Source organism: Dendrobates tinctorius, unplaced genomic scaffold (assembly GCF_039654945.1).
Source record: "Dendrobates tinctorius isolate UK_male_01 unplaced genomic scaffold, ASM3965494v1 ptg000189l, whole genome shotgun sequence".
Taxonomy (NCBI): domain Eukaryota; kingdom Metazoa; phylum Chordata; class Amphibia; order Anura; family Dendrobatidae; genus Dendrobates; species Dendrobates tinctorius.
The window spans coordinates 10,698,197-10,842,375 of record NW_027361856.1 but is presented as its reverse complement, the minus strand read 5'-3'; the positions used below and the strand labels follow the sequence as shown (position 1 = coordinate 10,842,375).

Here is a 144,179-nt window from a genome sequence, read left to right as displayed (position 1 = left end):
GAGCGGTGATGTCACTGCTGTGTAATATGATTGATATTTGGGGAGCGGTGATGTCACTGCTGTGTAATATGACTGATATCTGGAGAGCGGTGATGTCACTGCTGTGTAATATTACTGATATCCGGAGAGCGGTGATGTCACTGCTGTATAATATAACTGATATCTGGAGAGCGGTGATATCGCTGCTGTATAATATAACTGATATCTGGAGAGCGGTGATATCGCTGCTGTGTAATATATCTGATATCTGGAGAGCGGTGATGTCACTGCTGTGTAATATGACTGATATCTGGAGAGCGGTGATGTCACTGCTGTGTAATATGACTGATATCTGGAGAGCGGTGATGTCACTGCTGTATAATACAACTGATATCCGGAGAGCGGTGATGTCACTGCCGTGTAATATGACTGATATCTGGAGAGCGGTGATGTCACTGCTGTGTAATATGACTGATATCTGGAGAGCGGTGATGTCACTGCTGTGTAATATGACTGATTCTGGAGAGCGGTGATGTCACTGCTGTGTAATATAACTGATATCCGGAGAGCGGTGATGTCACTGCTGTATAATATAACTGATATCTGGAGAGCGGTGATGTCACTGCTGTATAACTGATGTCTGGGGAGCGGTGATGTCACTGCTTTATAATATTACTGATATCTGGAGAGCGGTGATGTCACTGCTGTATAACTGATATCTGAAGAGCGTTGATATCGCTGCTGTATAATATCACTGATATCTAGAGAGCGGTGATGTTACTGCTGTATAATATAACTGATATCTGGAGAGCGGTGATGTCACTGCTGTATAACTGATATCTGGGGAGCGGTGATGTCACTGCTGTATAATATAACTGAAATCTGGAGAGCGGTGATGTCACTGCTGTATAACTGATATCTGGGGAGCGGTGATGTCACTGCTGTATAATATAACTGAAATCTGGAGTGTGGTGATGTCACTGCTGTATAACTGATATCTGGAGAGCGGAGATGTCACTGCTGTAAAATGTAACTGATATCTGGAGAGCAGTGATGTCACTGCTGTATAACTGATATCTGGAGAACGGTGATATCGCTGCTTTATAATATAACTAATATCTTGGGAGCGGCGATGTCACTGCTGTGTAATATGACTGATATCTGGGGAGCGGTGATGTCACTCCTGTATAATATAACTGATATCTGCAGAGCGGTGATATCGCTGCTGTATAATATAACTGATATCTGGAGAGCGGTGATATCGCTGCTGTATAATATAACTGATATCTGGAGAGCGGTGATGTCACTGCTGTGTAATATAACTGATATCTGGGGAGCGGTGATGTCACTGCTGTGTAATATTATTGATATCTGGAGAGCGGTGATGTCACTGCTGTGTAATATAACTGATATCCGGAGAGCGGTGATGTCACTGCTGTATAATATAACTGATATCTGGAGAGCGGTGATATCGCTGCTGTGTAATATAACTGATATCTGGAGAGCGGTGATGTCACTGCTGTGTAATATGACTGATATTTGGGGAGCGGTGATGTCACTGCTGTGTAATATGACTGATATCTGGAAAGCGGTGATGTCACTGCTGTGTAATATTACTGATATCCGGAGAGCGGTGATGTCACTGCTGTATAATATAACTGATATCTGGAGAGCGGTGATATCGCTGCTGTGTAATATAACTGATATCTGGAGAGCGGTGATATCGCTGCTGTGTAATATAACTGATATCTGGAGAGCGGTGATGTCACTGCTGTGTAATATGACTGATTCTGGAGAGCGGTGATGTCACTGCTTTGTAATATAACTGATATCCGGAGAGCGGTGATGTCACTGCTGTATAATATAACTGATATCTGGAGAGCGGTGATGTCACTGCTGTATAACTGATGTCTGGGGAGTGGTGATGTCACTGCTTTATAATATTACTGATATCTGGAGAGCGGTGATGTCACTGCTGTATAACTGATATCTGAAGAGCGTTGATATCGCTGCTGTATAATATAACTGATATCTAGAGAGCGGTGATGTTACTGCTGTATAATATAACTGATATCTGGAGAGCGGTGATGTCACTGCTGTATAACTGATATCTGGGGAGCGGTGATGTCACTGCTGTATAATATAACTGAAATCTGGAGAGCGGTGATGTCACTGCTGTATAACTGATATCTGGGGAGCGGTGATGTCACTGCTGTATAACTGATATCTGGAGAGCGGAGATGTCAGTGCTGTAAAATGTAACTGATATCTGGAGAGCGGTGATGTCTCTGCTGTATAACTGATATATGGAGAGCGGTGATGTTACTGCTGTATAATATAACTGATATCTGGAGAGCGGTGATATCGCTGCTTTATAATATAACTAATATCTTGGGAGCGGCGATGTCGCTGCTGTGTAATATGACTGATATCTGGGGAGCGGTGATGTCACTCCTGTGTAATATAACTGATATCTGGAGAGCGGTGATGTCAATGCTGTGTAATATAACTGATATCCGGAGAGCGGTGATGTTACTGCTGTATAATATAACTGATATCTGGAGAGCGGTGAAATTGCTGCTGTATAATATAACTGATATCTGGAGAGAGGTGATGTCACTGCTGTGTAATATAACTGATATCTGGGGAGCGGTGATGTCACTGCTGTGTGATATTACTGATATCTGGAGAGCGGTGATGTCACTGCTGTGTAATATAACTGATATCCGGAAAGCAGTGATGTCACTGCTGTATAATATAACTGATATCTGGAGGGCGGTGATATCGCTGCTGTGTAATATAACTGATATCTGGAGAGCGGTGATGTCACTGCTGTGTAATATGACTGATATTTGGGGAGCGGTGATGTCACTGCTGTGTAATATGACTGATATCTGGAGAGCGGTGATGTCACTGCTGTGTAATAAAACTGATATCTCAGGAGCGGTGATGTCACTGCTGTGTAATATTACTGATATCTGGAGAGCGGTGATGTCACTGCTGTGTAATATAACTGATATCTGGAGAGCGGTGATATCGCTGCTGTGTAATATTACTTATATCCGGAGAGAGGTGATGTCACTGCTGTGTAATATAACTGATATCCGGAGAGCGGTGATGTCACTGCTGTATAATATAATTGATATCTGGAGAGCGGTGATATCGCTGCTGTGTAATATAACTGATATCTGGAGAGCGGTGATATCGCTGCTGTGTAATATAACTGATATCTGGAGAGCGGTGATGTCACTGCTGTGCAATATGACTGATATCTGGAAGCGGTGATGTCACTGCTGTGTAATATGACTGATATCTGGAGAGCGGTGATGTCACTGCTGTATAATATAACTGATATCCGGAGAGCGGTGATGTCACTGCTGTGTAATATGACTGATATCTGGAGAGCGGTGATGTCACTGCTGTGTAATATGACTGATATCTGGAGAGCGGTGATGTCACTGCTGTGTAATATGACTGATTCTGGAGAGCGGTGATGTCACTGCTGTGTAATATAACTGATATCCGGAGAGCGGTGATGTCACTGCTGTATAATATAACTGATATCTGGAGAGCGGTGATGTCACTGCTGTATAACTGATGTCTGGGGAGCGGTGATGTCACTGCTGTATAATATTACTGATATCTGTAGAGTGGTGATGTTACAGCTGTATAACTGATATCTGAAGAGCGTTGATATCGCTGCTGTATAATATAACTGATATCTGGAGAGCGGTGATGTTACTGCTGTATAATATAACTGATATCTGGAGAGCGGTGATGTCACTGCTGTATAACTGATATCTGGGGAGCGGTGATGTCACTGCTGTATAACTGATATCTGGAGAGCGGAGATGTCACTGCTGTATAATATAACTGATATCTGGAGAGCGGTGATGTCACTGCTGTATAACTGATATCTGGAGAGCGGAGATGTCACTGCTGTATAATATAACTGATATCTGGAGAGGGGTGATGTCACTGCTGTATAACTGATATCTGGGGAGCGGTGATGTCACTGCTTTATAATATTACTGATATCTGGAGAGCGGTGAGGTCACTGCTGTATAACTGATTTCTGGAGAGCGGTGATGTCACTGCTGTATAATATAAATGATATTTGGGGAGCGGTGATGTCACTGCTGTATAATATAACTGATATCTGGAGAGCAGTGATGTCACTGCTGTATAACTGATTTCTGGTGAGCGGTGATGTCACTGCTGTATAATATTACTGATATCTGGAGAGCGGTGATGTCACTGCTGTATAACTGATATCTGGAGAGCGGTGATATCGCTGCTGTATAATATAACTGATATCTGGAGAGCGGTGACGTTACTGCTGTATAATATAACTGATATCTGGAGAGCGGTGATGTCAATGCTGTATAACTGATATCTGGGGAGCGGTGATGTCACTGCTGTATAATATTACTGATATCTGGAGAGCGGTGATGTCACTGCTGTATAACTGATATCTGGAGAGCGGTGATATCGCTGCTGTTTAATATAACTGATATCTGGAGAGCGGTGATGTTACTGCTGTATAATATAACTGATATCTGGAGTGCGGTGATGTCACTGCTGTGTAATATGACTGATATCCGGAGAGCGGTGATGTCACTGCTGTATAACTTAAATCTGGAGAGCGGTGATGTCACTGCTGTATAACTGATATATGGGGAGCAGTGATGTCACTGCTGTATAATGTAATTGAAATCTGGAGAGCGGTGATGTCACTGTTGTATAACTGATATCTGGAGAGCGGTGATGTCACTGCTGTGTAATATTACTGATATCAGGAGAGCGGTGATGTCACTGCTGTATAATATAACTGATATCTGGAGAGCGGTGATATCGCTGCTGTGTAATATAACTGATATCTGGAGAGCGGTGATATCGCTGCAGTGTAATATAACTGATATCTGGAGAGCGGTGATGTCACTGCTGTGTAATATGACTGATATCTGGAGAGCGGTGATGTCACTGCTGTGTAATATGACTGATATCTGGAGAGCGGTGATGTCACTGCTGTATAATACAACTGATATCCGGAGAGCGGTGATTTCACTGCCGTGTAATATGACTGATATCTGGAGAGCGGTGATGTCACTGCTGTGTAATATGACTGATATCTGGAGAGCGGTGATGTCACTGCTGTGTAATATGACTGATTCTGGAGAGCGGTGATGTCACTGCTGTGTAATATAACTGATATCCGGAGAGCGGTGATGTCACTGCTGTATAATATAACTGATATCTGGAGAGCGGTGATGTCACTGCTGTATAACTGATGTCTGGGGAGCGGTGATGTCACTGCTTTATAATATTACTGATATCTGGAGAGCGGTGATGTCACTGCTGTATAACTGATATCTGAAGAGCGTTGACATCGCTGCTGTATAATATAACTGATATCTACAGAGCGGTGATGTTACTGCTGTATAATATCACTGATATCTGGAGAGCGGTGATGTCACTGCTGTATAACTGATATCTGGGGAGCGGTGATGTCACTGCTGTATAATATAACTGAAATCTGGAGAGCGGTGATGTCACTGCTGTATAACTGATATCTGGGGAGAGGTGATGTCACTGCTGTATAATATAACTGAAATCTGGAGTGTGGTGATGTCACTGCTGTATAACTGATATCTGGAGAGCGGAGATGTCACTGCTGTAAAATGTAACTGATATCTGGAGAGCGGTGATGTCTCTGCTGTATAACTGATATCTGGAGAACGGTGATATCGCTGCTTTATAATATAACTAATATCTTGGGAGCGGCGATGTCACTGCTGTGTAATATGACTGATATCTGGGGAGCGGTGATGTCACTCCTGTATAATATAACTGATATCTGCAGAGCGGTGATATCGCTGCTGTATAATATAACTGATATCTGGAGAGCGGTGATATCGCTGCTGTATAATATAACTGATATCTGGAGAGCGGTGATGTCACTGCTGTGTAATATAACTGATATCTGGGGAGCGGTGATGTCACTGCTGTGTAATATTACTGATATCTGGAGAGCGGTGATGTCACTGCTGTGTAATATAACTGATATCCGGAGAGCGGTGATGTCACTGCTGTATAATATAACTGATATCTGGAGAGCGGTGATATCGCTGCTGTGTAATATAACTGATATCTGGAGAGCGGTGATGTCACTGCTGTGTAATATGACTGATATTTGGGGAGCGTTGATGTTACTGCTGTATAATATAACTGATATCTGGAGAGCGGTGATGTCTCTGCTGTATAACTGATATCTGGAGAGCGGTGATGTTACTGCTGTATAATATAACTGATATCTGGAGAGCGGTGATATCGCTGCTGTATAACTGATATCTGGAGAGCGGTGATATCGCTGCTGTATAATATAACTGATATCTGGGGAGCGGCGATGTCACTGCTGTGTAATATGACTGATATCGGGGGAGCGGTGATGTCACTCCTTTATAATATAACTGATATCTGGAGAGTGTTGATATCCCTGCTGTACAATATAACTGATATCTGGAGAGTGGTGATATCGCTGCTGTATAATATAACTGATATCTGGAGAGCGGTGATGTCACTGCTGTGTAATATAACTGATATCTGGGGAGCGGTGATGTCACTGCTGTGTAATATTACTGATATCTGGAGAGCGGTGATGTCACTGCTGTATAATATAACTGATATCTGGAGAGCGGTGATGTCACTGCTGTATAACTGATATCTGGAGAGAGGTGATGTCACCGCTGTGTAATATTACTGATATCTGGAGAGCGGTGATGTCACTGCTGTATAACTGATATCTGGAGAGCGGTGATATCGCTGCTGTATAATATAACTGATATCTGGAGAGCGGTGATGTTACTGCTGTATAATATAACTGATATCTGGAGAGCGGTGATGTCACTGCTGTATAACTGATATCTGGGGAGCAGTGATGTCACTGCTGTATAATATAACTGAAATCTGGAGAGCGGTGATGTCACTGCTGTATAACTGATATCTGGAGAGCGGTGATGTCACTGCTGTATAACTGATATCTGGAGAGCGGTGATGTCACTGCTGTATAACTGATATCTGGGGAGCGGTGATGTCACTGCTGTATAATATTACTGATATCTGGAGAGCGGTGATGTCACTGCTGTATAACTGATATCTGGAGAGCGGTGATGTATCTAATGTATAACTGATATCTGGAGAGCGGTGATGTCACTGCTGTATAATATAACTGATATCTGGGGAGCTGTCATGTCACTGCTGTATAATATAACTGATATCTGAAGAGCGGTGATGTTACTGCTGTATAATATAACTGACATCTGGGGAGCGGTGATGTCACTGCTGTATAACCGATATCTGGAGAGCGGTGATGTTACTGCTGTATAACTGATATCTGGAGAGCGGTGATGTCTCTGCTGTATAACTGATATCTGGAGAGCGGTGATGTTACTGCTGTATAATATAACTGATATCTGGAGAGCGGTGATATTGCTGCTTTATAATATAACTGATATCTTGAGAGCGGCGTTGTTACTGCTGTGTAATATGACTGATATCTGGGGAGCAGTGATGTCACTCCTGTATAATATAACTGATAAATGGAGAGCGGTGATATCGCTGCTGTATAATATAACTGATATCTGGAGAGCGGTGATATCGCTGCTGCATAATATAACTGATATCTGGAGAGCGGTGATGTCACTGCTGTGTAATATAACTGATATCTGGGGTGCGGTGATGTCACTGCTGTGTAATATTACTGATATCTGGAGAGCGGTGATGTCACTGCTGTGTAATATAACTGATATCCGGAGAGCGGTGATGTCACTGCTGTATAATATAACTGATATCTGGAGAGCGGTGATATCGCTGCTGTGTAATATAACTGATATCTGGAGAGCGGTGATGTCACTGCTGTGTAATATGACTGATATCTGGGGAGCGGTGATGTCACTGCTGTGTAATATGACTGATATCTGGAGAGCGGTGATGTCACTGCTGTGTAATATAACTGATATCCGGAGAGCGGTGTTGTTACTGCTGTATAACTGATATCCGGAGAGCGGTGATGTCACTGCTGTATAACATAACTGATATCTGGGGAGCGGTGATGTCACTGCTGTGTAATATGACTGATATCTGGAGAGCGGTGATGTCACTGCTGTGTAATATGACTAATATCTGGAGAGCGGTGATGTCACTGCTGTATAATATAACTGATATCCGGAGAGCGGTGATGTCACTGCTGTGTAATATAACTGATATCTGGGGAGCGGTGATGTCACTGCTGTGTAATATGACTGATATCTGGAGAGCGGTGATGTTACTGCTGTGTAATATAACTGATATCCAGAGAGCGGTAATGTCACTGATGTATAATATAACTGATATCTGGAGAGCGGTGATATCGCTGCTGTGTAATATAACTGATATCCGGAGAGCGGTGATGTCACTGCTGTGTAATATAACTGATATCTGGAGAGCAGTGATATCGCTGCTGTGTAATATAACTGATATCTGGAGAGCGGTGATGTCACTGCTGTGTAATATGACTGATATCTGGAGAGCGGTGATGTCACTGCTGTGTAATATGACTGATATCTGGAGAGCGGTGATGTCACTGCTGTATAACTGATATCTGGAGAGCGGTGATGTCACTGCTGTATAACTGATATCTGGGGAGCGGTGATGTCACTGCTGTATAATATTACTGATATCTGGAGAGCGGTGATGTCACTGCTGTATAACTGATATCTGGAGAGCGGTGATGTATCTAATGTATAACTGATATCTGGAGAGCGGTGATGTCACTGCTGTATAATATAACTGATATCTGGGGAGCTGTGATGTCACTGCTGTATAATATAACTGATATCTGAAGAGCGGTGATGTTACTGCTGTATAATATAACTGATATCTGGGGAGCGGTGATGTCACTGCTGTATAACCGATATCTGGAGAGCGGTGATGTTACTGCTGTATAACTGATATCTGGAGAGCGGTGATGTCTCTGCTGTATAACTGATATCTGGAGAGCGGTGATGTTACTGCTGTATAATATAACTGATATCTGGAGAGCGGTGATATTGCTGCTTTATAATATAACTGATATCTTGAGAGCGGCGTTGTTACTGCTGTGTAATATGACTGATATCTGGGGAGCAGTGATGTCACTCCTGTATAATATAACTGATAAATGGAGAGCGGTGATATCGCTGCTGTATAATATAACTGATATCTGGAGAGCGGTGATATCGCTGCTGCATAATATAACTGATATCTGGAGAGCGGTGATGTCACTGCTGTGTAATATAACTGATATCTGGGGTGCGGTGATGTCACTGCTGTGTAATATTACTGATATCTGGAGAGCGGTGATGTCACTGCTGTGTAATATAACTGATATCCGGAGAGCGGTGATGTCACTGCTGTATAATATAACTGATATCTGGAGAGCGGTGATATCGCTGCTGTGTAATATAACTGATATCTGGAGAGCGGTGATGTCACTGCTGTGTAATATGACTGATATCTGGGGAGCGGTGATGTCACTGCTGTGTAATATGACTGATATCTGGAGAGCGGTGATGTCACTGCTGTGTAATATAACTGATATCCGGAGAGCGGTGTTGTTACTGCTGTATAACTGATATCCGGAGAGCGGTGATGTCACTGCTGTATAACATAACTGATATCTGGGGAGCGGTGATGTCACTGCTGTGTAATATGACTGATATCTGGAGAGCGGTGATGTCACTGCTGTGTAATATGACTAATATCTGGAGAGCGGTGATGTCACTGCTGTATAATATAACTGATATCCGGAGAGCGGTGATGTCACTGCTGTGTAATATAACTGATATCTGGGGAGCGGTGATGTCACTGCTGTGTAATATGACTGATATCTGGAGAGCGGTGATGTTACTGCTGTGTAATATAACTGATATCCAGAGAGCGGTAATGTCACTGATGTATAATATAACTGATATCTGGAGAGCGGTGATATCGCTGCTGTGTAATATAACTGATATCCGGAGAGCGGTGATGTCACTGCTGTGTAATATAACTGATATCTGGAGAGCAGTGATATCGCTGCTGTGTAATATAACTGATATCTGGAGAGCGGTGATGTCACTGCTGTGTAATATGACTGATATCTGGAGAGCGGTGATGTCACTGCTGTGTAATATGACTGATATCTGGAGAGCGGTGATGTCACTGCTGTGTAATATGACTGATATCTGGAGAGCGGTGATGTCACTGCTGTGTAATATAACTGATATCCGGAGAGCGGTGATGTCACTGCTATATAATATAACTGATATCTGGAGAGCGGTGATGTCACTGCTGTATAACTGATGTCTGGGGAGCGGTGATGTCACTGCTGTATAATATTACTGATATCTGGAGAGCGGTGATGTCACTGCTGTATAACTGATATCTGGAGAGCAGTGATATCGCTGCTGTATAATATAACTGATATCTGGAGAGCGGTGATGTTACTGCTGTATAATATAACTGATATCTGGAGAGCGGTGATGTCACTGCTGTATAACTGATATCTGGGGAGCGGTGATGTCACTGCTGTATAACTGATATCTGGGGAGCGGTGATGTCACTGCTGTATAATATAACTGAAATCTGGAGTGTGATGATGTCACTGCTGTATAACTGCTATCTGGAGAGCGGAGATGTCACTGCTGTATAATATAACTGATATCTGGAGAGCGGTGATGTCACTGCTGTGTAATATAACTGATATCTGGGGAGCGGTGATGTCACTGCTGTGTAATATTACTGATATCTGGAGAGTGGTGATGTCACTGCTGTATAATATAACTGATATCTGGAGAGCGGTGATGTCACTGCTGTATAACTGATATCTGGAGAGCGGTGATGTCACTGCTGTATAATATAGCTGATATCTGGAGAGCGGTGATGTCACTGCTGTATAACTGATATCTGGAGAGTGGTGCTGTCACCGCTGTATAATTTTACTGATATCTGGAGAGCGGTGATGTCACTGCTGTGTAATATGACTGATATCTGGAGAGCGGTGATGTTACTGCTGTGTAATATAACTGATATCCAGAGAGCGGTAATGTCACTGATGTATAATATAACTGATATCTGGAGAGCGGTGATATCGCTGCTGTGTAATATAACTGATATCCGGAGAGCGGTGATGTCACTGCTGTGTAATATAACTGATATCTGGAGAGCGGTGATGTCACTGCTGTGTAATATAACTGATATCGGGAGAGCGGTGATGTCACTGCTATATAATATAACTGATATCTGGAGAGCGGTGATGTCACTGCTGTATAACTGATGTCTGGGGAGCGGTGATGTCACTGCTGTATAATATTACTGATATCTGGAGAGCGGTGATGTCAATGCTGTATAACTGATATCTGGAGAGCAGTGATATCGCTGCTGTATAATATAACTGATATCTGGAGGGCGGTGATGTTACTGCTGTATAATATAACTGATATCTGGAGAGCGGTGATGTCACTGCTGTATAACTGATATCTGGGGAGCGGTGATGTCACTGCTGTATAACTGATATCTGGGGAGCGGTGATGTCACTGCTGTATAATATAACTGAAATCTGGAGTGTGATGATGTCACTGCTGTATAACTGCTATCTGGAGAGCGGAGATGTCACTGCTGTGTAATATAACTGATATCTGGAGAGCGGTGATGTCACTGCTGTATAACTGATATCTGGGGAGCGGTGATGTCACTGCTGTATATTACCGATATCTGGAGAGCGGTGATGTCACTGCTGTATAAATGATATCCGGAGAGCGGTGATGTCACTGCTGTATAATATAACTGAAATCTGGAGAGCGGTGATGTCACTGCTGTATAACTGATATCTGGGGAGCGATGATGTCACTGTTGTATAATATAACTGAAATCTGGAGTGTGGTGATGTCACTGCTGTATAACTGATATCTGGAGAGCGGAGATGTCACTGCTGTATAATATAACTGATATCTGGAGAGCGGTGATCTCACTGCTGTATAACTTAAATCTGGAGAGCGGTGATGTCACTGCTGTATAACTGATATCTGGGTTGCGGTGATGTCACTACTGTATAATATAACTGAAATCTGGAGAGCGGTGATGTCACTCCTGTATAACTGATATCTGGAGAGCGGTGATGTCACTCCTGTATAATATAACTGATATCTGGAGAGCGGTGATGTCACTGCTGTATAAATGATATCTGGGGAGCGGTGATGTCACTGCTGTATAATATTACTGATATCTAGAGAGCGGTGATGTGTCACTGCTGTATAACTGATATCTGGAGAGCGGTGATATCGCTACTGTATAATATAACTGATATCTGGAGAGCGGTGATGTTACTGCTGTATAATATAGCTGATATCTGGAGTGCGGTGATGTCACTGCTGTATAATATAACTGATATCTGGGGAGCGGTGATGTCACTGCTGTGTAATGACTGATATCCGGAGAGCGGTGATGTCACTGCTGTGTAACTTAAATCTGGAGAGCGGTGATGTCACTGCTGTATAACTGATATCTGGGGAGAGGTGATGTCACTGCTGTATAATATAACTGAAATCTGGAGAGCGGTGATGTCACTGCTGTATAACTGATATCTGGGGAGCGGTGATGTCACTGCTGTATAATATAACTGAAATCTGGAGAGCGGTGATGTCACTGTGTATAATATAACTGATATCTGGAGAGCGGTGATGTCACTGCTGTATAACTGATATCTGGGGAGCGGTGATGTCACTACTGTATAATATTACTGATATCTGGAGAGCGGTGATGTCACTGCTGTATAACTGATATCTGGAGAGCGGTGATGTCACTGCTGTATAACTGATATCTGGAGAGCGGTGATGTCACTGCTGTATAATATAACTGATACCTGGGGAGCGGTGATGTCACTGCTGTATAATATAACTGATATCTGGAGAACGGTGATGTTACTGCTGTATAATATAACTGATATCTGGGGAGCGGTGATGTCACTGCTGTGTAATATAACTGATATCTGGAGAACGGTGATGTTACTGCTGTATAATATAACTGATATCTGGAGAGCGGTGATATCGCTGCTGTATAATATAACTGATATCTGGGGAGCGGTGATGTCACTGCTGTGTAATATGACTGATATCTGGGGAGCGGTGATGTCACTCCTGTATAATATAACTGATATCTGGAGAGTGGTGATATCGCTGCTGTATAATATAACTGATATCTGGAGAGCGGTGATATCGCTGCTGTATAATATAACTGATATCTGGAGAGCGGTGATGTCACTGCTGTGTAATATAACTGATATCTGGGGAGCGGTGATGTCACTGCTGTGTAATATTACTGATATCTGGAGAGCGGTGATGTCACTGCTGTATAATATATCTGATATCTGGAGAGCGGTGATGTCACTGCTGTATAACTGATATCTGGGGAGCGGTGATGTCACTGCTGTATATTACTGATATCTGGAGAGCGGTGATGTCCCTGCTGTATAACTGATATCTGGAGAGTGGTGATATCGCTGCTGTATAATATAACTGATATCTGGAGAGCGGTGATGTTACTGCTGTATAATATAACTGATATCTGGAGAGCGGTGATGTCACTGCTGTATAACTGATATTTGGGGAGCGGTGATGTCACTGCTGTATAATATAACTGAAATCTGGAGAGCGGTGATGTCACTGCTGTATAACTGATATCTGGAGAGAGGTGATGTCACTGCTGTATAACTGATATCTGGAGAGCGGTGATGTCACTGCTGTATAACTGATATCTGGGGAGCGGTGATATCACTGCTGTATAATATTACTGATATCTGGAGAGCGGTGATGTCACTGCTGAATAACTGATATCTGGAGAGCGGTGATGTCACTAATGTATAACTGATATCTAGAGAGCGGTGATGTCACTGCTGTATAATATAACTGATATCTGGGGAGCTGTGATGTCACTGCTGTATAATATAACTGATATCTGGAGAGCGGTGATGTTACTGCTGTATAATATAACTGATATCTGGGGAGCGGTGATGTCACTGCTGTATAACCGATATCTGGAGAGCGGTGATGTTACTGCTGTATAACTGATATCTGGAGAGCGGTGATGTCTCTGCTGTATAACTGATATCTGGAGAGCGGTGATGTTACTGCTGTATAATATAACTGATATCTGGAGAGCGGTGATATCGCTGCTTTATAATATAACTGATATCTTGGGAGCGGCGATGTCACTGCTGTGTAATATGACTGATATCTGGGGAGCGGTGATGTCACTCCTGTATAGTATAACTGATATCTCGAGAGCGGTGATATCGCTGCTGTATAATATAACTGATATCTGGAGAGCGGTGATATCGCTGCTGTATAACATAACTGATATCTGGAGAGCGGTGATGTCACTGCTGTGTAATATAACTGATATCTGGGGAGCGGTGATGTCACTGCTGTGTAATATTACTGATATCTGGAGAGCGGAGATGTCACTGCTGTGTAATATAACTGATATCCGGAGAGCGGTGTTGTCACTGCTGTATAATAGAACTGATGTCTGGAGAGCGGTGATATCGCTGCGGTGTAATATAACTGATATCTGGAGAGCGGTGATGTCACTGCTGTGTAATATGACTGATATTTGGGGAGCGGTGATGTCACTGCTGTGTAATATGACTGATATATGGAGAGCGGTGATGTCACTGCTGTGTAATATAACTGATATCTGGGGAGCGGTGATGTCACTGCTGTGTAATATTACTGATATCTGGAGAGCGGTGATGTCACTGCTGTGTAATATAACTGATACCTGGAGAGCGGTGATATCGCTGCTGTGTAATATTACTTATATCCGGAGAGCGGTGATGTCACTGCTGTGTAATATAACTGATATCCGGAGAGCGGTGATGTCGCTGCTGTATAATATAACTGATATCTGGAGAGCGGTGATATCGCTGCTGTGTAGTATAACTGATATCTGGAGAGCGGTGATGTCACTGCTTTGTAATATGACTGATATCTGGAGAGCAATGATGTCACTGCTGTGTAATATTATTGATATCTGGAGAGCGGTGATGTCACTGCTGTATAATATAACTGATATCTGGGGAGCGTTGATGTCACTGCTGTGTAATATAACTGATATCTGGGGAGCGGTGATGTCACTGCTGTGTAATATGACTGATATCTGGAGAGCGGTGATGTCACTGATGTATAATATAACTGATATCTGGGGAGCGGTGATGTCACTGCTGTGTAATATAACTGATATCTGGGGAGCGGTGATGTCACTGCTGTGTAATATTACTGATATCTGGAGAGCGGTGATGTCACTGCTGTGTAATATAACTGATATCCGGAGAGCGGTGTTGTCACTGCTGTATAACTGATATCCGGAGAGCGGTGATGTCACTGCTGTATAACATAACTGATATCTGGGAAGCAGTGATGTCCCTGCTGTGTAATATGACTGATATCTGGAGAGCGGTGATGTCACTGCTGTGTAATATGACTGATATCTGGAGAACGGTGATGTTACTGCTGTGTAATATAACTGATATCCGGAGAGCGGTGATGTCACTGATGTATAATATAACTGATATCTGGAGAGCGGTGATATCGCTGCTGTGTAATATAACTGATATCCGGAGAGCGGTGATGTCACTGCTGTGTAATATGACTGATATCTGGAGAGCGGTGATGTCACTGCTGTGTAATATAACTGATATCCGGAGAGCGGTGATGTCACTGCTGTATAATAGGACTAATATCCGGAGAGCGGTGATGTCACTGCTGTGTAATATAACTGATATCCGGAGATCGGTGATGTCACTGATGTATAATATAACTGATATCCGGAGAGTGGTGATGTCACTGCTGTGTAATATGACTGATATCTGGAGAGCTGTGATGTTACTGCTGTATAATATGACTGATATATGGAGAGCGGTGATGTCACTGCTGTATAATATGACTGATATCTGGAGAGCGGTGATGTCACTGCTGTGTAATATAACTGATATCTGGAGAGCGGTGATGTCACTGCTGTATAATATGACTGATATCTGGAGAGCGGTGATGTCACTGCTGTGTAGTATAACTGATATCTGGGGAGCGGTGATGTCACTGCTGTGTAATATGACTGATATCTGGAGAGCGGTGATGTTACTGCTGTATAATATGACTGATATCTGGAGAGCGATGATGTCACTGCTGTATAATATGACTGATATCTGGAGAGCGGTGATGTCACTGCTGTGTAATATAACTGATATCCGGAGAGCTGTGATGTCACTGATGTATAATATATCTGATATCCGGAGAGTGGTGATGTCACTGCTGTGTAATATGACTGATATCTGGAGAGCTGTGATGTCACTGCTGTGTAATATGACTGATATCTGGAGAGCGGTGATGTTACTGCTGTATAATATGACTGATATCTGGAGAGCGTTGATGTCACTGCTGTATAATATGACTGATATCTGGAGAGCGGTGATGTCACTGGTGTGTAATATAACTGATATCCGGAGAGCGGTGATGTCACTGATGTATAATATAACTGATATCTGGAGAACGGTGATATCGCTGCTGTGTAATATAACTGATATCCGGAGAGCGGTGATGTCACTGATGTATAATATAACTGATATCCGGAGAGCGGTGATGTCACTGCTGTGTAATATCACTGATATCTGGAGAGCAGTGATGTCACTGCTGTGTAATATGACTGATATCTGGAGAGCGGTGATGTTACTGCAGTATAATATGACTGATATCTGGAGAGCGGTGATGTCACTGCTGTGTAATATGACTGATATCTGGAGAGCGGTGATGTCACTTCTGTAAAATATAACTGATATCTGGGGAGCGGTGATGTCACTGCTGTGTAATATAACTGATATCTGGGGAGCAGTAATGTCACTGCTATATAATATTACTGATATCTGGAGAGCGGTGATGTCACTGCTGTGTAATATAACTGATATCCGGAGAGCGGTGTTGTCACTGCTGTATAACTGATATCCGGAGAGCGGTGATGTCACTGCTGTATAACATAACTGATATCTGGGGAGCGGTGATGTCACTGCTGTGTAATATGACTGATATCTGGAGAGCGGTGATGTCACTGCTGTGTAATATGACTGATATCTGGAGAGCGGTGATGTCACTGCTGTATAATATAATTGATATCAGGAGAGCGGTGATGTCACTGCTATGTAATATAACTGATATCTGGGGAGCGGTGATGTCACTGCTGTATAACTGATATCTGGGGAGCGGTGATGTCACTGCTGTGTAATATAACTGATATCTGGGGAGCGGTGATGTCACTGCTGTGTAATATGACTGATATCTGGAGAGCGGTGATGTCACTGCTGTATAATATAACTGATATCTGGGGAGCGGTGATGTCACTGCTGTTTAATATAACTGATATCTGGGGAGCAGTGATGTCACTGCTATGTAATATTACTGATATCTGGAGAGCGGTGATGTCACTGCTGTGTAATATAACTGATATCCGGAGAGCGGTGTTGTCACTGCTGTATAACTGATATCCGGAGAGCGGTGATGTCACTGCTGTATAACATAACTGATATCTGGGGAGCGGTGATGTCACTGCTGTGTAATATGACTGATATCTGGAGAGCGGTGATGTCACTGCTGTGTAATATGACTGATATCTGGAGAGCGGTGATGTTACTGCTGTATAATATGACTGATATCTGGAGTGCGGTGATGTCACTGCTGTGTAATATGACTGATATCTGGAGAGCGGTGATGTCACTGCTGTAAAATATAACTGATATCTGGGGAGCGGTGATGTCACTGCTGTGTAATATAACTGATATCTGGAGAGCGGTGATGTTACTGCTGTATAATATGACTGATATCTGGAGAGCGGTGATGTCACTGCTGTGTAATATGACTGATATCTGGAGAGCGGTGATGTCACTGCTGTAAAATATAACTGATATCTGGGGAGCGGTGATGTCACTGCTGTGTAATATGACTGATATCTGGAGAGCGGTGATGTTACTGCAGTATAATATGACTGATATCTGGAGAGCGGTGATGTCACTGCTGTGTAATATGACTGATATCTGGAGAGCGGTGATGTCACTGCTGTAAAATATAACTGATATCTGGGGAGCGGTGATGTCACTGCTGTGTAATATAACTGATATCTGGGGAGCAGTGATGTCACTGCTATGTAATATTACTGATATCTGGAGAGCGGTGATGTCACTGCTGTGTAATATAACTGATATCCGGAGAGCGGTGTTGTCACTGCTGTATAACTGATATCCGGAGAGCGGTGATGTCACTGCTGTATAACATAACTGATATCTGGGGAGCGGTGATGTCACTGCTGTGTAATATGACTGATATCTGGAGAGCGGTGATGTCACTGCTGTGTAATATGACTGATATCTGGAGAGCGGTGATGTCACTGCTGTATAATATAATTGATATCAGGAGAGCGGTGATGTCACTGCTATGTAATATAACTGATATCTGGGGAGCGGTGATGTCACTGCTGTATAACTGATATCTGGGGAGCGGTGATGTCACTGCTGTGTAATATAACTGATATCTGGGGAGCGGTGATGTCACTGCTGTGTAATATGACTGATATCTGGAGAGCGGTGATGTTACTGCTGTGTAATATAACTGATATCCGGAGAGCGGTGATGTCACTGATGTATAATATAACTGATATCTGGAAAGCGGTGATATCGCTGCTGTGTAATATAACTGATATCGGAGAGCGGTGATGTCACTGCTGTGTAATATAACTGATATCTGGAGAGCAGTGATATCGCTGCTGTGTAATATGACTGATATCTGGAGAGCGGTGATGTCACTGCTGTGTAATATGACTGATATCTGGAGAGCGGTGATGTCACTGCTGTGTAATATAACTGATATTCGGAGAGCGGTGATGTCACTGCTATACAATATAACTGATATCTGGAGAGCGGTGATGTCACTGCTGTATAACTGATGTCTGGGGAGCGGTGATGTCACTGCTGTATAATATTACTGATATCTGGAGAGCGGTGATGTCACTGCTGTATAACTGATATCTGGAGAGCAGTGATATCGCTGCTGTATAATATAATTGATATCTGGAGAGCGGTGATGTTACTGCTGTATAATATAACTGATATCTGGAGAGCGGTGATGTCACTGCTGTATAACTGATATCTGGGGAGCGGTGATGTCACTGCTGTATAATATAACTGAAATCTGGAGAGCGGTGATGTCACTGCTGTATAACTGATATCTGGGGAGCGGTAATGTCAGTGCTGTATAATATAACTGAAATCTGGAGTGTGATGATGTCACTGCTGTATAACTGCTATCTGGAGAGCGGAGATGTCACTGCTGTATAATATAACTGATATCTGGAGAGCGGTGATGTCACTACTGTATAACTGATATCTGGGGAGCGGTGATGTCACTGCTGTATATTACCGATATCTGGAGAGCGGTGATGTCACTGCTGTATAACTGATATCCAGAGAGCGGTGATGTCACTGCTGTATAACTGCTATCTGGAGAGCGGAGATGTCACTGCTGTATAATATAACTGATATCTGGAGAGCGGTGATCTCACTGCTGTATAACTTAAATCTGGAGAGCGGTGATGTCACTGCTGTGTAATGACTGATATCTGGAGAGCGGTGATGTCACTGCTGTATAACTGATATCTGGGTTGCGGTGATGTCACTGCTGTATAATATAACTGATATCTGGAGAGCGGTGATGTCACTCCTGTATAATATAACTGATATCTGGAGAGCGGTGATGTCACTGCTGTATAAATGATATCTGGGGAGCGGTGATGTCACTGCTGTATAATATTACTGATATCTGGAGAGCGGTGATGTCACTGCTGTATAACTGATATCTGGAGAGCGGTGATATCGCTGCTGTATAATATAACTGATATCTGGAGAGCGGTGATGTTACTGCTGTATAATATAACTGATATCTGGAGTGCGGTGATGTCACTGCTTTATAATATAACTGATATCTGGGGAGCGGTGATGTCACTGCTGTGTAATGACTGATATCCGGAGAGCGGTGATGTCACTGCTGTATAACTTAAATCTGGAGAGCGGTGATGTCACTGCTGTACAACTGATATCTGGGGAGAGGTGATGTCACTGCTGTATAATATAACTGAAATCTGGAGAGCGGTGATGTCACTGCTGTATAACTGATATCTGGGGAGCGGTGATGTCACTGCTGTATAATATAACTGAAATCTGGAGAGCGGTGATGTCACTGGTGTATAATATAACTGATATCTGGAGAGCGGTGATGTCACTGCTTTATAACTGATATCTGGGGAGCGGTGATGTCACTGCTGTATAATATTACTGATATCTGGAGAGCGGTGATGTCACTTCTGTATAACTGATATCTGGAGAGCGATGATGTCACTGCTGTATAACTGATATCTGGAGAGCGGTGATGTCACTGCTGTATAATATAACTGATACCTGGGGAGCGGTGATGTCACTGCTGTATAATATAACTGATATCTGGAGAGCGGTGATGTTACTGCTGTATAATATAACTGATATCTGGGGAGCGGTGATGTCACTGCTGTGTAATATAACTGATATCTGGAGAGCGGTGATATCGCTGCTGTATAATATAACTGATATCTGGAGAGCGGTGATGTCACTGCTGTGTAATATAACTGATATCTGGGGAGCGGTGATGTCACTGCTGTGTAATATTACTGATATCTGGAGAGCGTTGATGTCACTGCTGTATAATATAACTGATATCTGGAGAGCGGTGATGTCACTGCTGTATAACTGATATCTGGGGAGCGGTGATGTCACTGCTGTATAATATAACTGAAATCTGGATAGCGGTGATGTCACTGCTGTATAACTGATATCTGGAGAGCGGTGATGTCACTGCTGTATAATATAACTGATATTTGGAGAGCGGTGATGTCACTGCTGTATAACTTATATCTGGGGAGCGGTGATGTCACTGCTGTATATTACTGATATCTGGAGAGCGGTGATGTCACTGCTGTATAACTGATATCTGGAGAGTGGTGATATCGCTGCTGTATAATATAACTGATATCTGGAGAGCGGTGATGTCACTGCTGTATAACTGATATCTGGGGAGCGGTGATGTCACTGCTGTATAACTGATATCTGGAGAGCAGTGATGTCACTGCTGTATAACTGATATCTGGAGAGCGGTGATGTCACTGCTGTATAATATAACTGATATCTGGAGAGCGGTGATGTCACTGCTGTATAACTGATATCTGGGGAGCGGTGATGTCACTGCTGTATAATATTACTGATATCTGGAGAGCGGTGATGTCACTAATGTATAACTGATATCTGGAGAGCGGTGATATCGCTGCTGTATAATATAACTGATATCTGGAGAGCGGTGATGTCACTGCTGTATAATATAACTGATATCTGGGGAGCTGTGATGTCACTGCTGTGTAACTGATATTTGGGGAGCGGTGATGTCACTGCTCTATAATATAACTGAAATCTGGAGAGCGGTGATGTTACTGCTGTATAACTGATATCTGGAGAGCGGTGATGTCACTGCTGTATAATATAACTGATATCTGGAGAGCGGTGATGTCACTGCTGTATAACTGATATCTGGGGAGCGGTGATGTCACTGCTGTATAATATTACTGATATCTGGAGAGCGGTGATGTCACTAATGTATAACTGATATCTGGAGAGCGGTGATGTCACTGCTGTATAATATGACTGATATCTGGAGAGCGGTGATGTCACTGCTGTATAATATGACTGATATCTGGAGAGCGGTGATGTCACTGCTATGTAATATAACTGATATCCGGAGAGCGGTGATGTCACTGATGTATAATATATCTGATATCCGGAGAGTGGTGATGTCACTGCTGTGTAATATGACTGATATCTGGAGAGCGGTGATGTCACTGCTGTGTAATATGACTGATATCTGGAGAGCGGTGATGTTACTGCTGTATAATATGACTGATATCTGGAGAGCGGTGATGTCACTGCTGTATAATATGACTGATATCTGGAGAGCGGTGATGTCACTGCTGTGTAATATAACTGATATCCGGAGAGCGGTGATGTCACTGATGTATAATATAACTGATATCTGGAGAACGGTGATATCGCTGCTGTGTAATATAACTGATATCCGGAGAGCGGTGATGTCACTGATGTATAATATAACTGATATCCGGAGAGCGGTGATGTCACTGCTGTGTAATATCACTGATATCTGGAGAGCAGTGATGTCACTGCTGTGTAATATGACTGATATCTGGAGAGCGGTGATGTTACTGCTGTATAATATGACTGATATCTGGAGAGCGGTGATGTCACTGCTGTGTAATATGACTGATATCTGGAGAGCGGTGATGTCACTGCTGTAAAATATAACTGATATCTGGGGAGCGGTGATGTCACTGCTGTGTAATATAACTGATATCTGGGGAGCGATGATGTCACTGCTGTGTAATATGACTGATATCTGGAGAGCGGTGATGTCACTGCTGTATAATATAACTGATATCTGGGGAGCGGTCATGTCACTGCTGTGTAATATAACTGATATCTGGGGAGCAGTGATGTCACTGCTATGTAATATTACTGATATCTGGAGAGCGGTGATGTCACTGCTGTGTAATATAACTGATATCCGGAGAGCGGTGTTGGCACTGCTGTATAACTGATATCCGGAGAGCGGTGATGTCACTGCTGTATAACATAACTGATATCTGGGGAGCGGTGATGTCACTGCTGTGTAATATGACTGATATCTGGAGAGCGGTGATGTCACTGCTGTGTAATATGACTGATATCTGGAGAGCGGTGATGTCACTGCTGTATAATATAATTGATATCCGGAGAGCGGTGATGTCACTGCTGTGTAATATAACTGATATCTGGGGAGCGGTGATGTCACTGCTGTGTAATATGACTGATATCTGGAGAGCGGTGATGTTACTGCTGTGTAATATAACTGATATCCGGAGAGCGGTGATGTCACTGATGTATAATATAACTGATATCTGGAAAGCGGTGATATCGCTGCTGTGTAATATAACTGATATCCGGAGAGCGGTGATGTCATTGCTGTGTAATATAACTGATATCTGGAGAGCAGTGATATCGCTGCTGTGTAATATGACTGATATCTGGAGAGCGGTGATGTCACTGCTGTGTAATATGACTGATATCTGGAGAGCGGTGATGTCACTGCTGTGTAATATAACTGATATTCGGAGAGCGGTGATGTCACTGCTATACAATATAACTGATATCTGGAGAGCGGTGATGTCACTGCTGTATAACTGATGTCTGGGGAGCGGTGATGTCACTGCTGTATAATATTACTGATATCTGGAGAGCGGTGATGTCACTGCTGTATAACTGATATCTGGAGAGCAGTGATATCGCTGCTGTATAATATAACTGATATCTGGAGAGCGGTGATGTTACTGCTGTATAATATAACTGATATCTGGAGAGCGGTGATGTCACTGCTGTATAACTGATATCTGGGGAGCGGTGATGTCACTGCTGTATAATATAACTGAAATCTGGAGAGCGGTGATGTCACTGCTGTATAACTGATATCTGGGGAGCGGTCATGTCAGTGCTGTATAATATAACTGAAATCTGGAGTGTGATGATGTCACTGCTGTATAACTGCTATCTGGAGAGCGGAGATGTCACTGCTGTATAATATAACTGATATCTGGAGAGCGGTGATGTCACTGCTGTATAACTGATATCTGGGGAGCGGTGATGTCACTGCTGTATATTACCGATATCTGGAGAGCGGTGATGTCACTGCTGTATAACTGATATCGGGAGAGCGGTGATGTCACTGCTGTATAACTGCTATCTGGAGAGCGGAGATGTCACTGCTGTATAATATAACTGATATCTGGAGAGCGGTGATCTCACTGCTGTATAACTTAAATCTGGAGAGTGGTGATGTCACTGCTGTATAACTGATATCTGGGTTGCGGTGATGTCACTGCTGTATAATATAACTGATATCTGGAGAGCGGTGATGTCACTCCTGTATAATATAACTGATATCTGGAGAGCGGTGATGTCACTGCTGTATAAATGATATCTGGGGAGCGGTGATGTCACTGCTGTATAATATTACTGATATCTGGAGAGCGGTGATGTCACTGCTGTATAATTGATATCTGGAGAGCGGTGATATCGCTGCTGTATAATATAACTGATATCTGGAGAGCGGTGATGTTACTGCTGTATAATATAACTGATATCTGGAGTGCGGTGATGTCACTGCTGTATAATATAACTGATATCTGGGGAGCGGTGATGTCACTGCTGTGTAATGACTGATATCCGGAGAGCGGTGATGTCACTGCTGTATAACTTAAATCTGGAGAGCGGTGATGTCACTGCTGTACAACTGATATCTGGGGAGAGGTGATGTCACTGCTGTATAATATAACTGAAATCTGGAGAGCGGTGATGTCACTGCTGTATAACTGATATCTGGGGAGCGGTGATGTCACTGCTGTATAATATAACTGAAATCTGGAGAGCGGTGATGTCACTGGTGTATAATATAACTGACATCTGGAGAGCGGTGATGTCACTGCTTTATAACTGATATCTGGGGAGCGGTGATGTCACTGCTGTATAATATTACTGATATCTGGAGAGCGGTGATGTCATTTCTGTATAACTGATATCTGGAGAGCGATGATGTCACTGCTGTATAACTGATATCTGGAGAGCGGTGATGTCACTGCTGTATAATATAACTGATACCTGGGGAGCGGTGATGTCACTGCTGTATAATATAACTGATATCTGGAGAGCGGTGATGTTACTGCTGTATAATATAACTGATATCTGGGGAGCGGTGATGTCACTGCTGTGTAATATAACTGATATCTGGAGATCGGTGATGTTACTGCTGTATAATATAACTGATATCTGGAGAGCGGTGATATCGCTGCTGTATAATATAACTGATATCTGGGGAGCGGTGATGTCACTGCTGTGCAATATGACTGATATCTGGGGAGCGGTGATGTCACTCCTGTATAATATAACTGATATCTGGAGAGTGGTGATATCGCTGCTGTATAATATAACTGATATCTGGAGAGCGGTGATATCGCTGCTGTATAATATAACTGATATCTGGAGAGCGGTGATGTCACTGCTGTGTAATATAACTGATATCTGGGGAGCGGTGATGTCACTGCTGTGTAATATTACTGATATCTGGAGAGCGTTGATGTCACTGCTGTATAATATAACTGATATCTGGAGAGCGGTGATGTCACTGCTGTATAACTGATATCTGGGGAGCGGTGATGTCACTGCTGTATAATATAACTGAAATCTGGATAGCGGTGATGTCACTGCTGTATAACTGATATCTGGAGAGCGGTGATGTCACTGCTGTATAATATAACTGATATTTGGAGAGCGGTGATGTCACTGCTGTATAACTGATATCTGGGGAGCGGTGATGTCACTGCTGTATATTACTGATATCTGGAGAGCGGTGATGTCACTGCTGTATAACTGATATCTGGAGAGTCGTGATATCGCTGCTGTATAATATAACTGATATCTGGAGAGCGGTGATGTCACTGCTGTATAACTGATATCTGGGGAGCGGTGATGTCACTGCTGTATAACTGATATCTGGAGAGCAGTGATGTCACTGCTGTATAACTGATATCTGGAGAGTGGTGATATCGCTGCTGTATAATATAACTGATATCTGGAGAGCGGTGATGTTACTGCTGTATAATATAACTGATATCTGGGGAGCGGTGATGTCACTGCTGTGTAACTGATATTTGGGGAGCGGTGATGTCACTGCTGTATAACATAACTGAAATCTGGAGAGCGGTGATGTTACTGCTGTATAATATAACTGATATCTGGAGAGCGGTGATGTCACTGCTGTATAACTGATATCTGGGGAGCGGTGATGTCACTGCTGTATAACTGATATCTGGGGAGCGGTGATGTCACTGCTGTATAATATTACTTATATCTGGAGAGCGGTGATGTCACTAATGTATAACTGATATCTGGAGAGCGGTGATGTCACTGCTGTATAATATAACTGATATCTGGAGAGCGGTGATGTTACTTGTGATGTACAATGTCTGTGAGGTATGGGGTTTTGTCCACAAAATATGATGTTTTCTGTTGTAATTTTCCAGAAAGATCCGGCAGATATGACAATCCAGGCTGCTAGCTCTGCAGCTTCATCCCTCCTCCCTTCACACACACACAGAGCAGTGCCACCCCCCCTCCTCTACAGCCTGTGTTCGCACTAGTAATAGGAGACCCCCCTGCTGTTACAACCATTTGTTTCCTTCTCTCCTCTTCAGAGCGGGAAAAACTTCTTTGTTTGAAACGAATAAAACTATGAGAGACTATACCATAAGAACCAAATACCCTAGAGATATGAAAATCACATTTTTGTAATCCGGGCGGTCACAGCGTCGCTGCAGTGGTTCTGGCGAAGCGTAATCCTTTCAGATCCTGAGATATGTGTTCCAGCTAAACGGTGTATCAGAACTACTGCATATTTGGTCTTGAATTATTGTACTCAACAAATCACAACCAATGATGCCCTATATGTGTCTGTGCGGGCTGCCCCCACGGAGTTATGATTAGTATAAGTTTTCTAGTGTAATTCTAAATCCAAAAGGGAGAGGTGGGATTAACCCAGCATGCATCTCTCCGTGATGTCACATAGCAAGTCTATAAAGCATTTCCTGGACAAAACCAGGGCAGAACAGCTCAAGTCGTCGTGCTAGAAAGACCCAGATGAGCGGAGTAGTGCAGCTCCGCCTCCACCCACCTTAGCCGCATGGTCTGCCTAAGGAACAATATGGAACTGTGAGTGTACTCTCTTTGTTTTCTCCACTTTTATTTTATACCTGTACTGTACATATTTTATGTCTGAATTTTATAGCAACTTTTATCTGTAATCACTGTCCTCTTTCGGAAAATAAATGAAATAATTATTTAGATCTGTCTCTATGCTCTAAGACTCGAACTATACGCCTTTGATAGATAAACGCTACTAATTCAAGGGGTTTGCCACGGACCCTCTTAATTTAACACTGTGAATTAAGTAACCGTGACTGGTGGCAGCGCGTTGTTCACAGCTATCGCGGCTTGCTGGCAGTCTAGAAGGGTCTTATATAGCTGAATAAGGGTCTGTGGCACCAGCATTCATAATTCCCTTACTGCAGAAGCCTAATTGCCGGTTCACAACAGGCAGCCCGTCCGGCGACCAATTATCCTAGGTGCAGTTCCCTGACTGACCTTAGGGTAAGGGGGGCGCCGGAGAGCTGCAAGTTCCAAAGTGGAACTGAGAAAGTGGGATATACATAAATCCCCGCAGTACTTGGAAGATTGATAGCAGTGGTGGGGCATCCAAATTAAACTCCCCCTGCGGCAAATTGTAGACCGAGATTAGCTTGCTGGATATTTTTGGTCACATGGTGCCAGTGTTGGGATAACTAAGATAAGCCCCACTGCGCCTGTGATAGCCGTGTGCCGGCATTGTGTCACGCCCCTCCGTCCGCTGATACACCGGTGTCAGTGGTGGGATTGTGACATAGTGGTGACATAGGGTCCGCTGTCCGTCGCGTTTTGGTGGCAGCGGGGCCACCGTTAGTGTCGCCCGTAAGTGGACGAACGGCAGTGGGCTGTTCATCACATATTGGTGGCAGAGCGGTGGGATAATCCTAGAGCATTAGTGATTTGGTTTGAGCAATCATTCCTCTCACTAAAGACCTGAATGGTTCCTGCGGGAATCCTGCATCATAGGTTTTGGAGAACAGACTCAGTGGTTACTAGTCCTGAGACATTAGTGTGTACTTGCAAGTATTCCCTCCCTTTTTCTCCGTTTTTCTTTTCTGTCTTTTATTTGGCAACCATGGCTACGATGGGAGCAGAGTGGTATAAGCAGCATAACAAGGCATCTCTTATTGCCCTCTGCGGGGTGTGGCGGATCGACACCACGAACAAAAACAAAGCCCAAATGATCGCGGCTCTGGTGCAACGGGAAAACGACCAGAGCCCAGCGAATGCAGAAGCGGGCTCAAGTGGCAATGGGGCTGCAGCAGAGGCTCCACTCATGAGCGCTGGCCAGACATTCAACCATAACGGGGTGGACCCCTATCTGCAAATGGCCTTGGACGAACTCCCCGCCGAAGACAGTGATGGGCGGGTGAGGCTGATCCAGCAAGCTCGAGAGAGAGCAGAGCAGCGAGCCGAGCGCCAAGCTGAGGCTGAGAGAGCCGAGCGCCAGGCGCAGAGGGCCCATGAACTGGAGGTAGTCCAGCGGGGTGGGAATGCCCCCACAGCCCGAAGCCGTGAGCCCAGCAGCGTCCAGACTCCTAAACCCCGGCCAGAGCATTTTCCCGTGATGGAAAAGGACGGGGACTTGGACACGTTCCTGCGAGCCTTTGAGAAAGCCTGCAGACAGTACCAGCTGCCTAGAGACCAATGGGCAAGGTACTTGACCCCAGGGCTAAAAGGCAAAGCCCTGGAGGCATTTGCTTCTCTTCCGCCAGAAGCCGATGACGACTATGTCGCCATAAAGCAGGCGCTGATCGCCAAATACCGGCTGACACCTGAGGTATACCGAAAGAAGTTCCGGCACCTCCAACGTGGCCCACATGATAGCTACAGTGATGTGGTGCAAGGACTCAGGACCCACTTTGACCAGTGGATCCATGGACTGTCCGTTGAAACCTCTGAGCAGCTACGGGACCTGTTGATCAAAGACCAGTTCCTGCATCTCTGCCCAGCTGAGGTCCGACAGTTCATCCTGGACCGCGAACCAACGAACGCGGACAAAACGGCGCAGATCGCCGACAACCACGAGGCCAACCGGAAGCCCGAGACGCGGAGGCCAGACGCCACCAGCTGGAAAGGGGGTAAGCCAGCAACCAACCCCAATGCCCCAGCCAGCCGTCCCTCCGGAGGCCCTGTCCCTGTTGCCAACAGCAGGCCGGCTACTGACAGTCGCCTGTGTCACCACTGCCAGCGGCCAGGTCACTTCTTTTACGCCTGTCCGAACAGGCCGAAGAACCCCCCAGCCAAGGCCCCCGGGCCCAACGCCTCTGTTCTTTTGGTGGGAGGTGTGGTTGGGAGGGCTGACGACAATGTTCAACCTGTTCAGGTGGGGGCCCGTCTTGCTACAGGCCTCAAGGACACCGGGGTTGAACGAACCCTCATCCGTCCTGGACTGGCGGCCCCTGAAGAGTTAGTTGAGGGGAAAACCCTGACTGTCACCGGGATTGGAGGCACCCGTTGTCCCTTGCCAGTGGCACGAGTTTATCTCGATTGGGGTGCTGGGAGCGGGTTGAGGGAGGTGGGAGTGTCTGAAAACCTGCCCACTGATGTTTTATTGGGGACTGACTTGGGGCGGATGGTTGCTTACTACGTCCCTGACACCCTTCCCCAAACTGATAATAAGGGTAACGTTAACCCTGATGATGATGATGATGACGGGAAACTGAATGTGTTACCTGCTAATGCCTTGATGAGTAATGATGCAACTAACAACAATTCTTTCCCCAGGTATGATGCTGATGTGAATGTGCCAAAGCAAACCAATAACCATTCTTCCCCTAGGAAGGATGATGATGAGGTTGATGTATCTGTGCCGACTGAACCCGTTAACCCTTTCTTTGAAGCGGTAGATGTGTCCACAGGTACCGAAGTGCTCAGCCCCGTCACTCTGCGGAGTGAGACGGCTGAGGAACCCCTGGCAGGAGTAAGCAACGGTGCTCAAGAGAATGGGGAGGTGCATGGGGACCATGAGGAAGGTAATGCCATGCAGCTGACCAGTGCCACCGAGGAAGGTAACTGGCCCATAAGTAGCACTGCTCCTGAAGTGTTGGGGGTGGATGGGGAGGTAGAGCCTAAGCCAGCACCGGCTGGTGGGTCTGTAGAAATCCCCAGGGAGACAGCATACATAGCAGCTGTCACACGCAGTCAGAGTGCCCAGATCGCAGGTAACGCACTGTCTTCTGGACCCTCTGCTGCTACAGGAGAGACTGAACCAGAGGTGAACCCAGAGCTGGTTCCAGAGGGTCCCAGTAAAGAGGGGACCCTGACGTCACTTCTGGCAGCCTCCAGCATGGAGTTCCAGGCTGCTCTGCACTCAGATGCCAGCCTGGAGAAATTGAGAGGTCTCGCCGAGACACCCACCTCCAAGTCTGATAAGGAGAGGGTGTTCTGGGAACGAGGAAGGTTGTACCGGGAGACAGTACCCGGAGATCCTAAAAAGGAGTGGTTGAGGGAAAGACAGCTGGTCGTCCCCTATCAGTTCAGAACCGAGTTTTTGCGGATTGCCCATGAGATTCCACTCGCTGGACACTTGGGGATCAGCAAAACAAAGGCACGGCTGTCTCAACACTTCTATTGGCCCAAGATGGGGACAGATGTAACACACTACTGCCGCTCCTGCGCCACCTGTCAAAAAGTGGGTAAGGCGGGGCCTGCTCTTAAGGCTCCCCTTATTCCTTTGCCGGTGATAGAGGAGCCTTTCCAGAGAATCGCGGTGGACATTGTAGGACCGCTGTCCGTCCCCAGCAGCTCCGGAAAGCGATACATTCTCATCGTGGTAGACTACGCTACCCGGTACCCAGAGGCAGTAGCTCTGTCTTCAACCAGGGCAGATAAGGTGGCTGACGCACTGGTGACCATCTTTTCAAGAGTAGGATTTCCCAGGGAGATGCTTACCGATCAAGGGCCCCAATTCATGTCTCGCCTAATGGAGGCTCTCTGTGAGAAAATGCAGGTGACGCAGCTGGTATCGAGTCCGTATCACCCACAGACTAATGGTTTGTGTGAACGTTTCAACGGTACCCTCAAACAGATGCTCCGCATACTGGTTGAGACCCAAGGGCGCGACTGGGAGCGGTACCTCCCACACCTGCTGTTCGCTTACAGAGAAGTTCCGCAGGCCTCGACCGGGTTCTCCCCCTTCGAGCTCCTGTATGGCAGGCGAGTCCGGGGACCCCTTGGGTTGATAAGAGAATCTTGGGAAGATGAGCCAAACCCCACAGAAGTGTCCATCGTGGATTATGTCATGCGCTTCCGTGACAAGATGCAGACCTTGACGCAGTTGGTGCTTGACAACATGACGCAGGCTCAGGCTGACCAGAAGCGCTGGTACGACCAGAACGCCCGGGAGCGGACCTACCAGGTGGGTCAAAAGGTGTGGGTGCTGGTCCCTGTACCAACGGATAAGCTTCAGGCAGCCTGGGAAGGCCCATACGTCATCCACCAACAGCTCAACCCGGTCACCTACGTGGTCACGCTTGACCATGCTCGGGGTAGGCGCAAGGCCTTTCACGTCAACATGCTGAAGGCGCACTACGAACGTGAAGCTTGCGTCCTACCGGTCTGCAATCTGCCAGAGGATGGGGAGGAAGATCCCCTCCTGGACATGCTGGCCCAGGCCAAGGCCAATGGGTCCATTGAGGACATGGAGATAAGTGGTTCGCTCACCGTGTCCCAGCGGTTGCAGTTGATGGCCACCCTGAAACTCTTCCGGCCCGTGTTCACCAACCAACCAGGGAGGACGGAGTTAGCGGTTCATGAGGTGGACACCGGGAATCACGCCCCATTACGGCGAATACCTTATCGGATCTCTGAAACGGTGCAACAAGTCATGCGCCAAGAGATCGATGAGATGTTAAGGCTGGGGGTGATTCGACGGTCAAAAAGCGCGTGGGCTTCACCTGTAGTCCTCGTGCCTAAAAAGGATCGAACCACCCGGTTCTGCGTGGACTACAGGGGGCTCAATGCCATCACAACCTCTGATGCCCATCCAATGCCGCGCATCGAGGATCTGCTCGAGCGGTTGACAAACGCCAACTACATATCCATCATGGATTTGAGTCGGGGGTACTGGCAGATTCCCCTGAGCCCTGAGGCGCAGGAGAAATCCGCCTTTATCACCCCCTTTGGACTGTACGAGTCCATGGTCATGCCCTTCGGCATGAAGAATGCCCCTGCCACTTTCCAGCGGATGGTCAACCACCTGCTTCGGGGACTGGAGGAGTACGCAGTGGCGTACTTGGACGATATTGCCGTCTTCAGTTACACCTGGGAGGAACACCTTCAGCACCTCCAGGAGGTGCTCAAGCGTCTTCACCAGGCAGGCCTGACCATCAAGCCGGGGAAGTGCCAGATAGGCATGCGCAAGGTCCACTACCTGGGGCACCGGGTAGGCGGGGGTTCCATGAGTCCGGAGCCAGAAAAAGTGGACACAATCGTGTCCTGGCCCACCCCCAGGACCAAGAAACAGGTGAAGTCCTTCTTGGGCACTGCCGGGTACTATAGGCGGTTCGTACAGGACTATAGCTCCCTTGCCAAACCCTTGACTGACCTCACCAAGCAGAGGCTACCCCAAACAGTCAACTGGACAGATGACTGTGAGGCGGCTTTCCAAGCTTTGAAAGCAGCCCTGTGCAACTCTCCAGTGTTGAGAGCAGTCGACAGCAGTCACCCGTTTCTGGTACAGACCGACGCCAGCGAGTTTGGCCTCGGTGCTGTGCTTAGCCAGGTCGATTCGGGGGACCAAGAACACCCCATGTTGTACCTGAGCCGGAAACTTTTGCCGAGGGAAGTGGCATACTCGACCATCGAGAAGGAGTGTCTGGCCATGGTGTGGGCACTGCAACGTTTGCAGCCCTACCTGTACGGGCGCGCCTTCACGGTGGTAACTGACCACAACCCTCTGAGCTGGTTGCACACAGTGTCCGGAACCAATGGAAGGTTGCTCCGCTGGAGCCTTGCCCTTCAACAGTACGACTTCACTGTAAAACACAGGAAGGACAGTGAAAACGGCAATGCCGATGGGTTGTCCCGCCGGGGCGAACCCGCTGAGGTGCGCATGGCTGATTACCGAGAGGTAATGCCTCCTTAGCGCCCTCTTAAGGGGGGAGGTGTGATGTACAATGTCTGTGAGGTATGGGGTTTTGTCCACAAAATATGATGTTTTCTGTTGTAACTTTCCAGAAAGATCCGGCAGATATGACAATCCAGGCTGCTAGCTCTGCAGCTTCATCCCTCCTCCCTTCACACACACACAGAGCAGTGCCACCCCCCCCTCCTCTACAGCCTGTGTTCGCACTAGTAATAGGAGACCCCCCTGCTGTTACAACCATTTGTTTCCTTCTCTCCTCTTCAGAGCGGGAAAAACTTCTTTGTTTGAAACGAATAAAACTATGAGAGACTATACCATAAGAACCAAATACCCTAGAGATATGAAAATCACATTTTTGTAATCCGGGCGGTCACAGCGTCGCTGCCATGGTTCTGGCGAAGCGTAATCCTTTCAGAACCTGAGATATGTGTTCCAGCTAAACGGTGTATCAGAACTACTGCATATTTGGTCTTGAATTATTGTACTCAACAAATCACAACCAATGATGCCCTATATGTGTCTGTGCGGGCTGCCCCCACGGAGTTATGATTAGTATAAGTTTTCTAGTGTAATTCTAAATCCAAAAGGGAGAGGTGGGATTAACCCAGCATGCATCTCTCCGTGATGTCACATAGCAAGTCTATAAAGCATTTCCTGGACAAAACCAGGGCAGAACAGCTCAAGTCGTCGTGCTAGAAAGACCCAGATGAGCGGAGAAGTGCAGCTCCGCCTCCACCCACCTTAGCTGCATGGTCTGCCTAAGGAACAATTTGGAACTGTGAGTGTACTCTCTTTGTTTTCTCCACTTTTATTTTATACCTGTACTGTACATATTTTATGTCTCAATTTTATAGCAACTTTTATCTGTAATCACTGTCCTCTTTCGGAAAATAAATGAAATAATTATTTAGATCTGTCTCTATGCTCTAAGACTCGAACTATACGCCTTTGATAGATAATCGCTACTAATTCAAGGGGTTTGCCACGGACCCTCTTAATTTAACACTGTGAATTAAGTAACCGTGACTGGTGGCAGCGCGTTGTGCACGGCTATCGCGGCTTGCTGGCAGTCTAGAAGGGTCTTATATAGCTGAATAAGGGTCTGCGGCACCAGCATTCATAATTCCCTTACTGCAGAAGCCTAATTGCCGGTTCACAACAGGCAGCCCGTCCGGCGACCAATTATCCTAGGTGCAGTTCCCTGACTGACCTGAGGGTAAGGGGGGCGCCGGAGAGCTGCAAGTTCCAAAGTGGAACTGAGAAAGTGGGATATACATAAATCCCCGCAGTACTTGGAAGATTGATAGCAGTGGTGGGGCATCCAAATTAAACTCCCCCTGCGGCAAATTGTAGAGCGAGATTAGCTTGCTGGATATTTTTGGTCACATGGTGCCAGTGTTGGGATAACTAAGATAAGCCCCACTGCACCTGTGATAGCCGTGTGCCGGCATTGTGTCACGCCCCTCCGTCCGCTGATACACCGGTGTCAGTGGTGGGATTGTGACATAGTGGTGACACAGGGTCCGCTGTCCGTCGCGTTTTGGTGGCAGCGGGACCCCCGTTAGTGTCGCCCGTAAGTGGACGAACGGCGGTGGGCTGTTCGTCACATTACTGCTGTATGATATAACTGATATCTGGGGAGCGGTGATGTCACTGCTGTATAACCGATATCTGGAGAGCGGTGATGTTACTGCTGTATAACTGATATCTGGAGAGCGGTGATGTCTCTGCTGTATAACTGATATCTGGAGAGCGGTGATGTTACTGCTGTATAATATAACTGATATCTGGAGAGCGGTTATATCGCTGCTTTATAATATAACTGATATCTTGGGAGCGGCGATGTCACTGCTGTGTAATATGACTGATATCTGGGGAGCGGTGATGTCACTCCTGTATAATATAACTGATATCTGGAGAGCGGTGATATCGCTGCTGTATAATATATCTGATATCTGGAGAGCGGTGATATCGCTGCTGTATAATATAACTTGATATCTGGAGAGCGGTGATGTCACTGCTGTGGAATATAACTGATATCTGGAGAGCGGTGATGTCACTGCTGTGTAATATAACTGATATCCGGAGAGCGGTGTTGTCACTGCTGTATAATATAACTGATATCTGGAGAGCGGTGATATCGCTGCTGTGTAATATAACTGATATCTGGAGAGCGGTGATGTCACTGCTGTGTAATATCACTGATATTTGGGGAGCGGTGATGTCACTGCTGTGTAATATGACTGATATATGGAGAGCGGTGATGTCACTGCTGTGTAATATAACTGATATCTGGGGAGCGGTGATGTCACTGCTGTGTAATATTACTGATATCTGGAGAGCGGTGATGTCACTGCTGTGTAATATAACTGATACCTGGAGAGCGGTGATATCGCTGCTGTGTAATATTACTTATATCCGGAGATCGGTGATGTCACTGCTGTGTAATATAACTAATATCCGGAGAGCGGTGATGTCACTGCTGTGTAATATAACTGATATCTGGGGAGCGGTGATGTCACTGCTGTGTAATATTACTGATATCTGGAGAGCGGTGATGTCACTGCTGTGTAATATAACTGATACCTGGAGAGCGGTGATATCGGTGCTGTGTAATATTACTTATATCCGGAGAGCGGTGATGTCACTGCTGTGTAATATAACTAATATCCGGAGAGCGGTGATGTCGCTGCTGTATACTATAACTGATATCTGGAGAGCGGTGATATCGCTGCTGTGTAATATAACTGATTTCTGGAGAGCGGTGATGTCACTGCTGTGGAATATAACTGATATCTGGAGAAAGGTGATGTCACTGCTGTGTAATATAACTGATATCCGGAGAGCGGTGTTGTCACTGCTGTATAATATAACTGATATCTGGAGAGCGGTGATATCGCTGCTGTGTAATATAACTGATATCTGGAGAGCGGTGATGTCACTGCTGTGTAATATGACTGATATTTGGGGAGCGGTGATGTCACTGCTGTGTAATATGACTGATATATGGAGAGCGGTGATGTCACTGCTGTGTAATATAACTGATATCTGGGGAGCGGTGATGTCACTGCTGTGTAATATTACTGATATCTGGAGAGCGGTGATGTCACTGCTGTGTAATATAACTGATACCTGGAGAGCGGTGATATCGCTGCTGTGTAATATTACTTATATCCGGAGAGCGGTGATGTCACTGCTGTGTAATATAACTAATATCCGGAGAGCGGTGATGTCGCTGCTGTATAATATAACTGATATCTGGAGAGCGGTGATATCGTTGCTGTGTAATATAACTGATTTCTGGAGAGCGGTGATGTCACTGCTGAGTAATATGACTGATATCTGGAGAGCGGTGATGTCACTGCTGTGTAATATTATTGATATCTGGAGAGCGGTGATGTCACTGCTGTAAAATATAACTGATATCTGGGGAGCGTTGAAGTCACTGCTGTGTAATATAACTGATATCTGGGGAGCGGTGATGTCACTGCTGTGTAATATGACTGATATCTGGAGAGCGGTGATGTCACTTATGTATAATATAACTGATATCTGGGGAGCGGTGATGTCACTGCTGTGTAATATAACTGATATCTGGGGAGCGGTGATGTCACTGCTGTGTAATATTACTGATATCTGGAGAGCGGTGATGTCACTGCTGTGTAATATAACTGATATCCGGAGAGCGGTGTTGTCACTGCTGTATAACTGATATCCAGAGAGCGGTGATGTCACTGCTGTATAACATAACTGATATCTGGGGAGCGGTGATGTCACTGCTGTGTAATATGACTGATATCTGGAGAGCGGTGATGTCACTGCTTTGTAATATGACTGATATCTGGAGAGCGGTGATGTCACTGCTGTATAATATAACTGATATCCGGAGAGCGGTGATGTCACTGTTGTGTAATATTACTGATATCTGGAGAGCGGTGATGTCACTGCTGTGTAATATAACTGATATCTGGAGAGCGGTGTTGTCACTGCTGTATAACTGATATCCGGAGAGCGGTGATGTCACTGCTGTATAACATAACTGATATCTGGGGAGCGGTGATGTCACTGCTGTGTAATATGACTGATATCTGGAGAGCGGTGATGTCACTGCTTTGTAATATGACTGATATCTGGAGAGCGGTGATGTCACTGCTGTATAATATAACTGATATCCGGAGAGCGGTGATGTCACTGCTGTGTAATATAACTGATATCTGGGGAGCGGTGATGTCACTGCTGTGTAATATGACTGATATCTGGAGAGCGGTGATGTTACTGCTGTATAATATGACTGATATCTGGAGAGCGGTGATGTCACTGCTGTGTAATATGACTGATATCTGGAGAGCGGTGATGTCACTGCTGTATAATATAACTGATATCTGGGGAGCGGTGATGTCACTGCTGTGTAATATAACGGATATCTGGGGAGCGGTGATGTCACTGCTGTGTAACATGACTGATATCTGGAGAGCGGTGATGTCACTGCTGAATAATATAACTGATATCTGGGGAGCGGTGATGTCACTGCTGTGTAATATAACTGATATCTGGAGAGCGGTGATATCGCTGCTGTATAATATAACTGATATCTGGAGAGCGGTGATATCGCTGCTGTATAATATAACTGATATCTGGAAAGCGGTGATGTTACTGCTGTGTAATATAACTGATATCTGGGGAGCGGTGATGTCACTGCTGTGTAATATTACTGATATCTGGAGAGCGGTGATGTCACTGCTGTGTAATATAACTGATATCCGGAGAGCGGTGTTGTCACTGCTGTATAATATAACTGATATCTGGAGAGCGGTGATGTCACTGCTGTGTAATATGACTGATATCTGGAGAGCGGTGATGTTACTGCTGTATAATATGACTGATATCTGGAGAGCGGTGATGTCACTGCTGTGTAATATGACTGATATCCGGAGAGCGGTGATGTCACTGCTGTGTAATATAACTGATATCTGGGGAGCGGTGATGTCACTGCTGTGTAATATGACTGATATCTGGAGAGCGGTGATGTTACTGCTGTATAATATGACTGATATCTGGAGAGCGGTGATGTCACTGCTGTATAATATAACTGATATCTGGGGAGCGGTGATGTCACTGCTGTGTAATATAACGGATATCTGGGGAGCGGTAATGTCACTGCTGTGTAATATGACTGATATCTGGAGAGCGGTGATGTCACTACTGTATAATATAACTGATATCTGGGGAGCGGTGATGTCACTGCTGTGTAATATAACTGATATCTGGAGAGCGGTGATATCGCTGCTGTATAATATAACTGATATCTGGAGAGCGGTGATATCGCTGCTGTATAATATAACTGATATCTGGAGAGCGGTGATGTTACTGCTGTGTAATATAACTGATATCTGGGGAGCGGTGATGTCACTGCTGTGTAATATTACTGATATCTGGAGAGCGGTGATGTCACTGCTGTGTAATATAACTGATATCCGGAGAGCGGTGTTGTCACTGCTGTATAATATAACTGATATCTGGAGAGCGGTGATGTCACTGCTGTGTAATATGACTGATATCTGGAGAGCGTTGATGTTACTGCTGTATAATATGACTGATATCTGGAGAGCGGTGATGTCACTGCTGTATAATATAACTGATATCTGGGGAGCGGTGATGTCACTGCTGTGTAATATAACTGATATCTGGGGAGCGGTGATGTCACTGCTATGTAATATTACTGATATCTGGAGAGCGGTGATGTCACTGCTGTGTAATATAACTGATATCCGGAGAGCGGTGTTGTCACTGCTGTATAACTGATATCCGGAGAGCGGTGATGTCACTGCTGTATAACATAACTGATATCTGGGGAGCGGTGATGTCACTGCTGTGTAATATGACTGATATCTGGAGAGCGGTGATGTCACTGCTGTGTAATATGACTGATATCTGGAGAGCGGTGATGTCACTGCTGTATAATATAACTGATATCCGGAGAGCGGTGATGTCACTGCTGTGTAATGTAACTGATATCTGGGGAGCGGTGATGTCACTGCTGTGTAATATGACTGATATCTGGAGAGCGGTGATGTTACTGCTGTGTAATATAACTGATATCCGGAGAGCGGTGATGTCACTGATGTATAATATAACTGATATCTGGAGAGCGGTGATATCGCTGCTGTGTAATATAACTGATATCCGGAGAGCGGTGATGTCACTGCTGTGTAATATAACTGATATCTGGAGAGCAGTGATATCGCTGCTGTGTAATATAACTGATATCTGGAGAGCGGTGATGTCACTGCTGTGTAATATGACTGATATCTGGAGAGCGGTGATGTCACTGCTGTGTAATATGACTGATATCTGGAGAGCGGTGATGTCACTGCTGTATAACTGATGTCTGGGGAGCGGTGATGTCACTGCTGTATAATATTACTGATATCTGGAGAGCGGTGATGTCACTGCTGTATAACTGATATCTGGAGAGCAGTGATATCGCTGCTGTATAATATAACTGATATCTGGAGAGCGGTGATGTTACTGCTGTATAATATAACTGATATCTGGAGAGCGGTGATGTTGTGACGAACAGCCCACCGCCGTTCGTCCACTTACGGGCGACACTAACGGGGGTCCCGCTGCCACCAAAACTCAACGGACAGCGGACCCTGTGTCACCACTATGTCACAATCCCACCACTGACACCGGTGTATCAGCGGACGGAGGGGCGTGACACAATGCCGGCACACGGCTATCACAGGCGCAGTGGGGCTAATCTTAGTTATCCCAACACTGGCACCATGTGACCAAAAATATCCAGCAAGCTAATCTCGCTCTACAATTTGCCGCAGGGGGAGTTTAATTTGGATGCCCCACCACTGCTATCAATCTTCCAAGTACTGCGGGGATTTATGTATATCCCACTTTCTCAGTTCCACTTTGGAACTTGCAGCTCTCCGGCGCCCCCCTTACCCTCAGGTCAGTCAGGGAACTGCACCTAGGATAATTGGTCGCCGGACGGGCTGCCTGTTGTGAACCGGCAATTAGGCTTCTGCAATAAGGGAATTATGAATGCTGGTGCCGCAGACCCTTCTAGACTGCCAGCAAGCCGCAATAGCCGTATACAACGCGCTGCCACCAGTCACGGTCACTTAATTCACAGTGTTAAATTAAGAGGGTCCGTGGCAAACCCCTTGAATTAGTAGCGATTATCTAACAAAGGCGTATAGTTCGAGTCTTAGAGCATAGAGACAGATCTAAATAATTTCATTTATTTTCCGAAAGAGGACAGTGATTACAGATAAAAGTTGCTATAAAATTGAGACATAAAATATGTACAGTACAGGTATAAAATAAAAGTGGAGAAAACAAAGAGATTACACTCACAGTTCCATATTGTTCCTTAGGCAGACCATGCGGCTAAGATGGGTGGAGGCGGAGCTGCACTTCTCCGCTCATCTGGGTCTTTCTAGCACGACGACTTGAGCTGTTCTGCCCTGGTTTTGTCCAGGAAATGCTTTATAGACTTGCTATGTGACATCACGGAGAGATGCATGCTGGGTTAATCCCACCTCTCTCTTTTGGATGTAGAATTACACTAGAAAACTTATACTAATCATAACTCCGTGGGGGCAGCCCGCACAGACACATATAGGGCATCATTGGTTGTGATTTGTTGAGTACAATAATTCAAGACCAAATATGCAGTAGTTCTGATACACCGTTTAGCTGGAACACATATTTCAGGTTCTGAAAGGATTACGCTTCGCCAGAACCACGGCAGTGACGCTGTGACCGCCCGGATTACAAAAATGTGATTTTCATATCTCTAGGGTATTTGGATCTTATGGTATAGTCTCTCATAGTTTTATTCGTTTCAAACAAAGAAGTTTTTCCCGCTCTGAAGAGGAGAGAAGGAAACAAATGGTTGTAACAGCAGGGGGGTCTCCTATTACTAGTGCGAACACAGGCTGTAGAGGAGGGGGGGTGGCACTGATCTGTGTGTGTGTGAAGGGAGGAGGGATGAAGCTGCAGAGCTAGCAGCCTGGATTGTCATATCTGCCGGATCTTTCTGGAAAGTTACAACAGAAAACATCATATTTTGTGGACAAAACCCCATACCTCACAGACATTGTACATCACAGATGTCACTGCTGTATAACTGATATCTGGGGAGCGGTGATGTCACTACTGTATAATATAACTGAAATCTGGAGAGCGGTGATGTCACTGCTGTATAACTGATATCTGGGGAGCGGTTATGTCAGTGCTGTATAATATAACTGAAATCTGGAGTGTGATGATGTCACTGCTGTATAACTGCTATCTGGAGAGCGGAGATGTCACTGCTGTATAATATAATTGATATCTGGAGAGCGGTGATGTCACTGCTGTATAACTGATATCTGGGTTGCGGTGATGTCACTGCTGTATAATATAACTGAAATCTGGAGAGCGGTGATGTCACTGCTGTATAACTGATATCTGGAGAGCGGTGATGTCACTCCTGTATAATATAACTGATATCTGGAGAGCGGTGATGTCACTGCTGTATAAATGATATCTGGGGAGCGGTGATGTCACTGCTGTATAATATTACTGATATCTGGAGAGCGGTGATGTCACTGCTGTATAACTGATATCTGGAGAGCGGTGATATCGCTGCTGTATAATATAACTGATATCTGGAGAGCGGTGATGTTACTGCTGTATAATATAACTGATATCTGGAGTGCGGTGATGTCACTGCTGTATAATATAACTGATATCTGGGGAGCGGTGATGTCACTGCTGTGTAATGACTGATATCCGGAGAGCGGTGATGTCACTGCTGTATAACTGATATCCGGAGAGCGGTGATGTCACTGCTGTATAACATAACTGATATCTGGGGAGCGGTGATGTCACTGCTGTGTAATATGACTGATATCTGGAGAGCGGTGATGTCACTACTGTGTAATATGACTGATATCTGGAGAGCGGTGATGTTACCGCTGTATAACATAACTGATATCTGGAGAGCGATGATGTCACTACTGTGTAATATGACTGATATCCGTAGAGCGGTGATGTCACTGATGTATAATATAACTGATATCTGGAGAGCGGTGATATCGCTGCTGTGTAATATAACTGATATCCGGAGAGCGGTGATGTCACTGCTGTGTAATATGACTGATATCTGGAGAGCGGTGATGTCACTGCTGTGTAATATAACTGATATCCGGAGAGCGGTGATGTCACTGCTGTATAATATGACTGATATCCGGAGAGCGGTGATGTCACTGCTGTATGACTGATATCTGGAGAGCGGTGATGTCACTGCTGTGTAATATAACTGATATCTGGAGAGCGGTGATGTCACTGCTGTATAATATGACTGATATCTGGAGAGCGGTGATGTCACTGCTGTGTAGTATAACTGATATCTGGGGAGCGGAGATGTCACTGCTGTGTAATATGACTGATATCTGGAGAGCGGTGATGTTACTGCTGTATAATATGACTGATATCTGGAGAGCGGTGATGTCACTGCTGTATAATATGACTGATATCTGGAGAGCGGTGATGTCACTGCTGTGTAATATAACTGATATCCGGAGAGCGGTGATGTCACTGATGTATATCTGATATCCGGAGAGTGGTGATGTCACTGCTGTGTAATATGACTGATATCTGGAGAGCGGTGATGTCACTGCTGTGTAATATGACTGATATCTGGAGAGCGGTGATGTTACTGCTGTTTAATATGACTGATATCTGGAGAGCGGTGATGTCACTGCTGTATAATATAACTGATATCCGGAGAGCGGTGATGTCACTGATGTATAATATAACTGATATCTCGAGAGCGGTGATATCGCTGCTGTGTAATATAACTGATATCCGGAGAGCGGTGATGTCACTGATGTATAATATAACTGATATCCGGAGAGCGGTGATGTCACTGATGTATAATATAACTGATATCTCGAGAGCGGTGATATCGCTGCTGTGTAATATAACTGATATCCGGAGAGCGGTGATGTCACTGATGTATAATATAACTGATATCCGGAGAGCGGTGATGTCACTGCTGTGTAATATCACTGATATCTGGAGAGCGGTGATGTCACTGCTGTGTAATATGACTGATATCTGGAGAGCGGTGAGGTTACTGCTGTATAATATGACTGATATCTGGAGAGCGGTGATGTCACTGCTGTGTAATATGACTGATATCTGGAGAGCGGTGATGTCACTGCTGTATAATATAACTGATATCTGGGGAGCGGTGATGTCACTGCTGTGTAATATGACTGATATCTGGAGAGCGGTGATGTCACTGCTGTATAATATAACTGATATCTGGGGAGCGGTGATGTCACTGCTGTGTAATATAACTGATATCTGGGGATCGGTGATGTCACTGCTATGTAATATTACTGATATCTGGAGAGCGGTGATGTCACTGCTGTGTAATATAACTGATATCCGGAGAGCGTTGTTTTCACTGTTGTATAACTGATATCCGGAGAGCGGAGATGTCACTGCTGTATAACATAACTGATATCTGGGGAGCGGTGATGTCACTGCTGTGTAATATGACTGATATCTGGAGAGCGGTGATGTCACTGCTGTGGAATATGACTGATATCTGGAGAGCGGTGATGTTACTGCTGTATAACTGATATCCGGAGAGCGGTGATGTCACTGCTGTGTAATATAACTGATATCTGGGGAGCGGTGAGGTCACTGCTGTGTAATATGACTGATATCTGGAGAGCGGTGATGTTACTGCTGTGTAATATAACTGATATCCGGAGAGCGGTGATGTCACTGATGTATAATATAACTGATATCTGGAGAGCAGTGATATCGCTGCTGTGTAATATAACTGATATCCGGAGAGCGGTGATGTCACTGCTGTGTAATATAACTGATACCTGGAGAGCAGTGATATCGCTGCTGTGTAATATAACTGATATCTGGAGAGCGGTGATGTCACTGCTGTGTAATATGACTGATATCTGGAGAGCGGTGATGTCACTGCTGTGTAATATGACTGATATCTGGAGAGCGGTGATGTCACTGCTATATAACTGATATCTGGAGAGCGGTGATGTCACTGCTGTATAACTGATGTCTGGGGAGCGGTGATGTCACTGCTGTATAATATTACTGATATCTGGAGAGCGGTGATGTCACTGCTGTAAAACTGATATCTGGAGAGCAGTGATATCGCTGCTGTATAATATAACTGATATCTGGAGAGCGGTGATGTTACTGCTGTATAATATAACTGATATCTGGAGAGCGGTGATGTCACTGCTGTATAACTGATATCTGGGGAGGGGTGATGTCACTGCTGTATAATATAACTGAAATCTGGAGAGCGGTGATGTCACTGCTGTATAACTGATATCTGGGGAGCGGTCATGTCAGTGCTGTATAATATAACTGAAATCTGGAGTGTGATGATGTCACTGCTGTATAACTGCTATCTGGAGAGCGGAGATGTCACTGCTGTATAATATAACTGATATCTGGAGAGCGGTGATGTCACTGCTGTATAACTGATATCTGGGGAGCGGTGATGTCACTGCTGTATATTACCAATATCTGGAGAGCGGTGATGTCACTGCTGTATAACTGATATCCGGAGAGCGGTGATGTCACTGCTGTATAACTGAAATCTGGAGAGAGGTGATGTCACTGCTGTATAACTGATATATGGGGAGCGGTGATGTCACTGTTGTATAATATAACTGAAATCTGGAGTGTGGTGATGTCACTGCTGTATAACTGATATCTGGAGAGCGGAGATGTCACTGCTGTATAATATAACTGATATCTGGAGAGCGGTGATCTCACTGCTGTATAACTTAAAGCTGGAGAGCGGTGATGTCACTGCTGTATAACTGATATCTGGGTTGCGGTGATGTCAATGCTGTATAATATAACTGAAATCTGGAGAGCGGTGATGTCACTGCTGTATAACTGATATCTGGAGAGCGGTGATGTCACTCCTGTATAATATAACTGATATCTGGAGAGCGGTGATGTCACTGCTGTATAAATGATATCTGGGGAGCGGTGATGTCACTGCTGTGTAATATTACTGATATCTGGAGAGCGGTGATGTCACTGCTGTATAACTGATATCTGGAGAGCGGTGATATCGCTGCTGTATAATATAACTGATATCTGTAGAGCGGTGATGTTACTGCTGTATAATATAACTGATATCTGGAGTGCGGTGATGTCACTGCTGTATAATATAACTGATATCTGGGGAGCGGTGATGTCACTGCTGTGTAATGACTGATATCCGGAGAGCGGTGATGTCACTGCTGTATAACTGAAATCTGGAGAGCGGTGATGTCACTGCTGTATAACTGATATCTGGAGAGCGGTGATATCGCTGCTGTATAATATAACTGATATCTGTAGAGCGGTGATGTTACTGCTGTATAATGTAACTGATATCTGGAGTGCGGTGTTGTCACTGATGTATAATATAACTGATATCTGGAAAGCGGTGATATCGCTGCTGTGTAATATAACTGATATCTGGAGAGCGGTGATGTCACTGCTGTGTAATATGACTGATATTTGGGGAGCGGTGATGTCACTGCTGTGTAATATGACTGATATATGGAGAGCGGTGATGTCACTGCTGTGTAATATAACTGAAATCTGGGGAGCGGTGATATCGCTGCTGTGTAATATAATTGATATCTGGAGAGCGGTGATGTTACTGCTGTATAACTGATATCCGGAGAGCGGTGATGTCACTGCTGTGTAATATAACTGATATCTGGGGAGCGGTGAGGTCACTGCTGTGTTATATGACTGATATCTGGAGAGCGGTGATGTTACTGCTGTGTAATATGACTGATATTTGGGGAGCGGTGATGTCACTGCTGTATAATATGACTGATATCTGGAGAGCGGTGATGTCACTGCTGTGTAGTATAACTGATATCTGGGGAGCGGTGATATCGCTGCTGTATAATATAACTGATATCTGTAGAGCGGTGATGTTACTGCTGTATAATATAACTGATATCTGGAGTGCGGTGTTGTCACTGATGTATAATATAACTGATATCTGGAGAGCGGTGATATCGCTGCTGTGTAATATAACTGATATCTGGAGAGCGGTGATGTCACTGCTGTGTAATATGACTGATATTTGGGGAGCGGTGATGTCACTGCTGTGTAATATGACTGATATATGGAGAGCGGTGATGTCACTGCTGTGTAATATAACTGATATCTGGGGAGCGGTGATATCGCTGCTGTGTAATATAATTGATATCTGGAGAGCGGTGATGTTACTGCTGTATAACTGATATCCGGAGAGCGGTGATGTCACTGCTGTGTAATATAACTGATATCTGGGGAGCGGTGAGGTCACTGCTGTGTTATATGACTGATATCTGGAGAGCGGTGATGTTACTGCTGTGTAATATGACTGATATTTGGGGAGCGGTGATGTCACTGCTGTGTAATATGACTGATATATGGAGAGCGGTGATGTCACTGCTGTATAATATGACTGATATCTGGAGAGCGGTGATGTCACTGCTGTGTAGTATAACTGATATCTGGGGAGCGGAGATGTCACTGCTGTGTAATATCACTGATATCTGGAGAGCGGTGATGTTACTGCTGTATAATATGACTGATATCTGGAGAGCGGTGATGTCACTGCTGTATAATATGACTGATATCTGGAGAGCGGTGATGTCACTGCTGTGTAATATAACTGATATCCGGAGAGCGGTGATGTCACTGATGTATAATATATCTGATATCCGGAGAGTGGTGATGTCACTGCTGTGTAATATGACTGATATCTGGAGAGCGGTGATGTCACTGCTGTGTAATATGACTGATATCTGGAGAGCGGTGATGTTACTGCTATATAATATGACTGATATCTGGAGAGCGGTGATGTCACTGCTGTATAATATAACTGATATCCGGAGAGCGGTGATGTCACTGATGTATAATATAACTGATATCTCGAGAGCGGTGATATCGCTGCTGTGTAATATAACTGATATCCGGAGAGCGGTGATGTCACTGATGTATAATATAACTGATATCCGGAGAGCGGTGATGTCACTGATGTATAATATAACTGATATCTCGAGAGCGGTGATATCACTGCTGTGTAATATAACTGATATCCGGAGAGCGGTGATGTCACTGATGTATAATATAACTGATATCCGGAGAGCGGTGATGTCACTGCTGTGTAATATCACTGATATCTGGAGAGCGGTGATGTCACTGCTGTGTAATATGACTGATATCTGGAGAGCGGTGAGGTTACTGCTGTATAATATGACTGATATCTGGAGAGCGGTGATGTCACTGCTGTGTAATATGACTGATATCTGGAGAGCGGTGATGTCACTGCTGTATAACTGATATCTGGGGAGCGGTGATGTCACTGCTGTGTAATATGACTGATATCTGGAGAGCGGTGATGTCACTGCTGTATAATATAACTGATATCTGGGGAGCGGTGATGTCACTGCTGTGTAATATAACTGATATCTGGGGAGCGGTGATGTCACTGCTATGTAATATTACTGATATCTGGAGAGCGGTGATGTCACTGCTGTGTAATATAACTGATATCCGGAGAGCGTTGTTGTCACTGTTGTATAACTGATATCCGGAGAGCGGAGATGTCACTGCTGTATAACATAACTGATATCTGGGGAGCGGTGATGTCACTGCTGTGTAATATGACTGATATCTGGAGAGCGGTGATGTCACTGCTGTGTAATATGACTGATATCTGGAGAGCGGTGATGTTACTGCTGTATAACTGATATCCGGAGAGCGGTGATGTCACTGCTGTGTAATATAACTGATATCTGGGGAGCGGTGAGGTCACTGCTGTGTAATATGACTGATATCTGGAGAGCGGTGATGTTACTGCTGTGTAATATAACTGATATCCGGAGAGCGGTGATGTCACTGATGTATAATATAACTGATATCTGGAGAGCGGTGATATCGCTGCTGTGTAATATAACTGATATCCGGAGAGCGGTGATGTCACTGCTGTGTAATATAACTGATATCTGGAGAGCAGTGATATCGCTGCTGTGTAATATAACTGATATCTGGAGAGCGGTGATGTCACTGCTGTGTAATATGACTGATATTTGGAGAGCGGTGATGTTACTGCTGTGTAATATGACTGATATCTGGAGAGCGGTGATGTCACTGCTGTGTAATATAAATGATATCCGGAGAGCGGTGATGTCACTGCTATATAACTGATATCTGGAGAGCGGTGATGTCACTGCTGTATAACTGATGTCTGGGGAGCGGTGATGTCACTGCTGTATAATATTACTGATATCTGGAGAGCGGTGATGTCACTGCTGTATAACTGATATCTGGAGAGCAGTGATATCGCTGCTGTATAATATAACTGATATCTGGAGAGCGGTGATGTTACTGCTGTATAATATAACTGATATCTGGAGAGCGGTGATGTCACTGCTGTATAACTGATATCTGGGGAGCGGTGATGTCACTGCTGTATAATATAACTGAAATCTGGAGAGCGGTGATATCACTGCTGTATAACTGATATCTGGGGAGCGGTCATGTCAGTGCTGTATAATATAACTGAAATCTGGAGTGTGATGATGTCACTGCTGTATAACTGCTATCTGGAGAGCGGAGATGTCACTGCTGTATAACTGATATCTGGAGAGCGGTGATGTCACTGCTGTATAACTGATATCTGGGGAGCGGTGATGTCACTGCTGTATATTACCGATATCTGGAGAGCGGTGATGTCACTGCTGTATAACTGATATCCGGAGAGCGGTGATGTCACTGCTGTATAACTGAAATCTGGAGAGCGGTGATGTCACTGCTGTATAACTGATATCTGAGGAGCGGTGATGTCACTGTTGTATAATATAACTGAAATCTGGAGTGTGGTGATGTCACTGCTGTATAACTGATATCTGGAGAGCGGAGATGTCACTGCTGTATAATATAACTGATATCTGGAGAGCGGTGGTCTCACTGCTGTATAACTTAAAGCTGGAGAGCGGTGATGTCACTGCTGTATAACTGATATCTGGGTTGCGGTGATGTCACTGCTGTATAATATAACTGAAATCTGGAGAGCGGTGATGTCACTGCTGTATAACTGATATCTGGAGAGCGGTGATGTCACTCCTGTATAATATAACTGATATCTGGAGAGTGGTGATGTTACTGCTGTATAAATGATATCTGGGGAGCGGTGATGTCACTGCTGTGTAATATTACTGATATCTGGAGAGCGGTGATGTCACTGCTGTATAACTGATATCTGGAGAGCGGTGATATCGCTGCTGTATAATATAACTGATATCTGTAGAGCGGTGATGTTACTGCTGTATAATATAACTGATATCTGGAGTGCGGTGATGTCACTGCTGTATAATATAACTGATATCTGGGGAGCGGTGATGTCACTGCTGTGTAATGACTGATATCCGGAGAGCGGTGATGTCACTGCTGTATAACTTAAATCTGGAGAGCGGTGATGTCACTGCTGTATAACTGATATCTGGGGAGAGGTGATGTCACTGCTGTATAATATAACTGAAATCTGGAGAGCGGTGATGTCACTGCTGTATAACTGATATCTGGGGAGCGGTGATGTCACTGCTGTATAATATAACTGAAATCTGGAGAGCGGTGATGTCACTGGTGTACAATATAACTGATATCTGGAGAGCGGTGATGTCACTGCTGTATAACTGATATCTGGGGAGCGGTGATGTCACTGCTGTATAATATTACTGATATCTGGAGAGCGGTGATGTCACTGCTGTATAACTGATATCTGGAGAGCGGCGATGTCACTGCAGTATAACTGATATCTGGAGAGCGGTGATGTCACTGCTGTATAACTGATATCTGGGGAGCGGTGATGTCACTGCTGTATAATACTACTGATATCTGGAGAGCGGTGATGTCACTGCTGTATAACTGATATCTGGAGAGCGGTGATGTCACTAATGTATAACTGATATCTGGAGAGCGGTGATGTCACTGCTGTATAATATAACTGATATCTGGGGAGCTGTGATGTCACTGCTGTATAATATAACTGATATCTGGAGAGCGGTGATGTTACTGCTGTATAATATAACTGATATCTGGGGAGCGGTTTTGTCACTGCTGTATAACCGATATCTGGAGAGCGGTGATGTTACTGCTGTATAACTGATATCTGGAGAGCGGTGATGTCTCTGCTGTATAACTGATATCTGGAGAGCGGTGATGTTACTGCTGTATAATATAACTGATATCTGGAGAGCGGTGATATCGCTGCTTTATAATATAACTGATATCTTGGGAGCGGCGATGTCACTGCTGTGTAATATTACTGATATCTGAGGAGCGGTGATGTCACTCCTTTATAATATAACTGATATCTGGAGAGCGGTGATATCGCTGCTGTATAATATAACTGATATCTGGAGAGCGGTGATATCGCTGCTGTATAATATAACTGATATCTGGAGAGCGGTGATGTCACTGCTGTGGAATATAACTGATATCTGGAGAGCGGTGATTTCACTGCTTTGTAATATAACTGATATACGGAGAGCGGTGTTGTCACTGATGTATAATATAACTGATATCTGGAGAGCGGTGATATCGCTGCTGTGTAATATAACTGATATCTGGAGAGCGGTGATGTCACTGCTGTGTAATATGACTGATATTTGGGGAGCGGTGATGTCACTGCTGTGTAATATGACTGATATATGGAGAGCGGTGATGTCACTGCTGTGTAATATAACTGATATCTGGGGAGCGGTGATATCGCTGCTGTGTAATATAACTGATATCTGGAGAGCGGTGATGTTACTGCTGTATAACTGATATCCGGAGAGCGGTGATGTCACTGCTGTGTAATATAACTGATATCTGGGGAGCGGTGAGGTCACTGCTGTGTAATATGACTGATATCTGGAGAGCGGTGATGTTACTGCTTTGTAATATGACTGATATTTGGGGAGCGGTGATGTCACTGCTGTGTAATATGACTGATATATGGAGAGCGGTGATGTCACTGCTGTATACTATGACTGATATCTGGAGAGCGGTGATGTCACTGCTGTGTAGTATAACTGATATCTGGGGAGCGGAGATGTCACTGCTGTGTAATATGACTGATATCTGGAGAGCGGTGATGTTACTGCTGTATAATATGACTGATATCTGGAGAGCGGTGATGTCACTGCTGTATAATATGACTGATATCCGGAGAGCGGTGATGTCACTGATGTATAATATATCTGATATCCGGAGAGTGGTGATGACACTGCTGTGTAATATGACTGATATCTGGAGAGCGGTGATGTCACTGCTGTGTAATATGACTGATATCTGGAGAGCGGTGATGTTACTGCTGTATAATATGACTGATATCTGGAGAGCGGTGATGTCACTGCTGTATAATATAACTGATATCCGGAGAGCGGTGATGTCACTGATGTATAATATAACTGATATCTCGAGAGCGGTGATATCGCTGCTGTGTAATATAACTGATATCCGGAGAGCGGTGATGTCACTGATGTATAATATAAGTGATATCCGGAGAGCGGTGATGTCACTGATGTATAATATAACTGATATCTCGAGAGCGGTGATATCGCTGCTGTGTAATATAACTGATATCCGGAGAGCGGTGATGTCACTGATGTATAATATAACTGATATCCGGAGAGCGGTGATGTCACTGCTGTGTAATATCACTGATATCTGGAGAGCGGTGATGTCACTGCTGTGTAATATGACTGATATCTGGAGAGCGGTGAGGTTACTGCTGTATAATATGACTGATATCTGGAGAGCGGTGATGTCACTGCTGTGTAATATGACTGATATCTGGAGAGCGGTGATGTCACTGCTGTATAACTGATATCTGGGGAGCGGTGATGTCACTGCTGTGTAATAAGACTGATATCTGGAGAGCGGTGATGTCACTGCTGTGTAATATAACTGATATCTGGGGAGCGGTGATGTCACTGCTGTGTAATATAACTGATATCTGGGGAGCGGTGATGTCACTGCTATGTAATATTACTGATATCTGGAGAGCGGTGATGTCACTGCTGTGTAATATAACTGATATCCGGAGAGCGTTGTTGTCACTGTTGTATAACTGATATCCGGAGAGCGGAGATGTCACTGATGTATAACATAACTGATATCTGGGGAGCGGTGATGTCACTGCTGTGTAATATGACTGATATCTGGAGAGCGGTGATGTCACTGCTGTGTAATATGACTGATATCTGGAGAGCGGTGATGTTACTGCTGTATAACTGATATCCGGAGAGCGGTGATGTCACTGATGTATAATATAACTGATATCTGGAGAGCGGTGATATCGCTGCTGTGTAATATAACTGATATCCGGAGAGCGGTGATGTCACTGCTGTGTAATATAACTGATATCTGGAGAGCAGTGATATCGCTGCTGTGTAATATAACTGATATCTGGAGAGCGGTGATGTCACTGCTGTGTAATATGACTGATATCTGGAGAGCGGTGATGTCACTGCTGTGTAATATGACTGATATCTGGAGAGCGGTGATGTCACTGCTGTGTAATATAACTGATATCCGGAGAGCGGTGATGTCACTGCTATATAACTGATATCTGGGGAGCGGTGATGTTACTGCTGTATAACTGATGTCTGGGGAGCGGTGATGTCACTGCTGTATAATATTACTGATATCTGGAGAGCGGTGATGTCACTGCTGTATAACTGATATCTGGAAAGCAGTGATATCGCTGCTGTATAATATAACTGATATCTGGAGAGCGGTGATGTTACTGCTGTATAATATAACTGATATCTGGAGAGCGGTGATGTCACTGCTGTATAACTGATATCTGGGGAGCGGTGATGTCACTGCTGTATAATATAACTGAAATCTGGAGAGCGGTGATGTCACTGCTGTATAACTGATATCTGGGGAGCGGTCATGTCAGTGCTGTATAATATAACTGAAATCTGGAGTGTGATGATGTCACTGCTGTATAACTGCTATCTGGAGAGCGGAGATGTCACTGCTGTATAACTGATATCTGGGGAGCGGTGATGTCACTGCTGTATATTACCGATATCTGGAGAGCGGTGATGTCACTGCTGTATAACGGATATCCGGAGAGCGGTGATGTCACTGCTGTATAACTGAAATCTGGAGAGCGGTGATGTCACTGCTGTATAACTGATATCTGGGGAGCGGTGATGTCACTGTTGTATAATATAACTGAAATCTGGAGTGTGGTGATGTCACTGCTGTATAACTGATATCTGGAGAGCGGAGATGTCACTGCTGTATAATATAACTGATATCTGGAGAGCGGTGATCTCACTGCTGTATAACTTAAAGCTGGAGAGCGGTGATGTCACTGCTGTATAACTGATATCTGGGTTGCGGTGATGTCACTGCTGTATAATATAACTGAAATCTGGAGAGCGGTGATGTCACTGCTGTATAACTGATATCTGGAGAGCGGTGATGTCACTCCTGTATAACTGATATCTGGGGAGCGGTGATGTCACTGCTGTATAATATTACTGATATCTGGAGAGCGGTGATGTCACTGCTGTATAACTGATATCTGGAGAGCGGCGATGTCACTGCTGTATAACTGATATCTGGAGAGCGGTGATGTCACTGCTGTATAACTGATATCTGGGGAGCGGTGATGTCACTGCTGTATAATACTACTGATATCAGGAGAGCGGTGATGTCACTGCTGTATAACTGATATCTGGAGAGCGGTGATGTCACTAATGTATAACTGATATCTGGAGAGCGGTGATGTCACTGCTGTATAATATAACTGATATCTGGGGAGCTGTGATGTCACTGCTGTATAACTGATATCTGGAGAGCGGTGATGTTACTGCTGTATAATATAACTGATATCTGGGGAGCGGTTTTGTCACTGCCGTATAACCGATATCTGGAGAGCGGTGATGTTACTGCTGTATAACTGATATCCGGAGAGCGGTGAGGTCACTGATGTATAATATAACTGATATCTGGAGAGCGGTGATATCGCTGCTGTGTAATATAACTGATATCCGGAGAGCCGTGATGTCACTGCTGTGTAATATAACTGATATCTGGAGAGCAGTGATATCGCTGCTGTGTAATATAACTGATATCTGGAGAGCGGTGATGTCACTGCTGTGTAATATGACTGATATCTGGAGAGCGGTGATGTCACTGCTGTGTAATATGACTGATATCTGGAGAGCGGTGATGTCACTGCTGTGTAATATAACTGATATCCGGAGAGCGGTGATGTCACTGCTATATAACTGATATCTGGAGAGCGGTGATGTTACTGCTGTATAACTGATGTCTGGGGAGCGGTGATGTCACTGCTGTATAATATTACTGATATCTGGAGAGCGGTGATGTCACTGCTGTATAACTGATATCTGGAAAGCAGTGATATCGCTGCTGTATAATATAACTGATATCTGGAGAGCGGTGATGTTACTGCTGTATAATATAACTGATATCTGGAGAGCGGTGATGTCACTGCTGTATAACTGATATCTGGGGAGCGGTGATGTCACTGCTGTATAATATAACTGAAATCTGGAGAGCGGTGATGTCACTGCTGTATAACTGATATCTGGGGAGCGGTCATGTCAGTGCTGTATAATATAACTGAAATCTGGAGTGTGATGATGTCACTGCTGTATAACTGCTATCTGGAGAGCGGAGATGTCACTGCTGTATAACTGATATCTGGGGAGCGGTGATGTCACTGCTGTATATTACCGATATCTGGAGAGCGGTGATGTCACTGCTGTATAACGGATATCCGGAGAGCGGTGATGTCACTGCTGTATAACTGAAATCTGGAGAGCGGTGATGTCACTGCTGTATAACTGATATCTGGGGAGCGGTGATGTCACTGTTGTATAATATAACTGAAATCTGGAGTGTGGTGATGTCACTGCTGTATAACTGATATCTGGAGAGCGGAGATGTCACTGCTGTATAATATAACTGATATCTGGAGAGCGGTGATCTCACTGCTGTATAACTTAAAGCTGGAGAGCGGTGATGTCACTGCTGTATAACTGATATCTGGGTTGCGGTGATGTCACTGCTGTATAATATAACTGAAATCTGGAGAGCGGTGATGTCACTGCTGTATAACTGATATCTGGAGAGCGGTGATGTCACTCCTGTATAACTGATATCTGGGGAGCGGTGATGTCACTGCTGTATAATATTACTGATATCTGGAGAGCGGTGATGTCACTGCTGTATAACTGATATCTGGAGAGCGGCGATGTCACTGCTGTATAACTGATATCTGGAGAGCGGTGATGTCACTGCTGTATAACTGATATCTGGGGAGCGGTGATGTCACTGCTGTATAATACTACTGATATCAGGAGAGCGGTGATGTCACTGCTGTATAACTGATATCTGGAGAGCGGTGATGTCACTAATGTATAACTGATATCTGGAGAGCGGTGATGTCACTGCTGTATAATATAACTGATATCTGGGGAGCTGTGATGTCACTGCTGTATAACTGATATCTGGAGAGCGGTGATGTTACTGCTGTATAATATAACTGATATCTGGGGAGCGGTTTTGTCACTGCCGTATAACCGATATCTGGAGAGCGGTGATGTTACTGCTGTATAACTGATATCCGGAGAGCGGTGAGGTCACTGATGTATAATATAACTGATATCTGGAGAGCGGTGATATCGCTGCTGTGTAATATAACTGATATCCGGAGAGCGGTGATGTCACTGATGTATAATATAACTGATATCCGGAGAGCGGTGATGTCACTGCTGTGTAATATGACTGATATCTGGAGAGCGGTGATGTCACTGCTGTGTAATATGACTGATATCTGGAGAGCGGTGATGTTACTGCTGTATAATATGACTGATATCTGGAGAGCGGTGATGTTACTGCTGTATAATATGACTGATATCTGGGGAGCGGTGATGTCACTGCTGTGTAATATAACTGATATCTGGAGAGCGGTGATGTTACTGCTGTATAATATGACTGATATCTGGAGAGCGGTGATGTTACTGCTGTATAATATGACTGATATCTGGGGAGCGGTGATGTCACTGCTGTATAATATGACTGATATCTGGAGAGCGGTGATGTTACTGCTGTATAATATGACTGATATCTGGAGAGCGGTGATGTCACTGCTGTATAATATGACTGATATCTGGAGAGCGGTGATGTCACTGCTGTATAATATGACTGATATCCGGAGAGCGGTGATGTCACTGCTGTATAATATGACTGATATCTGGAGAGCGGTGATGTCACTGCTGTATAATATGACTGATATCTGGAGAGCGGTTATGTCTCTGCTGTGTAATATAACTGATATCTGGAGAGCGGTGATGTCACTGCTGTATATGACTGATATCTGGAGAGCGGTGATGTCACTGCTATGTAATATGACTGATATCTGGGGAGCGGTGATGTCACTGCTGTGTAATATGACTGATATCTGGAGAGCGGTGATGTTACTGCTGTATAATATGACTGATATCTGGAGAGCGGTGATGTCACTGCTGTATGACTGATATCTGGAGAGCGGTGATGTAACTGCTGTGTAATATAACTGATATCTGGGGAGCGGTGATGTCACTGCTGTGTAATATGACTGATATCTGGAGAGCGGTGATGTTACTGCTGTATAATATAACTGATATCTGGAGAGCGGTGATGTCACTGCTGTGTAATATAACTGATATACGGAGAGCGGTGATGTCACTGATGTGTAATATAACTGATATCCGGAGAGTGGTGATGTCACTGCTGTGTAATATGACTGATATCTGGAGAGCGGTGATGTCACTGCTGTGTAATATGACTGATATCCGGAGAGCGGTGATGTTACTGCTGTATAATATGACTGATATCTGGAGAGCGGTGATGTCACTGCTGTATAATATGACTGATATCTGGAGAGCGGTGATGTCACTGCTGTGTAATATAACTGATATCTGGAGAGCGGTGATGTCACTGCTGTATAATATGACTGATATCTGGAGAGCGGTGATGTTACTGCTGTATAATATGACTGATATCTGGAGAGCGGTGACGTTACTGCTGTATAATATGACTGATATCTGGAGAGCGGTGATGTCACTGCTGTATAATATGACTGATATCTGGAGAGCGGTGATGTCACTGCTGTGTAATATAACTGATATCCGGAGAGCGGTGATGTCACTGATGTATAATATAACTGATATCTGGAGAGCGGTGATATCGCTGCTGTGTAATATAACTGATATCCGGAGAGCGGTGATGTCACTGATGTATAATATAACTGATATCCGGAGAGCGGTGATGTCACTGCTGTGTAATATGACTGATATCTGGAGAGCGGTGATGTCACTGCTGTATAACTGATGTCTGGGGAGCGGTGATGTCACTGATGTATAACGGATATCCGGAGAGCGGTGATGTCACTGCTGTATAATATGACTGATATCTGGAGAGCGGTGACGTTACTGCTGTATAATATGACTGATATCTGGAGAGCGGTGACGTTACTGCTGTATAATATGACTGATATCTGGAGAGCGGTGATGTCACTGCTGTATAATATGACTGATATCTGGAGAGTGGTGATGTCACTGCTGTGTAATATAACTGATATACAGAGCGGTGATGTTACTGCTGTATAATATGACTGATATCTGGGGAGCGGTGATGTCACTGCTGTATAACTGATGTCTGGGGAGCGGTGATGTCACTGCTGTTAAATTACTTCTGGTTACCATGGACACGGTTTAATAGGTCTCCCCTCGCTATTATGGCTCCCGGGCAGCAGTGCTCTCTGCTGGATCGTTATATAGTGCTTAATTGTTGTCGCGCAGCACTGCTCGCTCTGTGGTGATGCGTTCTTGCCGGGGGGAAGGCGAGACCAGGACGTGGCCTATACACAAATACGATTTTATTCTAAAGATTCCTTTGGTATAATTCAAGGCAATTTGGAAAATAATATGAAAAACCCCATATACAAGGAGGAGCGGGGAGGGAGTGCGGCCAGCCTGACTTTGGTATTAGGCTACTAATGTGCATGCAGTGGGGGAGGGTGGCTGTACATGTGAATGATTGTGCATGTCCTGTGCTCTATCCAGCACTGCTGGTTCAGCTGTCATCACCCACCAGACAGTGTGGACCTGGGGAGTGGACAGGATCACGTTCATGGTGTAGACTCGGTTGCATGACGTGGCGTCACTCGTGGCTGACGTGCAGCGGTGTTCGGTTAGGTCCTTGGATCGCCTCTTCTTTTCCTTATCCTGTCTATCTGTAGGGGTACAACCAGCAAGCGGGGCCACAGTCACCATTCAGGGAGATCTGGACAGTAGAAATCCAAAGCATTGTTATTTACTCCTTCTTAAGGCAAAAGGTGGGTGGGGGGTCTGAAGAGGGGCATACCACATGTCCTGAGGGTCGCAGGAGGTTGTGAAATCAGCAGCATAAATAAGGAGGCACAGGATCTGTGAGGACATCCAGCTTGCACAGTTTCTAGCTCCTTATTGCCACAGGCCACAAATAGAACAAGAGGAGAGACAGAGGAACTTTAGCATAGGACCACCCTCCCCAAATGGATGAACCCACAAATAAAAAAAGGCACAGATCAGTAGAAGTGAGTGCATGCCCCAGGCCATCATGTGCTTACAGGAGTCCTCGTCATGTCTCTGGACAGGTGGCAGTACAGACCCTCGGCCATGGTTTTGTGCACAGTGACCCTACAAATTCCCTGATAAAAGAGAGAGTATGCCCACCGCAGCGGCAGTACAGGAATAGGACGCTGCGTGGTGTTGGGAGGAGGATTGCTCTGCACGGGCACTCTGTCATGGTCTCCACTCCACAGGCTGCTGGAGACACAGCTCGCTGCCCGCAGATATTATGGGTAAGTGATTGTCCATGTGGTAACTGATGAGATGACTCACACTCTCAAAGCGGTGGTCCTTAGTCCGGACCTGGCAGACAGAGACACAAGGGTTAAGAGAGACAAAGTATATGCAAGAAAACATTAAGGGGGATGGGGAGCATCACATCCGCCCCTCTCTGCGCACTCACCACTCCTTCCGGATCCACCAGCAGTAGGTGCTTGGGCTGTCCGTTCTGCAAGCCTGTAAGGACATACTGCCCCGGTGTCGTTGTGCTCTCTCGCACCAGGAAGTCCCCATTAACCCTCAGCTGACGCTCCGCATCTTTCCGGGTCACCTTTCCATGGTACCACGGCTCCCGTTTCAGCTGTTCTTCCATAGTAACAAAAGACACACACGGTGATATGGCGTCTTCAAATGGCTCTGTAGGAGATAGACAAAGAGGAAGGCTGGCGTGAGAGGCGGCGCTGCAGCAAGGATCGGGCCCCTCATGGAAACCACCATGCAATACAAGACTCACTCATATCAAAGATGTCTCTCTGGCCATTAGTGGCGCCACGTGTGGACTGACGAGATTTGTCCAGATTCTGCACATTTACATAGGAAGGGTCATCAAAAATGTCAGGCCGATTCCCAAGCTTGGCACCAGGCACTGGGAACCAGTCTTTACCTGGAAGGAAGCAAAGTCAGTGAAGCATACAGCTGGCTAGGGGGGCAGCATAACTCTTTTCAGGGATAATCCGCTTCTTCACTCCTCCTTGTGAGGCAGTGATCAGAGTTCCGTACGAGGGGTGTTGTGTGTCCCCTCAGAATGTATATGCAAACATCCTGAACACACTGGGGAGCGTTGTAATCACAGCCATAACTGTGGTTATAATGAAAAATAAAAGTGTGGACTGGGTCAATTTATTTGACCAAATCATATTCAGGAAGACGTGACACAGGTTTTATTTTTGGAGAGATCTGTAGGAAGGTAGTGGGACAAATCTCTCCCTCCAGTTTGGGTCTTGCAAGTAGCCCATATCCATGATTCCTATTTAATCTTGCCGATAAGGGTTGGAGGTGTCAGTGTTTGTTTCATGTGCAGCAGAGCTGGAGGTCCTATGAACTCCACGCCCACGAGTTATACAGTGGTGGAGGCACCCACGGAAATGGATTATATAGGAATGTTCCCTGGCTTCGATTTGGATGATGCAGGTTTGGAACTTTAATTTCTAAAATTTGTAAAATAAAGATTTTGCTTTTGAACCTGGATCCCTTCCTTGCGACTGTAATGGGTTGAAAGACACTTCTCTACATATTGCGGAGAATGCAGAAAGTGTGAATTGAGGCATACCCCCAAAGAAAACTGCACATTTGTGATTAAACCCGCAATGCTACCACTTAGGCCCACCAACAATGTGGGGGAGCTCATGAAACAGTAGGACCCCTCCAGTACACTACATCAGCAGGCTTCCAGCCTGATGGTACAACAGTTTGTGGCCCTGTCAGAGACACCTCCACCGGCGGCCCCAGTCCATCCCGAGGCCTGGGACAAGCCAGGTTGACACTGAGGAAGATGAGCCTGGAGGACAACCTGGAAGCTTTTCACACTGTATTCAAATGAACAGAGGAGCAGGAGGGAACAGAGGAGCAGGAGGGTCTGCCGATCTCCCAGTGGGGTGAAGTGGTGGCCCTATTTTTGATACGACACACACAGTAGGCATAGTTCGACCTCAGCCAGGAGGACGCCTAGGACTATGGGAAACTCAAAGGTGAGATCCTTGCCCGAAAGAGGTTAATACGTATGTACAAGCACAGCGAGTGTACTAGTTGTCCGTTGTGGAGGCCTGACCCTCTAGGTCTCAGGAATATGACACTGCATTTAGTAAAAAAGTGGCTCCAGCCCAGATGATTGAGAAGATAGTAGTCAACCAGTTGGTGCGAACTCTGCCGATAGTAATAAAGCGCTGGGTGAGGAAAGGTAAACCGGGCAGCGTAGATCAGGATGTTAGACCGATCAGGTGGTGTATGGCCACCCAGGACTTGGTACGGTACTCTCCTCCACTGCAGGTATCTCTGCAGGTGCTTGAGTTGGCCCATAAACACGTGCAGAGTGGCCACCTCGGAGTTAAAATGACGCAAGAGCGTATTTTGCAATGGTTCTTCATGCCCGGGATTTATCATGAGGTTTTGTGAGTCTTGCCCAGAATGTCAGCAGACTTCATACACCCCAAGTTTCCGTAGTCCAGTGGTTCCTCTGCGTATTACAGAGGTATCTTTTGAGCGGATAACCATGGATCTGGTAAGTCCAATAATAAAGTTAGCTCATGGACACCAACACATCAGTGGTAGTAGACCATGCTTTTGTTACTTGGAGACAATATTGCTTTGTCACACTTCGGCTAAACTTATCGTACGGGAGCTGTTTGCCACGGTCTGCCGCCTTTGGCTACCTAAGGAGATCATTAAGGGTCAGGGAACTTCTTTTATGTCCAAGGTGACAAAGAAACTGTACAAGCTTCTCCAAATAAAACAATTGCGCACGTCGGTGTACCACTTCCAGACAGATGGTTTAGAGGAGAGATTTGACAACACTCAAATCTATGTTAAAAAAGTAAGTTTCCAAAGATGGGAGGGATTGGGATACATTACTGTTCTAGTTAATGTTTGCTGTACGGGAGGTTCCACAGTCCTCAACTGGGTTCACTCCATTCAAACCATTATATGGCAGACATCCCTGCTCTGCTGGACATTGTCAAAGAGACATGTAAATAAGAGCCTACTACCCATAAAACAGTGATAGAGCACGTTGCGAGTATGCAGGATCGGATTGCGGCAGTGATAGCTATATAGCTATAGTAAAGGAACTTGTGGTTGTCCAGGCAGTGCAGAGCCAAACGTACAATAGAAAGACCACAATCAGATCCTTTAAAAAAAGGGGATCAGGTTTAGGCTTTGGTGTCCATCACACAAAGTACCGTAAGTTCTTCACCAAGTGGCAAAGGCCATATTAAGTCCGGGAAAAGGTTGGGGAAGAGAAATGCAGGATAGATCAGCCCGGCATAAGGAAACCTGAGCAACTAGATCACGTAAATCTGTTAAAGGCATGGAAAAAAAGTGAATATTCGACTCCGCTCGTATCTACTTTGGACCCTCTGATACCGACATGAGGAAGAGGCCAGAAATGAGGTCAAGATAAGCAACGCTCTCTAAACAGCAGCAAATGGAAGCTCGGAAATTAGGGCAGCAGAATATGGATATATTCTAGGAACTGCACAGACATATATCTGTAATCTTCATGACATTGTCAACAAGCCTCAAGTAACGGTACGAATGAAACCGTATTGTGTGCTGGAGGCCCACTGACGAGCCATTGCGGAGGTGGTGACATGCTCCAACTAGGAGTCATAGAGGAGTCCAGGAGTGAGTGGCCAGCCCCATTATACAGATTTTGAAGCCGGACAGATTGTTACGGTTTTATAATGATTTCCGGAAACTGAATGAAGGGGTCAAAATTTGACCTTCATCCAATACCCCGGGTAGATGAGCTGAATGAGCGACTGGGGCAGGCCCAGTACTTCACCACGCTCGATCTGACCAAGGGTTACTGGCAGGTGCCTATGACAGAGTTGGCAAAAGAAAATACCACCTTCATAACACCAGAGGATCTCTATCACTATGTCGTCTTGCCTTTTGGGTTACATGGGGCCCTGGCCATGTTTCAGAGGCTGATGGACATAGTGTTAGAGCCCCATCAGAAGTATGATTCGGCGTGCCTGGATGATATCATCACTTACAGTAACGTCTGGCAGACCCACTTGTCCCGGGAACAAGCAGGACTGGATTCGCTCAGAGCCATGGACTTGATGGCGAACCCAAAAAAATGTACAATAAGTCTCCAGGAAGCTTGGTATTTGGGGTACGTGATCGGCCGTGGGGTTATGAAACCCCAAATAAAATAGAGGCCATTCAAAACTGACGCCGGCCTTGGCATCCCGGTATTTCCGACTATTTATACCCAAATTTGCTTGGAGATCGGTACCTTAGTCCTGACCAGCCCCAACTTTACGAACAGTTTTATTGTTCAAATGGATGTCTCTGAAGTAGGCCTAGGAGTGGTTCCATTGCAGAAGGTGCTAGGAGAGGAACATCCAGTTAAAAATTATAGCGTAGTGGATGAGGAGTGCTTGGTCATTTAGTGCGTCTTGGAGTCCCTACGCTATTACTTGCTGGGGCAGCAGTTCCGCTTGGTAATGGACCATTCACCCCTGGTCTGGATGAAAAATGCTTGTGTCAGCAGATGTTTTTTGCCATGAGTAAACTTTAGATTCTCGGTGGAACATAGAGCCGAGAAGTCACAAGGAAATATGGATGTCCTGTCATGGGCACCTTATATGGTGTCAGGCGTTCAACCCCTCAAGTTTGAACAGAGGGGGAGGGTATGTGAGGCAGTGATTGGAGTCATATACGAGGGTCGTTAAATGTCTCCCAAAATGTGTATAAAAACATATTGAACACACTGGGGAGCATTGTATTTACGGCAACGGACTATATACGAACGTTACCGGCTGTGATCCAGATGATGAAGGTTTAGAACTTTAATTTGTAAAGTTAGGATAATAAACACTTTGCATTTGAATTTATCTGGGTCACTGCCTCGTTGCCTTACACCCTAGGCCACCAGGACGATGCCCAGTAACGTCTGCAAGACCCCAAGGGGTAGGGTGGGCGCATACCGTGTATGTAGCAAGTTACACAGACTCATGCTACAGGGTCAGGTATATATTGTAGGTGGCATATGTTGTGTACCTTAGTTGTAATCTCTTTTACACCTAATCACCATCCCTCACAGTTGCCTCCCTCCCAATATGCACAGTATTGTACTAGCCATTGGCTGGCACTTGCACTTTAGCACATATTACTATCATATATGGACATATTCTGATCTGATGGGATCACTATATAGGACTTTACAGTTTATTACAAGGTCGTCACTTTCCTATCATATTGCTTTGCCTCTCTGCATTTGCAGTTTGAAATCTATTTGGCCATATAAAAAGTGCTTCTCACAAAATTAGAATATCATCAAAAAGTTAATTTATTTCAGCTCTTCAATACAAAAAGTGACACTCATATTATATAGTTATTACAAACTGAGTGATCTATTTCAAGTGTTTATTTCTGTTAATGTTGATGATTATGGCTTATAGCCAATGAAAACCCCAAAGTAATTATCTCAGTAAATTAGAATAATTTTTCAAGCTGGTGATAAAAAGTATTGTAAAATCTGTAATGTTCGCCTATTGATATGTATGTTCAGTAAATGCACTCAATACTTGGTTGGGGCTCCTTTTCCATCAATTACTGTATCAAAGTGGAATGGCATGGAGGTGATCAGCCTGTGGCACTGCTGAGGTGTTATGGAAGCCCAGGTTGCTTTGATAGAAGCCTTCAGCTCGTCTGCATTGCTGGGTCTGGTGCCTCATCTTCCTCTTGACAATACCCCAAAGATTCTCTGTGACGTTAAGGGATCAGGCGAGTTTGATGGCCAATCAAGCACAGTGATACTGTTGTTTGTAAACCAGGTATTGGTACTTTTGGCAGCGTGGACAGGTACCAAGTCTTGCTGGAGAATGAAATTTCCATCTCCTAAAAGTTTGTCGGCAGAGGGAAGCATGAAGTGCTCTAAAATTTCTTGGTGGACAGCTGTGCTTGACTTTGGTCTTGATAAAACACAGTGGACCTACACCAGCAGATGACATGGCTCCCCAACCCATCACTGATTGCGGAAACTTCACATTAGACCTCCAGCAGCTTGGATTGTGGCCTCTCCACTCTTCCTCCAGACTCTGGGACCTTGATTTCTAAATGAAATACAAAATTTACTTTCATCTGGAAACACCTTGGACCAATGAGCAACAGTCCAGTTCTTTTCCTCCTTGGCCCAGGTAAGACGCTTCTGGTATCGTCTATTGGTCATGAGTGGCCTGACACATGGAATGTGACACTTGTAGCCCATGTCCTGGACACGTCTGTGTGTGGTGGCTCTTGAAGCAATGACTCCAGCAGCAGTCCACTCCTTGTGAATCTCCTCCAAATTTTTGAATGTCCTTTTCTTAACAATCCTTTCAAGGCTGCGGTTAATCCAGTGGTGTAAGTTTTTCTATCACACTTTTTCCTTCCACTGAACTTTCCATTAATATTCTTGGATACAGCACTCTGTGAACAGCCAGCTTCTTTAGCAATGAACTTATGTGGTTTACTCTCCTTGTGGAGTGTGTCAATGACTGCCTTCTGGACATCTGTTAAGTCAGCAGTCTTCCCCATGATTGTGGAACCTACAGAAACAGACTACGGGACCTTTACAAACACTTATCTAATTCACTGAAATAATGACTTTTGGGTTTTCATTGGCTGTAAGCCATAATCATCAACATTAACAGAAATAAACACTTGAAATAGATCACTGTGTTTGTAATGACTCTATATAAGAGTTTAACTTTCTGTATTGAAGAACAAATTAACTTTTTTGCTGATATTCTAATTTTGTGAGAAGCACTTGTACGTTGTATGGCAATTGTCATCTATATAAACATCTTGACTTATGTCTTCACAATAAGCGTCTTTTCCCATTATGCTCTTATACCATTTTCTCTTGTAACACTGAACAATGTTATGTACAGTCCTTCGTGATCTGCGCCTCCTGTAATTTCTTGGCAATATTTATTGTCTAATGAAATGCAAATTTTATATCATTTATATGACCACATCTCGCTTTTTTCTCTCTGTGTTTCTTATCTATATTTATGTTTGTAGGATACAAGCAATTATGCATTCACTACTATAATTGTGAGGAAGCATGAGCAATCTCAAGGCTACAAGTCCATCTCCAAAGACCTGAATGTTCCTGTGTCTACCGTGCGCAGTGTCATCAAGAAGTTTAAAGCCCATGGCACTGTGGCTAACCTCCCTAGATGTGGACGGAAAAGAAAAATTGACAAGAGATTTCAACGCAAGAATGTGCGGATGTTGGATAAAGAACCTCCACTAACATCCAATCAAGTTCAAGCTGCCCTGCAGTCCGAGGGTACAACAGTGTCAACCCGTACTATCCGTCGGCGTCTGAATGAAAAGGGACTGTATGGTAGGAGACCCAGTAAGACCCCACTTCTTACCCCGAGACATAAAAAAGCCAGGCTGGAGTTTGCCAAAACTTACCTGAAAAAGCCTAAAACATTTTGGAAGAATGTTCTCTGGTCAGATGAGATAAAAGTAGAGCTTTTTGGGCAAAGGCATCAACATAGAGTTTACAGGAGAAAAAAAGAGGCATTCAAAGGAAAAAACACGGTCCCTACAGTCAAACATGGCGGAGGTTCCCTGATGTTTTGGGGTTGCTTTGCTGCCTCTGGCACTGGACTGCTTGACCGTGTGCATGGCATTATGAAGTCTGAAGACTATCAACAAATTTTGCAGCATAATGTAGGGCCCAGTGTGAGAAAGCTGGGTCTCCCTCAGAGGTCATGGGTCTTCCAGCAGGACAATGACCCAAAACACACTTCAAAAAGCACTAGAAAATGGTTTGAGAGAAAGCACTGGAGACTACTAAGGTGGCCAGCAATGAGTCCAGACCTGAATCCCATAGAACACCTGTGGAGAAATCTAAAAATGGCAGTTTGGAGAAGGCACCCTTCTAATATCAGGGACCTGGAGCAGTTTGCCAAAGAAGAATGGTCTAAAATGTCAGCAGAACATTGTAAGAAACTCATTAATGGTTACTGGAAGCGGTTGGTTGCAGTTATTTTGGCTAAAGGTTGTGCAACCAAGTATTATGCTGAGGGTGCCAATACTTTTGTCTGGCCCATTTTTGGAGTTTTGTGTGATATGATCAATGTTTTGCTTTTTGCTTCATTCTCTTTTGTGTTTTTACATTTAAGACAAATTAAATGAAGATAATAATACCAAAGAATTTTTGTTTGCAATCATTTTCAGGAACAAACTGAGTATTATCTGACAGAATTGCAGGGGAGTCAATACTTTTGGCCACAACTGTGTGTACGTATCTGTGTGTATACACTTGTCTTTTGATGCCTTTTCTTAATCAGAGATGGGCCAGTAACATGTTCAAGACCCCTAGACCACCGGGAAGGTGTCCACTGCCTAAAGCCAAACAAAATGTCCGTTTTGTAACGTTTTCACAATCTAAAGTCTCTAATAATAGCTCCATTCCAACAAACCTTAATATTCTGAAAAAAACAACCTATAACATTAAAGAGTGGGCGGGGCTAGACAGTTACAGGTCAGCTGGTGAGAGGAGGGGCTAGATAGTTACAGGTCAGGTGGTGTGTGAGGGGAGGGGCTAGACAGTTACAGGTCAGGTGGTGTGTGAGGGGAGGGGCTAGACAGTTACAGGTCAGGTGGTGTGTGAGGGGAGGGGCTAGACAGTTACAGGTCAGGTGGTGTGTGAAAGGAGGGACTAGACAGTTACAGGTCAGGTGGTGTGGGAGGTGAGAGGCTATACAGTTACAGATAAGGTGGTGTGGAAGGGAAGGGACTGGACAATTACAGGACAGGTGGTATGGGAGGGGCTAGGCAATTACAGATTAGGTGATGTGGGAGGGGCTAGGCAATTACAGGCGAGAGTGAGGGAAGGGGCTACACAATTACAAGTCAGGTGGTGTGGGAGGAGCTAGACAATTACAAGTTAGGTGATGTGGGAGGGGCTGGGCAATTACAGGTGAGATAGTGTGAGGGAAGGGGCTAGACAATTACAGGACAGGTGATGTGGGAGGGGCTAGACAATTACAGGTGATAGTGTGAGGGGAGGGGCTAGACAATTACAGGACAGGTGGTGTGGGAGGGGCTAGGCAATTACAGGTAAGATAGTGTGAGGGAAGGGGCTAGCCAATTACAGGTGAGAGTGTGAGGGGAGGGGCTAGACAATTACAGGACATGTGGTGTGGGAGGGGCTAGACAATTACAGTTTAGATGATGTGGGAGGGACTAGGCAATTACAAGTGAGATAGTGTGAGGGATGGGGCTAGGCAATTACAGGTCAGATGATGTGTGAGGGGAGGGGTTAGACAGTTACAGGTCTGGTGGTGTGTGAGAGGCTACAGTTACAGGTCAGGTGCTGTGTGATGGAGAGGGGCTCGACAGTTAGCAACAAGTCTCAGGCAGAGCAGGTACCTTGCACCGGCAGCTGTGGCTGCAGTTTCCGAGGGTCTTGTTCTGCTCCAGATATCTGTCCAACAGGCTGTGGAAGATGAGGACAGTGAGACATTTGACTACAAAGCCAAATGTAGCCTCTCACAATTTGTGCACTCACCAAAGTGGCCCCCATGTGATTGGGGCTCTGTCTCTGCACTGAAGGAGCAGTTGCTTCTCGTAATCTCATGTCCACAACCCCACCGATTGGTGGCTCCTTCCCTGGAAAGTCATTGTAGTATGCATGGTCCGGGATCTCCTCTTCTTCTTCATCCCAAGCAGAGCCATCAAATCCGGCCATCCTGGAGGAGAAACCAGGGAATGTGAGAGCAGGAAATTCATCCAATCCATGTACCTAATCCCTGTTCCCACCGCCAAAGCCCAAAGACACCTCATGGGAGGACAACAAACCTGTCGTGTGGTGTCACTAATTTGGGAGGATTCTTGAGGTATTGCTTAAATCGTAGTTCAAAGGCCTGTCCTATAGTGCTGATTACATCCTGAGCAAGACCCTCGGGACACTCCAGGATATGGCAAGCTGCAAGAAAAGGGGAAGTTGTGGTGACGGGCCTTAGCGTCAGAAGACCATAAATCATCGCCTAGAGCCAATACTACAAAGATCACCAGCACATCAGTGAAACTCACACCGACGCATCGCCCCGTCCTACACAGAGGTCGTCCCGACGCATCATCCCGTCCTACACAGAGGTCGCCCCATCCTACACAGAGGTCGCCCCGATGCGTCGCCCCGTCCTACAGAGGTCACTCTGACGCATCGCCCCGTCCTACACAGAGGTCGACCCAACGCATCGCCCCGATGCATCGCCCCGTCCTACACAGAGGTCGCCCCGATGCATCGCCCTATCCTACACAGAGTTCGCCACGACGCATCGCACCGTCCTACACAGAGGTCGCTCCGACGCTTTGCCCCGTCCTACAGAGGTCGCCACGATGCATTGCCCCGACGCATTGTCCCGTCCTACACAGGTCGCCCCGATGCATCGCAACGTCCAACATAGAGGTCGCCCCGACGCATCATCCCCGTCTTACACAGAGGTCACCCCGACGCATCGCCCTACACAGAGGTCGCCCCGTCCTACACAGAGGTCATCCCGATGCATCGGCCGTCCTACACAGAGGTTGCACCAACATATGGGTTCCTCATACACAGAGGTCTGCACCGACACACTGGTCTGTCCTACCGCAGAATCTGTTGCGCATTGCCCACCTCCACATGTGCCACCAAACTGTCTACTGAACCCAGAGTAGTGGAGTAGGGAATCTACATCCAAATGCCCCCATCCCTCTATCTCCATAGGTACCTCTTTGATTCACTGGATCTTTGGCAACATAAGCAACATATTCTGCTGTGTCCTACAATCAAAAAGGAGAGATGGTCATCAAATTCTGAAACTGGACACGTGGCTCGGCTACATCTCCACATTATACTCACCGGATCTCCCCCTGACGCGAAAGAAATGGACTGCATGTGATGGTTTGCAATGATCTGTGCCAGATAATAACCATATAACAATGTCAGTATGATTATCGCTGACCATCTCCAGCCCCTCACATGTCTACACCCCTCACGTTTCCCCAAGCACATCTTCGCCCACTCACCTGCTTGCAGTCGGACGCCATGAGATTGAGGCTGCTGGTGGAGACAGTCAGAGTGATGGGCATGCCGGCAAACTTCAGGTTACACTTTCCTAGGATGGAGTTCAGGGATCGGCCCCCGGTCTGTAGAGACGGATCAAGAGTGATCAATAATGATCCATCATCCGTGATCAGAGCCCTCCCAGCAGTATGGAGATTACATGAGGAGTGGTGGTATCAGACCCCACAGTCCAGGGGTCTTCACAGTGGAGGATACGGCGTCTACACCCTTAGGCTGTGTGCACACGGTGTGTTTTTGAAGCGTTTTTGAAGCTTTTTTTCAGCACGGAAATTGGACAAAAACGCAATGGAATCCTAATGCAAGCAAATTCAATGACAATCCTGAAGTGTTGTGCACATGATCAGTAAATTTCCTTAAGTATTTGCAGTGCGTTTTTTTCTGCAGCATGTCAGTTCTTTGTACGTTTCTGCAGCATTTTTCACACACTGACTTCAATTGAGTCAGTCAAATCTGCAGCAAAAACACAGGTATAAAAATGTTTGTGGATTTGCTGAGTTTTTGTTTTGCGCTTTTACTGGCTTCCTATGATGTTTCCCACGCTGTCATCTGTGTGACAGTGTGGGAAACACCATAACTAAAGAAGAAAAAAAGCACTACTGGAATAATGCACACCACAGAAAAATATATATAGAAAATATAATCACAAAAATGTTATTGGCACACAATTACAATTAAAACACACTTAAAAACATAGAACTGTGTCCGCAGAGGAAAAATTGATTCAATAATGACTCCCATGCATGAGAGTAGGCAGTAAATGACCCCATACTCTCATGCATGGGAGTCATTATTGAATCAATTTTTCTCTGCGGACACAGTTCTATGTTTTTAAGTGTGTTTTAATTGTAATTGTGCACCAATAAAATTGTTGTGATTTATATTTTCTATATATATTTTTCTGTGGTGTGCATTATTCCAGTAGTGCTTTTTTTCTTCTTTAGTTATAGTCTCAGTTGACTACTTGGTTGCACCCCTATATTATACATTTACTTATATAATGCGGTGCGCCAAAATACCTTTTCTCTTTGAGTGTGGGAAACACCAGCGTAGTGGTTCTTAAAGGCGGTAACGCTGCCGTCAGTAAGACTGTCAGTCAGAGCGCTGCGGGGGTCATGCGGTTAGATGTCAGCGTGACCCCGCAGCTGTGACCCGCAGTAATGCTATTGCCGGTAAGACCGTCGGTCAGACCACTGCGGGGTCATGCTGTCAGTGTGACCCCGCAGCAGTGACTGTGACGCTACCGCCTATAAGACCGTCAGTCAGAGCGCTGCGCGGTCATGCTGTCAAATGTCAGTGTGACCCCGCAGCTGTGACTGTGACCCGCGATAAAAAAATTACCACAGGTCAGCAGGCGTGGGCTGATGAGACTAGTGCTCCCATCGGGCTACGTCTGCTGCCACTGATAACAGTGACAGCAGGTGCAGCTGATGGGAGACGTAGTCTCATGTGCCGACACCTGTGCTCACAGTTAAATAAACAAAAAAAGAAAAAAAAAGTTAAATAATTACATACATATTCAAATAAAAACCCATTATACTCACCTCACAGTGAGTAATAAACCAACATATACTCACCTGTCCATTGTAGTCCACATAATCCCGAGTGTCCCACAGCGATCTCACGTGTTGAACAGTCACATTGAGTGATGTGACCACTCTACCCGGTCGCTGGTGATATACTGACAGGAGGTAACTGCTCCCGAAGTGTATCATTGAGATGCCGTGAGAATTCACTGGAGTTCATCAGCTCCGGCGATCTCACTTACGGCACTGATGCGTGAGAACTTTCTCAAGGCAGCTCAGTGATACACCGCGGGAGCGATTACCTCCTGTCAGTGAATCAGTGACTGTTCTCAAAGTCATCAGGATTGTCGTGGGACATTATGGATTATCTTCTCTGCGGACAGGTGAGGAATATTGTGGTTAATTATTTTAGTTTTGGTGCAGGAGACATTGGCTTTGGTGGATTAGGCGTACGGTGAGTATGGTTTAATTAAGATTCATTAAAGGAGTCTGTGTCATTATTTCAAACAAAGGACTTTATTCTGGGTTTTTTTTTTATACAATATCACTAATGGGTTACTAATGGATAGGTGTATGCCCATATTAACAGGTCAAACACATCGGGTGGGGGGGGACACAATGTAACAAAAGCATTAATATGAGGCAGACAGGTAGGACTAGTGTAACATTTCTGTCACATGTATGCCCATATTAATAGGTCATACACATCTTGGGGGACAGAAGGTAACAAGACCTGGTGTGACATTTCTATCACAGTATGCCCATATTAATAGGTCATACATGTCCTGGGGGGACAGAATGCAACAAGACCACTAATATGAGGCATGCAGGTAGGACTAGTGTAACATTTCTATCACGTATACGCCCATATTAATATGTCATACACATCCCAAGAGGACAGGTTCCCTTTAACCAAATTTCTCTCTCCTTCGGTACAATGTCTGGAATGACCCATTTTACTCAGCGATCGAGAGCAAAATCCATCGGGTACATCCCTTCATAGGCGACACCTGCTTCCTCAAACAATGAATGACCTCACTAATGAACTCCGAATGGCTATTAATTAGCACACCCCTTTTCATTAAATGAGTGCATTACACCAGCAAGCAGCGACCATGTCATGGCTGCTGGTTGCCCATTGTTCGCCTGGCCATGTTGTATAATGGTTAATGTCAGTAATGAAGCACGAGTGACATCAGGAGGAAGGACTGTGCACACATACATTACCTTACCTTCCGTCTGCGGAGAGCCCCTTTAGCTCCAGGCACAGCGTCAGACACCAGGCTGATGGCTTCTCTGTGTGGAGACATCACTCAGTCATATATACTATAACAGCTGCCCCCCACCCCATTCACATGACCTATGGCCCTTACCGAGTCACCTGTGTCCGAGTACTGAAGTCCAGAGCCCGCATAGACTGCATGACCTCCACACACCCCATGTACTGCAAGAGAGGAGCCAGTGTAAGGGGCAGCGGGGTAAAGAGGAGATGCAGTGTGTGATCAGTACATTAGTAACGGCGGTGCAGTGTATACAGGGGGCCATGGGGTAAAGAGGAGACACGGCTACTGCAGTGTGTGCTCAGTACCATAACATGGGGTGCAGTGTATACAGGGGGCCATGGGGTAAAGAGGAGAAGCAGCGACTGCAGTGAGTGCTCAGTACATTAATAAAGGAGGTGAAGTTTACACAGGGAGCTCTGATTTGGGGTATAGTATATACAGTGGGCTCTAGTGTGGGGGCAGTATTTAGAGTGTATATAGGGAGCTCTGATTTGAAACGCATCGACTGCAATGTGTGCTCAGCACATTAATAACGTGGGTGCAGTGTACACAGTGGGCAACGAAGCAAAGAGGAGATGAATCGACTGCAGTGTGTGCTCAGTGCATTAATAACAGGGGTGCAGAGTACATAGGGGGGCCATGGGGTAAAGAGGAGATGCAGCGACTACAGTGTGTGCTCAGCACATTAACAATGGGGTTGCAGTGTTTATAGGGGGCCATGTGGTAAAGAGGAGACGCATCGACTGCAGTGTGTGCTCAGTACATTAATAACGGGGGGTGCAGTGTTTATAGGGGGACAATGGGGTAAAGAGGAGATGCAGCGACTGCAGTGTGTGCTAAGCACATTAACATTGGGGGTGCAGTGTTTATAGGGGGCCACGTGGTAAACAAGAAACGCAGCGACTGCAATGTGTGCTCAGAACATTAACAACGTGGGGGCAGAGTATACAGGGGGCAGCGGAGCAAAGAGAAGACGCAGAGACTACAGTAAGTGTTCAGTACATTAATAACGGAGGTGCAGTTTACACAGGGGGCTCTGATTTGGGGTGCAGTATAAAAAGCGGGCTCTAGTGTGGGGGCAGTATTTATGGTGTATATAGGGAGATCTTATTTGAGGGCAGTATATACAGTGTATACAGGGAGCTTTGGTTTGTGGGGCAGTATATACGGTGTATACACGGAGCTCTGGTTTGGGAGCAGTGTATACAGTTGTGGCCAAAAGTATTGACACCCCTGCAATTCTGCCAGATAATAATCAGTTTTTTCCTGAAAATGATTGCAAACACAAATTCTTTGGTATTATTATCTTCATTTAATTTGTTTTAAATGAAAAAACACAAAAGAGAATGAAGCAAAAAGCAAAACATTGATCATTTCACACAAAACTCAAAAAAAAGGGCCAGACAAAAGTATTGGCACCCTCAGCCTAATACTTGGTTGCACAACCTTTAGCTAAAATAACTGCGAACAACCGCTTCTGGTAACCATCAATGAGTTTCTTATAATGCTCTGCTGGAATTTTAGACCATTCTTCTTTGGCAAACTGCTCCAGGTCCCTGATATTAGAAGGGTACCTTCTCCAAACTGCCATTATTAGATCTCTCCACAGGTGTTCTATGGGATTCAGGTCTGGACTCATTGCTGGCCACCTTATAAGTCTCCAGTGCTTTCTCTCAAACCATTTTCTAGTGCTTTTTGAAGTGTGTTTTGGGTCATTGTCCTGCTGGAAGACCCATGACCTCTGAGGGAGACCCAGCTTTCTCACACTGGGCCCTACATTATGCTGCAAAATTTGTTGGTAGTCTTCAGACTTCATAATGCCATGCACACGGTCAAGCAGTGCAGTGCCAGAGGCAGCAAAGCAACCCCAAAACATCAGGAAACCTCCGCTATGCTTGAATGTAGGGACCGTGTTTTTTTCTTTGAATGCCTCTTTTTTTTCTCCTGTAAACTCTATGTTGATGCCTTTGCCCAAAAAGCTCTACTTTTGTCTCATCTGACCAGAGAACATTCTTCCAAAACGTTTTAGGCTTTTTCAGGTAAGTTTTGGCAAACTCCAGCCTGGCTTTTTTATGTCTCGGGGTAAGAAGTGGGGTCTTCCTGGTCTCCTACCATACAGTCCCTTTTCATTCAGATGCCGACGGATAGTACGGGTTGACACTGTTGTACCCTTGGACTGCAGGGCAGCTTGAACTTGTTTGGATGTTAGTCGAGGTTCTTTATCCAACATCCGCACAATCTTGCATTGAAATCTCTTGTCAATTTTTCTTTTCCGTCCACATCTAGGGAGGTTAGCCACAGTGCCATGGGCTTTAAACTTCTTGATGACACTGCGCACGGTAGACACAGGAACATTCAGGTCTTTGGAGATGGACTTGTAGCCTTGAGATTGCTCCTGCTTCCTCACAATTTGGTTTCTCAAGTCCTCAGACAGTTCTTTGGTCTTCTTTCTTTTCTCCATGCTCAATGTGGTACACACAAGGACACAGGACAGAGGTTGAGTCAACTTTAATCCATGTCAACTGGCTGCAAGTGTAATTTAGTTATTGCCAACACCTGTTAGGTGCCACAGGTAAGTTACAGGTGCTGTTAATTACACAAATTAGAGAAGCATCACATGATTTTTCGAACAGTGCCAATACTTTTGTCCACCCTCTTTTTTATGTTTGGTGTGGAATTATATCCAATTTGGCTTTAGGACAATTCTTTTTGCGTTTTTTCATTTAAGACAAATTAAATGAAGATAATAATACCAAAGAATTTGTGTTTGCAATCATTTTCAGGAAGAAACTGAGTATTATCTGACAGAATTGCAGGGGTGTCAATACTTTTGGCCACAACTGTACGGTGTATATAGGGGGCTTTAGTTTGGGGGGTAGTATATTCGGAGTATACAAGAGACCAATTTGGAATGCAGTATATACAGTGTATACAGGGGGCTCTGATTTGGGGTGCAGCATATACAGTGTACTCTGGTTTGGGGCAGTATATATACAGGGGTCTCTTGTTTAAGGGACAGTATATACACAGAGGGCTCTGGTTTGGGGGCAGTATATACACAGGGGGCTCTGGTTTGGGAGACAGTATATACAGGGGGCTCTGGTTTGGGAGACAGTACATACACAGGGTCTCTGGTTTGGGGCAGTATATATACAGGGGTCTCTTGTTTAAGGGGCAGTATATACACAGTGGGCTCTGGTTTTGGGGGGAGGATATACACATGGGGCTCTGGTTTGGGGTACAGAATATACGGTGTATACAGGGGGCTCTGGTTTGGGGACAGTATATACAGGGGGCTCTGGTTTGGGGTGCAGAATATACGGTGTATACAGGGGGCTCTTGTTTGGGGACAGTATATACAGGGGGCTCTGGTTTGGGGACAGTATATACAGGGGGCTCTGGTTTGGGGGCAGTATATACACAGGGGGCTCTGGTTTGGAGGGCAGTATATACACAGGGGGCTCTGGTTTGGAGGGCAGTATATACACAGGGGGCTCTGGTTTGGAGGGCAGTATAAATGGGGGGGCTCTGGTTTGGGCAACAGCATACACAGGGGGTCTGGTTTGGGGGCAGTATACACACAGTGGGCTCTGGTTTGGAGGGCAGTATATACACAGGGGGCTCTGGTTTGGAGGGCAGTATATACACAGGGGGCTCTGGTTTGGAGGGCAGTATATACACAGGGGGCTCTGGTTTGGAGGGCAGTATATACACAGGGGGCTCTGGTTTGGAGGGCAGTATATACACAGGGGGCTCTGGTTTGGAGGGCAGTATATACACAGGGGGCTCTGGTTTGGAGGGCAGTATATACACAGGGGGCTCTGGTTTGGAGGGCAGTATATACACAGGGGGCTCTGGTTTGGAGGGCAGTATATACACAGGGGGCTCTGGTTTGGAGGGCAGTATATACACAGGGGGCTCTGGTTTGGAGGGCAGTATATACACAGGGGGCTCTGGTTTGGAGGGCAGTATATACACAGGGGGCTCTGGTTTGGAGGGCAGTATATACACAGGGGGCTCTGGTTTGGAGGGCAGTATATACACAGGGGGCTCTGGTTTGGGCAACAGCATACACAGGGGGTCTGGTTTGGGGGCAGTATACACACAGTGGGCTCTGGTTTGAGGGGCAGTATATACACAGGGGGCTCTGGTTTGGGGGGGAGGATATACACATGGGGTTCTGGTTTGTGGTGCAGGATATACGATGTATATAGGGGGCTCCGGTTTGGGGACAGTATATACCGGGGGCTCTGGTTTGGGAGACAGTACATACACAGGGTCTCTGGTTTGGGGGAAGGGGGGGGGGGGGGGGAAGTATATACACATGGGGCTCTGGTTTGGACGGCAGTATATACACAGGGGGCACTGGTTTGGGGGGCAGTATATACACAGGGGGCTCTGGTTTGGAGGGCAGTATATACACAGGGGGCTCTGGTTTGGAGGGCAGTATATACACAGGGGGCTCTGGTTTGGAGGGCAGTATAAACAGGGGGGCTCTGGTTTGGGCAACAGCATACACAGGGGGTCTGGTTTGGGGGCAGTATACACACAGTGGGCTCTGGTTTGAGGGGCAGTATATACACAGGGGGCTCTGGTTTGGGGGGGAGGATATACACATGGGGTTCTGGTTTGGGGTGCAGGATATACGATGTATATAGGGGGCTCCGGTTTGGGGACAGTATATACAGGGGGCTCTGGTTTGGGAGACAGCATATACACAGGGTCTCTGGTTTTGGGGGCAGTATATACACAGTGGTCTCTGGTTTTGGGGGTGGAAGTATATACACACGGGGCTTTCTTTGGTTTGGGCGGCAGTATATACAGGGGGCTCTGATTTGTGGGGCAGTATATACACGGTAGGCTCTAGTTTGGGGGGGGGGGGGGGGGGGGAGTATATAAACAAGGTGCTCTGGTTTGGGAGTTAAACAGTGGGGAATAAAAATAATATACCAAAATAGACAAATTTATTAAAGATAATTAAATATATAAAAAATATATATCGAAAAACCCCTCTGGAACAAATGGATGGCAAACCATCCGGTAAAGAAACCACTATATACTCTGGGTATGGTGGAAGATGAAACCGGCAGGGTGTAGAAATAAAAGAATATTAAATATTATATGTGTAATATATAATAAAAAAGCACACAGAATAAAATAGAAACTAATCAAAAAATGGCCTTTATTAAGATATAGAACAACAATAGGTGTACACTTAAAATAGATCAAAAAGGCACCCCAAATGTGTACATGGTATTATAAATACATAATAAGCTATATAATAAAGCTTTCCTAATAACCATGCTAAACATGCTCAATGATTGACAGGTAAATAAAATGCATATAATAACCCAAAACACAAAAATATAGTGCAATGTGTTGAAAAAAATGATAATGTTGGCAAAAGCCAACTTCAAGTAAAGTGCAATAGTGGTGTCGCTCAAAAAGTGGCAGTGAATGACTGAGTGGTAAAAATGAAACGCCACACAATGGAAAATGACACAACGAAATAATTACCTGGTGAGCCAGCTAATGGTGCCAATATAACGCACCCCGACGCGCGTTTCGGAGTTGCTCTCCTTCCTGCAACACATTGCACTATATTTTTGTGTTTTGGGTTATTGTATGCATTTTATTTACCTGTCAATCATTGAGCCAGTTTAGCATGGTTATTAGCAAAGCTTTATTATATAGCTTATTATGTATTTATAATACCATGTACACATTTGGGGTGCTTTTTTTATCTATTTTAAGTGTACACCTATTGTTGTTCTATATCTTAATAAAGGCCATTTTTTGATTAGTTTCTATTTTATTCTGTGTGCTTTTTTATTATATATTACACATATAATATTTAATATTCTTTTATTTCTACACCCTGCCGGTTTCATCTTCCACCATACCTAGAGTATATAGTGGTTTGGGAGGCAGTATATACACAGGTGTCTCTGGTTTGGGGGGGGCAGTATATACACAAGAGGCTCTGGTTTGGAGGGCAGTATATAAACAGGGGGCTCTGGTTTGGAGGGCAGTATATACACAGGGGGCTCTGGTTTGGGCAACAGCATACACAGGGGCTCTGGTTTGTGCGGCAGTATATACACAGGGGGCTCTGGTTTGAGTGGCAGTATATACACAGGGGCCTCTGGTTTCGGGGGCAGTATATAAACAGGGGGCTCTGGTTTGGGGGGGGCAGTATATACACAGAGGGCTCTGGTTTGGGGGGCAGTTTATACACAATAGGGCTCTGGTTTGGGGAGCAGTATATACACAGGGGGCTCTGGTTTGGGGAGCAGTATATACACAGGGGGCTCTGGTTTTGGGGGCAGGGACATCCCTGAGAGCTGCACATGGGGAACTCTTACCCTGACGAGGTAGGGGACTCCGGGACCCATCACCTTGTCGTCGGGGTGCAGCCATCCGCGGGTGGGCTTGTTGACGAAGCTGCCATGTCGGGTCCACTCATCTCCGGCCAGCTGCCCTCCTTCCACTCGCGCTTTTCTCCCGCAGCTGAGCTTGTTCATATCCTGGGAGAAAACAGTGAAAGTCCTCCCTGAGTCTGGGCTGTCGTCCGATGACCCCCCGACGCTGCCCGTCTCCTTTCTTGGCCCCCCAGGACTGCCCGTCTCCTTCCCTGGGCCCCCGGGGCTGCCTGTCTCCTTCCCTGGGCCCCCAGGGCTGCCCGTCTCATTTACTGCCCCCCCGAGGCTGCCCGTCGAGAAGCCGCGGAGGCTCAGCAGACTGGCAGGATTGGAGAGCTTGAGGTTGGCCATTTTGGGGAAGAAGGAGCACAGGGTGGTGGGGCTGTCCTCGGACTCGGAGGAGAGTTCTGCCAGGTTTAGCATGGGGGCCAGAGAAGAGGAAGAGGAGGAGCTGGGCAAAGACTCCATGATGTCCACTGAGGGCGTGGGGGGCCCGATGCCCAGGGCATCCTCCGCGGAGCTCACAGACTCATTACGTAGGTGATTGTACTTGGTTTTGGGTAAGAGATCCATGATGCCGGCCGGCAGGTTGTACTCTACAGACATGAGGGGTCCAGGTCTCATAGTCCGGAGAATGGCAGTCAGAGCCCCTCAACACTCGGTTACATAGTACTCTGTGCCCCAGGTGGTCTGGCAATTCACAGGAGAGAGACAGTATTGTAAAGCAGAATCAGATGCCAGAGGCCAGGCATGGAAGCCAGGAGGACCCCATCCTAGTCCCTTTCAATCCCACCCAGCGGAAGGAAGAGGTGACGGGAGGAGAGGTCAGGAGGGCTGAGCTGCTGCGTCCCCCATCTCTGGAGCAGAGCGAGTGCCTGCTGTCAGCTGACAGGCTCCCTGGAGGAGAGGCGGACGGCCAATGGCAGGGGCTGTGCTGACTCACAGGAAGGCACCGGCTCATTTCCTGCAGCCCCATCTAGATTATAGCCTGCGACACGTGACCCTGCTGCGCATCACCCTGCCTGAGGAGCTTGCCATCTAATGCACAAGGTCACTGCCAGAGGTGGCATTGTCACAGCGACAGCAGGGAGCAGCTTCCTGCTGTCATGGAAACCATTAACTGTTTCCCAGCTGCAGCGCGGTGCAGTGGAGGTGTCCAAAGACCTATGTGTTAGATCTCATCCCCCCTAGTGGTGGGCTGACGCACTACAACACTCAGCAGATGGGAGAGCAGCAGTAATGTCAGCTAATGATTCATTCATTACTGTGCAGATAGAGATGATGGGGGAGTAGTCCTGGGCGGCTCCCTAGTGGTGGACTGACGAACTACATCACTCAGCACAGCGGATGGGATGGAGAACAGCAGTAATTTCAGCTAAGATTCATTCATTTGTGTGCAGCTAGAAATGATGGGGGAGTAGTCCCAGGCCGCTCCAGCACCCCCTATTGTGGTGGCCTGGCAAACTACAACACTCAGCACAACAGATGGAATGGAGAGCGGCCATAATGTCAGCTAATGCTTCATTTGTGTGCAAATAGAGACGATGGGGGAGTAGTCCCGGGCCACTCCAGCATCCCCCATAGTTGAATCACATTCCGCAACGTGTGAAGCACATCATGTACTATGGGGGACAGAATAAGAGACGCACCGTCTGTCCATCCCGCCACCTCCTCAGCCTTCACCACGGCCATTAGGCGCTCTCCTGGGACTCGACTTCCTGCCATCCTCCCCCACAAAGGAAAGGAGGCTGAGGATGTGGGGAGGGGAGGTCGGTGGCCACTGATCTGTGAGCTGTCCACCAAACTGTACCTTCCAGAGCAAGGGGCGACCACTGAGGGACGCACCACCATGTGAATATGGCCCTCTGCATACAGAGCAGAACCACAAGTCCCAGCACAGCTTGTAGTGCATTACGCATGGGGCAATGCAGTGCCTTATCATTCAACACACACAGGCTCTGGAATAGCATGCTGTGTCTTGTAGTTCTACAAAATCCCACACTGATGAGAAGAAGGTATGGGCATTGTAGGCAGCGGGCGCCCCGACCACTCGCCGATATTACTACATGACTACAAGGGTTACTCGTCACCAGAGCCCTCCACCAAAATGAGCGCACACAGCCCACCACCGCGGACACCAGTACAAGACGTGGCACCTGTGCTTACCACGTACTCCATCTCTGCGTCTCACTTCTGCCTGGTCTTCAGCTACCTGCATGTCAGCGACAAGAAGGGGTTAAAGTGCTGGAGGTGGGGGGTGAGGACCACTGCCCACTAGTGTACTGTGATGCACAGGCAGACCCCCCCTGCCAGCCTAAGAACCCACACAGCACTGCTCCTCTGGCCACAATTCACAGTCACTTCCTGCTTCTCTGCATCTGATCCCCCACCACATGCCAGAAAACGAGCCCTGACAAATCTGTGAGGAGGGTGTGGGCCGGGACCTCCTACTGTGCACCGTGGGTATATCTGCACGAGCCATCCATACCTGCACACCTCAAGAATAGCAGCACGCCCCATCCATACCTGCACACCGCAAGAATAGCAGCACGCACCACCCAAACCTGCACATCGTAAGAATACCTGCACGCACCACCCATACATGCACATCGTAAGAATACCTGCACGCACCACCCATACCTGCACATCGCAAAAATACCTGCACGCACCACCCATACCTGCACATCGGAAGAATACCTGTACATCGCAAGAATAGCAGCACGCCCCATCCATACCTGCACACCGCAAGAATAGCAGCACGCACCACCCAAACCTGCACATCGTAAGAATACCTGCACGCACCACCCATACCTGCACATCGTAAGAATACCTGCACGCACCACCCATACCTGCACATCGCAAGAATACCTGTACGCACCACCCATACCTGCACATCGGAAGAATACCTGCACATCGCAAGAATAGCGGCACGCGCCATCCATATCTGCAAACCGAAAGAATAGCGGCACGTGCCATCCACACCTGCACACCTCAAGAATAGCAGCACGCCCCATCCATACCTGCACACCGCAAGAATAGCAGCACGCACCACCCAAACCTGCACATCGCAGGAATACCTGCACGCACCACCCATACCTGCACATCGCAGGAATAGCGGCACGCGCCATCCATATCTGCAAACCGATAGAATAGCGGCAAGCGCCATCCATACCTGCACACTGCAAGAATACCTTCACGCACCACCCATACCTGCACACCGCAAGAATACCTGCATGCGCCACCCATAACTGCACACCGCAAGAATACCTGCACGCACCACCCATACCTGCACATCGCAGGAATAGCGGCACGCGCCATCCATATCTGCAAACCGAAAGAACAGCGGCACGCGCCATCCATACCTGCACACCGCAAGAATACCTGCACACTGCAAGAATACCTGCACACACCACCCATACCCGCACACCACAAGAATACCTGCACGCACCACCCATACCTGCACACCGCAAAAATACCTGCACATCGCAAGAATACCTGCACGCACCACCCATTCCTGCACACCGCAAGAATACCTGCATGCACCACCCATACCTGCACAGTGCAAGAATACCTGCACGCACCACCCATACCTGCACACGGCAAGAATACCTGCATGCACCACCCATACCTGCACATCGAAAGAATAGCGGCACGCGCCATCCATACCTGCACACCGCAAGAATACCTGCACGCACCACCCATACCTGCACATTACAGGAACAGCAGCATGCGCAATCCATACCTGCACACCGAAATAGCGGCACGCGCCATTCATACCTGCACACCGCAAGAATACCTTCACGCGCTATAAATACCTGCACACCGCAAGAATACCTGCGTGCGCCATCCATACCTGCACACCGCAAGAATACCTGCACGCGCCATCCATACCTGCACACCGCAAGAATACCTGCACGCGCCATCCATACCTGCACACCGCAAGAATACCTGCACGCATCACCCATACCTGCACACCGCAAGAATACCTGCACGCGCCATCCATACCTGCACACCGCCCATACCTGCACGCGCCACCCACCTGCACACCGCAAGAATACCTGCACGCACCACCCATACCTGCACATCACAGGAACAGCAGCATGCGCCATCCATACCTGCACACCAAAAAAATAGCGGCACGCGCCATCCATACCTGCACACCGCAAGAATAGCAGCACGCACCACCCAAACCTGCACATCGTAAGAATACCTGCACGCACCACCCATACCTGCACATCGTAAGAATACCTGCACGCACCACCCATACCTGCACATCGCAAGAATACCTGCACGCACCACCCATACCTGCACATCGGAAGAATACCTGCACATCGCAAGAATAGCGGCACGCGCCATCCATATCTGCAAACCGAAAGAATAGCGGCACGTGCCATCCACACCTGCACACCTCAAGAATAGCAGCACGCCCCATCCATACCTGCACACCGCAAGAATAGCAGCACGCACCACCCAAACCTGCACATCGCAGGAATACCTGCACGCACCACCCATACCTGCACATCGCAGGAATAGCGGCACGCGCCATCCATATCTGCAAACCGATAGAATAGCGGCAAGCGCCATCCATACCTGCACACTGCAAGAATACCTTCACGCACCACCCATACCTGCACACCGCAAGAATACCTGCATGCGCCACCCATAACTGCACACCGCAAGAATACCTGCATGCACCACCCATACCTGCACATCGCAGGAATAGCGGCACGCGCCATCCATATCTGCAAACCGAAAGAACAGCGGCACGCGCCATCCATACCTGCACACCGCAAGAATACCTGCACACTGCAAGAATACCTGCACACACCACCCATACCCGCACACCACAAGAATACCTGCACGCACCACCCATACCTGCACACCGCAAAAATACCTGCACATCGCAAGAATACCTGCACGCACCACCCATTCCTGCACACCGCAAGAATACCTGCATGCACCACCCATACCTGCACACTGCAAGAATACCTGCACGCATCACCCATACCTGCACACGGCAAGAATACCTGCACGCACCACCCATACCTGCACACCGCAAGAATACCTGCACGCACCACCCATACCTGCACATTACAGGAACAGCAGCATGCGCCATCCATACCTGCACACCGAAATAATAGCGGCACGCGCCATCCATACCTACACACCGCAAGAATACCTTCACGCGCTATAAATACCTGCACACCGCAAGAATACCTGCATGCGCCATCCATACCTGCACACCGCAAGAATACCTGCACGCGCCATCCATACCTGCACACCGCATGAATACCTGCACGCGCCATCCATACCTGCACACCGCAAGAATACCTGCACGCATCACCCATACCTGCACACCGCAAGAATACCTGCACGCGCCGCCCATACCTGCACGCGCCACCCATACCTGCACACCGCAAGAATACCTGCACGCACCACCCATACCTGCACATCACAGGAACAGCAGCATGCGCCATCCATACCTGCACACCGAAAAAATAGCGGCACGCGCCATCCATACCTGCACACCTCAAGAATACCTTCACGCGCTATAAATACCTGCACACCGCAAGAATACCTGCATGCGCCATCCATACCTGCACACACCACCCATACCTGCACACCAAAAGAATACCTGCTCACCGCAAGAATACCTGCACGCACCACCCATACCTGCACACCGCAAGAATAGCAGCACGCCCCATCCATACCTGCACACCGCAAGAATAGCAGAATGCACCACCCATACCTGCACACCGCAAGAATACCTGCACGCACCACCCATACCTGCACATCACAGGAACATCAGCATGCGCCATCCATACCTGCACACCGAAAAAATAGCGGCACGCGCCATCCATACCTGCACACCGCAAGAATACCTGCATGCGCCATCCATACCTGCACATCGTAAGAATACCTGCACGCACCACCCATACCTGCACATCGCAAGAATACCTGCACGCACCACCCATACCTGCACATCGCAAGAATACCTGCACATCGCAAGAATAGCGGCACGCGCAATCCATATCTGCAAACCGAAAGAATAGCGGCACGTGCCATCCATACCTGCACACCTCAAGAATAGCAGCACGCCCCATCCATACCTGCACACCGCAAGAATAGCAGCACGCACCACCCAAACCTGCACATCACAGGAATACCTGCACGCACCACCCATACCTGCACATCGCAGGAATAGCGGCACGCGCCATCCATATCTGCAAACCGATAGAATAGCGGCAAGCACCATCCATACCTGCACACTGCAAGAATACCTTCACGCACCACCCATACCTGCACACCGCAAGAATACCTGCATGCGCCACCCATAACTGCACACCGCAAGAATACCTGCACGCACCACCCATACCTGCACATCGCAGGAATAGCGGCACGCGCCATCCATATCTGCAAACCGAAAGAACAGCGGCACGCGCCATCCATACCTGCACACCGCAAGAATACCTGCACACTGCAAGAATACCTGCACACACCACCCATACCCGCACACCACAAGAATACCTGCACGCACCACCCATACCTGCACACCGCAAAAATACCTGCACATCGCAAGAATACCTGCACGCACCACCCATTCCTGCACACCGCAAGAATACCTGCATGCACCACCCATACCTGCACAGTGCAAGAATACCTGCACGCACCACCCATACCTGCACACGGCAAGAATACCTGCATGCACCACCCATACCTGCACATCGAAATAGCGGCACGCGCCATCCATACCTGCACGCACCACCCATACCTGCACATTACAGAAACAGCAGCATGCGCCATCCATACCTGCACACCGAAATAATAGCGGCACGCGCCATCCATACCTGCACACCGCAAGAATACCTTCACGCGCTATAAATACCTGCACACCGCAAGAATACCTGCATGCGCCATCCATACCTGACACCGCAAGAATACCTGCACGCGCCATCCATACCTGCACACCGCAAGAATACCTGCACGCATCAGCCATACCTGCACATCGCAGGAATACCTGCACGCACCACCCATACCTGCACATCGCAGGAATAGCGGCACGCGCCATCCATATCTGCAAACCGATAGAATAGCGGCAAGCGCCATCCATACCTGCACACTGCAAGAATACCTTCACGCACCACCCATACCTGCACACCGCAAGAATACCTGCATGCGCCACCCATAACTGCACACCGCAAGAATACCTGCAAGCACCACCCATACCTGCACATCGCAGGAATAGCGGCACGCGCCATCCATATCTGCAAACCGAAAGAACAGCGGCACGCGCCATCCATACCTGCACACCGCAAGAATACCTGCACACTGCAAGAATACCTGCACACACCACCCATACCCGCACACCACAAGAATACCTGCACACCGCAAAAATACCTGCACATCGCAAGAATACCTGCACGCACCACCCATTCCTGCACACCGCAAGAATACCTGCATGCACCACCCATACCTGCACACTGCAAGAATACCTGCATGCACCACCCATACCTGCACATCGAAAGAATAGCGGCACGCGCCATCCATACCTGCACACCGCAAGAATACCTGCACGCACCACCCATACCTGCACATCACAGGAACAGCAGCATGCGCAATCCATACCTGCACACCGAAATAATAGCGGCACGCGCCATCCATACCTGCACACCGCAAGAATACCTTCACGCGCTATAAATACCTGCACACCGCAAGAATACCTGCATGCGCAATCCATACCTGCACACCGCAAGAATACCTGCACGCGCCATCCATACCTGCACACCGCAAGAATACCTGCACGCATCACCCATACCTGCACACCGCAAGAATACCTGCACGCGCCATCCATACCTGCACACCGCCCATACCTGCACGCGCCACCCATACCTGCACACCGCAAGAATACCTGCACGCACTACCCATACCTGCACATCACAGGAACAGCAGCATGCGCCATCCATACCGGCACACCAAAAAAATAGCGGCACGCGCCATCCATACCTGCACACCGCAAGAATAGCAGCACGCACCACCCAAACCTGCACATCGTAAGAATACCTGCACGCACCACCCATACCTGCACATCGTAAGAATACCTGCACGCACCACCCATACCTGCACATCGCTAGAATACCTGCACGCACCACCCATACCTGCACATCGGAAGAATACCTGCACATCGCAAGAATAGCGGCACGCGCCATCCATATCTGCAAACCGAAAGAATAGCGGCACGTGCCATCCACACCTGCACACCTCAAGAATAGCAGCACGCCCCATCCATACCTGCACACCGCAAGAATAGCAGCACGCACCACCCAAACCTGCACATCGCAGGAATACCTGCACGCACCACCCATACCTGCACATCGCAGGAATAGCGGCACGCGCCATCCATATCTGCAAACCGATAGAATAGCGGCAAGCGCCATCCATACCTGCACACTGCAAGAATACCTTCACGCACCACCCATACCTGCACACCGCAAGAATACCTGCATGCGCCACCCATAACTGCACACCGCAAGAATACCTGCATGCACCACCCATACCTGCACATCGCAGGAATAGCGGCACGCGCCATCCATATCTGCAAACCGAAAGAACAGCGGCACGCGCCATCCATACCTGCACACCGCAAGAATACCTGCACACTGCAAGAATACCTGCACACACCACCCATACCCGCACACCACAAGAATACCTGCACGCACCACCCATACCTGCACACCGCAAAAATACCTGCACATCGCAAGAATACCTGCACGCACCACCCATTCCTGCACACCGCAAGAATACCTGCATGCACCACCCATACCTGCACACTGCAAGAATACCTGCACGCACCACCCATACCTGCACACGGCAAGAATACCTGCATGCACCACCCATACCTGCACATCGAAAGAATAGCGGCACGCGCCATCCATACCTGCACACCGCAAGAATACCTGCACGCACCACCCATACCTGCACATTACAGGAACAGCAGCATGCGCCATCCATACCTGCACACCGAAATAATAGCGGCACGCGCCATCCATACCTGCACACCGCAAGAATACCTTCACGCGCTATAAATACCTGCACACCGCAAGAATACCTGCATGCGCCATCCATACCTGCACACCGCAAGAATACCTGCACGCGCCATCCATACCTGCACACCGCAAGAATACCTGCACGCATCACCCATACCTGCACACCGCAAGAATACCTGCACGCGCCATCCATACCTGCACACCGCCCATACCTGCACGCGCCACCCATACCTGCACACCGCAAGAATACCTGCACGCACCACCCATACCTGCACATCACAGGAACAGCAGCATGCGCCATCCATACCTGCACACCGAAAAAATAGCGGCACGCGCCATCCATACCTGCACATCACAGGAACAGCAGCATGCGCCATCCATACCTGCACACCGAAAAAATAGCGGCACGCGCCATCCATACCTGCACACCTCAAGAATACCTTCACGCGCTATAAATACCTGCACACCGCAAGAATACCTGCATGCGCCATCCATACCTGCACACACCACCCATACCTGCACACCAAAAGAATACCTGCTCACCTCAAGAATACCTGCACGCACCACCCATACCTGCACACCGCAAGAATAGCAGCACGCCCCATCCATACCTGCACACCGCAAGAATAGCAGAATGCACCACCCATACCTGCACACCGCAAGAATACCTGCACGCACCACCCATACCTGCACATCACAGGAACATCAGCATGCGCCATCCATACCTGCACACCGAAAAAATAGCGGCACGCGCCATCCATACCTGCACACCGCAAGAATACCTGCATGCGCCATCCATACCTGCACATCGTAAGAATACCTGCACGCACCACCCATACCTGCACATCGCAAGAATACCTGCACGCACCACCCATACCTGCACATCGCAAGAATACCTGCACATCGCAAGAATAGCGGCACGCGCAATCCATATCTGCAAACCGAAAGAATAGCGGCACGTGCCATCCATACCTGCACACCTCAAGAATAGCAGCACGCCCCATCCATACCTGCACACCGCAAGAATAGCAGCACGCACCACCCAAACCTGCACATCGCAGGAATACCTGCACGCACCACCCATACCTGCACATCGCAGGAATAGCGGCACGCGCCATCCATATCTGCAAACCGATAGAATAGCGGCAAGCACCATCCATACCTGCACACTGCAAGAATACCTTCACGCACCACCCATACCTGCACACCGCAAGAATACCTGCATGCGCCACCCATAACTGCACACCGCAAGAATACCTGCACGCACCACCCATACCTGCACATCGCAGGAATAGCGGCACGCGCCATCCATATCTGCAAACCGAAAGAACAGCGGCACGCGCCATCCATACCTGCACACCGCAAGAATACCTGCACACTGCAAGAATACCTGCACACACCACCCATACCCGCACACCACAAGAATACCTGCACGCACCACCCATACCTGCACACCGCAAAAATACCTGCACATCGCAAGAATACCTGCACGCACCACCCATTCCTGCACACCGCAAGAATACCTGCATGCACCACCCATACCTGCACAGTGCAAGAATACCTGCACGCACCACCCATACCTGCACACGGCAAGAATACCTGCATGCACCACCCATACCTGCACATCGAAATAGCGGCACGCGCCATCCATACCTGCACGCACCACCCATACCTGCACATTACAGAAACAGCAGCATGTGCCATCCATACCTGCACACCGAAATAATAGCGGCACGCGCCATCCATACCTGCACACCGCAAGAATACCTTCACGCGCTATAAATACCTGCACACCGCAAGAATACCTGCATGCGCCATCCATACCTGACACCGCAAGAATACCTGCACGCGCCATCCATACCTACACACCGCAAGAATACCTGCACGCATCACCCATACCTGCACACCGCAAGAATACCTGCACGCGCCATCCATACCTGCACACCGCAAGAATACCTGCACGCACCACCCATACCTGCACACCGCAAGAATACCTGCACGCACCACCCATACCTGCACATCACAGGAACAGCAGCATGCTCCATCCATACCTGCACACCGAAAAAATAGCGGCACGCGCCATCCATACCTGCACACCTCAAGAATACCTTCACGCGCTATAAATACCTGCACACCGCAAGAATACCTGCATGCGCCATCCATACCTGCACACACCACCCATACCTGCACACCAAAATACCTGCACGCACCACCCATACCTGCTCACCGCAAGAATACCTGCACGCACCACCCATACCTGCACACCTCAAGAATACCTGCATGCGCCACCCATACCTGCACACCTCAAGAATAGCAGCACGCCCCATCCATACCTGCACACCGCAAGAATAGCAGAATGCACCACCCATACCTGCACACCGCAAGAATACCTGCACGCACCACCCATACCTGCACATCACAGGAACATCAGCATGCGCCATCCATACCTACACACCGAAAAAATAGCGGCACGCGCCATCCATACCTGCACACCGCAAGAATACCTGCATGCGCCATCCATACCTGCACATCGTAAGAATACCTGCACGCACCACCCATACCTGCACATCGCAAGAATACCTGCACGCACCACCCATACCTGCACATCGCAAGAATACCTGCACATCGCAAGATTAGCGGCACGCGCAATCCATATCTGCAAACCGAAAGAATAGCGGCACGTGCCATCCATACCTGCACACCTCAAGAATAGCAGCACGCCCCATCCATACCTGCACACCGCAAGAATAGCAGCACGCACCACCCATACCTGCACATCGCAGGAATAGCGGCACGCGCCATCCATATCTGCAAACCGAAAGAATAGCGGCACGCACCATCCATACCTGCACACCGCAAGAATACCTGCACACACCACAAGAATACCTGCACATCGCAAGAATACCTGCACGCACCACCCATTCCTGCACACCGCAAGAATACCTGCATGCACCACCCATACCCGCACACCGCAAGAATACCTGCACGCACCACCCATACCTGCACACCGCAAGAATACCTGCACGCACCACCCATACCTGCACACCGCAAGAATACCTGCACGCACCACCCATACCTGCACATCGAAAGAATACCTGCACATCACAGGAACAGCAGCATGCGCCATCCATACCTGCACACCGAAAAAATAGCGGCACGCGCCATCCATACCTGCACACCGCAAGAATACCTTCACGCGCCATCCATACCTGCACACCGCAAGAATACCTGCACACCGCAAGAATACCTGCACGCGTCACCAATACCTGCACGCACCACCCATACATGCACATCACAGGAACAGCAGCATGCGCCATCCATACCTGCACACCGAAAAAATAGCGGCACGCGCCATCCATACCTGCACACCGCAAGAATACCTTCACGCGCCATCCATACCTGCACACCGCAAGAATACCTGCACACCGCAAGAATACCTGCACGCGCCATCCATACCTGCACACCAAAAGAATACCTGCACGCACCACCCATACCTGCTCACCGCAAGAATACCTGCACGCACCACCCATACCTGCACATCACAGGAACAGCAGCATGTGCCATCCATACCTGCACACCGAAAAAATAGCGGCACGCGCCATCCATATCTGCACACCGCAAGAATACCTTCACGTGCTATAAATACCTGCACACCGCAAGAATACCTGCATGCGCCATCCATACCTGCACACCGCAAGAATACCTGCACGCACCACCCATACCTGCACACCGCAAGAATACCTGCACACACCACAGGAACAGCAGCATGCGCCATCCATACCTGCACACCGAAAAAATAGCGGCACGCGCCATCCATACCTGCACACCGCAAGAATACCTTCACACGCTATAAATACCTGCACACCGCAAGAATACCTGCACGCGCCATCCATACCTGCACACACCACCCATACCTGCTCACCGCAAGAATACCTGCATGCGCCACCCATACCTGCACACCTCAAGAATAGCAGCACGCCCCATCCATACCTGCACACCGCAAGAATAGCAGCATGCACCACCCATACCTGCACACCGCAAGAATACCTGCATGCACCACCCAAACCTGCACATCACAGGAAGAGCAGCATGCGCCATCCATACCTGCACACCGAAAAAATAGCGGCACGTGCCATCCATACCTGCACACCGCAAGAATACCTTCACACGCTATAAATACCTGCACACCGCAAGAATACCTGCATGCGCCTCCATACCTGCACACCTCAAGAATACCTGCACGCACCACCCATACCCGCACACTGCAAGAATACCTGCACGCGCCATCCATACCTGCACACCGCAAGAATACCTGCACGCACCACCCATACCTGCACACCGCAAGAATACCTGCACGCGCCACCAATACCTGCACACCGCAAGAATACCTGCACGCACCACCCATACCTGCACATCACAGGAACAGCAGCATGCGCCATCCATACCTGCACACCGAAAAAAATAGCGGCACGCGCCATCCATACCTGCACACCGCAAGAATACCTTCACGCGCCATCCATACCTGCACACCGCAAGAATACCTGCACACCAAAAGAATACCTGCACACCAAAAGAATACCTGCACACCAAAAGAATACCTGCACACCAAAAGAATACCTGCACACCGCAAGAATACCTGCACGCCCCATCCATACCTGCACACCGCAAGAATAGCAGCAGGCACCACCCATACCTGCACACGCCACCCATACCTGCACACCGCAAGAATACCAGCACGCGCCATCCATACCTGCACATCGCAAGAATACCTGCACCCACCACCCATAACTGCAAATCGCAGGAATAGCGGCACACGCAATTCATACCTGCACACCGAAAGAATAGCGGCACGAGCCATCCATACCTGCACACCGCAAGAATATCTGCACGCACGACCCATACCTGCACACCGCAAGAATACCGGCACACCGCAAGAATACCTGCACGCACCACCTATACCTGCACATCAGAAACCGAAAAAATAGCGGCACGCGCCGTCCACACCTGCACACCGCAAGAATACCTGCACCTCTGCCACCGTCTGTTTAACACGTCCGCAGTCTACATAACTGCCACCGCCTGTAACACGGCCATCTACAACACTGCCACCACTGCCTGTAACCCGGCCAACGTTCACACCGTTATAGCAGTTATACACACCCATACACTGATGCATGCGGAGTACAACGCCCCTCATTTGCTTTGGATTCCTGTACTGGTAAGGATTGGTCAGATATCAAACATGTGCTGGACGTAGAGTGCAGAGCTTTGCCATCACTGACTGAATACGGAGGGTGCAGCATGGCCTGACCAGTCCTGCTCAAATACGGACTCCTATAAATCAGGCAGGAATGTGCAGGAAGGAAAGACTTGGAAAATTGGTTTTCTGAGACCCCTGAAGACGGACGAACAGAGAACTAGACATCAGAATTGCAAGGGGAAGAAATAATATACAGAATTGGGTACTTGGGGGGGGGGCGGGGGAGGTAGGGATAGAGGCGTGCGCGGGCGGGGGTGACGGGCAGGTGTGCGCGGGCGGGGGTGATGGGCAGAGGCGTGCGCGGGCGGGGGTGACGGGCAGAGGCGTGCGTGCGCGGGCGACGGGCAGAGGCGCGCGTGGAGAGAGGGCGACGGGCAGAGACGCGCGCGGAGAGAGGGCGAAGGGCAGAGGCGGGCCGCCGGGCAGAGGCGCGCGCGGAGAGAGGGCGAAGGGCAGAGGCGGGCCGCCGGGCAGAGGGCGAAGGGCAGAGGCGGGCCGCCGGGCAGAGGGCGAAGGGCAGAGGCGGGGCGACGGGCAGAGGCGCGCGCGGAGGGGGGCGACGGGCAGAGGCGCGCGCGGAGGGGGGCGACGGGCAGAGGCGCGCGCGGAGGGGGGCGACGGGCAGAGGCGCGCGCGGAGGGGGGCGACGGGCAGAGGCGCGCGCGGAGGGGGGCGACGGGCAGAGGCGCGCGCGGAGGGGGGCGACGGGCAGAGGCGCGCGCGGAGGGGGGTAAGTGGCAAAGGCGCCGGGGGGGGGGGGGGTAAGTGGCAAAGGCGCCGGGGGGGGGGGTAAGGGGCAGAGGCGCCGGGGGGGGGGGGTAAGTGGCAAAGGTGCCAGGGGGGGGTAAGGGGCAGAGGCGCCGGGGGGGTAAGGGGCAGAGGCGCCGGGGGGGGGGGGGAAGTGGCAAAGGTGCCAGGGGGGGGGTAAGGGGCAGAGGCGCCGGGGGGGGGGGGTAAGGGGCAGAGGCGCCAGGGGGGGGTAAGGGGCAGAGGCGCCGGGGGGGGGGGGGGGTTGCCATTCTATGCAGTAGGTGGCCACACACGGGTTGGAGATGACTGACCTTTCCATTGGCTGAGCCCTCCCCTCACACATCCGCACTCACCGGGGCAGCATGGAGTAGACCGGGTCGGGGAATCACCGATTCGGAATCTTCTGACAAGAAACTTTCCGTCTTTCGCTAAACACGAAACTTTCCCACTTCCGGCTCCGCCTGGGACGCGTCACGGGGGAGGAGCCGCCATCTTGGACTGGAATGTATCTCAAGCCTCGTTCTGAAACAAAACTCCGCCCACTGAAGAATCTAGAGCGATGATTGGCTGTGACCAGCAGCCAGTGACCGAGACCGGAGGTCAGGTTTGAACGTGAAGCGCGGATTATTATACAGTCAGCGAGAACGAGAGATGTCCGCCAAACACATCTACTACTCGGACAAGTACGACGACGACAGCTACGAGTACCGGTAACCGACGCCGGGGGAGCCCTTGGGGACAGCGCTCTTGTTCTCCCCCTTCTGACTCTTCCTTTTGGGCCACTCCCCCCACCCGACTCTTCTTTTCGGGCCGCTCTCTTCTCCTCCCTTCACTTCTCTGCTTCTTACTTTCCTGCCGCTCTCTTCCTCTCCTATCCCTTCTCCCCTATTCCCCCCTTTTCCTTTCTGTCCGCCCTCTTCTCCTCCTCCTCCCCCGACTCTTCCTTGCCGGCCACTCTCTTCCCCACCCTTCTTTTCCGGTCACTCACTCCTCCCCACCCTTCTTTTCCGGTCACTCACTCCTCCCCACCCTTCTTTTCCGGTCACTCACTCCTCCCCACCCTTCTTTTCCGGTCACTCACTCCACCCCCCCCCTTCTTTTCCGGTCGCTCTCCCCCCCCCCCCCCCCCCCTCCATTTACGGCTGCTCTCTTTTCCTCCTGACTCTTCCTTTCTTGCAGCCACGTTATGTTACCTAAGGACCTTGCCAAGATGGTACCGAGGAGCCACCTCATGTCTGAGACTGAATGGCGGAATCTGGGGGTGCAGCAGAGCCAGGGCTGGGTGCACTACATGATACACGAGCCCGGTGAGTGCTGGGTCTACCGCCGGGGTTTCCACTGGTGCTGATGGTACACTAGTGGTTTGCTGCAGGGGTGCATGGGGATCTGCTGGCACTGAGGAAAGGGGAAACTTCCTGGTCATGTCCATAGTGGCTGTCTTCGGTGGTCTGCCCAGGACGTGGCTGCTTCTGTCAGGGTGCTCTGATCCCCAAGTGGCCAATGGTAGCCAGTTCTAGACATTTCATCAGTTATTGCACTATTACTGACAAATCCATAAAGTTTCTGTGAAGTCTCAATATTTCCAGCTCTGCCCCTTATTCTCCATATTTCTGGCAGCTGGACATCGGCTTCTGGGCAGATCCTAACTCGGTGGCTATCATCAGTCAGGATCTAACCTGAAGTGGTTATCCAGCTGCCGGGAGGAGAAGGGCAGAAGTCTGGAGAACCAGGGGCCGTGCTGGGAGAGTCATCTTATAGGAGCTATAACTTTTTTCCTACTTGGCTGTGTGACAGATTTTTTTTACTTGTTCCTTTTGAATGACGCCGCTCATCTTATGTCATGTGCAGGAAAAATATTCCATGTAATGTGAGAACCAGAAAACTACAATAGTGTGGTTGCTTAAGTGTGAGCACCCTCCCATAATTTCTGTTGTGTTAAAAAAAAAAAAAAATCAGTCGATCAAAATTCCCCTCGTGTTAAACAGTAATCAGCGCTCGGCCGCCGTCATTTACAGTGATTCTGATTAACCTCAGGGAAAGTGTCACAGCTCGAGGAGGATTTTCCTGGAATTCTCTGGTCTGTAAACAGCTGACAACACAGCAAAGGATCTCACTGTGGAAAGTTGTCAGTCAAAGACCTTTCCCAGGCATCAGATCAACCATGGATACTGTGAAGACGTTATCAAGAGGAGGCCTAAATGTGCCACAAATCTGCCATTACCTAGAACTGGGCGTCCCTCTGAAATTGATGAAAAGACAAGAAATTTGGTGCTAGATGCCGACAGCAACTTTAAAGGAGTTGCAAGAATTTCTGGCCATATCTTGTTGTGTTTTTCATGTGATGACAAGCTCGAACATTCTTCATAACTCTGGCCTATGGGGACAAGGGGCAAAACAGAAGCCTTTCTTAACACACAAAATCATCCAGGCTGGCGAAGTTCCACCAAAACCTCCATCATGTTGGCCGGAAGTAGGAAAGGTGTTCTGTCTGAGATCAAAGGGGAACTTTGTGGCCATAATTCCATTAGGCACAAAGCCGAGATCACACCTCACCAGAAGATCATCATCCCCACAGTGATGCATGGTGGAGACAGCATTGTGCTCTGGCAATGTGTTTTTTTTTTGTTTTTTTTTTGGCAGGTGGAACTGGGGTTTTTGACAAGAGTGAGTGAATTATGAATTGTCCGAAATATTTATTTTTAGAGCACCATTGAATCCAGGTGTTGAACATGAGAAGGAATTATACACAAGATACAAATATAATACGAACAGTGACAGAGTGGAGAGGACCTTAGTCTACAGGATAATGGGGAAGGAAGCAGTTGGTTGGGGGTTGTGGCAGCTCTGATGGTGGAGAGGTGGCAGCAAGGTCAGTCGCTTTCTTGAAGAGATTGTTTTAAAGCTCTGTCTGAAGATTGAGTGTGGCCGATCATTGGAGTGTTGGGCAGAGAATTCTGGAGCATGGGGGATGCTACATAGAAGTCTTGCAGGCCATTAGGAACATATAAGTGTGGAGGGAGTAAGGAGTACTTGAAAGCACCAGAGATTACTTGTGGGACATAGACAGGGGAGGCAGACTGTGGACGGCTTAGTAGGTCAATATTAGCCGCTTGAAGTGAATAGTTGGGGAATTGGGAGCCAATGAAGGGATTTGCAGAGGGGATTAGCCAAGGAATAGCAAGGGTAGAGGTGATTAATCGTGCAGCAGAGTTAATTTAAGGACGGACTGTTGAGGTACGAGAGTGTTAGCAGGTAGGCCACAGAGGAGAATATTGCAGTAGTCCAGGCTAGAGATGATGAGGGCATGCACTAACTTTTTAGTAAATTCAGGGTTGAGGAAAGGACGGATTCTGGAAATGTTTTTGAGCTGGTAGTGGCAAGAGCTTGGATGTGCAGGTGGAAGGTCAAGGTACAGTCGAAAGTTACTCCAAGGTAGCAGACTTGCGGTTCAGGGGAAAGTATAATAAAATGTATTGTGATAGATCGAGTAGGGAAGTTAGGTGAGATGGAGGAAAGATGATGTTCAGTTTTGTCCACATTGAGCTTTAGGAATTGTGATGAGGAGGTTATGGCTGATAGACACTCTGGGGTTAGGGACAGCAGAGAGGTAGATCTAAGTGTCATCAGATGGTACTAGAAGCCAGGGGACTTTAGTTGTCCCATACCAAAAGGTATAGATGGAGAAGAATAGGGGTCCCAGGATAGAGCCTTGAGGGAACCTGAGACAGAGAGAGGGTGGGATGAGAAGGTAGTATGTGAGTGGGAGACTCTAAATACAGTGAGGGAAAAAAGTATTTGGTCAGCCACCAATTGTGCAAGTTCTCCCACTTAAAAAGATGAGAGGCCTGTAATTGACATCATAGGTAGACCACAACTATGAGAGTCAAAATGAGAAAACAAATCCAGAAAAACACCTTGTCTGATTTGGCAAGATTTATTTTGCAAATTGTGGTGGAAAATAAGTATTTGGTCATTAACAAAAGTTCATCTCAATATTTTGTTTTATATGCTTTGTTGGCAATGACAGAGGTCAAACGTTTTCTGTAGAGATGAGCGACTTTGCCTTTTTTAGTGTTGAGTCTCTAAAGTCGAGTCGAACGAAATCGGGAAAAGTCGAAGGACTGACTGAAACACGAAACCCAATGCAGGTCAATGGGGAAGCAAAGTCTCTCTCTGTCTCTCTCGGGTTTCGGTCGGCGAACTTTGCCATAAGTCGGTGAAACGCGCGTCGGAGTTCCCAGCCTGTGCCCTAAGATAATGTGCTCCCATTTATCCATCTGCCTTTATACAGAATGAGTGGCATAATTTCTTTGAGACACCTTTTCTTTTTGCCTATACTCTGGGCTTATTTGCTATCCTGCACTTGCGGATAGCTTATACTACCACTGACTAATTGCACTTTTTGTATACATTTTGCACTGACTGACTTGTGTGTCATTTCATTATTATATGACAATGTTCTATGTACTTTGACATAAATGTTATTTATCTTATGATGCTAATCAATTTGAAAATGCATGGTTCTTAAATATTTAGACACATAATAGGAGGCTACTCTTTAACCCCTTGTACGTCCAACCCTAAATACGCTAAATGCACTTTAGCTGCTGTCTGCCTCATAGGCATTTTTCTTACCGATTATTTTTTTTTTCCCACTTTACTAATAGGGTCAGGCTTGTATTGCTATAGTGTCTGCACTCTCTTATCTCTATGACCCTTGTATCTCATTTATTGTCTTTTAAAATGAATTCAATAAAGTTTGTTATATTTTAGACAATGCTTCTTTTTCTTTTTGATATTTTTGGAAGCGGTCTTCCCTAGGCATTCTTTATTAGAATTGTTGTATACTGAAAACAAGTTGAAACAGGTGCCATTACTACAGGTAATGAGTGGAGGACAGAGGAGCCTCTTAAAGAAGTTACACGTCTCTGAGAGCCAGAAATCTTGCATGTTTTTAGGTAGCTAAATATTTATTCTCCACCATCACTTAAAAAATCTTGCCAAATCAGACAAGGTGATTTTCTATATTTATTTTCTCATTTTGACTCTAATAGTTGTGGTCTACCTATGATGTCAATTACAGGCCACTCTCATCTTTTTAAGTGGGAGAACTTGCACAATTGGTGGCTGACTAAATACTTTTTTTTTCCCCACTGTATGCGATTAGAGAGGTATGAGGAGATCCAGGAGAGGGATACTGTGATACTAAGGGAAGGAAGGATCTGTAGGAGGGGGGAGTGTCGAAGGTAGAGGACAGGTCTACAAGGAGGAGTATAGAGAAATGTCTACTACCGACTTACTTGCTGACAAAGCTAGCAACTTTGTTCAGGGAAGTTTTGTATGCGTGATGGGTGCAAATCTTGATTTGTCAAATAGGTAATTATATTAGAGGTGGGAGGAAAGTTCAGCATGGACATGCTGTTCGAGGAGTTTGTAGGCAAATGAGAGTAGTAATATGGGGCGATAGCTAGACATACCGGTCAGGTGGAGAGATAGTTACTTGAGGGTAGGTATCATCGTGTCATGTTCGAAAGCAGAAGGGAACAAGTTAATGATGGGTAAAAGAGATGGGCTAGGATGAGCCTGGTGGTGAGGTTGGGGAGGAGGTGAGATCAGGTCAAGTGGAGAATTGTGATTTGGAGATGAGATGAGGAAGGTTATGGGGGAGGGAGTTGTGGTTGAGCAGTAAAGCTTTGTCTTGTTTGGTCAATCTTGGTTTTGAAGTATGCAGCAAAGTCTTTTGCTGTGATCTAGGAGGTCCGAGGGGGCGGATGAGGGAGGTTTCGGTGTTTGGGATAAGGAGGATATGAGGGTTGTGAAGTCGTCCGGTCTAGCAGGGTGTGAGGGCTGACTTGAATGTGAAAGTTGCTTGTATGAATGTGGTCCACGGGAACATATAATCCTTCTAAAAAGTTGTTTTATTTATTATGACAAAGACTAAAAACACACCAATATGCCAGTGTAACATACAATACTAAGTTTCCATCTGGGGTACAAGATGGATTTTTTTCTAAGGTGAATAGGACCACGTAGAAGATACTGTGCATAGGTGCTTTTATAAATAATAGTATCCAGAAAGTTAGACCAAGAATATTATCTTATATTCCCTAACTGATGAACTAACCTGATACTACCTGACTGGAGGTTGGCACCCTATAAGATACGGGATTGGTGCCCCCCAGTTGTTGGCGGCTCTCCCTCTCCTTCCCTGTTATGTCCCTGCTGTCACCACTCACCTAACTAAAATATTTAACCTCTCTCTCTCTTCTGGTATCTTTCCCTCCTTATTTAAGCATGCCATCATACATCCACAACTTAAAAAAACCATCCCTCGACCAAAACTGTGCCGCTAACTATAGACCTGTCTCTAATCTTCCCTTCATCTCTAAACTCCTGGAACGCCTGGTCCACTCCCGTCTGATCCGCTATCTCTGACAACTCTCTTCTCGACCCTCTCCAATCCGGTTTCCGTTCTTTACACTCTACTGAAACTGCCCTCACTAAAGTCTCTAATGATCTACTAACAGCTAAATCAAATGGTCATTACTCCATGCTAATTCTCTTGGATCTCTCTGCAGCATTCGACACTGTGGATCATCAGCTCCTCCTCACTATGCTCCATTCCACTGGCCTCAAGGACACCGTTCTCTCCTGGTTCTCCTCCTATCTCTCTGACCGCTCCTTTACTGTATCTTTGACTGGCTCCTCCTCCTCTCATCTTCCCCTTACTGTTGGGGTTCCTCAAGGATCAGTCCTAGGCCCCCTCATCTTCTCTTTGTATACTGCCCCTATTGGTCAAACAATCGGTAGATTTGGTTTCCAGTACCATCTCTATGCTGATGACACCCAATTATACGCTTCTTCTCCTGAAAACACGCCAGCCTTTTTAGAAAACACCAGCGATTGTCTAAATGCTGTGTCTAACATCATGTCCTCACTATATCTGAAACTGAACCTGTCAAAGACTGAACTCATTGTTTCCTCCCTCTACTAATGTACCTATACCCGACACTGCCATTTCTGTGTGTGGTTCCACTATTACTCCCCAGCAACATGCCCGCTGTCTTGGAGTCTTACTTGACTCCGAGCTTTCATTCACCCCCACATCCGATCACTGGCTCGCTCTTGTTATCTGCATTTTAAAAACATTTCTAGAATTCGACCTTTTATTCGGACTCCCATGACAGCACCACGAGAGAGGGGATCCGCCCTTCAGGAACAGGAAACCTACAGACAAAGGGCGGCACCTCTCCCACGCATCAGTTGGTTTCCTGTTCCTGAGGGGACGGGATCCTGCAGATGGAATCCGAAGAGAATCCCAGGCTGACCGGACGATACAGGTAGCGGGGGGGGGGTCTTCTCCCTCGGCCAAGTGTGGAAACTCCTGGAGATGCCATGGTGGTCCTGGTTGGGCTGCACGGCAGTGGCGTTCGCAGCAAGGAGCGGAGTCCGGAGGATATCCGCCTCCGTTACAAAAGCTGCCGCCAGTGAGTATGGTCCCTGGGTCTCCCTGCTCCAGCGGCGCGGGTCGGTGTTGCCGGCGCATCTAGGTGGTGTCTGGGACCCGGAGGCACCGCAGAAGGACACCTGGGCGTTCCGCGTGACTCCCTGTTACACAGGAAGAGTGACTGGGTGCGGAACGTAATATCCACCGGACTCAAGCTGGAGTTCAGTTATGTTCCTCGAGATACCTTCAAACTAACTCCCTTACGCCACTTGAACAGACAGCTTTAGAAGCAGAAATCTTGAGTCTACGCCTAAAAAAATGTCCTGGTGGAGGTTCCGGAATCTGAGAGAGGCTTCTACTCTCCCCTATTCCTGATCCAAAAGCCAGATAAATCATTCAGGACCATTATTAATTTACGTTCCCTTAATGAATTCTTAGTTAACCGAACCTTTAAGATGGAGTCTATCAGTTCAGCACTAAAGATGGTGTTTCATGGCAGTCGTGGATTTGAAAGACGTGTAATATCATCTGCCTATCCACGCAGACTTCCAGCAGTTTCTGAGTGGCAGTATCAGTGGAAGGTTTAATCCGTCATTTTCAGTTTAGGGCTCTCCCTTTTGGTCTCTCAGCAGCCCCCCGGGTATTTACGAAGATAGTGGCCGAAGTCATGGCTCATGTACGAGAGGCGGATATCCTGATTGTCCCGTACTTAGCCGATTTTTTGATTGTGGGAAATGCGGTGGACCATTGTTTATCTCAGATAGAAAAGACTAAGTCCAGACTAGAACGCCTCGGGTGGATAATAAATAAAGAGAAATCCCGATTTCAGCCCCTAAGAGTCCAAAAATTCCTAGGCTTACTGTTAAATTCAGAAACCCAGCAGTGTCTTCTGCCATCAGATAAGTTAGTACACATACAACAGCAGGTACTTCAGGCAAGCAATGTCACTGTTAGATTCTCTGACATCATGTATGCCAGCAGTCAGGTGGGTGCTCACACTAGATCCCTTCAGAAGGATGTCCTAGTTAGCGACAGGGCCTTAGAGGGGTCTTTACAAGGTCCGATATCATTGAGCCCTTTAACCCTTACATCTCTTAGATGGTGGCTTGACAAGAACAACTTATCCTCAGGGGTGACGCAGATAACCCGTATAATAACCACAGATGCTAGCCCCTCGGGTTGGGGGGCCCATATGGGGTACATAGTGGTCCAGGGACAATGGGAGTTTAAAACGGAGGCCTCATCTAACCAGAGGGAGCTGTTGGCAATTGAGTTGGCAGTTAAAAAACTCATTATGTACCTACAGGGTCCTCATGTGAGGATCCTCTCGAACAGCCAGGTAGCAGTAGCCTATATCAACCACCAAGGTGGAACACGCTCCGAGGCCCTGATGCGGATAACAGAACGTCTATTTCAAATAGCTGAGAGAAATTTTCAATCTTTGACTGCGCTCCATATTAGAGGGAAAGACAACACAAAGGCAGACTTTCTAAGCCGCAGGGCGCTAAGGCAAGGAGAATGGGCTTTACACAAGGATGTTTTCAATCAGATTGTCCAAAGATAGGGTCAGCCGGAGGTAGACCTCTTTGCCAGCAAAGAAAACAGGAAAGTAAAAAACTTCTGCTCTCTGAACCCCATGGAAAATCCACTGGCAGTGGACGCTTTCCTAATAAAATGGGATTTCTCCCTGGCTTATGCCTTTCAACCGTTAGCCCTTTTACCTCTGGTGGTGAGAAAAATCAGGGAAGATCGAGCGAGGGTCATATTAATTGCCCCATTCTGGCCCAGGAGGACCTGGTTCGCATGTTTGAGCACCATGTCAGTATGCGATCCCTGGGTACTGCCGAACCTTCCAAATCTTCTCTATCAGGGACCAGTCAACCATTCGCAAGTAACGGGACTCCATTTGACGGCGTGGAGTTTGAGATGGCACTGTTGAGGGATAGAGGCTTCTCCAAAAATTTAATACCCTTCTGAAGAGCAGGAAGCAGATTACTACAAAGATCTATGCTAGAACCTGGAGGCGATTCCTGTCCACCTCTGAGTTTAGTTTTCAGCCCTGGGGGCCCTATTTACCTGTGATATTGCCAACAACTACTGGGTGACTAGATTCATCAAGGCTGCTAGTAGATCCAGACCCATACACAGGAATAAATGTATTCCATGGGACCTAAATTTAGTCCTTACAGCTATGACCGAGAAACCATTCGAACCTCTGGATTCGGCCTCGTTAAAGGTTATATCCCTTAAGACAGCTTTTTTGGTGGCAATAACATCGGCACGTAGGATAAGTGATATACAGGCACTTTCTAGAGTAATCCTAAAACCGGACCCAACATACTTGCCCAAGGTAGCATCACACTTTCACAGGACACAAGAGAGAGTTCTCCCTTCCTTCCTCCCTAATCCTACCAACCCTAAAGAGCAGAAGCTTCCTGCGTTAGATGTTAAAAGATGCCTACTAGAATATATAGCGGCTACTGATCCTTGGAGGAAAGAGAACGCATTATTTTTATCCTTCCAAGGTCCTAAGAAGGGGTTTAGAGTATCAAAGCGTACGTTAGCAAAGTGGATTAGGGAGGCTATCTCTCTGGCTTACACAGCAGGTGGCGGTCCGGCTCCACAGAACCTGAGGGCGCATTCCACTCGTGCCGTGGCGTCTTCTTGGGCAGAGAGATCTGGAGTGTCAATTGACCTGGTCATCTCCTTCCACCTTTTTTAACCACTATTGGTTAGATATGGGGGCCTCCTCGGATCTCACCTTTGGGCTAAGGGTGCTGCAGGCTGTAGTCCCACCCTAAGTTAGTTTACATCTCTGTAATTCTCTCGTGGTGCTGTCATGGGAGTCCAAATAAAGTATTAAGTTACGTACCGGTAACTGTATTTTTATTCGGTCGTCCATGACAGCACCACCTGAGAGAGGGGATCCGCCCTTTAGGAACAGGAAACCTACAGATACAAAAAGGGTGGCACCTCTCCCACGCATCAGTTGGTTTCCTGTTCCTAACAAGGACAGAACTCCCTACAGATCGTCCGTCATGGATAACTGAAGACCCAGGCCAGCGGACCGGCTCAGGTAGCGGGGGGTTCTCCTACCTCGGTCTCGCTGGGAGCCCTGGATGCGCCACGGTGGGTCCGGGTAGGATTTCCACGGCAGTGGTAAGAGCAGGCGGAGACAGGGTCCGGCGGATGCCTTCTCCATGGGACCGGTGATAAGTGGGGTCCCCCTGTGTCTCCTTCCCCGGAGCGGTCCGTTCGGGCGGGCGCCGCCGGCGGTGTCCCACAAAGGAGCGGACGATTCCGAGCCGGCGGCGCAGTGCTAGCCCCTTGCCGCGCGTCCCCGCGGCCTCTGTCGCGCGGCGGAAGTGACGCGGCGGAGGGGGCGGGGCCTAGCGCCGAAACTGGAAGTCGGATGCCGGTCGACTTCCGGTTGTTGAGGACACGCGCCGATGCGCGCCTGGCGGGCCTGAAGGGGAGGGGGAGGATCGCAGAGAGGTCCAATGGGGGGCCCGAACACCGGACGCGGTGCCTGCTGATCCGGAGGGGAAGCCTTCTTAATGCAGAAGGCATTGCTGCGGAGGTGCTTCTGGAGGCCCAGCGATGGACACAACAGAAGCCCCCATGGACCCACAAGAGGTGCAGCCCGTGGCAAAGCACCCCAGTGACCAGGGGAAAGAAAACGTCGCGGCAGATTTCCTAAGCCGCAACCTGTTAAAACAGGGAGAGTGGACCTTAAACACCTCCATTTTTGTTCAGATCGTACAGAGATGGGGTCAACCAGAGGTGGATCTATTCGCCACCAAAGAGAACTCAAAAACGAGACAATTTTGCTCCCTAAACCCCAGGGAGATTCCTCTGGCAGTAGATGCGCTACTGATAAAATGGGACTTCAGGCTAGCCTATGCCTTTCCTCCCCTATCTCTACTTCCTCTGGTGTTGAGGAAGATCAGGAAGGACAAGGCAAGAGTCATAGTCATTGCCCCGTTCTGGCCCAGGAGAGCATGGTTCTCGAACCTCAGGATCATGTCGATAGACGATCCTTGGGTTCTCCCGGACATCCCGGACCTTCTGTCCCAGGGCCCGGTCTTCCACCCTCAGGTGGCTGGCCTACATCTCACGGCGTGGAATTTGAGCGGTCACTCCTAAGGGGTAAAGGTTTCTCCCCAGACCTAATTGACACTCTACTAAAAAGTAGGAAAGTGGTGACAACTAAGATCTACGTCAGAATTTGGAAAAGATTCCTCCAAAGCTCAAATATAAATAATGACGATTCCGTCCCTATAGGCCAGATCTTGGAATTTTTACAAAAAGGGCTGGACCTGGGTCTCTCCACCAGTACCCTTAAAGTACAGGTATCTGCCTTAGGGGCCCTCTTTAGCTGCAACATCGCTGCTAATTACTGGGTCAATAGGTTTATCAAAGCAGCAAGTAGGTCCAGACCAATAGTAAAGAATAGACTCACGCCATGGGATTTGAACCTAGTCCTCACAGCTATGACAGAAGCGCCATTTGAGCCCATCTCGTCAGCCTCTATTAGGAGCCTGTCCCTCAAGATAGCTTTCCTGATAGCCATAACGTCAGCCCGTAGGGTAAGCGACATTCAGGCATTGTCTAGGCGCCCACCTTTTCTTCAGGTAAAAGAGGATAGGGTAATACTTAGACCTGACCCAGTGTATTTACCAAAAGTAGCCTCCAGCTTTCATAGGTCGCAGGAAATAGTCCTCCCATCCTTCCTCCCTAAGCCAACTAATGAGAAGGAGGAGAAGCTACACACTTTAGATGTTAGGAGATGCCTCTTAGAGTATCTAGCGGCTACCGATCCCTGGAAGAAGGACAATGCCCTCTTTGTCTCCTACCAAGGCCCTAGGAAAGGTCTTAGGGTGTCCAAAAGTACTCTAGCCAGATGGATTAGAGAAGCAATCTCGTTAGCTTATACCTCAAAAGGTAGAGTAGCTCCGGAGAAATTGAAGGCGCATTCCACCAGAGCCATGGCGACCTCGTGGGCCGAGAGATCGGAAGTCTCCATCGACCAGATTTGTAAGGCGGCCACTTGGTCCTCTCCGAGCACTTTTTATAGTCATTATAGGCTAGACTTGGGTGCTTCTGCAGACCTCTCCTTCGGTATCAGGGTTTTGCAGGCTGTAGTCCCCCCCTAAAGTAGTGATTACTCTCTGTAATTCTCTCAGGTGGTGCTGTCATGGACGACCGAATAAAGTCTTAGTTACTCACCGGTTAACGGTATTTTTCGGAGTCCATGACAGCACCCGTATATTCCCTCCCTTAAATTTAATTGGGGTGTGCACGTCTATTTCTTGTATGCTCACTGGTGATAAAAGTTTATAATTATAAAGAATACTGTACATAAATCATGCATTAACCTTGGAAGTCCTCTTGTGCTCTGTAATCCAACTGATGCGTGGGAGAGGTGCCACCCTTTTTGTATCTGTAGGTTTCCTGTTCCTAAAGGGCGGATCCCCTCTCTCAGGTGGTGCTGTCATGGACTCCGAAAAATACCGTTAACCGGTGACTAACTAAGACTTTCGGAAGCCCATGACAGCACGCTTAGTTCCCTCCCTTGTTCACGTATAGGGGTGCACTCCTTCCTCTTAGAAGTTTATTTCACGGATTTACCTTAAATTGGAGTAAAGATTATATATAAATTGTAAATAGGATGTATAGATTGTATATATGCTGTGCCACTAACCAAGGTAGCCTCTCAAGCTCTGTAATCAAGTGATGCGTGGGAGAGGTGCCGCCCTTTTTGTCTTTAGGTTTCCTGTTCCTGAAGGGCGGATCCCCTCTCTCATGGTGCTGTCATGGGCTTCCAAAAAATACCGTTACCTGTACGTAACTTAATGCTTTCTTACCTTTGACTCCGCAAAAACTCTTACTGTTTCTCTTATTCATTCTTGTCTGGACTATTGTAACTCTCTTCTAATCAGTCTCCCTCTTTCTAAACTTTGCCCCCTCCAATCTGTCTTGAATGCTGCAGCCAGGATCATACTCCTCGCCAATCGTTACACCGATGCCTCTACATTGTGAAAGTCATTACACTGGCTACCCATCCACTCTAGAATCCAGTACAAACTTATTACCCTCACCCACAAAGCCCTCCATGGCTCAGCACCACCCTACATCTCCTCCCTCATTTCAGTCTACCACCCTACCTGTGCCCTCCGTTCTGCTGATGACCTGAGGTTAGCATCCTCAATAATCAGAACCTGCCACTCCCGTCTCCAAGACTATACACGTGCTGCGCCAATTCTTTGGAATGCACGTCCCAGGTCAATACAAGTAGTCCCCAATCTCTACAATTTTAAACGTGCCCTGAAAACGCATGTATTTAGACTGAAAAAACACAAAAATTGAGCTTGGTTTGAGATGATACACATGCAGCGTATAAATGCATGTTGACATTGGCCATAAAACATAAAACCTGCAAAAGACAAAGTGAGTAAAAACCCTGCTGTAACTAAATAAGTAAAAGCAAAAGTGCATCTAAATAATACAGAGTTTTTAGTAATACTGTTTTTGATCAAAAGTAGCATGAAAGCCATTCCAGCACGACAAGGTAACTCTGTTCGGGATAGTCCTACACTGTCTAATATTAAAAACCTTGCTTTGTGTCAAAGTTGACCTCAATGTGTGAACAAGGGCAGACAAAAGGACTGGGTCCCAAACAGTAGACACCAGTCTGGGGAAGGCTTATATACAATTTCCAGCTCAGGAGAGGGAGGCCACACCCCAGCTTGCACAGAATGCAAAAAATACAAAGAAAAAACACAAAAATTGAGCTTGGTTTGAGATGATACACATGCAGCGTATAAATGGATGTTGACATTTGTCATAAAACATAAAACCAAATTATTTAGATGCACTTTTACTTATTTAGTTACAGCAGGGTTGTTGCTCACTTTGTCTTTTGCAGGTTTTATGTATTTAGACTGGCCTACCGCCTCAACACATTAACCTAATCTATCCCTGTGTGGCACAGCCAAAAGTTTTACCACCAGGTTCCCCGTATCATGTTCCCACATGCTTTATGCGTCTATTAGCCCTCTGTGTCTGTACTGATACACCCTTAACATTATGGCTGATCCAAACAATTAGGGCAATTGATACCACCCACCTTTCGTGTCTCCCTTTTTTTCTCATAGACTGTAAGCTTGCGAGCAGGGCCCTCATTCCTCTTGGTATCTGTTATGATCTATGTGATTATTGTTATGCTGTAATGTCTACTGTCTGTACAAGTCCCCTCTGAAATGTAAAGTGCTGCGGAATATGTCGGCGCTATAGAAATAAAATTTATTATTATTAGATACAGGTGGGAATATAGGTGAGGTAAGAGAAATAAAGTGAAAATGATCATTAAAAGTGGTCATGGAGCGCAAGCATCGGTTAAATCCGATCATGATAGGGTTGCTGGTCCGTTCGGAGATGGCCAGTATCAGGGACAATGGCCGAAATTTAGGGTCATAAAAAGAGAACTTGCTCATATGATTGCAAACAATATTGATATTCTAGATATGATGGGGATCTTCTCGTGACGCTGAGAATACCTCTGCCTCAACACGTTTCCCCTTATATTTGGTTCCTCAGGAGGCTTGATACATGGCTCGTTCTATGATTCATGATGATCCAAGCACAGAATGATTCTGGCAAAGCTACTGTATTTTCCAGTGTATAAGACAACCCCCCCAACTTTTCCAGTTAAAATATAGAGTTTGGGATATACTCGCCATATAAGACTACCCCTCTTCCAGTGTTTGCTGCACTGTGATGTGCATGACACCGCTTTTGATCAGCGGGGATATCATCCCTGCCGGTCAGAGAGCCGCGGTTCCCACATGTCAAAAGACAGCGTGAGCCCACAGCTGTGATAATTGGTATTGGATAGCCGGGTCCGGAACTGTTGAGGCTGCCTTCCCTGTTGCCAGGGATAAGAGCCGGACCAACCTCATGACCCAGGGAGGCAGGGTTACATAAAAAGAAAAGTGCTCGCAGTAGCAGGCAGTTTGTCGTCAACCCGTAGCAGCGCGCAGTCAGGTGAGCAGCGCGCTCCATCCCCCGAGTATCAGCGCCGCAACAGGCCGCATTGTTTGGGCCCTGCCATATGCAGAGGGACCGCTACGCTGAGAGGTGCCGTGCACTCAGTTACGTGACTGAGTAACTGCGCACGTGCAGAGGAGGGAAAGCCGAGTACTGGACAACGGACTCCTGCGGCCTTCCCTGCCACTTGCTCCACAACCGTTCCCGTTGGACTCCAAAGGTGCTGCGGCCTTGTTTGCTCCGGCCGCACATGCTTATGGACTAGGGGCTCAACAGAATGTACCGGAGACCGACCGCTGCCGCCAGAAGACGGATCACCGTGTAAAGGACCCCATCTGAGGATATCACCCCCCCGAACTCTGTCGGAGCTATAACCCCTGCCGGATAATCTCCTACAGAGAATCATACAGGACACGATAAGTTTCTTTGGACTACGCTTTAACAGTTGTTATTCCTACCATTCACCCTTTAACCATTTGCCTCCCTCCAAGGAGTGAAAACCCTGTCCTGTTAAATTTCCTTTTGTTAACCCTTGCTCTGCCTGTCACTTCATCACGCAACCTGCTTACACTTGGCGTAGTAGGCAGAATGCAGTCCACAAGCACAGAGGTGGCAGTCCAAGTGGCTGTGGGTGTCTCAAGGGCCAGCTTATAGCTGGGGGCCATGCTCATCAATCTCCAAAAATTTACAGGGAGCAATTCACTGTTATGGGACTGGTCCCAGCGGATTAAGGGCATGCTAAGGATGCACCCAATGATCCCCGCCCGTCACTCCCCCCTCGCGCCTTTGCTGGTCACATCCCCCCCGCGCCCGTCCTGTCACACCCCCTGTGCCTCTGCCGATCCATGACTCCGACTCCCTCATTCATGGCTCATGTTTAAGTGATAAATTTACTGTAGTAAAATGGTAATATCAGGCTTTTAATCATTATTATGATACAATAATCAAGCCATTTAGATAGAACATAAAATATATTTATTGGAATACAACTTTAGAACAAAAAATGTTTTGCATATTTACTATTTACTATACATTATGCTGTAAGTGGAGAAACAGTTTTCATCAAAAACGTACTGAATAACATTTGTGCAGTCTATGAATTTGTTCTGAAAAATAGTATCGCCACCATCAGAGTCTCCTTCATAGATGACCTCAACTCTGACCTAATTATTTTAAGGCTAGAGAACAACCTGCCTACACTAACTTGGGTTGATGGCAAAGCCGTAATAACGTGAGCAACATCTCTAACAATATCTGGGTATAATGGAATTGCCTCGAGCACAGTCAGTTTTGATGAACGATTGAACTCTTTTACTTCTTTGAGAGCAAGTGAAAAATGTTGCTGAAATATGGTCAGTTTTCTATGGGAGTGGAATCTTTTTCCCTGCAGCAACACTTTGCCTGCTCCATGTCGTCCAAATACTTGTCGAAATCAAACTCCTCATCTGATGAGGATGAAGGAACGGCAGCATCCGACTGGCAGGACCCGAGTCCTCTTGCTCTTGGCCGTCCTGTAGCCCACTCAACCTAACTGCTACCTCAGAGCTTCTTTTCCTTTAATAACTTGTTGATCATCCTGCAATATACGGTGACTTGGGTCCACATAAACAGCTGCCAGAAGAATTTTATTTTCCAATAGCTGTGTCTCTCTCTTGAAGCAGCAATGCCATCTGCAATTAAACCTCCTCTTTGGGACAGGCAAAACAACAACTTCTTCCACTCCTTTATAAAAATGCCTGGAGTTAAATCCTCAGCTTGTAACTTTTTAGTCACTGTAAATGGGCGATGAAGCAATTCCTTCAATTCAGCCACCTGTGTCCATTGACCTTCATGTAGTGTTACCTGAGGGTTGGCCATATCCTACAAGGAAGGGTTTCAGCTCAAGCAATCGCTCAACCATAAAATAGGTGCTGCCCCACCAAGTGGCTTGATCCACAATTGCCCCTTTTCCAGCACGTCTCTTTAAGATGAAATCCGTTTTAGGGGGTTCTGGCAGCAATAACCAATTTTCTTACTTTGCTAATCAGATTTACAGCATGTCCCTCCTGCAGACTATCTCTTATAGCCATATGATAATGAAAAATAGTTGGCACTCCAGTCGATATCGTGGTGCACGTGGAGGGAATGATCAAAAAAAAAAAAAAAGGATATCCCGGCACTCACATGTGTTGATTTAATCTGCTTTATTCCACATCCAGCAAACAGCAAAACGTCTCAGCTCATCCAGAGCCTTTGTCAATTGACAAAGGCTCCGGATGAGCTGAAAAGTTTTGCTGTTTGCTGTGATGTGGAATAAAGCAAATTAAATCACATGTGAGTGCAGGGATTTCCTTTTTTTTTTTTTTGATATCTCATAGCCAGCTGCAGCATGTGCACAACACAGCGCATGTGATGAATAAGAAAGAGGTGCCAAGCAGCTTCAACAAGATCATCTAATTGTAAAGAATCATTTTGCTGTTCTTCTGTAGTAATATCTGTTTGTCCCTCCATTATGGGAACAGGACTGTGGCCTTCCATTTTAAACAAACAATGTGAAATGTTCTAGCTGCTGTTCACCTTCATCATTTTCATTCATCAGTTTAATTGTACTTATCATGTTTGAAGCATTATCAGTTACAATAGCAAGAACCTGTTCTTTTTTTGAGTTCATGATCTTGCAGGACTTTTTCCACTAAGGCCTGGAGAAACTGGCTGCTGTGATGAGCTTTAGAATCTTTTACTGCCAGTGTCTTAGTAACATTTTTGTTGGTGTCACAAACATATCGAACGTTGATAACAAAATAGTACACTCTGATGTGTGCAGGCATCCATTTTAAGAAACACAAAGCGTCTCTTGAGTCTTTTTAAGATCTTCCTTGTGGTTAAGGGCTTCTTTAATCACTAATTTTCTAATACTTTCTCTTTCCAGAGAAACACCAAGTTTGCGGGCCATTTGTCCATTAAGAGCTGTAAAAGCTGGTCATGCATATAATGATAATGGTACACCTTCCTTCACAACAAGCTGGATGAGCTGTCTTTTAAACATCTGTCATTGTTACAGTAACTTTGTCACTTACAAAATATCTTGTAACTGATGTTGGAGACGCTCTCTTCTCCTCCTTTGCCTGGCGGGAAGTGCTGGTTTCTTGGTGCTGCTGTGATCTTTTTCAATCACAGCTTTGTAAACTGGGTGGCAATGTTGTAAATGTCTTTTTAGATTGGAAGCTCTTGAAGAAGCATTTTTATCACTGCCTGAATATGCACTGATTTTGGCATCACAGCATTTGTTTTCATCTGGGTCACTTATACACTGACACACAAAATGTTTTTTAAATTGAGTCACTGTGAAATGCTGAAATATAGCTGACTTCATAAGATGCTTCTTAGGTGTTATGTAGATTTGCTCTCAAAATTTTGTCCTGTAAAAATTAAGGTATATTGTAATTTTTGCAAGAATAGGGAATCATGCACTGTATAATTTAGAATAGAAATAAAACAATCTGCATAACTCATTAGAGCAGATAAGTATAAAGTTTGTAAAATATGTTAGCCTTACTCTGAACTTTCAATGTCAAGCTTGTCTCGGGGTACAGCTCACTAAATGCTTCACATCATATTTCTTCACAGTCTATGAAGAGGGGAGCATGTTTGTGCTCAATCATATTCCAGAACACACACAAATATATATATGTCCTCATTGATCCTGTTTCTGTATTTCAAAATTTGAGATGTTAGAAAGCAGTTTTTCCCCTTATATTCTATGAAAAAGCACAAAAATTGAGCTTGGTTTGAGTTGGTACACATGCAGCATATAAATGCATGTTCACATGGCCAAAAAGCATACAAAACCTACAAAAGACAAAATGAAAAAAAACCCTGCTGTAATTAAGTAAAAAGCAAAAGTGCATTTAAATCATACAGAGTTCTTAGTAATACTGTATTTGATCAAACATAGCATAAAAGCCGTCCCACCATCGACAAGGTGACTCTGTGGTCATGGCGGTCCTACACTGTCTAATATTAAAAACCTTATGTGTCAAAGTTGACGTCTGTGTGAATAAGGGCAGACAAGGACTGGGTCCCAACCAACTTAATTACAGCAGGGTTTTTTTTCATTTTGTCTTTTGTAGGTTTTGTACCCTTATATTCTATGTATAGTGTATATAAGTCATCAGAGCAGCTGAGCTCATTTCTGCAAACATGAGCTAAGAGGAAAAACAAACTAAAACATCAAGCATACAGAGACATTTACTGGACTATTGATTTATGCACAGTTTATTGAAAGTTTAGATATGCTTTAAGAAGCACTTACCTTCCTTAATCCTGCTTTCCTGTTCACTCCAGAAGTTCTGAGATGAATGTAGGCATTCCTTTCCTGTGTGTTTATTTTTTTTTCCCCTTATCTGTAGAGGAGGAGCTTCACTACTTATCATGAGCATAAGTACAAATTCCAATGTTGCCATTTTCCTTCAATATAGTTATATTGGAAAAGGTGATTCTTTGGGTGTGGAATTCAAAAGTGAATCAAAGACTAATTGTGTTGGTCCAACAAAACCAAAATCACTTTTCCCCCCACCAGCCCAGGAACAAATTAGCGTATGTTGGGACACATGAGGTCCCCATCGCTGTGCCCCTGAGCTGGTGGAAGTACTTCCAATCAAAAAGGAAATGACTGCGTGTCAGGGTGAAATTAAGACATTCCTCAATAAAGATGCTATGTTCATGGCACTCGGTTGTCCTGCTTTGGAGGTAATGTCTTGTTCCAAAAAGGCCCGAATGTTGTGGGATGCTGCTGAAAACGGCCTTCACATCCATGGATGCCAAGATGGTATTGTTCTGTATCTTAATAACTGCGGCATGGTGGCTCAGTGGATAGCACTGCAGCCTTGCAGCGCTGGAGTCCTGGGTTCAAATCCCACCAAGGATAACATCCGGGCACTCCGGTTTCCTCCCACATTTCCAAAGACATACTGATAGGGAATTTAGATTGTGAGCCCCATCAGGAACAGTGATGATGATGTGTGCAAACTGTAAAGTGCCGTGGAATATGTTAGCGCTATATAAAGATTATTATTAAAATAAAGATTATTACTAGGGTGATTAAGTGTGATGTGTTACAGACATAAGAAGGAGGTGATGTAACAAAAGGGCGTAATATTAATACAAAAAAAAAAAACTTCCTTTGTTGTCCTTTCTCATTCACGGGTCCTCTACCAGAGGCCTAGGAGTTTAAGGGTACGTGCCCACGCTGCGGATTAGGTGCGGATTTTGTACAATCCGCAGGTGAAACCGCAGGTCAAAAGACCTGCAGATTGCTCTGCGGTTTTGCCCTGCGGTTTTTCCATCTCCTCAATGGAGGAGATGGCAAACCGCAGGAGAATCCGCAGAAAGAATTGACATGTCATTGACATGTCAATTCTTTCTGCGGATTGAAAACCGCAGATAATCCGCGCGGAAAATTCCGCACCGTCTGCACTGCGGTTTTTGATTCCCATAGGGAATCATGGTACTGTACACCGCAGCAGAAACTGCTGCGGGTCCGCAGCGGCCAAAACCGCTGCGGAACCGCAGCGTGTGCACACAGCCTAATGGTTTCTGCGCAGATTCTTAGTTGTTCCCTGGATTGTGCTTTTCGGGACAGAGAGTTCAGGTGTTGCTCCTGGGATCTGTTGTAGCCATTTTCCCAAGTTAGAGGTTACTGCTCCAAGTGCTCCTATCACCACCGGAATCTCTGTTGCCTTCACCTTCCACATCTTCTCCAGTTGTCCTTTGAGGCACTGGTATTTCTCCAGCTTCGCTTCTCATATTACTACTTTTTGAAGTTGTCACTTGGCACTGCCACATCTATTATCATTACGGTCTTCTGATCCTTGTCTACTATCACAATATCTGGTTGGTTTGCCAACAACTGCTTATCCATCTTGATCTTGAAGTCCCACAGGATTTTAGCCCTTTCATTCGCCACCACTTTTTCTGGGGTCTCCCACCTGGACTTAGAGGGACTGCTGTGCAGATGTTCCTGTATACAATTCCCGCTACTTGGTTGTGACGTTCGGTATACAGTGTTCCTGAGGTTTCTTTGCATATTCTGCACCTTGAGTCTTGTCTTGTGTGGTATATTCCTGCTTCTATGGATCTGGTACTTAGTGCTTGCTCTTGTGCCGCTGTGCTGTCTTGGAGTCCAGCTTTCTCCAGCCATTGGTAGGATTGCCCCATGTCAGCCACCTCCACTATCTGTCGATGGTACATCCCATGCAATTGCTTGTCTTGCCATGGCGCTTCATGTTCCTGTTCTTCCTTCCAGATCTGTTGTTATTGATACCTTGGGCATTCTCTCAGCAGCTCATCTTTTGGTGCCTTTTTTCTGATGTATTCCTGGATACTCCTTGTTTCATCTGCGATGGCGGCTTGGATGCTTATCAAGCCTCGACCACTCTCCTTTCTGTTAGTATACAGTCTATGGGTGTTAGACTTAGAGTGGAGACCTCTATAAATTGTGAGGAGCTTTCGTGCCTTCACATCTGCAGTTTCCATCTCTTCTTTTGGCCAGCACACAATGCCAGCAGGGTATCTGATAAACTGGTAGGACATATGTATTGATGGCACGTATTTTATTCTTCCCATTTGAGCTGGCTCTTTAGGACCTGTCTTACGCTTTGATGGTATTTGAATGTTGCAGCTTTACTTGCCTCCTCATCATGGTTACCATATCCCTGTAGGATGCTGAGGTACATCTGCTATGTGTCCAGCTGGTAATTCCACTCCATCAGTCTTGACTTTCTTGCCTCTCTTTATTACCAATCGACCGCACTTCTCCAGTCCGAAGGACATCCCAATGTCTTTGCTGTAGATCCTTGTCAGGTGGATCAGTGAATTGATGTCTCGTTCGTTTTTTTGCATACAACTTGATATCATCCATGTACAGGAGGTGGCTGATGGTGCTTCCACTCTTGAACTTGTATTCATAGCCAAACTCTGTAATTATCTGACTGAGGGGGGCTCAAGCCTATGCAGAACAGCAATGGGGACAATGCATCACCTTGGTATATGCCACCTTTGATGGTCACTTGTGCTAGTTGGCTTGAGTTGACTTCCAATGTTCTCCATAGCCCCACTGAGTTTGAGGAAGGTTCTTAATCTCCTGTTGAAATTGTAGAGAGCCAGGAATTCACAGATCTATGTGTGGCATTGAGTCTTAAGAGATCGCTGATTTTGTGACGCCACAGCGATCAAGCCAGCGAAATCGCTGTGTGTGACGGGGATCATCGGCCGGCCCCCCCTGCCCGGGTATCACTGATCGTTCTCGATCGGCCTGGGCCATTTTTTGATTGATGGTCTCCCGCTGGCCAGCACGCATCGCTGCGTGTGGTAGCGAGAGATCAGCGACGCTGGCGTCTAATGTAAACATCGGGTATCCAGGAGCCCGCGCGGCTCTTAGATACCCGATGTTTATCTTGGAAACCAGCATGTACGCCGGCTTCCAAGGTAATCATTGGGTACCCAGGAGCCGTGGCTCCTGGATACCCGATGTTTACATTAGAAACCAGCTTGCTCGCTGGTCCTGATCGCTGGAGGGGCTGTCTAACGATGTCCCAGCAATCCCAGCCATGTCGGATCGTTGGTGGGATTGCTGGGACATCGTTATGTGTAACGGGGCCTTTAGGCTCTCCTGTAGTCAATCCAAGCTGTGCTGAGATTGGTCTGTCTGGATCTTGAGTCTTGAGCATCTGCTCTAATAGCTGGTGCTTAGAGACTCTGGTGCTGGTCCCAATTCCTTTCTGAGCTGGATTCATGTACTGGTTCATATGGTTATGTAGCTTGGTGCCTATGATGCCTGACAGGAGTTTCCATGTTGTTGTAAGGCAGGTTATTGGGCATTAGTTGGATGGAACTGTTGCTTTGTGAGGATCCTTCATGATCAGCACTGTTAGCCAAGCTGGGTGGTGACCTGCTTCTAGCTGTTGGTTCATCTGCTTTGCCATGTGTTCATGTACCGCTATTAATTTCTTTAGTCAGTAGGTGTGGATAATGTCTGGGCCAAGTGCTGTCCAGCTCATCATGTTTTTGGCCTGCTGTTGGATGTCTACTTCTGTAATGATCACTGGTTCTTGCTCTAGGTCGTTACTGTGTTTCATTCTCAGACCTTGCAGCCACATTGCACTTGTGTGCGTTTTTTCCTTCTCTCATATGTTCCTCTAGTATTGTTCAGTCTCTGCTATTGATGGAGTTGCAGCCTTTGTGCTGTTACTCTGTAGTTGGGAGTACACCTTGGATGGTTCTTAGGAGAACAGGGCATTTATCTTCTTGGCCTGAGCTTCTCTAGTGTATCACCCTAGTCTTGCAGCAAGTGCTGTGAGTCTTTGTTTCGCAGGCTCTAGGGCTTCAGTTCGGGTCAGGCATTTATACTTGTCCAGCTTGGTCTTATTCTTGATCTTTACCCCTTTCTGTATTCCTGTTACTTGGCTGACTTCCTTTAGTGTCACCTTGATGTTTGTCTCCAGTCTTCTTTTGAAAGGGGAGCATGTACTTCTGTTGTTCTTGCTGGTTCTATAGCCAAGCATTTCCATGATTGCTGAGGCAGTAGCATAGATCAGTTCATTAGTTTGAGTTATGGGGTGGTGGTGGTAGGTTCTGTGATAAAACACTCCGGGATCGCCTTTGCTGGGGTCAAAGGTCACGTGCATTCAGCATGAAACTCAGGCACAGAGCTGGGATTCGGGTGTAACTGACCCTGGGTCAGGTTTATTAACGGTGAAAGCAATGCAAAAGGAAATAAAACATAAAACAAATCCTTGCCTGTCCGGCACTAACTAAACAATGGACAACCTAACTACCAACTGGCGGGCTTCTCCCGTCCAGCCAAACCACAGTTGCAGTGGGCACTGCTTCCACTCACGTGTGTCTCTCACACCGCCAGGCTCTCTGTGTTCCCAGGCTGAGACACTCACACAACCACCTTGCATCCTTTTATATCCACCTCCCATTATTCATTAGCAAGCAGGTGTGATACTGACCAGACTAGGCCACATAGCAAAGGAATCTGGGCGAGATATACCTGCCCTCATCCACTATTCCCACATGATTCTCACAGTTCTGATGTGGAAACCTGTATGGAAAGTTTTAGGAGAAACTCAAAAGGTTTCACACGTTTGCCAGTTTTGATCAAATGAGTGAGTCGGTCAATCGGAGACAAGAGCACACAAGCAGAGGTCTCTTGGTGTACTGTCTTGTCTGACTATCAGAAGCCAAGTCACAAGTTTTTATTACAAGCACAAAGATAAGAAAAGTGGGAATGGCTTACATTACCTAAGACAGAAGATATTTAAGTTGGGAAAAAAAATCATAAATTATGGATTCTGTCAAAATTCCTTTCTATCCAATTCTAACCAGCTTACTACACTTTCAGAGACAAAAATGTTTAACACAGACACCTCTATATCAGAGACAACACCCTGTTATTGATTTTATGGATAGCACTTCTAAAGCGAATACTAAAATACAAATGATAAGACATATACAGTATATGAAGATTCAATTTCTCACAGAAAACTATTGCATTTACACACATTTCCTTTTGTTTTATGTTCTTCCAATACACAAAGAAAAAATACAATTTGGACGTAATTTCAAACAATAGTCTAGAGCACATTCGAGGGTGCAAAAACTTTTGGTTCTGACTGTATTTATAGCAATTCTGGCCCGACAATAGTCAACATCACTCCCAAACGTAGTAGCGCAGGAGCAGAGTATACGGAAGGACAATAAGCACTACATTAGTCTGCAGTAGACGGGGGGGGGTATAGAACTAAAGAACTACAGCTTTAGGGTGGTTTCACATTAGCGTTTCAGGGCGCTGCGCACGGCTGTCGCTAAGCCCCGCTCCCTGCCGCGCCTCCTGTAGCTCCGCCTACGGGCGCAAGACGCTGCATGCGTCCTGCGTCCCCTATCTCTATCACTGGGGACGCAGGCCGTGCGCAGTATGCGTTTGGCGGCGCATGCGTCCTTTTGACGGTGCGCCTAGCGCAACCAAATTGCAACAGGTTGCGTTTGGCGCTGGTCGGCTCACCGTCAAAAGGATGCATGCGCCTCCAAACGCATACTGCGTACGGCCTGCATCCCCAGTGATAGAGGGGATGCAGGACGCATGTAGCGTCATGCGCCCGTAGGCGGAGCTACCTGAGGAGGCTCGGCAGGGGGCGGGGCTTAGCGGCGGCCGTGCGCAGGCCGTCGCTGCGCCCTGAAACGCTAATGTGAAACCACCCTTAGTAAGAGACTGACGGGGACTTCCTCGGCAGCGAGGACTGCTTCCAGATGAGGCTAACCATGCCCCAGGGCAGCTCAGGTACCGTCTGCCCATCTACACTGGAGCTCTGCGGCGGGATGAGATTCCTTATTGCTCTCTATATTACTGTCATGGTAACCCACAACTTTTTGTTCTTACTTTCAGTTCCAGTTAGGAACTTGCAGCTCTCTAGCATCCCCATAACCCTCAGGTCAGTCAGAGAACTGCCCCTAGGATAAGTAGTCGCCGGAAAGGCTGCCTTGTCACGTACTAGCTATCGGCCACTCTGCAGTGAGGGCGGTATATATATCACCAGTCTGAGGCAGGGAATACACACACAAACCTCTGATCCATCACTGTCAGGATTCCCCAATACCACCAGGATGCTTCACTGCCACCAGTTCTTAGTTTCATACTGAAGCCTATGTCGAGTCAGGAACCAACCCACAGGTAGCGTTGATTGGGGCGGAGTATGTGTCGGTATGGTCATAGAACAAGAAGAACGAAACTAGTAAATTTAAGTTTACTCCAAAAAATATAGGCAGTGTTTGCAAAAATACAAAAGGAGACAAAATACAGTATGTACAGTCAGTTAGAAATAAAAGGGGTTAAAATATAGTAAGTTTCCTATCTCAGTCACTGGTCTGATGTGTTGATAAGGGGAGGGGAGTTCCCAAAGAAAATTTTCAGTCCACAGCATTAATGTTAGCTGTCTTCCCCAGGTTCTGAACACTCTCAAAATGGTTGTTCCTGGTTTATGGTTTACCCATAAACTTAGGAACACCCACCTTTGTTGACCTCACATATGGGCTGTTCTCAGGGTGACCTCCTATTTTGAAAAGGTATTAAAAGCTTCTCCTTGCCATATCTTTGGCTGGGAAGCTCACAGGGTGACGACAGGGGCATTGTATTTTGAATTTACCTTTCTTTTGAGACTGAACATCGCGTGTCTGCGTGTAACTGGGGGGGCAAAAACTCATTTCACGGTTTCTGATGGCTGTACAGGCTGCAAAACGTGGCCGGGCGTTGCCCGAATTATCCTGATCATCTACTTTTCCTGTTTCTAGGTTTAACGGGAGTTATTAAATTTGAGTTTGAGCATTTTAGGATTAGGACAAAGAAGATTCTGGAGGGAAAAGAAAACCCACACTTAACTGGCCAGAGTAATAAAAGTGACGATCTGCTGAAGGGAGGGGGGAGTGGATAGAATTTCACAGAGGAAGACATGGGGCTGCAACTGCAAGGGGGATCACTTGTGAAGCTTGGTCTTTCACAAACCAATGGGGGAGGGCAACAGGCGGCCCTGGATGTGTAAACAGGATGTTAGGAAATAACTCATATTTTCCTGACAATTACATGTTGCTTTCTTCTCTTCTTCAGAGCCACATATCCTATTATTCCGGCGCCCGCTGCCCATGAAGAAGCTGTAGCTGCCAGTGCCCCTCCAGGATCCTATGACCACAGCACCTTCTCCTGCAGTATAGAACACTGCGCCTATTTATATGATGTTTTGTATTTACCTGTTATGTCTGTATTTTCTTGTTCTGTCCATGATACTGTCGCTCTGTAATATACCGCTATGCAATAAAAGCCTTGTTTTACCGCTCTGCTGATTAATGGGGAAAGGGAAGGTCACATGACCATACCTGACCCCAGAACTCACCTGTCCTTTCTAGAAGGTGCTCCCACTATGGTCATACATCACCAGACCTAACCCCAGAGCTCACCTGTCCTTTCTATAAGAAGCTCCCAATATGATCATACATCACAAGAGCTCACATGTCCTTTGTAGAATCTCCAGATTTAATTGCACGAGCTTCCTGAGCCAGAGATCACCTATCCTTTCTAGAAGAAGCTCCAGATATGACCAGTGTAAAGGCCCCGTCTCACATAGCGAGTTCGCTGAGGTGTCACCGATTTTGTGACGCAACAGCGACCTAGCCAGCGATCTCGTTATGTGTGACACTTAGCAGTGACCAGGCCCCCGCTGCGATGTCGCTGATCGTGCGCGAATGTCCTGGGCCATTTTTTGATCACTCCTGTCCCACTGGCCAGCGCGCATTGCTGTGTTTGCACCGCCGTGCGACCTCTTTAGCGACTCAGAAATCATGGACGAAGGCGGGAGTAATCAGAATCTCTGCTGTGTGACAAGGTACCAACGACTGCCGAGGTCGTTATATGGATCGCTGCTGTGTCGTTGGGTATATCTGACTGTTTGACAGCTTACTATTCACCATTTAGCGACGCACCAGCGATCCTTACCAGGTCGTATCGTCGGGATCACTGGTGTGTCGCTAAGTGTAACGGTACCCTTACAAAGTGTTGCCCCAGCCTGTTTGCATGGACCATACTGTAATCAGGCCTACATTAGCATTCGATGTCTTGTATCTGGTGGGGGCATATTCGTCTTTGTTCCTCTCTGCAGGGGGCATCTCAAATGGAACATTGTATATCCTTTTGAGCTGTGTTTAAGGGGGAGGGTGTTAGTATCTCTGCCCAACAAGTAGGTTGATCCCAAGAGAGGTAGGACAATAAGCCACATGTTGAGTTAGTTGATGGTGTGTCTTAGGGTACCGTTACACATAGCGATGCACCAGCGATCCTGACCACGATATGATGCGGTCAGGATCGCTGGTGCATCGCTAAGTGGTCGCTAGTGAGCTGCCAAACAGGCAGATCTCACCAGCGACATAGCAGCGGTCGGGGGTCGCTACTTACCTGTCAGACGAGGCGATCCTGACGTCCTCCCACCCGCGTCCACGCGTCGCCACAGCAGGAAGCTGACGACGAGAAACGGCCCAGGCCGTTCTCGCGCGATCAGCGATAATCAGCGGGAGAGCCGGTCGGAGGTAAGTATCACACATAGCGATATCGTTAGCAATATCGCTGCTGCGTAACAAAGCCAGTGATGGTATAGCGATATTGCTTAATGTAACGGGCCCTTTAGGAAGGGCAAGGATCTGTGGCCAGGTCCTGGGACATGTATGTAGATTGGAGATCATTTGCCACGTGGGATTGTGATCTCTCACCACCCTGCTGGATTTGAGGACCAAATATAAAGGTTGTTGCATATTTCTTGGCATCGGATTACCGGGTGGCGCCCCTGGATTCATCCATTTTGTGTGGCCACCTTGCAGACTCTAAGGAATCTCTTGGGTGTTATATTATCCCTGTCTCACTAAAAGTTGTTGGATTGTTCATCGGCCTGCTGTCCCTGCCTGCTCTGTCACACACCCTGTCACAACCAGTCCTGACCTCAGATATCACCTGTCCTTTCTATAAGAAGCTCCAGATATGATCACATGACCACTTTTCACCCAAGAGATCATATATCCTTTCTAGAATCTCCAGATATAATCTCATGAGCAATCCTTATCCCAGAAATCACGTCCTTTCCAAAACAATCTCCAGATATGAACACCTGACCAGTCCTGATCCCAGAGATCAATTTTTCCTTTATAGAGTAAGCTCCAGATATGATTATACATAACCAGTCCTAACACCAAAGATCACATGCCATTTCTAGAAGAAGCTCCAGATGTGAACACATGAACAGTTTTGACCCCAGAGATCACACATCCTTTCTAGAATCTCCAGATATAATCTCATGACCATCCTGATACAGAGATCACCTGTCTGAGGCACGTCAGGCATCATATAGTTGTGTCCTCACGTGTGGTCTGAGGCACTGCAGGCACAATCTAGTAATGTTCTCATGTGGTCTGAGGAAAAAAATCTAGTAATGTCCTCATGTGTGGTCTGAGGTACAGCAGGCGTAATGTCCTCACATTTTGATCTAAGGCACGGCATGCATAATCTAGTAATGTCCTCACATGTGGTCTGAGGCATGGCAGGTACAATCTAGTAATGTCAGGATGTGTGGTCTAAGACACGGCAGGTACAATCTAGTAATGTTCTCGTGTGGTTTGAGGCACAGCAGGCACAATGTAATAATGTCCTCACATGTGGTCTGAGGCACATCAGGTACAATCTAGTATTGTCATGCATCACATGTGGTCTGTGGCACAGCAAGCACAATGTAGTCACATGGAGACATGATTATTAACCTGGAAGTGGGAACACCATCCTACATGCTAAAAGTAGTCACCCAAAGAACATGTTTAAATTCATTCCAGTGGGAGAATACACTCTTTTGAAAAGGAATTGTACACAGGAGAAAATATGAATTCAGAGTATGAAGTATTAAAGACAAAATTTAAAAAAAAACAGCTATCCAACTTGGTCTTTGGAGAGATCCCGCACTCTGGTGAAGAATAGGGATAGGAATGATTTAATCTAACCAAAACAGAATCAGAGTTTGAAAGGAAATAATAAAAATGGAAAACCATATGCTTGAGATATAGACCACAATTTCATGAAATTAAAAATATATGTAAATGTTTACCAATTCTTTATGAAGATGAAATTCTTGCTAACTTATTAGATTCGGGTTTAAATATAGTAGCCAGACGTGCCCCAACTATTGGAGACACTATCTCACCAGGACTTTTTAGCTCTAAAACCCGTATAAATAAATGGTTTGCCTGTAAGGGTTTTTTTTTTTTTTTTTTTTTAGATGTGGTGGCATAAAATGCACAATATGCAAATACGTGCAAACAAGTAAAACATAAAAATCGGGATGAAACACAAATATATAATATAAATCATTTTATTAATTGCAACACCAAAAATGTATACAAAATTGAATGTACTGTTGCCATCCCAAAAATTCATAAGGACATACAAAAACCACCAGGCAGGCCAATCATATCCGGCATAAACTGCCTGACTGCCAACTTATCAAGATATGTGGATACACACTTACAAAAATGCATGCCACTAATACCAGCCTACCTAAAAGATACTACACACACTTTACAAATTTTAAATTCGCTAGAGTGGAATAGCAACTCCATTCTGGGAACATTAGATATTAAGTCTCTTTATACAGTCATAGACCCATTGAAAGGCTGCCAGGCAGCCCAATTTTTTCTTGACACTCTGGGAACATATCATAATTCCCAAATAGCGTTCATTGTTGAGTGTATTGAATTTATACTCAAGCACAACTATTTTTCATACGACAACCAATATTATTTACAGACACACGGCACTGCTATGGGCACGCGATTCGCGCCCAGTTGCAAATTTATACGTAGGCATGTGGGAACATGATTTGATCTTTCAAAACAGCCTTCATAAAGGCCTGAGATTATGGAAGCGTTTTATCGATGACATACTTTTTGTCTGGGATGGCGCACTCTTAGACTTACAAACATTCATTGCTAGTCTAAATACAAATTCATACGGCCTGGAATTTACACCTACATATAGCTAGACTAGTGTGAACTTCCTTGACTTAACGATCTGTGTAGAATACAATAAATTAATCACCAAGGGATACCACAAGGAAGTGGATTCAAACAGCTATATTCACATTAATAGCTGTCACCTACCAGTGTGGTTAACAAATATACCCAAAAGCCAATACATGAGGGTAAAAAGAAATTGTACAAATACCCAGGATTTCCATAAGGAAACAATGTCTGACAGACCAGTTCATGGAAAAAGGCTATGATCCTCAACAATTGAACCAAACCAAGAAAGAGGTGGAAAACATGTCTGGAACATCTCTAATATACAAATCTCAGAATAGTGACACTCCACTTAGTATTCAAGATCAAATAAAAAAATTACCTATTATTACACAATTTCATGCGGGCTATAAACGATTCAATGACATTATTTGGAAATATTGGCCGATATTACAGGGGGATAAACACATAGGGGAATTGCTACCACAACGTCCTAGATTTGTTTACACTAGAGCCCAGAATTTAGGGCTTCTAGTGGCACCCACCACAAAAATGATCAAACCCATAACAAGGCCATCCTTACGCCAAACACTCCTTACTAATTCAAATACACAACCATCTGGGTTTTTGGCATGTGGGAGATGCTTATGTTGCAATAGAACGTTGACACAAAGGAAGTTACAAACGACATTCACAGATATGGCAAATAATACATTTAGTATTAGAGATGAAATAACATGCCAAACTAAGGGGGTGATATATATACTGAGGTGCCCTTGCAATAAAATCTATGTAGGCAGAACCAAGAGACGTTTAATGGATAGGATTAAGGAGCACCTGGATAACATTAAAAAAGAATTCAAAGGTCACCCCTTATCGCGTCATTTTTTGGACAAACATAATCAGTCTTACAAGGGGGTATCCTATTGTGGAATCCAGCTGGTCCCCCAAAATCCAAGGAAGGGCAACTATTTGAAAGCTATGTCAAGAGTGGAGTCAAAGTGGATTTACACTCTTGACAGCCTGGCCTCAACCATGAGATTGAGCTATATGCTTTTTAGATAAAATTATTAAAACATTAATCTTATTTTTATAATTTTTTTATTTATTTATTTTTTATTCATTTTTAATACACTTATTGTTATTTCTATCTACATTTTATGAAACATACAATTAACCCCTTTCTGCCATCCGACGTACTATCCCGTCCACGATACCCGGGCCCGTATGACCGGGGACGGGATAGTACGTCGGCGCGATCAGCGGCGCCCACGTGGTGAGCGCCGTTGATCGCGGCCGGGTGTCAGCTGATTATCACAGCTGACACCCGGCACAATGTGTCAGGGGCGGTCACGGACCGCCCCTGACACGTTAACCCCTTGCACACCGCGATCAAACACGCCGCGTCTGTAACGACCCGCCCTATAAAACTGTCCCAATAGTTAACCCCTTTAGCGAACCCCTTAAAAAATAAAAATAAAAAACGAAGCAAAAAATAATGATTTATTATCATACCGCCAAACAAAAAGTGTAATAACGCGCGATCAAAAAGACGCATATAATTATCCATGGTACCGCTGAAAACGTCATCTTGTCCCGCAAAAAACGAGCCGCCACACAGCATCATCAGCGAAAAAATAAAAAAGTTATAGCTCGCTGAATAAAGCGATGCAAAAATAATTATTTTTTATATAAAATAGTTTTCATTGCATAAAACCGACAAAAACATAAAAAAATGACCTAAATGAGGTATCGCTGTAACCGTACTGACCCGAAGAATAAAACCGCTTTATCAATTTTACCGCACGCGGAACGGTGTAAACGCACCCCCCCCAAAAGAAATTCATGAAACGCTGGTTTTTGTTCATTCTGCGTCCCAAAAATCGGAATAAAAAGCGATCAAAAAATTTCACGTGCCCGAAAATGGTACCAATAAAAACGTCAACTCGTCCCGCAAAAAATAAGACCCCACATGACTCGGTGGGTCAAAATACGGAAAAGTTATAGCTCTCAATATGTGGTGATGCAAAAACTATTTTTACAATAAAAAGCGTCTTTTAGCGTGCGACAGCCGCCAAACATAAAAACCGCCATAAATAGTAAATCAAACCCCCCGTTATCACCCCCTTAGTTAGGGAAAAATAATAAAATAAAAAAAATGTATTTATTTCCATTTTTCCATTAGGGTTAGGGCTAGGGGTGTGTTGGGGTAGGGTTAGGGCTAGGGTTAGGGTAGGGATAGGGCTAGGGTTAGGGTTAGGGGCGTGTTGGGGTTCGGGTTGGAGTTAGAATTGGGGGTTTCCACTGTTTGGGCACATCAGGGGCTCTCCAAATGCAACATGGCGTCTGATCTCAATTCCAGCCAATTCTGAGTTGAAAAAGTCAAATGGTGCTCCTTCCCTTCCAAGCTCTGCTATGCGCCCAAACAGTGTTTTACCCCCACATGTAGGGTATCAGCCTACTCAGGAAAAACTGCAAAACAATTTTTGGGGTCCAATTTCTCCTGTTACCCTTAGGAAAATAAAAAATTGGGGGCAAAAATATCATTTTTGTGGAAAAAAATGATTTTTTTATTTTCACGTCCGAGTGTTAAAAACTTCTGTGAAGCACTTGGGGGTTCAAAGTGCTCACCACACATCTAGATAAGTTCCGTGGGGGGTCTAGTGTCCAAAATGGGGTCACTTGTGGGGAGTTTCAATAGTTTAGGTACATCAGGGGCTCTCCAAACGCACATGACACCCGCAGACCATTCCATCAAAGTCTGCATTCCAAAACGTCACTGCTTCCCTTCCGAGCCCCGACGTGTGCCCATACAGTAGTTTTCTCCCACATATGGGGCGTCAGCGTACTCAGGACAAATTGGACAACAACTTTTGGGGTCCAATTTCTCCTGTTACCCTTGGGAAAATGAAAAAATTGGGGACTAATTGATCGTGTTTCTGGAAAAAATACGATTTTTTTATTTTCATGCCCGGGCATTATAAACTTCTGTGAAGCCCTTGGGGGTTCAAAGCGCTCACCACACATCTAGATAAGTCCCTTAGGGGGTCTCGTTTCCAAAATGGGGTCACTTGTGGGGGTTTCCACTGTTTAGGTACATTAGGGGCTCTCCAAAGGCAACATAACACCCGCAGACCATTCCATCAAAGTCTGCATTCCAAAACGTCACTACTTCCCTTCCGAGCCCTGACGTGTGTCCATACAGTAGTTTTATCCCACATATGGGGTGTCAGCGTACTCAGGACAAATTGGACAACAACTTTTGGGGTTCAATTTCTCCTGTTACCCTTGGGAAAATAAAAAAATTGGGGACTAATTGATCATGTTTGTGGAAAAAATACGATTTTTTTATTTTCATGCCCTGGCATTATAAACTTCTGTGAAGCCCTTGGGGGTTCAAAGTGCTCACCTCACATCTAGATAAGTTCCTTAGTGGGTCTAGTTTTCAAAATGGGGTCATTTGTGGAGGGTTTCCACTGTTTAGGTACATTAGGGGCTCTCCAAAGGCAACATGACACTCGCAGACCATTCCATCAAAGTCTGCATTCCAAAACGTCACTACTTCCCTTCCGAGCCCCGACGTGTGCCCATACAGTAGTTTTCTCCCACATATGGGGTATCAGCATACTCAAGACAAATTGGACAACAACTTTTGGGTCCAATTTCTCCTGGTACCCTTGGGAAAATAAAAAAAATGGTGACTAAAAGATCATGTTTGTGGAAAAAATACAAATTTTTTATTTTCATGCCCGGGTGTTATAAACTTCTGTGAAGCACTGGGGGGGTCAAAGTGCTCACCACACATCTAGATAAGTTCCTTAGGGGGTCTAGTTTCCAAAATGGTGTCATTTGTGGGGGGGTTCCACTGTTTTGGTACATCAGGAGTTTTCCAAACGCGACATGGTGTCCGATCTCAATTCCAGCCAAAAACGTCAAATGGCGCTGCTTCCCTTCCGAGCTCTGCCATGCGCCCAAATAGTGGTTTACCCCCACATGTGGGGTATCAGCATACTCAGGACAAATTGCACAATAACTTTTAGGGTCCTGTTACCCTTGGAAAAATAAGAATTGAGGGTGAAAAGATCATTTTTGTGGAAAAAATATGATTTTTTAATTGTATGGCTTTATGTTATAAACTTCTGTGAAGCCCATGGGGGTTCAAAGTTCTCACCACACATCTAGATAAGTTCCTTAGGGGGTCTAGTTTCCAAAATGGTGTCATTTGTGGGGGGTTTCCACTGTTTTGGTACATCAGGAGTTTTCCAAACGCGACATGGTGTCCGATCTCAATTCCAGCCAAAAACGTCAAATGGCGCTGCTTCCCTTCCGAGCTCTGCCATGCGCCCAAATAGTGGTTTACCCCCACATGTGGGGTATCAGCGTACTCAGGACAAATTGCACAATAACTTTTAGGGTCCTGTTACCCTTGGAAAAATAAGAATTGAGGGTGAAAAGATCATTTTTGTGGAAAAAATATGATTTTATAATTGTATGGCTTTATGTTATAAACTTCTGTGAAGCCCATGGGGGTTCAAAGTTCTCACCACACATCTAGATAAGTTCCTTAGGGGGTCTAGTTTCCAAAATGGTGTCATTTGTGGGGGGTTTCCACTGTTTTGGTACATCAGGAGTTTTCCAAACGCGACATGGTGTCCGATCTCAATTCCAGCCAAAAACGTCAAATGGTGCTGCTTCCCTTCCGAGCTCTGCCATGCGCCCAAATAGTGGTTTACCCCCACATGTGGGGTATCAGCGTACTCAGGACAAATTGCACAATAACTTTTAGGGTCCTGTTACCCTTGGAAAAATAAGAATTGAGGGTGAAAAGATCATTTTTGTGGAAAAAATATGATTTTTTAATTGTATGGCTTTATGTTATAAACTTCTGTGAAGCCCATGGGGGTTCAAAGTTCTCACCACACATCTAGATAAGTTCCTTAGGGGGTCTAGTTTCCAAAATGGTGTCATTTGTGGGGGGTTTCCACTGTTTTGGTACATCAGGAGATTTCCAAACGCGACATGGTGTCCGATCTCAATTCCAGCCAAAAACGTCAACTGGCGCTGCTTCCCTTCCGAGCTCTGCCATGCGCCCAAATAGTGGTTTACCCCCACATGTGGGGTATCAGCGTACTCAGGACAAATTGCACAATAACTTTTAGGGTCCTGTTACCCTTGGAAAAATAAGAATTGAGGGTGAAAAGATCATTTTTTTGGAAAAAATATGATTTTTTAATTGTATGGCTTTATGTTATAAACTTCTGTGAAGCCCATGGGGGTTCAAAGTTCTCACCACACATCTAGATAAGTTCCTTAGGGGGTCTAGTTTCCAAAATGGTGTCATTTGTGGGGGGTTTCCACTGTTTTGGTACATCAGGGGTTTTCCAATCGCGACATGGTGTCCGATCTCAATTCCAGCCAAAAACGTCAAATGGCACTGCTTCCCTTCCGAGCTCTGCCATGCGCCCAAATAGTGGTTTACCCCCACATGTGGGGTATCAGCGCACTCAGGACAAATTGCACAATAACTTTTAGGGTCCTGTTACCCTTGGGAAAATAAAAATTGGGGTGAAAAGATCATTTTTGTGGAAAAATATGATTTTTTAATTGTACCGCTGTACGTTATAAACTTCTGTAAAGCCCTTGTGGGTTCAAAGTTCTCACCACATATCTAGATAAGTTCCTTGGGGGGTCTAGTTTCCAAAATGGGGTCACTTGTAGGGGGTTTCCACTGTTTAGGTACATCAGGGACTCTCCAAACGTGACATGGCGTCCAATCTGAATTCCAGCCAATTTTGCATTGAAAAAGTCAAACGGCGCTCCGTCCATTCTGAGCTCTGCCATGCGCCAAAACAGTCGTTCCCCCCCACATATCAGGTATCTGCGTACTCAAGACAAATTGCACAATAACTTTTGCAGTTCAATTTCTCCTGTTACCCTTGGTAAAATAAAAAAAATTGAACCTGAAGTATTTTTTTTATGAAAAAAAGTTAGATGTTCATTTTTTTTTAAATATTCAAAAAAATTCCTGTGACGCACCTAAAGGGTTAATAAACTTCTTGAATGTGGTTTTGAGCACCTTAAGGGGTGCAGTTTTTAGAATGGTGTCACTTTTGGGTATTTTCTATCATATAGACCCCTCAAAGTGGCTTCAAATGTGATGTGGTCCTAAGAATAAAATGGTGTTGTAAAAATGAGAAATCGCTGGTCAACTTTTAACCCTTATAACTTCCTAACAAAAAAAAATTTTGGTTCCAAAATTGTGCTGATGTAAAGTAAACATGTGGGAAATGTTAGCTATCAAGTTTTTTGTGTGCCGTATCTCTGTGATTTAAGGGCATAAAAATTCAAAGTTGGAAAATTGCGAAATTTTCGCCAAATTTCCATTTTTCTCACAAATAAACGCAAGTTATTTGAATGAAATTTTACCACTAACATGGCCTATATAAACAAACAAGGAGGAACTCGATCAGAGACTCTGATGTCCTCAGCGGCAAGAATTTTAAACTTAGCAGAAAACTATTTTTTGTCCCTCTCGGCCCTTCATATCAGAGGCGAGAGCAATCAAAAGGCGGATAGTGGTAAAATGTCATTGATATAACTTGCGTTTATTTGTGAAAAAAAGGAAAGTTGGCGAAAATTTTGAAAATTTCGCAATTTTTCAACTTAAAATTTTTAAGCCCTTAAGTAACAGAGATATGGCACACAAAAAACTTAATAAATAACATTTCCCATATCTTTACATCAGCACAATTTTGGAACCAATTTTTTTTTTTGTTAGGAAGTTATAAGGGTTAAAAGTTGACCAGCGATTTCTCATTTTTACAACACCATTTTATTTTTACGGACCACATCACATTTGAAGTCACTTTGAGGGGTTTATATGATAGAAAATACCCAAAAGTGACACCATTCTAAAAACTTCACCCCTTAAGGTGCTCAAAACCACATTCAAGAAGGAATTTTTTGAATGCTTAAAAAAAAAGAACATTTCACTTTTTTTTCACAAAAAATTAATTCAGGTCCAATTTTTTTTATTTTACCAAGGGTAACAGGAGAAATTGGACTGCAAAAGTTATTGTGCAATTTGTCCTGAGCACGCTGGTACCTGATATGTGGGGGTAAACCACTGTTTCGGCGCATGGCAGAGCTCAGAAGGGAAGGAGCGCCATGTCACATTTGGAGAGCCCCTGATGTTCCTAAACAGTGGAAACCCCCCACAAGTGACCCCATTTTGGAAACTAGACCCCCCAAGGAACTTATCTAGATATGTGGTGAGAACTTTGAACCCCCCTCAGTGCTTCACAGAAGTTTATAACGCCCGGGCGTGAAAATAAAAAAATTATATTTTTCCCACAAACATGATCTTTTAGTCCCCAATCTTTTTATTTTGCCAAGAGTAACAGGAGAAATTTGACCCCAAAAGATGGTGTCCAATTTGTCCTGAGTACGCTGATGCCCCATATGTGGGAGAAAACTACTGTATGGGCACACGTTGGGGCCCCGAAGGGAAGTAGTGACGTTTTGGAATGCAGACTTTGATGGAATGGTCTACGGGTGTCATGTTTCCTTAGGAGAGCCCCTGATGTACCTAAACTGTGGAAACCCCCCACAAGTGACCCCATTCTGGAAACTAGACCCCCCAAGCAAGTAATCTAGATGTGTGGTGAGCACTTTGAACCCCCCAGTGCTTCACAGAAGTTTATAACGCCCGGGCGTGAAAATAACAAAATCATATTTTTTCCACAAACATCTTTTAGTCCACAATTTTTTTATTTTCCTAAGGGTAACAGGAGAATTTGGACCCCAAAAGTTGTTGTCCATTTTGCCCTGAGTACACTGATACCCCATATGTGGGAGAAAACTACTGTATGGGCACACGTTGGGGCTTGGAATGGAAGTAGTGACGTTTTGGAATGCAGATTTTGATGGAATGGTCTGTGGGTGTCATGCCGCGTTTGGAGAGCCTCTGATGTGCCTAAACTGTTGAAACCCCCCACAAGTGACCGCATTTTGGAAACTAGGCCCTCCAAGGAACTTATCTTGATGTGTGGTGAGAACTTTGAACCCCCAAAGTATTCACAGAAGTTTATAACGTACAGCCGTACAATTAACCCCTTAAGCCCCAAGGGTGGTTTGCACGTTCATGACCGGGCCAATTTTTACAATTCTGACCACTGTCCCTTTATGAGGTTATAACTCTGAAACGCTTCCATGGATCCTGGTGATTCTGACAATGTTTTCTCCTGACATATTGTACTTCATGTTAGTGGTAAAATTTCATTCATATAACTTGCGTTTATTTGTGAAAAAAACGGAAATTTGGCGAAACTTTTGAAAATTTCGCAATTTTCGAAATTTGAATTTTTATGCCCTTAAATCACAGAGATACGGCACACAAAAAACTTAATAAATAACATTTCCCACATGTTTACTTTACATCAGCACAATTTTGGAACAAAATTTTTTTTTGTTAAGAAGTTATAAGGGTTAAAAATTGACCAGTGATTCCTCATTTTTGCAACACCATTTTATTTTTACGGACCACATCACATTTGAAGCCACTTTGAGGGGTCTATATGATAGAAAATACCCAAAAGTGACACCATTCTAAAAACTGCACCCCTTAAGGTGCTCAAAACCACATTCAAGAAGTTTATTAACCCTTTAGGTGCGTCACAGGAATTTTTTGAATATTTAAAAAAAAATGAACATTTAACTTTTTTTCACACAATATTTCAGGTTCAATTTTTTTTATTTTACCAAGGGTAACAGGAGAAATTGGACGCAAAAGTTATTGTGCAATTTGTCCTGAGTACGCTGATACCTGATATGTGGGGGGGAACCACTGTTTCGGGCGCATGGCAGACCTCAGAAGGGAAGGAGCGCCGTTTGACTTTGAATGCAAAATTGGCTGGAATTCAGATCGGACGCCATGTCGCATTTGAAGAGCCCCCTGATGTACCTAAACAGTGGAAACCCCCCACAAGTGACCCCATTTTGGAAACTAGACCCCCCAAGGAACTTTTCTAGATGTGTGGTGAGAACTTTGAACCCACAAGGGCTTCACAGAAGTTTATAACGTACAGCGGTACAAATAAAAAATCATATTTTTTCCACAAAAATGATCTTTTCACCCCCAATTTTTACTTTTCCAAGGGTACTAGGACCCTAAAAGTTATTGTGCAATTTGTCCTGAGTACGCTGATACCCCATATGTGGGTGTAAATGACTATTTGGGCGCATGGCAGAGCTCGGAAGGGAAGCAGCGCCATTTGATGTTTTTGGCTGGAATTGAGATTGGACACCATGTCGCGATTGGAAAACCCCTGATGTACCAAAACAGTGGAAACCCCCCACAAATGACACCATTTTGGAAACTAGACCCCCGAAGGAACTTATCTAGATGTATGGTGAGCACTTTGAACTCCCCAGTGCTTCACAGAAGTTTATAACACCCGGGCGTGAAAATAAAAAAATCTTATTTTTTCCACAAACATGATCTTTTAATCACCAATTTTTTTATTTTCCCAAGGGTACAAGGAGAAATTGGACCCCAAAAGTTGTTGTCCAATTTGTCCTGAGTACGCTGATACCTCATATGTGGGAGAAAACTACTGTATGGGCACACGTCGGGGCTCGGAAGGGAAGTAGTGACGTTTTGGAATGAAGACTTTGATGGAATGGTCTGCAGGTGTCATGTGCGTTTGGAGAGCCCCTGATGTACCTAAACTATTGAAACTCCCCACAAGTGACCCTATTTTGGAAACTAGACCCCCCACGGAACTTATCTAGATGTGTGGTGAGCACTTTGAACCCCCAAGTGCTTCCCAGAAGTTTATAACGCCTGGGCGTGAAAATAAAAAAATCATTTTTTTCCACAAAAATGATATTTTTGCCCCCATTTTTTTATTTTCCTAAGGGTAACTGGAGAAATTGGACCCCAAAAGTTGTTTTGCAATTTGTCCTGAGTATGCTGATACCCTATATGTGGGGGTAAAACACTGTTTGGACGCATGGCAGAGCTTGGAAGGGAAGGAGCACCATTTGACTTTTTCAACGCTGAATTGGCTGGAATTGAGTACAGACGCCATGTTGCCTTTGGAGAACCCCTGATGTGCCCAAACAGTGGAAACCCCCCAATTATAGCTCCATCCCTAACCCCAACACACCCCTAACCCTAATCTCAGCCCTAACCCTAACCCTAGCCCTAACTCTAACCCTAATGGGAAAATACATTTTTTTTATTTTATTATTTTTCCCTAACTAAGGGGGTGATAACAGGGGATTTGATTTACTATTTATGGCGGTTTTTATGTTTGGCAGCTGTCACATGCTAAAAGACGCTTTTTATTGTAAAAATAGTTTTTGCATCACCACATATTGAGAGCTATAATTTTTCCGTATCCCATCGAGTCATGTGAGGTCTCATTCTTTGCGGGACGAATTGACATTTTTATTGGTACCATTTTTGGGCACGTGACATTTTTTGATCGCTTTTTATTCCGATTTTTGGGACGCAGAATGAACAAAAACCAGCATTTCATGAATTTCTTTTGGGGGGGTGCGTTTACACCGTTCCGCGTGCGGTAAAATTGATAAAGCGGTTTTATTCTTCGGGTCAGTACGGTTACAGCGATACCTCATTTAGGTCTTTTTTCATGTTTTGGGGGTTTTATGCAATGAAAACTATTTTATATAAAAAATAATTATCGCTTTATTCTGCGAGCTTTAACTTTTTTGCGGATGATGCTATATGGCGGCTCGTTTTTTGCGGGACAAGCTGACGCTTTCAGTGGTACCATGGATATTTATATGTGTCTTTTTGATCGCGCGTTATTGCACTTTTTGTTCGGTGGTATGATCATAAATCATTATTTTTTGCTTCGTTTTTTATTTTTATTTTTTAAGGGGTTCGCTAAAGGGGTTAACTAATGGGACAGTTTTATAGGGCGGGTCGTTACGGATGCGGCGATACCAAATATGTGTACTTTTATTGTTTTTGTTTTGTTTTTTTCAAAAAATGTATTTATATTTTTTTACTAATTTATTTAGCTTTTTTTTTTTTTTTTAATTATTTTTACACTTTTATTTTTTTTAAACTTTATTACATTGTCCCAGGTGGGACATCACTGTCCTGTGACAGATCGCTGATCTGTCACATCACAGATCACTGTGACAGATCAGCGATCTGTCACAGGCACTGCTGCAGACTTCCTCATGCCTGCGCTTTGCAGGCAGTGAGGAAGTCAGCTCCCTACAGGCCCCCGAAGGTCCCCATCGCCATCTTGGATCCGGGGGCCTGTAGGGAAAGAGCCCCCCGCAGCAGCGCTGCACATTGCAGTGAAGCATGGAGGGAGCCCCATCCCTGACGATGCTTCCCTTTAACCCCCGGTACACCGCCATCGTGTTTGATCGCGGTGTACAAGGGGTTAACGTGTCAGGGGCAGTCCGTGACCGCCCCTGACACATTGTGCCGGGTGTCAGCTGTGATAATCAGCTGACACCCGGTCGCGATCAGCGGCGCTCACCACGTGGGCGCCGCTGATCGCTATGACGTACTATCCCGTCACTGGGAATTAAGTCTCACGGCACATGGACGGGATAGTACATCTCATGGCAGAAAGGGGTTAAAAAACCTCCATGGTTACTTACCGGTAGCCGGTTTTTCCGGAACCCATGACAGCACACCTGAGAGAGGGATCGGCCCCGCCAGGACAGGAACCTACTGAAATATAAGGGGTGGTACCTCTCCCCCGCTTCTGGTGGTTACAGAGCATGAGAGGACTTCCCGGTCAGTTACATGTTTATCCAACACCACATCACACAAATACACCCTAATAGCGTGCACACCCATACGGTGAAAAAAGAGGGGGGAATATACGGGTGCTGATATGGGTTCCAGAAAAAACAGCACACCTGAGAGATTTTTGGAGACTTTGAAACACCTTAGGGAGGGACCACCGCTTGCAGCACCCTTCTACCAAAGGTCAAGTCAGCAGAGGAGGATAGGTTTAATCTCTTGTCTTTAAAGAAGGTTTATGGTGGGGCCCAGGTAGCGGCCTTACAAATTTGATCAATTAATACCTCTGCCTTTTCAGCCCAGAAGGTCGCCACGGCTCTGGTGGAATGAGCCTTGATGCCGTCAGGAATTGGAACACCACTAGCTAATGGCCTCCCTAATCCATCTGGCAATAGTCCCCCTTGACACTCCATAACCCTTTCTGGCACCCTGAAAGGCTACGAATAGGGACTGGGACCTCCTCTATTGGCTAGTCACAGATATATATTCTAACAGGGCTCTCCTAACATCCAAATTTTGGAATTTTTCCTCCCCTGGATTTTTTGGATTTTTGCAAAAAGAGGGAAGGACAATTTCCTGACTTCGATGGAAATCTGATACTATCTTAGGCAGATATGCGGGGTCTGTTTTTAATACAACTCTATCCTGAAATACTTGTGTATAAGGTGGATTTACTGAGAGAGCCTGCAAGTCACTTACTCTACGGGCCGACGTAAGGGCACCTAGTATAATCGTTTTTAGGGTAAGATATTTTATGGGTAGTTGTTGAATAGGCTCATATGGTTCTTTTGTAAGGGCCTCTAATACCAGGTTTAGATCCCATGGAGCTATTCTTGGTAATGGAATAGGTCTGGACCTATGGCAGGATTTAATAAATCTAACTACCCATCTGTTTGCTGCCAAATTGCAGTTATATAGCGCGCCCAGTGCGGATACTTAAACTTTAAGGGTATTTACCGCTAACCACAGCTGCAATCCTGACTGTAAAAATTCCAAGATGGCACTAATCGGGGGGCTCTTGCTCTAACGGTTTACCCAAGAACTGCAGGAATTTATTCCATGTTCTGCCATAGATATTAGTCGTTACCGGTTTCCTACTTTTTAGCAGGGTGGCCACTAACCCCGGAGAGAACCCTCTATCCATTAGAAGTGATCTTTCAAATTTCATGCCGTCAGATGGAATCCCTTGACTTGAGCGTGAAATATTGGACCCTGAGTTAGCAGGTCTGGGATTTCCGGCAGAATCCATGGATCTGAGAGGGACATCATCCGCAGCAGAGAGAACCAGGGTCTTTTTGGCCAGAACGGGGCTAATAGGATCACCCTGGCTTGATCTTTCCTGATTTTCTCACCACTGTTGGGATCAGAGTCACTGGGGGGAATGCATCGGCTAGCCTGAAGTCCCACGGAATTTGCAATGAGTCTACCGCCCACGGCTTATCCCTTGGGTTTAATGAACAGAATCTCTCCACTTGCCTGTTGTTTTTGTTGGCGAAGAGGTCTATCACCGGTTCCCCCCATAGCTGTATTATCTTTTGAAAAATGGACCGATTTAGAGACCATTCCCCTTGCTTTAGTATATTGCAGCTCAGGAAATCGGCTTCTATATTCTAAATTCTCTACCCCCTTTATATGCAATGTTGTCAGAGAGAGTAGGTGCTGTTTTGCTCTGTGAAAAATGTTGCTGGCCCCCTTCATTAGGGAGTGTGATCTTGTACCCCCCGGTGATTGATGTATGCCACTGTTACTCTGTTGTCCGACATGATACGGACATTGCGGCCACTGAGGAGGGGAATAAAGTCTCTTGGGGCTTTGCTCACTGTCCACAGTTCTCTCAAGTTGGAAGATGCGCCCTGTTCTTGAGGTCCCAAGGATCCCTGGGCCGCATGACCCCTTAAGTGCGCCCCCCACCCTGAGGAGCTCGCATCTGTCAGAATTATGTCCGTCACTGGTTTGTCCCATAGCATCCCTGATGTCAAGTTTGTCCTGTCTAACCACCAGTTGAGAGAGTTCCTTACCTCTAAGGAAAGCTCCAGTCTTCCTTCTAAACGCCCTCAGCGATCTTTGTGCTGATAGAATTTCCACTTGAAGCTGTTGGGTGTGGAATTCTGCCCATCTGACCACCAGGATACAGGACGTCAGGGTACCTAGCAAAAACATCGCATTTCTCAGGGTCATGTGGGGTTGGTCTAGGGCAGCCAAGATCACATTCCTCACTTTTTCTATCTTGGCCTCTGGTAGTAGACAGGCTTGTTGCTCAGAATCCAGTCTGTTTTTTAGCGGCTGTAACCTTGATTTTTTGACGTTTAACATCCACCCCAGTTTCTGTAGGGTGTCGGTCACTCGTTTCAACTGAACAGTACAGTGGTCTTCTGAGCTGCCCACTATTAGGAAATTGTCCAAATAGGGTATTATGATTGTGTCGTGAATTCGGAGGAAGGCTGTCATCTCCACTACGACTTCGGTAAAAACTCTTGGGGCTATGGATATGCCGAATAGAAGGGCTCTGAATTGAAAATGCCTGAGAATGCCCTGGATATAGAGAGCCACTCTTAAGTACAGTGGGGAAAAAAAGTATTTAGTCAGTCAGCAATAGTGCAAGTTCCACCACTTAAAAAGATGAGAGGCGTCTGTAATTTACATCATAGGTAGACCTCAACTATGATGAGAAAGACCTCAACAAACTGAGAAAAAAAAATCCAGAAAATCACATTGTCTGTTTTTTTTTCATTTTATTTGCATATTATGGTGGAAACTGAGTATTTGGTCAGAAACAAAATTTCATCTCAATACTTTGTGATATATCCTTTGTTGGCAATGACAGAGGTCAAACGTTTTCTGTAAGTCTTCACAAGGTTGCCACACACTGTTGTTGGTATGTTGGCCCATTCCTCCATGCAGATCTCCTCTAGAGCAGTGATGTTTTTGGCTTTTCGCTTGGCAACACGGACTTACAACTCCCTCCAAAGGTTTTCTATAGGGTTGAGATCTGGAGACTGGCTAGGCCACTCCAGGACCTTGAAATGCTTCTTACGAAGCCACTCCTTCGTTGCCCTGGCGGTGTGCTTTGGATCATTGTCATGTTGAAAGACCCAGCCACGTTTCATCTTCAATGCCCTTGCTGATGGAAGGAGGTTTGCACTCAAAATCTCACAATACATGGCCCCATTCATTCTTTCATGTACCCGGATCAGTCCTCCTGGCCCCTTTTCAGAGAAACAGCCCCAAAGCATGATGTTTCCCCCACCATGCTTTACAGTAGGTATGGTGTTTGATGGATGCAACTCAGTATTCTTTTTCCTCCAAACACGACAAGTTGTGTTTCTACCAAACAGTTCCAGTTTGGTTTCATCAGACCATAGGACATTCTCCCAAAACTCCTCTGGATCATCCAAATGCTCTCTAGCAAACTTCAGACGGGCCCGGACATGTACAGGCTTAAGCAGTGGGACACGTCTGGCACTGCAGGATCTGAGTCCATGGTGGCGTAGTGTGTTACTTATGGTAGGCCTTGTTACATTGGTCCCAGCTCTCTGCAGTTCATTCACTAGGTCCCCCCGCGTGGTTCTGGGATTTTTGCTCACCGTTCTTGTGATCATTCTGACCCCACGGGGTGGGATTTTGCGTGGAGCACCAGATCGAGGGAGATTATCAGTGGTCTTGTATGTCTTCCATTTTCTAATTATTGCTCCCACAGTTGATTTCTTCACTCCAAGCTGGTTGGCTATTGCAGATTCAGTCTTCCCAGCCTGGTGCAGGGCTACAATTTTGTTTCTGGTGTCCTTTGACAGCTCTTTGGTCTTCACCATAGTGGAGTTTGGAGTCAGACTGTTTGAGGGTGTGCACAGGTGTCTTTTTATACTGATAACAAGTTTAAACAGGTGCCATTACTACTGGCAATGAGTGGAGGAAAGAGGAGACTCTTAAAGAAGAAGTTACAGGTCTGTGAGAGCCAGAAATCTTGATTGCTTGTTTCTGACCAAATACTTATTTTCCACCATAATATGCAAATAAAATGAAAAAAAAGCAGACAATGTGATTTTCTGGATTTTTTTTTCTCAGTTTGTCTCCCATAGTTGAGGTCTACCTATGATGTAAATTACAGACGCCTCTCATCTTTTTAAGTGGTGGAACTTGCACTATTGCTGACTGACTAAATACTTTTTTTCCCCACTGTATCTTGGATAACCTGGGTGGATGGGGATATGATAGTGTGGCGCCCCTGAGGCTTCAGTCGCCACAGAGGTACTGCACCTTCTCCTAAGGTGTAGTGTCCCACCATCCAGGTAGGCTGGGAACTCCTTTCTGCATTCTAACACCTGCACCCCACACACAGGATAGTTCAGCAGGGACCCATCCATGCTTTATGCTGGAAAGGTCATAGGGTGCCTTTTGTGGTCCCTGGCTTCGTAACACGAGAGGTGATGGGGAGGCGGGTGGAGTTAGATATAAAAGAGAGGGAAGGTGTAGGATTTCAAGTCAGTCAGACGAGGGTCTGAGAGAGAGAGAGAGCAGGCTGACAGCAGGTCAGCCTGAGAGGAGCTCAAGGCGGATGAAGGCATTCAGTCAGGAGAGGCTGAGGACTGGTCTTAGTGGAACGAGCTCCCTAGGGAAGGAAGAGAAGGAGAAAGAGACGTAGACTGAAGACTACAGATTCCATAAGAGAGATAGAACAGATCGGAACGAAGGAGAATAGAAGGACGGTGGGAAGCTGGTTGAAGAAAGATAGAGAACCCTTCCAGTCCAGAGAGCGCAAAGGCCGGGGCCCTGTCCCCGAGGTTGATTGGATCTTTATGTCCGGCAACAGACACCGGAGGAGTAGTGAGCCGCTAACGCCTTGCTCCCATCATAGACTTGGGACACAACAGCAACTTAATAGAGAGCCAAGACGCAGTGAGGAGTTCCCGAAGCAGGCTACAGCTGTATGTCATATAAGTAAAGACTAGGAACACCTAGAGAGAGGCATTCCAGGGTAACTAAGTACTGGAGTGCTTCGCACCTAAAAGGCGCATTAGAGGAGTCGTTCAGTAAGGTACATAATGGCGGAGTGTGGAAGGGAGAACCCTTGCCTGCCTGGAGGTTGGCTGGAGCCCTGACCTGGAGAACACAGTACGGAGGCAGGCAGTTGAGTGAACTGCAAACAGTGAGTAAAGCTTTGGAACCACATACTCTGGTGTCCTCCAGTTATTCCCGCACCACTACACCTGGGTACCAGCATCCATACCATTCTGTGCCTCTCCTCATCCATTGCACCTACACTGCCCTGGGACTACAGCTCCACCTGTGGGGAGCTATACCATCTCTGCTGCACCACACCATCAGTCCCAGCGGATCTGCACGCAGCGTTGGCTCAACATCTTACTTGCCAAACACCATGGGTGGCGTCACGAGCTACCTAATAAACTTTAACACCATTAACATCACCGCCATTGATATTGGGCGCCCAGGGCCACGGACCGGGTCACCGCTGCTGTGACACATTCCCGCCTTGGCACCGGCCCGGTACCGAGTACCCCGCTGCCCTGAGTGTGTGAGGGCGACCCAATAATATGCATCCTTTAAATCGACTACGGCCATAAAACAATCGTGATGCAGCAGCTTTATGGCTGTAGCTACCGACACCATCTTGAAGGTCTGATTTTTTATGTTCAATCTATTTTATTGAGCATTTTACAAACAAAGAATATATTATATGCAAACATAATATATAGAATCATAGAAAATATCTAGTATTCAAAAATGAGAATACAACCATCTATCAGTAAATCAAACATACCATGGTAGACAATAACAGTAGCCATATGGCGAACGCCAACAAGGTATTCAAGAGAGGAAGTATCCTCTATATTATGCAGAGGACAGACATATGGTAAAAAAAAGCGGGAAAAAAGACAAGTGAAGAGGGGGGAAAAAGGAAAAAAAAAAGTTATGGATAAAGCAGTCCTTAAAATCATGTATATATTAATGTGCAAATTCCTATGTAACTGAAACATTCAGCGGAACAAATTATGGAAATCAGGTGAGTCCTGAAACAAAATCCAGAAGGTCTGATTTTTTTATCCACTGATTGAGGCCTCTGAGGTTTATGATTGTTCTGAATGACTGGTCCGTTTTTTTTTTTTATCAGGAAGAGGGGCGAGTAGAACCCTGTTTTCTCCTGTTTGCTTGGGACTTCGGAAAGAACCTGTTTGTCTAGCAGACTCAGGATTTCCGATTCCAAGGCCAACTGTTCTTCTATCACCTTCCTGATAGGGGTAATGACAAATGATGCTCTCGGCTGATGTGAAAAAGGAATCTTGAGGCCTTCCCTTATGATGTTTAGGATCCAGGCCTTACTGACGTCAGCCGGCGCGCTCCCAGGATGCCCTGCGCCGCTGATGTCAGCGGCCAGAAGATGCCCGCGGCCTTCCCACGCTAGGCGTTCTGAGGGAGAGAGACCGCGAGGGGAGGGAGGCGCAGTGGAGCCTCCAGAAGCCGCCACCCGCGCCCACACGAACCCGGAGCCCCAGGGAGACCCCGGGGACTGCGCTACCCGACGGCTGGCGCTACAGGTGAGGTAACTTGTTCTTCCCGCACCGGGATGGACCTGGGCTCTTTCACCTATGACAGGCACCGCCGCTGTCTGTGTGGGATTCCCTTCCAGGACAGGAACCCAACTGAAGCGGGGAAGAGGTGCCGCCCCTTATATTTCAGTAGGTTCCTGTCCTGGTGGGGCGGATCTGTTGTGAATTCACTTCTGGCCTACCTCTGGTTACTAGTGAAGGTAGTGGAGCTGGTTGTATTGACAGAGGAGTCGCGAGTTCTCTTTCTGGGCTCCCTCTGGTGGTTACAGGAGGTAATGGAGCTGATCTAATTAACAGAGGCCTGCCACCTGATAATGAGGAGGACGATTGGACATCTGGAGTTTTTGACTGGATTTAAGACAGCCGACTTCCTCTATCCCTGCTGGTGATTTTTTCCTGCCTCCTGAGGTCTTAGTTTCCAGCTCAGTCCCTGCATGCTCAAGCTGAGTGTTCTTTTGCTATTGTTCACATTTGATTTGGTTTTGTCTGTTCGGTTTTGTGTGGTCAGCCAGCCCCGGCTGGGGCTGTGCTGAATTTCCATCCTTATGTTACCGCTTGTGCCAGTTTGTTTTTGTCCCTTATTAGATTGGCCTCTTTTTGTTCTGCTT

The 144,179-nt window shown here is 46.3% G+C and overlaps 2 protein-coding genes across 5 annotated transcripts; one reads left to right on the top strand and one right to left on the bottom strand.

Annotated features, from left to right (window-relative positions):
- Positions 1-58,029: 58,029 nt before the first annotated feature.
- On the bottom strand, positions 58,030-94,626 carry SHC1 (SHC adaptor protein 1). 4 transcript variants are annotated; one of them, XM_073552383.1, is made up of 14 exons: positions 94,490-94,626; positions 81,249-81,294; positions 79,026-79,187; positions 72,751-72,821; positions 72,610-72,673; positions 69,797-69,916; positions 69,630-69,683; positions 69,499-69,550; positions 68,588-68,714; positions 68,298-68,478; positions 68,159-68,225; positions 59,511-59,660; positions 59,181-59,413; positions 58,030-59,080 (listed from the first exon to the last, which is right to left on the bottom strand). In XM_073552383.1, the coding sequence occupies exons 2-14, from the start codon at positions 81,258-81,260 to the stop codon at positions 58,952-58,954; spliced, it is 1,422 nt and encodes a 473-aa protein (XP_073408484.1). In that variant the 5' UTR covers positions 81,261-81,294; positions 94,490-94,626; the 3' UTR covers positions 58,030-58,951. The 4 variants fall into 4 exon arrangements, with proteins under 4 accessions (XP_073408484.1, XP_073408485.1, XP_073408486.1 ...); XM_073552384.1 differs by having other exon boundaries at positions 94,448-94,568; XM_073552385.1 differs by lacking the exon at positions 81,249-81,294.
- Positions 94,627-94,645: 19 nt separating this feature from the next.
- On the top strand, positions 94,646-121,499 carry CKS1B (CDC28 protein kinase regulatory subunit 1B). Its single transcript, XM_073552386.1, has 3 exons — positions 94,646-94,846; positions 95,316-95,443; positions 121,274-121,499. Exons 1-3 carry the CDS (start codon positions 94,788-94,790, stop codon positions 121,321-121,323), a joined length of 237 nt encoding a protein of 78 aa, XP_073408487.1. The 5' UTR covers positions 94,646-94,787; the 3' UTR covers positions 121,324-121,499.
- Positions 121,500-144,179: the final 22,680 nt, after the last annotated feature.

Coding starts and splice junctions, on each gene's coding strand:
- SHC1 (XM_073552382.1), bottom strand. CDS start 79,706: ATGAGACCTGGACCCCTCATGTCTGTAGAGTACAACCTGCCGGCCGGC. Junction 69,684..69,796: donor TGGCGTCCGACTGCAAGCAG/GTGAGTGGGCGA, acceptor TATCTGGCACAG/ATCATTGCAAACCATCACAT. Junction 68,715..69,498: donor AGATCCAGTGAATCAAAGAG/GTACCTATGGAG, acceptor CTTTTCTTGCAG/CTTGCCATATCCTGGAGTGT.
- CKS1B (XM_073552386.1), top strand. CDS start 94,788: ATGTCCGCCAAACACATCTACTACTCGGACAAGTACGACGACGACAGC. Junction 94,847..95,315: donor GACGACAGCTACGAGTACCG/GTAACCGACGCC, acceptor CCTTTCTTGCAG/CCACGTTATGTTACCTAAGG. Junction 95,444..121,273: donor CTACATGATACACGAGCCCG/GTGAGTGCTGGG, acceptor TCTCTTCTTCAG/AGCCACATATCCTATTATTC.